The sequence below is a fragment of the Macaca mulatta genome, chromosome 3, assembly GCF_049350105.2.
Source record: "Macaca mulatta isolate MMU2019108-1 chromosome 3, T2T-MMU8v2.0, whole genome shotgun sequence".
NCBI classification, from domain to species: Eukaryota; Metazoa; Chordata; class Mammalia; order Primates; family Cercopithecidae; genus Macaca; species Macaca mulatta.
The window spans coordinates 47,048,870-47,191,934 of NC_133408.1; the positions used below are offsets into that span (position 1 = coordinate 47,048,870).

General features: G+C 41.4%; 3 protein-coding genes, 1 long non-coding RNA gene and 1 pseudogene across 13 annotated transcripts; 2 read left to right on the forward strand and 3 right to left on the reverse strand.

Annotated features, from left to right (window-relative positions):
* Positions 1 to 2,784: 2,784 nt before the first annotated feature.
* Positions 2,785 to 40,748, reverse strand: CYP3A4 (cytochrome P450 3A64). Of its 2 annotated transcripts, XM_077994512.1 has the most exons (14): positions 39,721 to 40,748; positions 35,383 to 35,476; positions 33,420 to 33,472; positions 25,325 to 25,424; positions 22,840 to 22,953; positions 22,486 to 22,574; positions 21,071 to 21,219; positions 19,829 to 19,956; positions 19,084 to 19,150; positions 16,322 to 16,482; positions 13,727 to 13,953; positions 12,507 to 12,669; positions 10,211 to 10,290; positions 2,785 to 2,821 (listed from the first exon to the last, which is right to left on the reverse strand). In XM_077994512.1, exons 1-14 carry the CDS (start codon positions 39,789 to 39,791, stop codon positions 2,785 to 2,787), a joined length of 1,533 nt encoding a protein of 510 aa, XP_077850638.1. In that variant the 5' UTR covers positions 39,792 to 40,748.
* Positions 40,749 to 55,844: 15,096 nt separating this feature from the next.
* On the forward strand, positions 55,845 to 56,673 carry LOC144340186 (ras-related protein R-Ras2 pseudogene; annotated as a pseudogene).
* Positions 56,674 to 77,028: 20,355 nt separating this feature from the next.
* CYP3A43 (cytochrome P450 family 3 subfamily A member 43) lies at positions 77,029 to 122,348 on the forward strand. Of its 8 annotated transcripts, none has more exons than XM_028844981.2 (14): positions 77,030 to 77,477; positions 78,999 to 81,695; positions 90,874 to 90,967; positions 93,205 to 93,257; positions 98,684 to 98,783; positions 102,381 to 102,494; positions 103,062 to 103,150; positions 104,460 to 104,608; positions 110,878 to 111,005; positions 112,145 to 112,211; positions 115,092 to 115,252; positions 117,502 to 117,728; positions 119,429 to 119,591; positions 121,794 to 122,348. In XM_028844981.2, exons 2-14 carry the CDS (start codon positions 81,625 to 81,627, stop codon positions 121,887 to 121,889), a joined length of 1,512 nt encoding a protein of 503 aa, XP_028700814.2. In that variant the 5' UTR covers positions 77,030 to 77,477; positions 78,999 to 81,624; the 3' UTR covers positions 121,890 to 122,348.
* LOC144339718 (uncharacterized) lies at positions 77,032 to 82,510 on the reverse strand. Its single transcript, XR_013415075.1, has 2 exons — positions 82,137 to 82,510; positions 77,032 to 78,153 (listed from the first exon to the last, which is right to left on the reverse strand). It is a non-coding gene; the product is annotated as an uncharacterized LOC144339718 (long non-coding RNA).
* Positions 122,349 to 124,915: 2,567 nt separating the features above from the next.
* Positions 124,916 to 133,587, reverse strand: OR2AE1 (olfactory receptor family 2 subfamily AE member 1). 2 transcript variants are annotated; one of them, XM_077996270.1, is made up of 3 exons: positions 132,907 to 133,587; positions 130,930 to 132,615; positions 124,916 to 125,388 (listed from the first exon to the last, which is right to left on the reverse strand). In XM_077996270.1, the coding sequence occupies exon 2, from the start codon at positions 132,470 to 132,472 to the stop codon at positions 131,423 to 131,425; it is 1,050 nt and encodes a 349-aa protein (XP_077852396.1). In that variant the 5' UTR covers positions 132,473 to 132,615; positions 132,907 to 133,587; the 3' UTR covers positions 124,916 to 125,388; positions 130,930 to 131,422. The 2 variants fall into 2 exon arrangements, with proteins under 2 accessions (XP_077852396.1, XP_077852397.1); XM_077996271.1 differs by having other exon boundaries at positions 124,916 to 125,381; positions 130,925 to 132,615.
* Between the last annotated feature and the right edge of the window lie 9,478 nt (positions 133,588 to 143,065).

Consider the following 143,065-nt stretch of genomic DNA (forward strand, 5'->3'; position numbering starts at 1 on the left):
ACGTATCTCAAAATAATAAGAGATATTTATGACAAATCCACAGCTGATACGATACTGAATGGGCAAAAGCTGGAAGCATTCTCTTTGAAAACTAGCAAAAGACAAGAATGGCCTCTCTTACCACTCCTATTCAACATAGTATTGTAAGTTGTGGTCAGGACAATCAGGCAAGTGAAAGAAATAAAAGGTATTCAAGTAGGAAGAGAGGAAGTCAAATTGTCTCTGTTTGTAATAATATGCAATTATGTCATCTGCCCCAAATCTCCTTAAGCTGATAAGCTACTTCAGCAAAGTCTCAGGATGCAAAATCAATGTGCAAAAATCAAAAGCATTCCTATACACCAATAATAGACAAACAGAGAGCCAAATCATGAGCAAACTCCCATTCACAATTGCTGCTAAGAGAATAAAATATCTAGGAATCCAACTCACAAGGGATGTGAAGGACCTCTTCAAGGAGAACTACAAACCACTGCTCAAGGAAGTAAGAGAGGACACAAACAATGGAAGAACATTCCATGCTCATGGATAGGAAGAATCAATATCGTGAAAATGGCCATATTGCCCAAGGTAATTTATAGATTCAATGCTATCCCCATCAAGCTACCATTGACTTTCTTCACACAATTGGAAAAAACTACTTTAAACTTCATATGAAACCTAAAAAGAGCCCGCATAGCCAAGACAATTCTAGATAAAAACAACAAAGCTGGAGGCATCATACTACCTGACTTCAAACTATACTAAAGGGCTACAGTAATCAAAACAACATGGTACTGGTACCAAAACAGATGTATAGACCAATGGAACAGAAGCTGTTCCTATTCAGCCAAACTGGAAGTGCTCTCCTTGATTATTGTTTTAAATGTACTTAACCCTGCCTCTAACTGGGACTGGAAACAGTCGAATACAAAGAAATCAGACTTGCTGGCAGCTAGAGGATTAGAGACATCGAAAGGGAAAAGTGAGAAAACAGGAGGGATTTGAATTGAGAGATTTAAAATCACTCTTGAATTTTCTCCAAGTGTTGTAGATACTGAATGACTTATTCTTGTGTATAAATACTAAGTACCTCCTTGTCTCTCTGATGTCTTTTTGCTTTTTCATGTGTTGTCTCTAAAATCTCATAAATCCCTGAATAATCACCTCCAGGGGCACGTGGGGAAACTGAGGCTGAGGGAAAGTTAGTGAGTGTCAGAAGGGAGTGCACAGTTTTTTATCTCTTTGTTCATCATCCTTTTCATTTATTTCATGAACTCACTCTAGAATTCTAGCGAAATTAGAAAGTTACAGACACTGCGGACCTATTTAGTCTAGCAGATTTAGATAAGTCTGAGATTTGTTGTTGAGTGAGAAAATGAGCAAGTGTCAGAATGACAAAATGAACTCACTTTCCAGTTTTCCAGCTTAACATGAAAGTTCTGAGAAAATGTCCACTCTGCATATCAGACACAGCAAATTGTGACACCTGCTCAGGGTTTTCATTGAAACTTAAAAACAAACCTTCCTGTTTCTACATTTCAGGGGTGACGTTTTAACTATGCAAACAAAGGTCCCAGGAATGTTTATCTTGGGGGTACACCTACTAAAGTGTTGACCTGGAAAAGGTGGTGGGGAAATTATTGCTTTTGCAGAGGGAAAAAATATGAAATTTCTGGGTAGTAATTAGACAACAAAGCCCTCACTTGGGAGAATTAGAATCTGAGAAGCAAGCCTCAGGTATGATGGAAAGATTTTCTAAGCCAGAGAGCTGACCACTGCTGCTGGCACTGTGGACATGAGGTCATAATTTTCCATCCAGGGGCCAGGCCCTAGGGAGAGCATCGGACCAGGTTAGACGCAAAGGTTTGGCCAAAGTTCACAGTCCACATGGCACATGTGACATTCTATTCAGCAACATTAAATATTTAATAATTTCATCAAATTATCCCCTTTCTAGTGATTTTGAATGTGATTCCACCTTTGGGGAAAAAAGACACAAATTCATTTTTTGCTTAAAGATCTAAGTTTGATAAACAACCACTATCTCATGTCAGTTACATCCACTCCCTCCTCAGACTCACTAATAAAGTGCCGCCTTTGAATAAAAAGAAGTAAAGCAGAACCCCTTTGTTGTGTGTCTCAAAGTGGTAAAAGATATCATGGGGAGTAAGAGCTAAGGTAGAGAAATGGAAAAACCCTCGGGGAATTTAGCATTTGTAGGAGATGATTGAAGCTGGTGCAAATGACCCAATGGTAAATACTTGATCTCCCTAATAAACTGAGTTTCAAAGCTGTCCAGGAGGAAGGGACAAAAGGCTACCCATGAGCTCTTGCTACAGAGAAGAAAGTTTGACTCTCATGTACACAGATAACAAGCCACAATCAAGGGATCCTGTTCCAACTTTTAGTACTAAGTATGACTGTACTTTCCTGGGAACATACACGGAACCAAAAGAAATCTTTATGGTGCTCACAAAGTCTGCATATTGAGTTTCGAACATCAGGTTGCTGATCTACCTTGAGATTTAGGCTGTTCAACTGAGGCAAACCTGAGGTTCCTGAGAGTTAGCAAGAAAGCCCCTGTGTGAACCTTGCCATGCTCTGGGTGATGCCTACACACTGTTTCCAAAAGGGTAAAACCTCAGACCTTCCTCTTGCAGAGAAGCATTTTTACTCATGGAACTAGGCTGCTCTTTGCAATCATAAGAAGCAAAAGAACGAGCTCAAAGACATTCATCTGATGGTAGGACACAGTAGTTCCCAAAAAAGGCAGAGGTGTGGGCCCTGGAATTCTAAGCTTTTTTAAAAGTCCATGTGAATGGGTTTCATATCTACAAAGTGAAACAGAAATCAGGTCACAGGGATTGTGATTTTATAGATATAGGGGCTGGTGAGTCACTGAGGGAGGAACTGGAATGCTCAAGAGAAGGAGGTAACATTAAGGCAATAAATGATAACAGTAACTCCAATGGCAATGATTATGTTTGTTCATCAGGTCCTTTCCTGCCTGCACCAAGACCCCAAAAGTCACAATGATTAGCTAAAAGCAGCTGAAGTCTTCATGGTCCCAATCCTGGAGTGAATACTTGATAAATGTCCTCAAACATGAGTGCTCCTGAGAGGTTTAGGCAGGAATTATTCCAGGGCACTTCATTCCTTTATGTCTAGTTAGTAAGTGGACTACACTGATTTGGAGATTCTCATCCTAGGTAGAAAGGGTGACTTTTCTTTTGTCTTCAGCCGTGATGATGAGATTTTGCATCACTGCTTCCACTCGGTCACAGAGGGTCACTGAGAGCCTATGGTGACCCTGTCTTTAGAATTTGCTCAGAGGCTTTTATGCTTTCCCTTCTCTCTAAACTCTGACCCTGTTTTAGGATCTGGCCCTTCTTAAACCATCAGTCACAGAGAGGTGTTGGAGGAGTCACAGAGTCCTTATTTCTACAGATTTACAACTGTGTTCCAATCTTCTATTGGCCTTGTAGAAATGCAAGAAACTTTCAGCTACACTTCAGTCTCTGTGGTCAGATGATCTGGTTGATTTGAGCCACTGGGGAGGATGAGTGACTCATAGTTCCCTGAATGACAGTGTGTAGAAGAATCACAACTTAAGGAAACAATTTCCAGGACATTCCTCCTCTTGTGGAATCTAGCCTTCCAACTGGTGATATTCGTCTGATAAGCACAGTGTCAGTGATATGATCTGAATCTGCCACTACCCAAATCTCATGTTGAAATGTAATCTCTAGTGCTGGTGGTGGGGCCTGATAGGAGGTGATTGGATCCTAGGAGCAGTTTCTCATGGTTTCACACCATCCCCCTTGGGTGCTGTCCTCGTGACAATGTGTTTTTATGAGATCTGGTGGCTTAAAAGTGTGTGGCACCTCCTCCCCACTCTCTCTTGCTTCTGCTCCAGTCATGTAAGATCTGTCTGCTTCTCTTTCACCTTCTGGCATGATTGTAAATTTCCTGAGGCCTCCCTAGAGGCAGAAGTTGCTATGCTTCCTGTAGAGCCTGCAGAACCATGAGACAATTAAATCTCTTTTCTTTATAAATTATCCAGCCTCAGGTATTTCTTTATAGCAATGCAAGAAAGGACTACTATATCCAGACATGCTCATTTTTTTCAAGGTGATCAATCACAAAGCAGTCAGTTTATTGCCTCTGTACATCAACTGTCTCTGTAGGAAAACCCATTAAGGCTGATTCTCCCTATGGCAGGCCTGCTTGCAACTCATCTTTGATGGGTCATGTATGGACTCCCCCAACTGGGGGTTCTGGATGTCTGAAGACCTTCCCAGTCTGATGTTACTGAGGGGTGGAGGATGGGAGGACGAAGAAAAGCTGACGGAAGAGGTCACCAGCCGCCAGTTCAACTGTGAATCTGCTAGTCCCACAAGGTTGGCTGCAGAGAGGCAAATTAGGAAAATGCAGCTGAAAATTATGGTGTATATAAATGGATCCATGTGCCTCATATGTGCTTTCAGCTGAAAGACAGGGGCCTTCTAATGTCCACGTACCTTCCTGTTGATAGCAAAAGATGCAGTATTTTACATAAGTAACCATAAAATGTTCCAGACAGTTGAATTAAGACCTTGTTTTCTCTTCTAGAATGGGTAGCACTTAAGGCAGTATAGGTTCCAAACATTCTGTACAAATCCAGTGACTCTGACAATATGTGGTAAAATACAACTGAGAAATGGCCTGGAGGGTCATGTTTGGAGGACCCAGCAGAGGCAGCATATAGTGCATTTGGATATTTGCCCCAGAACAGTTAGTGGAAGTGTGTGCACCATCTACTGAAACCAGGGTGGCCTTTGGTTTTCCCACTCCAGTTTCTTCTTTTGTTGTCGCAGCCATGGCAAATCAATGACACTAATGTCTGCTTCTAAACTTTCTACAAGTTACATGGTCTCTCAGGCCAGGACAAACTATTGAGTTAATGTGTCAGCAGCATTGGCCCCCAAGGAAAGATCTAGGTGAGCGTCTAGACTCACATGGTTCCATGTCAAGGCAGAGGCTGTGCTGGGTAAGCTGTTTAGTTTCTTTCCAGCTCCCCTCTGTTTGGTAGAGTAATGCTGCTTTCGTTTTCAATGAAGAGGCTAACAGAAAAGCCAGTCATCTATTGCATGTAATCGTGTTGGCCTAAGGAGGGCATGGTCTCCACTATAGCTTCTGACTCCTGGGCTGCACCAGCATCATCTAAGGCTAAGGTATTGTCTGCCCGGCTGCCCAAATCTGTAGTGACAGCCCCACAACATGGCAGACCACACACAGAGTGACACAGATGGTGCCCCTGTGTCCAGGCTTGAAGCAGATGAGATGCCAACCTGTTTGCCCTTTGAGTGACGTCCACTGTGGGGCCAGGACCCAAGAATATCTCTTTGCAGTTCTACCCAGAGAGCTGAGGAATATTTTCTCACTTCATACTGATCCTACCTGGATGCCTTTGCTGTCGTCACTGGCTCACAGTCTTGCCTACTCCCTTGCCCTGAGAGTTTAACACAGCCTGCTAAGCAGATATATTCAAAAAGGAGGTATTAAAATAAACTGTCGGGCATGTATATTTAAAAAGACGTATGCAATCTTGTCTTAGGGATATACATTCGTGCATTAGACTCATATTCCTGACATTATTCTAGAAAGGTGGTGTTATTTTATACACATTTATTGTCACAAATACTGAACTAACAGCCTTCTTTTGTCATCCAGAAGGAACATGCTGGAAATAGTCTATCTCCAAAAAATTCTGGTTTAAAAACGAATGAATTTAAACCAAATCAATTCATTTTAAAATGTTAGAAAATGGAAACCATGTTGCCACAACTCACTGAATTCCTAAGCTTTCTGTGAAAGAATTAAAATGAGGTTTATATTTTCTATTTTCATGTCATTGTGGTTCCCTACTCTTAATAAAAATTAACTTGAGGTAGAAGTCAAATGTGACAGGTTGAGCCTCCACTACCCACAGTGGAAGGTAACTCTTTTCTCCACCTGCTCTAGGATGCCAGGATTCCCACCAGTGAGAGGGTTCATCCTCCTGTACTGTAACATAAAGGAGAAAATATGTGTAAAATCCAAATTGGCTTTCATGGCTCCTGCGTTTTCAGGCTGCTAGCAGATTCCCATTAGGTGAGAAACAAAGCTGTATATTAATCCTAGCCTCTCAGAGACCAGAGGAAAAAGATTAAAGCAAAGAATAAATCTTCAGAACTTCCTCCAAGTCTCCTTTGCTCTAGAGATTATTCCAGAATGCTTGAAATCCATCCCCACAAGCCATACCTACAGATCTTTACCCATGCAATTCCCTCTGCCTGGAGTGTACCTGTGCCCCTTAGATGACTCCTACACATCCTTCCAAGCCCAGCCAGACAGACCCCTTCTGTTAAAGTCTTTCCTTACCAACCTCCTCACACAGATGTAACCATTTCCTCCTCTGGGTGCCTCCTATCCCCCTCACACAGTCCTATTGTCCTATTTCATCTCTACCACCATTGTGGGTTTCTGTGCCTGTTTCCCTCAGCAGAGGTGAGCTCCTCAAGGGCACAGTCTGGTATTATTTACTGTCATGACCCTGGTCCCTAGCAGGGTACTGTACACATGGTGGGTGACCAGAAAGGTTGGTGGAGTTGACTTGGGTGAGATTGCTGGGTCCCTGTGTGTCATCCCCTCTGACTCTGTAGAAATAGACTAATTACTGTCAGCAATAAGCTAATCATTGCTTGGGACTCAAATGCAGCCAGCACTGTGTCCCAACTAATGCAATTGGTCTTGTTCCATAAAGGAAAATAATAGAAGGCATGTTCTGCCACTTAATTCCTCAGAAGGTAACATAACATGAAGAGACTTACCTGTTGAGAGTTGTACTAAATGTGTCAAGGAAGATACTATGCATCAGAAGAACACCCAGAGGCACCCTGTGCCTCTCCTCTATTCATTCCTGTATGAAAGCATTCACCATGTATTTTAAAAGCTGTGCTCCTAGTACTTAGGGTACAAAGTTGACTAAGACCCAGACATTAGTTCAGTTGTTTTTACTTGTAGATCCTGCAAATAAATGAGAACATGCAATGTCTGTCTTTCTGTGCCTGGCTTATTTCACTTAACATAATGACCTCCAGTTCCATCCATGTTATTACAGATAACAGGATCTCATGCTTTTTTTGTGGCTGAATTGTACTCCACTGTGTATAATTGGAGTACTTTCTTTATCCATTCATCTATTGATGGGCACTTAGGTTGCTTCCAAATCTTGGCATTTGTGAATAGTGGCTATTGTGTACATGGGAGTGAAGATATCTCTTCAGTATATGGATTTCTTTTCTTTCAGGTATATACCCAAGCCCTGCAATTTCTGGATCTTATGGTAGCTCTATTTTAATTTTTTGAGGAACCTCCAAACTGTTCTCTATAGTGGTTGTACTAATTCACACCAACAGTGTACAAGGGTTTCCTTTTCTCCACATTCTCGCTGGCATTTGTTGTTGCCTGTCTTTTGGATAAAAGCCATTTTAGCTGGGGTGAGATGCTATCTCACTGTAGTTTTTTATTTCATTTCTCTAATGATCAATGATGTTGAGCACCTTTTTATATGTCTGTGTGGTATTTGTATGTCTTCTTTTGAGAAATGTCCATTCAGGCCGGGCGTGGTGGCTCTCGCCTGTAATCCCAGCACTTTGGGAGGCCGAGATGGGCAGATCACAAGGTCAGGAGATCAAGACTATCCTGGCTAACATGGTGAAACCCTGTCTCTACTAAAAATACAAAAAATTAGCCGGGCGTGGTGGCAGGCACCTGTAGTCCCAGCCACTTGGGAGGCTGAAGCAAGAGACTGGCATGAACCCGGGAGGGGGAGCTTGCAGTGAACCGAGATTGCGCCACTGCACTCCAGCCTGGGCGACAGAGACTCCATCTCAAAAAAAAAAAAAAAAAAAGAGAGAGAGAGAGAGAGAAATGTCTATTCAAATCTTTTGCCCATTTTTTGATTGGATTATTAGATTGTTTACTACAGAGTTGTTTGAGCTCTTTATATATTCTGGCTATTAATCTGTTGTCAGAGTGTTAGTTTGAAACTATTTTCTCCCATTCTGTGGTTTGTGTCTTCACGTTGTTGATTACTTTTTTTGCAGCACAGAAGATTTTTAACTTGATGTGATTCCATTTGTCCATTTTTGGTTTGGTTGCCTGTGCTTGTGGGGTATTACTTCAGAAATTTTTGCCCAGACCAATGTCCTGAAGAGTTTCCACAATGTTTTCTTGTAACAGTTTCATAGCTTGAGGTCTTAGATTTCAGTCTGTCTCACTCTGTTGCCCAAGCTGGGGTGCACTGGCATGATCTCGGCTCACAGCAGCTTCCACCTCCCAGGTCCAAATGATACTCCCACCTTAGCTTACTGAGTAGCTGGGACTATAGGCATGCACCACCATGCCCAGCTAACTTTTGTATTTTTTGGTAGAGATGGGGTTTCACCATGTTGGCAGGCTGGTCTCTAACTCCTGACCTCAAGTGATCCGCCCACCTTGGCCTCTCAAAGTTCTGCAAAGTACTGAGATTACAGGCATGAGTCACCCCACTCAGCCAGATTTCAGTCTTTAATCCACCTTGATTTGATTTTTGTGTCTGGTGAGATATAGGGGTCTAGTTTCATTCTTCTGCATATGGATATCCAGTTTTCCCAGCACCATTTATTGAAGAGACTGTCTTTTCCCCAATGTATGTTCTTTGTAGCATTGTCAAAAATGAGTTCACTGTAGGTGTTTGCATTTGTTTCTGGGTTCTCTATTGTATTTCATTGGTCTATGTGTCTGTTTTCATATAAGAACCATGCTGTTTTGGTTACTATACCTCTGTAGTATAATTGGAAGTCAAGTAATATGATTCCTCCCATTTTGTTCTTTTTGCTGAAGACAGCTTTGGCTATTCTGGGTCTTTCGTGGTTCCATACAAATTATAGGATATTTTTTCTATTTATTTGAAGAATGCCATTGGTATTTTGAGGGATTTCATTGAATCTGTACATTGCTTTGGGTAGTGTGGACATTTTTAACAATATTGATTCTTACAATATATAAACATGAAATATCCCTTTTTGTGTCTTCAATTCCTTTCATCAGTGTTTTACAATATTCACTGTAGAGATCTTTCTCTTCTTTGATTAACTTAATTTCTAGGTATTTAGTTTTATTTGTGACTATTGTAAAAGGGATTACTTTTTTATTTTTGCCAGATTGTTCACTATGGCATATAGAAATGCTACTAATTTTTGTATGTTGATTTTGTATCCAGCACCATTACTGAATTTGTTTATCAGTTCCAATAGTTCTTTGGAGTCTTTAGATTTTTCCAAATATCAGTCTTCTTTGTAGCTGAGTTTACAGGTATGTACCACCATGCCTAGCTAATTTTTGTATTTTTAGTAGAGATGGGGTTTCACCATGTTGACCAGGCTGGTCTTGAACTCCTGACCTCAGGCGATCCACCTGGCTCAGCCTCCCAAAGTGCTGGGATTACAGGAATGAGCCACTATGCCTGATCAAAAATGGCATAATTAAACTATGAATATTCTTTCTAAACAATGGGTAAAGTCACAGCGGATTAACTTTCACCTATGTTAATAATCAAATTCTAGTTCTGACAAACGCCCCATACCAACAGTGATTACAGTGATCAAAAATATTTACTTGTTGGTTCTCATTCAGTTCTATAGATTTCTCGTTAATATGCAGGAAAGCATCTGATAATACTTTTGTAAAGTGGTCTTTATTGATTTAATATAAAACTTATTATAGAATACTCCAGGTAAAACATGAGATATAAATGTCACTGTTAGAGCCATCAAAATAATTCTTGTTTTCATTAATAATTGTGGATGAAATTATTGAGAAATGTTGATTCTCTTGTCAGAGCTCAGGAGGAGTTAATGGTGCTAACTAGGGGTGCTTGAACCAGGCTGGAGATAGTCCTATGAGAAGCAGAGGAGCCAAATCTACCTCCCCTGCACTAATTTGGTCATCTCCTTTATATTCCCAAGTATAACAGTCTACACAGACAGTGAGAGAGCTCAATGCATGTACAGAATCCCTGGTTATTTATGCAGTACATTGGATGAAGCCCGTCTTCATTTCAGGGTTCTATTCACAAAGTAATTTGAGGTCTCTCATGTTCTGGGGCACAGCTTTCTTGAAGAGCAAAGCAGAAGTCCTTAGTAAAATTCAGGCTCCACTTACGGTCCCATCCCTTGACTCAATCTTTAGAACAATGGGTTTTTCTGTTTGAAGAAGTCCTCCTAAGCGTAATTTCAGTGGGATCTGCAACAGTTAAAAAAGCGTATTGAGTAGTATTAAATAAAGCAAATGTAGAAAATATAGCATCAAAATAAAAAAATGCAGTAATGACAATAATGCTTGTAAACATATAAAAACTACTTTCAGCACTATAAATCTTGGATTCTTTACACTTATTCTATAAGATGTGTGAAGATTGGATAGTGAGAGCATTCATCATCTATCATTTAACAAAATATTTATGGAGTACTCTTCTGTGCCAGGCCTGAGACAAATTCATGGGAACCTGTGTTCTTTATTGATTTAAATTGTAAGTAAAATGGATGAGTTTTTAAAATTTAAACCAGATTATTAAGTATGATGGCAAACTATTTTTGAAGAGTCATATAAAGTTAATTTTGTGTATGTTGAAACTTGCAAGGTAATCCTAAGTAGTTATTGTACATTTTAATTATATGGACAGTCTTCAACTTCCAGAGTCCAGTAATTCCTCCCAGTTGAACCTGTCCAGTGTAAAGATGGGAAGACACCTTCAGGAAACATCATCGTTTTATTTTTTATCTTCTCCTCTTGGCTCCTAAGGGTAGTGCAAGTGGGGAACCTCTCAATTCCTACAGTGTTTTGACTCAACTTTTAGCCCCATTCTTATTGAGACACTGCTTCAGTATTGAGGGGACGCAACAGAGTGATATTCTGATCACCATGGAGTAATGGGCATGAAAATGGCCATGGAGATCAAGAAGTGCCAGCTTGGGAGCTTACCAAGGAGTACCTTCCCCATCCCAGGTGTGCCAGAGGACCACTTTTATTCAAGGCTGAGTCCCCTGTCTGAGCACATATAGGATAGCTACACAGCTGGCCTAAAGTCACCAATCATATGGAATATGAAAATAATATGGAAACTATTACTACCTTCTTCCTCTCCTATATAGAAAGCCTACCTAAGGGGTGGAGTTGAATAATAAATACGTGAGACTTAGAAATAAGATTTATAGGGTCTTGTTTAATATGAATCAGTGACATCTGTTCTTTAACTTCTTCAGAGAAAATATCTTTCTATAAATATAACACCTTACTATTTAAAAATTTTCAAAACCCAAGAATGTTTTCACTGCAGACAGACATGCATGTGCACATGTGCACACACACACGCACACACACGCGCGCGCATATGCATGAATAGCATTTGTTAAAGGTTCACATTAAGTAGCTTAATATATGTATGCAAGCCACCAACTGCACATCACTCCTTAAACATTGACCAAATGCTTGCGTTAGATACAGTCCCTTGCAAGGCACCACTGGGATATTTTAAAAGGAATAAAATGAGAGGATATTGTTAATGGAGGTGGGAAGACATTCTTAGATACACAGAAAATATAGAGAATAAAACTCAATGATTCAATGGCAAATTGTGAAATTATATGATAATAGCCTCCAGTATCCAATAACAGAGCAGAGAAGTAAATGGGCCCTGGACTAGGAGGAGAAGACACTTTGGAGGGGCTTGGAAATTGAACTAGGACTTGAAAGATAAGAACAAAATGAGGAGAAAGGGAACAACATTAATAGAGTTATAACTGGGTTGAAATGGAGCCCAACTGAATGGAGCTAGGCACCTGGAAGGTGAGGTCAGTCAGGATGGCCTTGGACTGTGGTAGCCCTTCATGTCCACCAGAAATGCCTTAAATTAGTCATTCTCAACCTTGTCTTCAGATAAGAAACAATGGGGGAGCTTTTAAAGCTACACTCTGGGCAAATTAGTTTAGAATTTCTGTGATATCCCAGGCATCATGAATTTTTAAAGCTCCCTGGTGATTCCAAGGTACAGTTAGTGGTTGGGAGCCACTGTCATGAGAAAGTTTCTGTAAGTTCTGGTAGGGGAGAGCAGCATTCAAAAGTCACAACAAGGTAATCATTGCACTTTATGATTGTGCAAAATACTTCCCCATCTTTCCAATCAACTTGAAACTGAACTTAAACTTTGCTCAAGTTCAAGGAGACTGCAGATAATCATGCCATGCTAATCTATATGGACTTCACATGATGTTTTTAATGCTACAGCTTTTGACCTCGAGAACTGAAGCGCCCTTAAAGATCACAGATGGGTCCAAATTGATTCCTTGGCCCATAGGACAAATTAGTAAAAGATTAAACAAGCATATTCTTTTTAAAAAATATAGACCTTTCAGTTAAAAGAATTCTTAATAAAACATTATTTATGCAGAAAATTGACTGACCTGTGTTTCTTTACAAGGTTTGAAGGAGAAGTTCTGAAGGACTCTGATTATAGCAAGTTTCATGTTCATGAGAGCAAACCTCATGCCAATGCAGTTTCTGGGTCCACTTCCAAAGGGCGTGTATATGTAAGGATCTATGTTGTCATTGTTCTTCTTGCTGAACCTGGTTCCACATTGGTAGATTTTTTAAAAGTTAATGACATAATGCCCCTAAGAGTTACATGTAAGGTTTCTTACTTAGGGCCCACCCCTCCTCTAGTAGTACACAGGATACTTTTGTGGGCTGGTCATTGAAATCCTGCTATGCTTATTTTGCTATGAGAATTGTACGCTACAGATCCTTTCTACTCTCCTTACACTATAGGAGCTTTCAGTCTTGTTGAGATGAGATAAATACTGTTGCAAAGAATACTTATTTCTAAACACTGAAATTATATTCAGGGTGGTGATGTGTTCACACTATAAAAGGCACATAAGTGATGAGACTGAGTGATGGAAAAGTAGGTTCCTGCCTCAAGTCACACTTACGTTGGTCATGAGGAAGGAGAAGGGGAAACTGTCTTGCACTATTTCAAAATTGTTATTTTGCACTTTCCTTCTCATCTCCTCTCTTGTTTTTCCTAATCCTCCTCCTTCTCCTCCCTACCTTGTCTTATCCCTCCTTCTCCTCCTTCTTCTTCTCTCCATCTCTCCCTCTTTCTCCCCAACACCTCTATAGAATAATTGAAGTCAGATAATTTACACAGGCATACGATGCTACTATACCAAGGTAACGCGGTATCATCACTGCTTTCTTTGTCTATCCCTTCCACTAAGCTATAAATTCTTTGAAGATTAGACCCATGTTTTTATTCAAATTTTATTCCTAAATATTTGATTATATTTATGAAAAAATATTCATTTGGGGGACATAATAATAGCATTGTGATCATGTGTTTCTGAAAGAGTCCTTATATTTTGGACACTTATGACCCATAAGGACATAATTGATGACCTTCATCTTAAGTTTTTGGGACTGTGGATGGCTGTAGTTTTCTTTTTTCTAGTCTGTGGTTTGAAAAGTGTGACAATAATCAATTTGATGATTTAAAAAAACCTCTAAATATAAAAAGACAAGCAAATTATTATATAAGCCCATGACCGTCCTATAGATTAAGAGAGACAGAATATGCTTGAACCAGGCTGGTTCAGGGAGGGGTCCCTTCCCAGGGGCCTTGTACCTTTCAGGGAGGAACTTCTCAGGCTCTGGCCAGTACTTTGGGTCATGATGAAGAGCATAGCTTGGAATCATCACCACCACCCCTTTGGGTATGAATATCCCATTGATTTCAACATCTTTTTTGCAGACCCTCTCAAGTCTCATAGCAATTGGGAATATTCTGAGCGTTTCATTCACCACCATGTCGAGATACTCCATCTGTAGCACAGTATCATAGGTGGGTGGTGCCTGGAAAGAAAGAAACAGATTTGGATAAATTGAGATTTTGAATTAGCTTTTAACTCAGTCCATGCAGTACTACTGAAGTATTAGGAGCTCCAGAGACTAACTCGTACTGGTAAAGGATCGAAGCAATTATAAAGTGTTTTAATAACTGTCGTGCCCATTGATGTGCTCAATGCCCCACTGAGACGTGTGGAGGTGTTGTGAAGAGGCGAGACATTTGGGACAGCTCTCACCCTAGGGACTGAAATCCGTAGCATAACCGTGTAGTGGTTTTTGTTTCTCATGGAAACAAATGTGACTAATAGGCTATGACCACTAAGATCAAAAAAATATGAGAAAGTGATTGTTACCTTTCAAAAGCAGGTCACACGTCTGTAATCAAAAAAGTAAAAACAGATAAAAAGAGCAAATTCCTGTGTTGATGTGTGGACACAAGGAGGGGAACATCACCCACCGGGGCCTTTTGGAGGTGGGGGGCGGCGGCTAGAGGAGGTATAGCATTAGGAGAAATACCTAATGTAGATGATGAGTTGATGGGTGCAGCAAACCACATGGCACATGTATACCTATGTAACAAACCTGCACATTCAGCACATGTGCCCTGGAACTTAAAGTAAAACAATAATAATAAAAAAGAGAAAGATTTACAATCAATTCATGGAATATTTTTAGTGTTTGCCTTGTGTGTGTGTTTATACAAATATGCTCAAACCAAAAAAAAAAGAAAAAACAAATTATCTGTGCTACACAAGGATTATTGGTTGCACAGTCCTGCTTATATATATAAAACAAAAGAGTTACAAAGCAGGATTTGTATTTTATATATACACACTTTTGTTATATAAATAAAATGTGGAGAGAGGCTGGGCGCGGTGGCTCAAGCCTGTAATCCCAGCACTTTGGGAGGCCGAGACAGGCGGATCAGGAGGTCAGGAGATCGAGACCATCCTGGCTAATATGGTGAAACCCCATCTCTACTAAAAAATACAAAAAACTAGCTGGGCGAGGTGGTGGGCGCCTGTAGTCCCAGCTACTCCGGAGGCTGAGGCAGGAGAATGGTGCAAACCCGGGAGGCGGAGCTTGCAGTGAGCTGAGATCCGGTCACTGCACTCCAGCCTGGGCGACAGAGCGAGACTCTGTCTCAAAAAAAAAAAAAAAAAAAAAAGTGGAGAGAAACACTATATTATATAAAATCTCTATAAAATAATTTGAGGACAAACTAGTCCCTTTCTATCCCAAAAATGACAAAGAAGGTTCTGGTTGGATGTAACCAGAGCACACGATTTCAGTGCTAGTGGAAGTTATAAGGAGGATAGAACCCCACGCAGCCCTGTCCTCACTTGCTGAAACAGTCTCCTAGTTGTTGCTTCAGGGATGGACTGTAATCTCTAAAGAACATTCCTTTGTGTTCACCTCACTGCCAGCCCCAAAGCCGTGTCTCTTCATGCCACAAAGAATCCCAGTTTTGGCAGAGGTCTGAAAACAGTGGAGGTGATATGCACCTAGTGTTTGGTGTTATATTTGGAAAGCAACATTATTGAGTTTTAAGACTAGCTCAGGAGACAGATACCCTGGTTCCTAGCCTGGCTTCTTCACCAGTTACTACCTGACTGGAACATAAGATAGGTGTGGGGGGACCTGGGTCAGCCTGCACAGCACACCCAGGGCCAGGCTCTGTCAGATCCCAGCCAGACCAGAGCAAGTCCTGTCAATATCAGCAGAGCTCACTATCCAACCATGATGTGTGCAAGAGTCATGAAGTGGGGAGATATTCGGGATGGCTCTCACCCCAGGAACCGAAATCCTTAGCATAACCACGTAGTGGTTTTTCTTTCTCATGGAAACAAACGTGACTAATAGGCTATGACCACTAGCATCAAATAAAATATGAGAAAGTGATTGTCACCTTTCAAAAAAAAAAGGTCACACGTCTGTAACCAAGAAAGTGAAAACAGATAAAAAGAGCAAATTCCTGTGTCCATGTGTGGACACAGGGAGGGGAACATCACATACCACTATGGTGCCTGCTCCAACCACAAAATTCACAACCAAAACTGACATGAAATGAGTGTGAGCAATAAATGCTTATTGTTAGATGCCATTGAGGTTTTTTGAGGTTTTTTCTTTAGCATTATTGTAGTAACAGAAAGCAGATGAACCAGGTACAGCACTGTTTTACAAAGATCTTATGATTCTGCCAGTAGCAACAATTCCCTATGTTTCTTTCTTTTCTTTTCAGACTCTTCCTACACAGTGTCAGTGAAAGAATCAGTGATTATGCTTTTTATAAAAATTTTCCTGGGGAGTGGTGAGGAGACATTTTTGCTAAGGCTTCAGCTCCTCCCTCCTTCTGCATGTATCATCCACTCACCTTATTGGGTAAAACTGTATCAATTTCCTCCTGCAGTTTCTGCTGGACATCAGGGTGAGTGGCCAGCTCATATATAATGAAGGAAAGAACACTGCTGGTGGTTTCATAGCCAGCAAAAATGAAGATAATTGATTGGGCCACGAGCTCCAGATCAGACAGAGCTGAAAGGAGAGGAAAGACATTTTAGGTAAATCAGGTCAATGTAGGGCATCATAGTTTAGATGAAGAGAAATCTAAATGAAGCCCTCAAATACCTAGGGGAAAAAATAGAAAAGCAATTCAGAGGTACACTTGGGGTGGTTTCACTCTGATGTGTATCTTACAGAACCAGAACGAGGCAAATCATTTTAATCTAGTTTTCCCCAAGGTCTTTGAGAATGTGGGCCATCCACTCCTCCTCATGCTATCCCCGCCACCTGCATGGCTGTGTAATTTCCAGGGAGAGCATTTCTTCCTAACATACTCAGTGTTATGGATGTGCTCCTTGAATGATCCTAAAAATATTTTATTGTAAGTTAATATGAGGTAGTCTTCTCCCCCAAGAAAAATGTAATTTATTTTAGCTACAATATACCTTGACAAACGTTGAGAGAATTTGCAATATTAATGGTTAAATGTAGGGAAAATTAAAGGATGTTTCCCATAGATATGTTTGAGGGAACTTAAGGGACCAATGTTGGACTACAGACCACCTCTTGGTACCCAAAGTGTGGTCCAGGGGTCAGAAGCATCTGGGAGCTCGTTAGAAATGCAAAATCTCAAACCCCACCCTTGAACTACTGATTCAAAATCTGAACTTTCACAAGATGTGGTGATTTGTGTGCATAGCCTAGCTTGAGAAGCATGGATTATATCTTTGAGAGGCATCAGGTGATAGATCTAGGCTACAGTTCTCAGAATTGACTATCTCAGGATGTACAAGAATGAGAGATGGCACAGTGGCTCACGTCTGTAATCCCAGCACTTTGGGAGGCCGAAACAGGCCAATCACAAGGTCAGGAGATCGAGACCATCCTGGCTAACACGGTGAAACCCTGTCTCTACTAAAAAATACAAAAAATTAGCCAGGCGTGGTGGCAGGCGCCTGTAGTCCCAGCTACTGGGGAGGCTGAGGCAGAAGAATGGCGTGAACCCGGGAGGCAGAGCTTGCAGTGAGCCGAGATCGTACCACAGCACTCCAGCCTGGGCAACAGAGTGAGATTCCGTCTCAGGAAAAAAAAAAAAAAAAAAAAAAAGATGAGAGATGGACAAAAAGCTAGATGAGTGGTGTTGATTGCAATCTGATGAATGGCATTAAGATAGCATAAGCTCCTATGATGACAGGTTGGCCCCCCTTCTGGTTTTCTCCTGAGGGAAGGTCAGGGTGGTCTATCACTGGTCTGTTTGATCAGGACTGGATTAGGACTTTTAAAGACCTAGAACACAGAAATAAATATGGTGCCTGCTCCAACCATGTAATTCACAACTAAAACCAATATGAAAGGAGTGTGAGAAAGGTTGACAGAGCTGTGATTTACCAGTGAAGACTTCTGTGATGCAGTTGTGGGTAAATTCAACTACCTAATCATTGCATTCAGTTATCATGAACCTGATGATACTGATGTGAAATTGAACTATAATCTCAAAGTTTAGAGCTCTGCTGTCCAATATGGTAGCCACTATCCACTAGTGGCTACTGAAAATCAAATTGTATTCAATTAAACTGAAATACCATTTAAAATTGATCTTCAGTGGCACTAGCCATATATCCAGTGCTAAAAAGCTATACGTGTCTTTGATTTCTATATGAAACAGTAAAACAATAGACTATTTCCTTTATTACAGCAAGTTGTATTGGGATAGACAGATGAATAGATAGATGATAGATAATAGATAAGTAGATAGATGATAGATGGATAAATGATAGATAGATGATAGATATATACATAGATAGATACATAGAGAGACATACAGACAAAAGTAGATGTAGACATGGACATATTTAAAGCGATATGCTGGAGTCAGTCCAGTCCTGCTCTCTAGAACCAATAGTTAAATATTCAGGAATTTTAAAAGATGGTTGCCAAGTCTTGGTGGCTTGAAATTGACCATGGTCATCATTTCACCACTGTCATAGTCACAGTGACTTCAGTAAAAACCATACATGGGTTGTAAAATTAGTAGGTGAAACATTGAAGACAAAGAGGATATTTACACGGTCTCAGAGGTTATCCCCACAAGTTGCTAAGCCATTCCAAAGGAGAAAATAACTTTGCAGTAGATTAACCTGATGAACATACTTTCAACAAGTACTGCCAGCTAAAATCACCCTGATTGGAACAGTGTGGCTCCTGATTGGATGTTAGATGTATTAGGTTGCTGCAAAAGTTATTGCGGGATTTTGCCATTACTTTTCATTGCTTTTTTCTGCAACGAAAAGTACTTTTTCAGCAACCTAATAAATTTACAGGCAGAAGTTTAGATTCATTGGATCTGGAGGAGGCCGAGAACTGGCATTTGATCTGATGTAGGTGACCCACAGACCGCCGACTGGCTTTCTAGCATGCCAGGTTTGCTTAGGTTGCCCTTTAATCTTAGAACATGGCTCTCTATGCCTGTATGCCTCTAGAAAGTGCATCCAGCTACCATTTGTAACATCCAAACATGTGTCGTTTTGCTATGTGGCAGAAATTCTCATCCTCTTGGAATACTTCCTGCACATTTCAGAACAAGGCCCTCCCTCTGAGTGCCCCACTAGTAGCCCCCAGAAGCACTCTGGTTACCTTTGTGGGACTCAGTTTCTTTCGAATTCTGAGAGTCAATCATCAGCTGAAGGAAATCCACTCGGTGCTAGAAACAAAAAGAGAAATTTCATTGACAGAAAGTGGCTCCTGAAGTCAGAAGTAAATCAGAAGAGCAGTCCTCGATCTCCCTTCCGAGAGTATGGGTCCTTGAAGACCAGAAATCTGATGGGTGTTGCCTGAGTCACCAGTGAAAAAAATACCCTTCTAAATCCTTGGAAAGCAGTATGTTTTCCTGAAACAAATCTGGCTATCATGTGAGATGGCTCAAATTTAACCCACACTACACTTCAGCAGGTGGCCTGATAGGGCCTTTCACTGGAGAATGGGTAAAATAACAGGTTTAAATGAGTCCACCAATCTATGATCTGGGGAAAGCATAATACCAGTAAAATATATTTCCAAACAGTAATGTTTATCCTCTGTCAATTTATTGAAAGGAAATAAAGTGGTAAAGTTTTATCTCGATAAAATTTATGCCAAGGCATACTAACTGTCGTGTCTGATATCAAATTTTATGTGCTATCTCTGACTCATTCTCATATCTCCTTCTCCAAACTCCATTTTCTGCATTCCTACCAAATGAATTCTCTTGCTCTAAACATGAGTAGTCTTTATGTTAAAATCATTCTTTAAAAACATACAGGTAAGTGCACCAATCATATGTATATTATCTAAAAAATTATGAAAAACTGAACATCCTCCTATAACTGCCACCAGATTTTACCTTTTGTGTATCTTTGAGGCGACTTTCTTTTATCCTTTTTACAGATTTTCTTAAAAAACTTGTAACTTCTCTTGGAAAAATAGAGATATTTAATACTTCAAGAATTGGGATGATAAATGGGAAGATTGCTGTAGGAAAACCAAAACAAAAACAGAAAAAGAAATCCATTGTGAAAATGCAAAATTTACCTGGAGCAATTCTAATTTTCTCTACCAATCAGAAGAGTAAAAGACATCAAGGTTCTCAACTGGAAGCCATTCCTTCTATGACTTTTGCCCTCTCACAGGCCAGTGGCTGAGCAAGGGCAGGTCTATGCATAGGGACCACCACTACGGCAGTGAGATCAGCAGCCCCTTGTGCACCTTTTGAATGATAAAAGGAACAAAATTCAATGCCTTAATCTCTTTGCCTTTATCTATTGGACTAGAGTCTCCTAGAATAACCCGAATCATAATCTGAAGCTCAAAATTAATCTTGCTGTTCAAGAAATAGTAGGTAGTCAAGATAGAAATAACACAGCATATCTCTGTCACCTCACAGCATATCTCTGTCACCTATCATGGAATAAAGCTAAAATCAACAAGGGAAAGAAAATTGGGAAACTCACACATATGTGGAAGTTAAAGAATAAACGTTTAAGTAACCAATGAGTCAAAGTAGAAACCGAAAGGGCAAATAGAAACTGTTTTGAGGTGAACAAAAATTAAGATGTGATAGGCCACAATCTCATGGGATTTAGCAAAGAAATTGCTCAGAGGGAAATTTGTAGCTGTAATGTCTACATTTAGAAAAACAAAAAATCACAAATCAATCATCTACATTCATGCCACAACACAGTAAATGAGGAAAGGCAAACTAAGTCTGAAACCAGCAGAAGAAAGAAAATAATACAGACTAAAGTACAAATTCATGAACTAGAGAATTAAAAAAACCCTGACAAATGAATATCATTTCTATGAAGTGTCCAGAATAGGCAAATCTATAAAGGCAGAGAGTTGATTAGCGGTTGCATATGATGACAGGGTTTGTGGCAGGGGATTGATAGCTAAAAATGTACGAGGTCTCTAGATTGACAAAAAAAGTTTTAAAGTTTTAAATGGTGATGGTCACACATATCTTCAAATGTACTACAAATCACTGAACTGTACGTTTTAAGTGGATGAATTACATGGTGATTTACATCTCAATAAAGCAGTTATTTTTAAGCGAGGAAGAGAGAAAAGGAAATAGTAGTCCACATACTTATTGAGAGAAAGAATGGATCTAAGAAATCAAATCTTAAAAGCTTCTTGGTGTTTTCCACAAAGGGGTCTTGTGGATTGTTGAGAGAGTCGACGTTCACTCCAAATGATGTGCTAGTGATCACGTCCATGCTGTAGGCCCCAAAGACACTGAGTGGAGAAAGATGTGGAAAATTAAAATCAGCACCTCTTTACCATCCTTCTACTATACGTGCAACAGGAAACCCATATGTCCAGTCAAGACAGATAAAGAGCCACAGACTCTCAGAACTATCTACTGGATCATTTCCCATCACTCTCCATCAGAAGGTGGTTATCGGGTGCCAGTGATGCCGCTGGCCCTATGCTGGGGGTGATGGAGATACTTGACTGAATTAGACTTACCTCTGAGGTCAAGGAGCCCAGTCATAGGAAGACAGAGACCCATTATCAGAAAACTGTAGTAGCAGATGTTGAGTGTGGATGATACAAGATGTGTAAGCACTGTGCTTCAGCAGGACAAGAGTAGAATAATTAACTCTTCCTAAGGGGCTCAAGAAAGGTGGCATTGCCTGACTACAGACTCTATGCCCAGAGCTGATTCCTCTTCAGCACTTTACAAAGCAACACCACCCTGTTCTGAGTTCCTAGGAATATAATCCTTATTCTCTATACTCCCTGCTCAAGCTTTGGAAAGTTCCACTATCCCCAGCTGTGGTGAGCTGAGGTTGCCCTGAAGGCAGAATTATTTTTGTAAAATATAATGACCAAGAATGTTCTGGTTAAAAAAAAAAGAATCTCTCAAAATTTGATTTGGAAATTTCTATAGTAAGTGACCACATATCCCGGTCTGCTCAGGACAGGCTCAGATTACACCTGTTGTTCCTGCATAAGTGTAGACAGCAAAAAATAGACTTGCCCTACCTCTAGCGTTTTTACCACCTTTTCTCCTTGATACCAGAGGAAGCAGAAGTGGTGGGAATTGTTAATATTTAGTATTCTACTAATATCCTCAGAAAAAAACATGAAAGGATCAAAGTTATTCTAAGTTCTCCATTATAACTTTCCCACCCTACTCACTGCCAACCAACAGATACCAAGTGCCTTCGCCTTCCACCATCCCATACACTCCATGCTTAAAAATTTGGTACAATCACACTTTTTCCCCCTATGTATTTAGTCTTCCAGAATATCCAAGGTGATGATTTAATGGATATGTAAACCCTGGCCCCTGTGCACAGGGGAGAAGATCCTTTTCCTCCAGCTGCCCCATCTCATTGGAGCTTACCCAACTTGGGAGACCCATTGAAGTTGCATTACCACAGCCCTCCTTTTGTCTGGTCATAGAATAACCCAACAGTGGGAATATCAGCTCCATGGCAGGCAGCTGGAGGGGATCATGACAGCTCAGAACCCCAAGGCTGTGCTCCTACTTACTCTTTCAAGGTGACAGGCTTGCCTGTCTCTGCTTCCCGCCTCAGATTTCTCACCAACACATCTCCATACTTGGCAATGATAGGGACCATCTAAACACAAAACACAACACCACCCATAGTAAAATGTGCAGACTCTAGTCCCAGAAGGACATGGCTTTCCCCAGCACGGAGCCGTAAGTGACATTTTATAATGAATTTTGTGATGTCTTTTCTGTACATAAAGATAAAAGACCATATTTAGGAAGCTCAAATTCAGCAGACTACCCCTTGGAAAGGGACTGTGATCTTACTTTATACCTGTCCCCACCAGGTTCATTCTTTAAGTTTCTTATTAAAACTCATGTTGTTTTCATACCTCCTTGAGTTTTCCGCTGGTGAAGGTTGGAGAGAGCAATGACCGTATTCTCTTCCATTCTTCATCCTCAGCTATAGAGATGGCATTTTTCATAAATCCCACTGGACCAAAAGGCTAGAGTTCAAAGCAGAAACATTCTGTCCTACATCAGTTGTGGAGATCTCCATGGTTGTAGAAAATGTGTTAAACAGGCATCACATATTCAACAATTATTTAGTGACCATCTACTAGGTGACAGGCCCTATGCTAGATGCTCAATACAGATTTATCCCAGCTGCCCAGTGTCCTGGGATGTATTTGTGTGAGGTGGCAGCATTCGGGAGACCCAGCCACCTGATGTGGTCTCCAGCCTGTATATCCCAGTCACCTTTTACATGCAAATTATCCACATGGTAGGGAACGTGTTCTTCCAGTAGAACAGACAGAATCAAGACCTAGCACTTCTGCAGTGTAGAGAAGGAGGGGAGACAGACAAGCAGGTGACTTTGGTGGACTGTACGTTGCCTCAGACAAGCTGTCAGTATGTTCTCCTACAGCATGGGCAATGTGAAAAAGAGGTGCCTCGATGTGGTGGTTTTTAAAAAATAGTAGGTAATACCTTTAAAACTAGGAACATATTTTGAAGAAATAACATGATTTCATAAACATTCTTTTCTCTTAATTTTTTATTCCATTGATAGAAAGAAAAAAAAAAGAGATAATTATTTTTGCCAACTTGGAACTGGCCTATCAAGCCAACACGTTGAAACTTTCTTTCATCTTCCATAACCATATTTTTTTATAATGAGTACTTCCAGCATTCATTTATGATAAAAACTCAGGAAACTAGGGAGAGAAAATTCCTCAATTTGATAAAGAGAATCTACAAAAAAAAAAAAAAAAAAAAAAAAAAACAGCCCACTTCATCAAAATCATGCTTAATGATCAAAGACCAAAGGCTTCCCTCCTAAGATTAGGGACAATTCAAAAATTCACCACATTTACTCAACATTATACTGGGAAGTCCTAGTACAATAGACAAGAGAAAATAAATAAAAGGCATACAGATTGGAAAGGAAATCAGAGAATTGTCTCTATTTTCAAGTGACATAATTGACAATGTGTAAAATCTCAAGGAATATACAAAACGACTTCTAGAACTACCATGCCAGTTCTGCAAGGTTCTAGGATACCAGATCAACACACAAAAACAAAGCACATTTCTGTGTAACAACAATCAATATCTGAAAATACAAGAAAAACGTAATATCATTTACAGTCATTCCAACAAAAATGAAATAATTTAGCTGTAAATCTAACAAAAGATGTACAGGATCTCTATGCTGAAAACTACAAAATGTTATAAGCAATCAAAGAAAACCTAAGGCAATGGAGAGGCATACTATGTTCATGAATTGAAAGACCAAACAGTAAAGATACAGATTTTCCATAAATTGGTCTACATATTTAATTCAATTTTCATCAAAATAACAGCACGTTTATTTGTAGACACTGATAAACTCATTCTGAATTTTTATGGAAAAGCAGAGGACGAGGACGAGTTAAAACAAATCTGAGAAAAATAAGTCAATTAAAGTGGGAAGAATCACTCTACATGATGTTAAGAGTTACTGTACAGCTATTAGAGTCACCACAGTGTGATATTGGTGGAATAATAAACACAATGATCAATGGGACAGAGTAGTACGTGAGAGATGCAAAGAAGTATGCCCAGGTGATTTTTAACAATATGCCCACCTTTCCAAAAATGGCATTGGAAGAATTGGACAGCTATAAGCCACACACACAAAAAAAATGACGCTTGATCTAAATCTCATACCTTATGCAAAAAAAACACAAAATGGATAATAGAGCTACATTTAGTAAAGCATTAAATTTTATGACTTTTAGAAAAAAACAGCAATATAGGAAGGAGGGCTAGGCAGAGAACTTTCAAACTTGGCACCAAAAGCACAATCCAGAAAAGGAAATATTAATGCATTGGCCACCTCAAAATTTTAAAAAGTTTGCTCTGATATGGACCCTGTCAAAGAAAAAGACTTGTCACTGTAGGAAAGCAGGAGGGAGCCACATGGAGACAGAGTGGATCTGCAGCTTGATCATGCTGGTCGTTGCACGAATCTACTAATGTGATAAATTTGCATAGAATGCAAATGGGTTCAGCAGCTTGATCATGCTGATCATTGCACAAATCTATGATTGTGATAAATTTGCATAGAACACAAATGAGGGCACATAAAGTTGGTGAAATCTGAATAAGCTCTGTGAACTTTATCAATGTCAATTTCCTGTACTATAGAATGTGAATATACTGTATTTATAGTTATGCAAGATTGCAAGGTGTTACCATTGGTGGGGACGGGATGAAGTGGACATGGAACCTTCTTGTACATTTTTTAGGCAACTGTCTATGAATAGATAAGAAATTCAAAATATAAATTTAATCAATCAATCAGTATTTTAATTTCAACACATGAATGCTTACCCTCCGGTTTGTGAAGACAGAATAACATTCTTTCACTAGCACTGTTTTGATCATGTTGGGATCTGTGATAGCCAGCACAGGCTGTCGACCATCATAAAAGCTGTGTGGAAAACACAGAGTTGATCAGCCTTATTCTACAGCTAGAGCCCAACCCAGGAAGCCAGACTTTGATCCTGACATTACATAATACCCTAGTTGTACAATACACAGCAATCTTAGGTTCTAGTTCGTTAGGTATGACACACAGCAAGAGACTGACACAGGAGTCACCCAAGTCTTCATATGATGAAGGATAATGTGGGCCAAACAAGGAAGAGACACTGAAAGACAAAAGAGCTCTTCAAAGAGACAATGGTTAGAAATGACAGTAGAGCATTTGTTAAGCTGGGTGGTGCATACATGGGTATTTCCCATGCCATTCTCCATAATGTTTCATATGTTTAAAATATTTTATTTTTAAAAAGAATATTAGGTCCGTGACAAATTGAAGGCAAGTAAATCATCAAATGCTCACAGGGATTAAGGGTTTCAATGGCAATTGGTGTAAGGCCTATTGACATCCAGAGCTATGTGTTCTTTTTATTAGTTACATTGCCTGTGTGGGCCATGCCAGCTCCACAGCACCCTGCAGCCAGCACTGCAGTTTCTGATGAATCGATGAGAGAAGATGAAGTACAAAGAGGCAAAAACTTCTCCCACTTGCTTCTAGTGAACAAACACAGCACTGCACCTCTTCCACTCCTCTCACCAAACCTCTAGCCCCTCTGACACGGAACAGCTGCTGCAATTGGCTGAGGCCACCTTATAAAATTACAGTCCAGGTCACTTCCAAGACGGTCAGATAGGAACATCTCCGGTCTACAACTCCCAGTGAGATCTATGCAGAAGATGGGTGACTTCTGCATTTCCAACCGAGGTACCTTGTTGATCTCATTGGGACTGGTTGGATAGTGGGGGCAGCCCATGGAGGGTGAGCCAAAGCAGGGCGGGGCATTACCTTACTCAAGAAGTGCAAGGGGTCAGGGGATATCCCCTTCCTAGCCAAGGGAAGCAGTGAATGACTGTGCCTGGAGGAGTGGTACACTGCTGCCCAAATATTGCACCTTTCCCATGGTCTTCGCACCGGCAGACCAGGAGATTCCCTCACGTACCTGGCTTGGTGGGTCTGATGCCCATGGAGCCTTGCTCACTGCTAGTGTAGCAGTCTGAGCTTGACTTGGGATGCTAGAGTTTGGTGGGGGGAGGGGCATCCACCATTGCTAAGGCTTGAGTAGCCAGTTCCATGCTCACAGTGTAAACAAAGCGGCAGGGAAGCTCAAACTGGGAAGAGCCTACCGCAGCTCAGCAAGGCCTACCATCTCTCTAGGTTCCACCTGTGGGGGCAGGGCGTATCTGAACAAAAGGCAGCAGACAACTTCTGCAGACATAAACATGCCTGCCTGATAGCACTGAAGAGAGCAGTGGTTCTCCCAGCATGGCATTCAAGCTCTGATAATGGACAGACTGCCTCCTCAAATGGGTCCCTGATCCCCAGGCAGCCTGACTGGGAGACACCTCACAATAGAGGCCAACAAACACCTCATACAGGTAGGTGCCCCTCTGGGACAAAGCTTCCAGAGGAAGGATCTGGCAGCACTATTTGCTGTTTTGCAGCCTCTGCTCATGATACCCAGGCAAACAGGGTCTGGAGTGGGCCTCCAGCAAACTCCAACAGACCTGCAGCTGAGAGTCCTGTCTGTTAGAAGGAAAACTAACAAACAGAAACGAATAACATCAACAACAACAAAAAGGACATCCACACCAAAACCCCATATGTAGGTCACCAACATCAAAGACCAAAGGTAGCTAAAACCACAAAGATGGGGAGAAGCCAGAGAAGAAAGGCTGAAAATTCCAAAAACCAGAACACCTCTTCTCCTCCAAAGGAACACAACTCCTTGGCAGCAATGGAACAAAACTGGATGGAGAATGAGTTTGACAAGTTGACAGAAGTAGGCTTCAGAAGGATGGTAATAACAATCTTCTGCAAGCTAAAGGAGCATGTTCTAACCAGTCACAAGGAAGCTAAAGACCTTGGAGAAAGGTTAGACGAATGGCTAACTAGAATAACCAGTGTAGAGAAGAGCTTAAATGACCGGGTGGAGCTGAAAACCAGTTAGAGAACTTCGTGAAGCATACATGAGCTTCAGTAGCCAATCTGATCAAGTGGAAGAAAGGATATCAGTGACTGAAGATCAAATTAATGAAATAAAGTGAGAACACAAGATTAGAGAAAAAAGACAGAAGAGAAATGAACAAAGCCTCCAAGAAATATGGGACTATGTGAAAAGACCAAATCTATGTTTGATTGGTGTACCTGAAAGTGATGGGGAGAATGGAACCAAGTTAAAAAACACTCTTCAAGATATTATCCAGGAGAACTTCCCGACCTAGCAAGGCAGGCCAACATTCAAATTCAGGAAATACAGAGAACACCACAAAGATACTCCTTGAGAAGAGCAACCCCAAGACACATAATCATCAGATTCACCAAGGTTGAAATGAAGGAAAAAATGTTAAGGGCAGCCAGAGAGAAAGGTCAGGTTCCCCACAAAGGGAACTCATCAGACTAACAGCAGATCTCTTGGCAGAAACCCTATGAGCCAGAAGACAGTGGAGGCCAATATTCAACATTCTTAAAGAAAAAAATTCCAACCTATAATTTCCTACCCAGCCAAACTAACCTTCATAAAAGAAGGAGAAATAAAATCCTTTACAGACAAGCAAATGCTGAGAGATTTTTGTCACCACCAGCCCTGCCTTACAAGAGTCCCTGAAGGAAGCACTAAACATGGAAAGGAACAACCCGTACCAGCTACTGCAAACACATGCCAAATTGTAAAGACCATCAACGCTATGAAGAAACTGCATCAATTAATAAGGAAAATAACCAGCTAATATCACAATGACAGGATCAAACTCAAACATAACACTATTAACCTTAAATGTAAATGGGAGAAATGCCCCAGTTAAAAGACACAGACTGGCAAATTGGATAAAAAGTCAAGACCTGTTGTGTGCTGTATTCAGACAACCCACCTCACATGCAAAGACATACATAGGCTCAAAATAAAGGTATGGAGGAAGACCTACCAAGCAAATGGAAACCAAAAAAAAAAAAAAAAAAATGCAGGGGTTGCAATCCTGGTCTCTGAAAAAACAGACTTTAAACTGACAAAGATCAAAAGACACAAAGAAGGGATTTATAATGGTGACGGGATCAATTCAACAAGAAAAGCTAAATATCCTAAATAAGTATGCACCCAAATACAGGAGCACCCAGATTCATAAAGCAAGTTCTTAGAGACCTACAAAGAGACTTAGACTCCCCACACAATAATAATGGGAGATTTTAACACTCCACTGTTGATATTGACAGACCAACAAAACAGAACATTAACAAGGATATTCAGGACTTGAACTCAGCTCTGGACCAAGAAGACCTAATAAACTCTCCACCCCAAATCAATAGAACATACTTGTCAGCACCACATCACACTTAATCTAAAATTGACCACATAATTGGAAGTAATACACTCCTCAGCAAATGTAAAAGAACAGAAATCACAACAAGCTGTCTCTCAGACCACAGTGAAATCAAATTACAACTCACGATTAAGAAAGTGACTCAATTGCACAACTATATGGAAACTGAACAACCTGCTCCTGAATGACTACTGGGTAAATAAGGAAGTGAAGGCAGAAATAAAGATGTTCTCTGAAATCAATGAGAACAAAGATACAACATACCAGAATCTCTGGGACACATTTAAAGCAGTGTGTAGAGGGAAATTTGTAGCACTAAATGCCCACTAGACAAAGCAGGAGAGATCTAAAATCGACACAGTAACATCACAATTAACAGAACTAGAGAAGCAAGAGTAAACAAATTCAAAAGCTAGCAGGAGACAAGAAATAACTAAGATCAGAGCAGAACGGAAGGCGATAGAGACACAACAAACCCTTCAAAAAATCAATGAATCAAGGAGCTGTTTTTTTTTAAAAGATCAACAAAATACATAGACCACTAGCAAGACTAATAAAGAAAAAAGAGAGAAGAATCAAATAGATGCGATAAATAATGATGAAAAGGATATCACCACTGGTCCTGCAGAAATGCAGATTACCATCAGAGAATACTATAAACACCTCTATGCAAATAAACGAGAAAATCCAGAAGAAATGGATAAATTCCTGGACCCATACCCCCTCATAAGACTAAACAGGGAAGAAGTTGAATCTCTGAATAGACCAATAACAGGTTCTGAAATTGAGGCAATAATTAATAGGCTACCAACCAAAAGAAGTCCAGGACCAGATGAATTCACAGCCGAATTCTACCAGAGGTACAAAGAGGAGCTATTATCATTCCTTCTGAAACTATTCTGAACAACAGAAAAAGAGGGAATCCTCCCTAACTCATTTTATGAGGCCAGTGTCTCCTGATACCAAAGCCTGGCAGAGGCATAACAAAAAAGGGAATTTTAGTCCAATATCCCTGATGAACATCGATGCAAAAATCCTCAATAAAATACTGGCAAATCAAATCCAGCAAAACATCAAAAAGCTTATCCACCAGGATCAACTCAGCGTCATCCCTGGGATGCAAGGCTGGTTCAACATACCAAATCAATAAAGGTAATCCATCATATAAACAGAACCAATGACAAAAACCACATAATTTTCTCAACAGATGCAGAAAAGGCCTTTGACAAAATTCAACAGCCTTTCATTCTAAAAACTCTCAATAAACTAGGTATCGATGAAACATATCTCAAAATAGTAAGAGCTATTTATGACAAACCCACAGCCAATATTATACTGAATGGGCAAAAACTGGAAGCATTCCCTTTGAAAACTGGCACAAGACAAGGATGCCCTCTCTCACCACTCCTATTCAACACAGTGTTGGAAGTTCTGAATAGGGCAATCAGGCAAGAGAAAGAAATAAAGGATATTCAATTAGGAAAATTAGATGACATGATTGTATATTTAGAAAACCCCATCATCTCAGCCCAAAAACTCCTTAAGCTGATAAGCAACTTCAGGAAAGTCTCAAGATACAAAATCAATGTGCAAAAATCACAAACATTCTATACACAAACAATAGACAAACAGAGAGCCAAATCATGAGTGAACTCCCATTCACAATTACTACAAAGAGAAGAAAATATCTAGGAATCCAACTTACAAGGGAAGTGAAGGACCTCTTCAAGGAGAACTACAAACCACTGCTTAACGAAATAAAGAGGACACAAACAAACGGAAGAACATTCCATGCTCATGGATAGGAAGACACCATATCATGAAAATGGCCATACTGCCCAAGGTAATTTATAGTTTCAATGCTATGCCAATTAAGCTACCACTGACTTTCCTGACAGAATTGGAAAAAGCTACTTTAAAGTTCATATGAAACCAAAAAAGAGCCCACATAGCCAAGACAATCCTAAGCAAAAATAACAAAACTGGAGGCATCACGCTACCTGACTTCAAACTATACTTCAAGGATACAGTAACCAAAACAGCATGGTACAGGTACCAACACAGATATATATACCAATGGAACATAGCAGAGGCCTCAGAAATAACACCACGCATCTACCACCACCTGATGTTTGACAAACCTGACACACACAAGCAATGGGGAAAAGATTTCCTATTTAATAAATGGTGTTGGTGAAACTGCCTAGCCATATGCAGAAAATTGAAACTGGACCCCTTCCTTACACCTTATACAAAAATTAACTCAAGATGGATTAAAGACTTAAGTGTAACACCTAGGACCATAAAAATCCTAGAAGAAAACCTAGGCAATACCATTCAGGACATAGGCATGGGCAAAGACTTCATGAATATAACACCAAAAGCAATGACAACAAAAACTAAAATTGACTAATGGGATCTGATTAAACTAAAGAGCTTCTACACAGTGAAAGAAACTATCATCAGAGGGAACAGGCAACCTACAGAATGGGAGAAAATTTTTGCAATCTATTCATCTGACAAAGGGCTAATATCCAGAATTTACAAAGAACTTAAACAAATTTACAAGAAAAAAAGCAAACAACCCCATCAAAAAATGGGCAAAGGATATGAACAGACACTTCTCAAAAGAAGACTTTTATGCAGCCAACAGACATGTGAAAAAATGCTCATCATCACTGGTCATTAGAGAAATGCAAATCAAAACCACAATGAGAAAGCATCTCATGCCAGTTAGTATGGTGATCATTAAAAAGTCAGGAAACAACAGATGCTGGACAGGTTGTGGAAAAATAGGAACACTTTTACACTGTTGGTGGGAGTGTAAATTAGTTCAACCATTGCGGAAAACAGCGTGGCGATTCCTCAAGTATCTAGAACTAGAAATACCATTTGACCCAGCAATCCCATTACCAGGAATATACCCAAAGCATTATAAAATATTCTACAATAAAGACACATGCACACGTATGTTTATTGCGGAACTATTCACAATAGCAAAGACTTGGAACCAACCCAAATGTCCATCAGTGACAGACTGGATAAAGAAAATGTGGCACGTATACACCATGGAATACTATGCAGCCATAAAAAAGGATGAGTTCATGTCCTTTGCGGGGACATGGATTAAGCTGGAAACCATCATTCTCAGCAAACTATCACAAGATCAGAGAACCAAACACCGCGTGTTCTCACTCATAAGTGGGAGTTGAATGATGAGAACACATGGACACAGGGGAACTTCACACATTGGGGCCTGTTGTTGGGTGGGGGGCTAGGGGAGGGATAACATTAGGAGAAATACCTAATGTGGGTGAAGGGTTGATGGGTGCAGCAAATCACCATGGCACGTATATACCTATGTAACAAAACTACACATTCTATGCATGTAACCCAGAACTTAAAGTATAATTTAAAAAATAAAAATAAAAAATAAAATCACAGTCCATCAGCCTGCCAGGGAACACAGTGATTAAGAATATTCAGCATTTCTTCAAATTCAGCAGAAAGGTATAGACAAAGAAATGCTTATATACTCTTCTATTAAAAAGTCTTGACTTAAATTTAATAACAAAACAGAATGAAAAGTTCCACACTTGCAGAGAAAATTACAAAAACAACAACAGCAGAGCATAAGTGATTTGCCAATCTGTTTCTCTATTGTCTCTCACCCTTCATTCAAAAGCACTTTAAATCCAAAGTGTAAATGAAAGGGTTTTGGTTTTTAATTGAAAGTGAATCGATGTGGGAAGGAGATGATGCCATGCACTTATGAGCACGTATTAGAAGTATTTGAGAGAATGCATGTAATAAAAGGGCACCTAAGGAAGAAAAAAAGAAGAGGGAAATAGGCAGACACTGGACAGAGCGTGATGCTGTGAGTCCCTGGGCCACCAAAGTCTGGAGAAAAGTGGTAACCACAATGCTCCCAGCCTAGTTCAGACTGTAGAACTCGACACCTGGTGACACATGGGATCCTTGGTAGGACAAGCTTTGAAAAGTTTTACAATAGCGAGTGTGAATGTTGTCAGAAGCAAAATGATGGTGTGTGTGTGTGTGTGTTTTTAAAAACCCTGACAAATAAATCAAAGAAGGCTATGAAGAGAGGATTCTCATGCTTGTATGCCTGATAACAAAACTATCACAAAAGACTTTGCAAAACTACAAGCTTGCACAAAGGCCATCCCAACATTAAACAAAAAGATTTCTACAAGGGCACCTAATCAGCAACTGCCTGTTCAACCTTGGTATGGTGTCACCCTTGCTATTGATCTTTGTAGCGAAGGATAATTATTTCAAAACTGATATGAAATCCTCCTCATATTTTCCTTGGAGACTCTTTGTCTTGCTTTACTTCCGTGAATTTGCACATAGTTTATAATGGCATGCAGATTCCCATTGCAATACTCTACTCCCAAGTAAATATCCTGTTCTTTCAGAGAACTCTCTTTGTAGTTAGGTTGACAAGAGCTTCATCCCAAGAGGCTTTGGGCTGAGACTGTCCTCTGTGCAGTGGGGTAACCTCATCATATGAGCAAGTCTATCCAATGGAAGTTTCCAGAATACTCACCCCCACACTTTTCCATACTTTTTATAACATTCCATATCAAACGTCCAAAAGCCCTGGGAGGAGAAACAAAATGATATTTGATTATTATTTTAAATGTACTTAACCCTGCCTCTAATTGAGATGAAAACAGTTGAATCCAAAGAAATCAGACTTGCTGGCAGTTACAGGAAGCTTATTTAGAGACATCAAAAAGGAAATAAGAGAAAACAGAGGAAGTATTTGAAATGGGAAACTTAAAATCACTCTTGAATTTTCTCCAAGTGTTGTGGATACTGAATGACTTATCCTTGTGTATAAATACTAAGTACCTCCTTGTCTTTCTGATGTCTTTTTGCTTTTTCATGTGTTGTCTCTAAAATCTCATGAATCCCTGAATGATCACCTCCAGGGGCATGTGGGGAAACTGAGGCTGAGGGAAAGTGAATGAGCATCAGAAGAGAATGCGCAGTCTTTCATCTCCTTGTTCGTCATCCTTTTCTTTTATTTCATGAGCTCACTCTAGAGTTCTAGCAGAATTAGAAAGTTACAGACACCAGGGACCTCTTTTAGTCTAGTAGATTTAGATAAATATGAGGCATGTTGTTGAATGAGAAATGAGTGAGTGACAGAATGACAAAGTGGACTTGCTTTCCAGTTTTCCAGCTTAACATGGAAGTTCTGAGAAAATGTCCCCTGTACACATCGTACACGGCCAATTACAACACTTGCTCGGAGTTTTCACTGAAACTTAAAAACAAATCTTCCTGTATCTACATTTCAGGGGTGACATTTTCACTGTGCAAACAAAGGTCCCAGGAATGTGTATCTTGGGGGTACGTCTACTAAAGAGCTGACCTGGAGAAGGTGGTGGGGAAATTATTTTTTTGCACAGGGAAAAAATATGAAATTCCTGGGTAGTAATTAGACAACAAAGCCCTCACCTGAGAGAATTAGAATCTGAGAAACAAGTCTCAGGTATGCAGGAAAGATGATGTAAGCCAGAGAGCTGACTGCTGCTGCTGGCCATGTGGACATGGGCTCCTAATTTTCCATCCAGGGCCCAGGCCCTGGGCAGAGCATCAGACCAGGTTAGGCACAAAGGCTCGGCCAAAGTTCACGGTCCACATGGCACATATGATATTCTATTCAGCAAAATTAAATATTTAATAATTTCATCAAATCATCCCCTTTCTAGTGATTTTGAATGTGATTCCATCTTCATGTAAAACAAAACCCCACACATTCATTTTGTGCTTAAATATCTGAGTTTCATAGACAACCACTATCTCATCTCAGTTATATCCACTCCTTGATCAGACCTACCCATAGGGTGCAGCCTTTGAAGGAAAAGAAGTAAAGCAGAACCCCTTTGTTCTGACCCTCAAAGCTGCAAAAGATGTCATGGGGAGTAAGAGCTGGGGTAGAGCCATGGAGATACCCTTGGGGAATTTAGCATTTTTTGGAGAGGATTGAAGCAGGTGCAAATGACCAGTGGTAAATACTTGGGCTCCCTAACAAACTGAGTTTCAAACCTGTCCAGAAGGAAGGGAAAAAAGGTTACTCAAGAGCTCTTGCTACAGAGAGGAAAGTTTGACTCTCATGTACACAGATTACAAGCCACAATCAGGAGGTCCTTTTCCTACTTTTAATACTAACTAAGTATGACTGTACCTTCCTGGGAACCTGCATGGAGCAAAAAGAAAATCTTCTTTATGGTGCTCACAAAGTCTGCACATCAAGTTCTCAACATCAGGTTGCTGATCTACCTGAGATTTGGGCTGCTCAACTGAAGCAAACCTGAGGTTCCTGAGAGTTAGCAAGAGAGTCCCGGCGTAAACCTTGCCATGCTCTGGGTGATGCCTACACACTGTTCTGAAAGTGTAAAACCTCAGACTTTCCTCCTGAGGAGAAGCATTTTCACTGATGGAACTAAGCTGCTCTTTGCAATCATGAGAAGCAAAAGAGGGAGCTCAAAAACACTCACCTTACGGTAGGACAAAATATTTCCCAATAAAGGCAAAGGTGTGGGCCCTGGAATTCCAAGCTTCTTAAAAAGTCCATGTGAATGGGTTCCATATCTACAAAGTGAAACAGAAATCAGGTCTCAGGGATTGTGACTTTATAGATATAGGGGTTGATGAGTCACTGACAGAGGAACTGGAATGCTCAAGAGCAGGAGGTAACATTAAGGCAATAAATAATAACAGTAACTCTGATGGCAATAATTATATTTCTTCATCAGGTCCTTTCCCACCCCCACTGTGAGATCCCAAAAAGTCACAATTGATTAGCTAAAAGCAGCTGAAGACTTCAAGGTCCCAATCCTGAAGCAAATACTTGAAAAATGTCCTCAAATGTGAGTGCTCCTGAAAGGTTCAGGCAGGAATTCTTCCAGGTCTCTTTATTCCCTTATGTCTGTTTAGTAAGTGGCCTCTTCCCAAATTTGGGGAGTCTCATCCTAGGTAGAAAGGGTGACTTTTCTTTTGTCTTCAGCCGTGATGATGAGATTTTGCATCACTGCATCCACTCGGTCACAGAGGGTCACTGAGAGCCTATGGTGACCCTGTCTTTAGAATTTGCCTAGAGGCTTTTATGCTTTCCCTTCCCTCAAAGTTCTGACCCTGTTTTAGGATCTGGCCCTTCTTAAACCGTAATTCACAGAGAGGTCTTGGAGGAGTCACAGAGTCCTTATTTCTACAGACTGACAACTGTGCTCAAGGCCTCCATTGGCCTCATAGAAATGTGAGCAGCTTTCAGCTACAACTCAGTCTCTGTGGTCAGATGATCTGGTTGATTTGACCTATTGGTAAAGATGATTGACTCATAGTTCCCCGAATGACAGTGTGCAGAAGAATCACAACTAAAGAACCAATTTCCAGGTCATTCCTCCTCTTGTGGAATCTAGCCTTCCAACTGGTGATATTTATCTGACAAGCACAGTGTCAGCGACATGGTCTGAATCTGTACCCCTACCCAAATCTCATGTTGAAGTGTAGTCCCCAGTGCTGGAGGTTGGGCCTGGTAGAAGGTGATTGGATCCTAGGGGCAGTTTCTCATGATTTCGCACCATCCTGCCTTGGGTGTTGTCCTCACGACAATGAGTTTTTATGAGATCTGGTGGTTTAAATGTGTGTGGCACCTCCTCCCCACTCTCTCTTGCTTCTGCTCCAGCCGTATAAAGATCTGCCTGCTTCTCCTTCACCTTCTGTCATGATTGTAAATTTCCTGAGGCCTCCCTAGAGGCAGAAGTCACTATGCTTCTTGTACAGCCTGCAGAACCATGAGACAATTAAATCTCTTTTCTTTATAAATACCCAGCCTCAGGTATTTCTTTATAGCAATGCAAGAAAGGACTAATACAGCCAGACATGCTCATTTTTCTCAAGGTGATCAATCACAAAGCAGTCAGTTTATTGCCTCTGCACATCAACTGTCTCTGTAGGAAAACCCGTTAATGCTGCTGCTCCCTATGGCAGGCCTGCTTGCAACTCATCTTTGATGGGTCATGTATGGACTCCCCCAACCAGGGGTTCTGGATGTCTGAAGACCTTCCCTGTCTGACGTAACTGAAGAGTGGAAACTGGAGGAAGAAGAAAAGCTGATGGAGGCCGGGCGCCGTGGCTCACGCCTGTAATCCCAGCACTTTGGGAGGCCAAGGTGGGCAGATCACAAGGTCTGGAGATTGAGACCATCCTGGCTAACATGGTGAAACCCCATTTCTACTAAAAATACAAAAAATCAGCTGGGTGTGGTGGCGGGCGCCTGTAATCCCAGCTTCTTGGGAGGCTGAGACAGGAGAATGGCGTGAACCCGGGAGACGGAGCTTGCAGTGAGCCCAAATCGTGCCACTGCACTCCAGCCTAGGTGGCAGAGCAAGACTCTGCCTCAAAAAAGAAAAAGAAAAGCTGATGGAAGAGGTCACCATCCATCAATTCAACCATGAATCCGCTAGTCCCACAACGTTGACCCCAGACAGACAAATTAGGAAAATGTGGCTGAAAAGCATAGTGTGTATAAATGGATCCGTATGCCTCATATGTGCTTTCAGCTGAAAGGCAGGGGCCTTCTAATGTCCACGTACCCTCCTGATGATAGCAAAAGATGTAGTATTCCACATAAGTAAACATAAAATGTTCCAGACAGTTGAATTAAGACCTTGCTTTCTCTTATTTAAAGGGTAGCCCTTAAGACAGTATAGATTCCAAACATTCTGTGCAAACCCAGTGACTCTGATGATATACGGTAAAATACAACTGAGAAATGGCTTGGAGGCTTATGTTTGGAGGACCCAGCAGAGGCAGCATAGCCAGGCCCAATAGTGCATTTGGATCCTTGCCCCCAGAACAGTTAGTGGAAGTGTGTGCACCATCTGCCAAAACCAGGGTGGCCTTTGGTTTTCCCACTCCAGTTCCTTCCTTTGTTGTCACAGCCATGACAAATCAGTAACACTAATGTCTGCTTCTAAACTTTCTACAAGTTACATGGTCTCTCAGACCAGGACAAATTATTGAGTTAATGTGTCAGCAGCACTGGCCCCCAAGGAAAGATCTAGGTAAATGTCTAGACTCACATGGTTCCATGTCAAGGCAGAGGCTACGCTGGGCAAACTGTTTAGTTTCTTTCCAGCTCCCTCTGTTTGGTAGAGTAATGCTGCTTTTGGTTCCAATGAAGAGGCTAACAGAAAAGCCAGTCATCTAGTGCACTTAATTGTGTTGGCCTAAGGAGGGCATGGTCTACACTACAGCTTCTGACTCCTGGGCTGTACCAGCATCATCTAAGGCTAAGGTATTGTCTGCCTGGCTGCCCAAATCTGTAGTGACAGCCCCACAACATGGCCGACCACACACAGATTGACACAGATGGTGCCCCTGTGTCCAGGCTTGAAGCAGATGAGATGCAAACATGTTTGAGTGACCTCCACTAGGGGGCCAGGACCCATGAATATCTCTTTGGAGTTCTACCCTGAAGGATGAGGAATATTTTCTCACTTCACCTTGATCCTACCTGGATGCTTTTGCTGTCATCACTGGCTCACAGTCTTGCTTACTCCCCTGCCCTGACAGTTTAAGATAACCTGCTAAGCAGGTTTATTTGAAATAGGGGTATTAAAACAAACTGTTGGGAAGATATATTTTAAAAGACATATGCAATCTGGTCATAGAGTTACACATTTGTGCATTAGATTCATATTCCTGACATTATTCTGGAAAGGTGAGGTTATTTTACACACATTTATTGTAACAAATACTGAACTAACAGCCCTCATTTATCACCTAGGAGGAATATGCTGGAAATAGGCTATCTCCAAAAAAATCTGATTTTAAACAGACTGAATTTAAGCCATATCAATTTGTGTTAAAATGTCAGAAGATGGAAAATACGTTGCCACAACTCACTGAATTTCTAACGTTTCTGTGAAAGAATTAAAATGACGTCTATATTTTCTATTTTCCTGTCATCATGATTCCCAAATCTTGGTAAGTGTGAAATTGAGGTATAAGTGAAATGTGACAGGCAAGAAGCCTCACTACCCACAGTGGGGAGTGAATCTTCCCTCCACCTGCTCTAGGATGCCAGGATCCCACCCGTGAGAGGATTCATCCTCTTCTACTGCAGTGTAAAGGGGAAAATGTAAAACCCAAATTCTGGTTTAGTAAGGAGAAGTCAGGTTTCCATGGCCAAGTTTGGGATGAGATCCATCACTCTTTCCTTCCTTATCCTTCCTTGGGTCCAAACTATTGTCAGGTAGATCATCCTTAATCAATGCTGTCCCTAAACCCTTCTTGCCACTAAAGATGGACAGGGGAGATGCTTATTTATTCCTTTATACATCTGCATAAGATCTATAATAACCTCTATGTGTTTGTAGCATCCAACACTTAAGCTACTTCTCCTGGAACATCTTTTTTTTCTTTCTTTCTTTTTTTTTTTTTTTTTGAGATAGAGTCTCACTCCGTCACCCAGGCTGAAGTGCAGTGGCATGATCTCAGCTCACTGCAACCTCCGCCTCCTGGGTTCAAGCGATTCTCCTGCCTCAGCCTCCCAAGTAGCTGGGAATATAGGCATGCACCATCACGCCCCAGCTAATTTTTGTATTTTTAGTAGAGACACGGTTTCACCATGTTAGACAGCCTGGTCTTGAACTCTTGACCTCAGGCATTCCACCTGCCTCAGCCTCCTGAAGTGCTCGGATTACAGGTGTGAGCCACCGCGCCCGGCCTGACCATCTTTTTTGATCTTCAAAACAGATAAGGGAAATAGAAGCCTGATTAGCACCCCAAGTCCAAGAAAACAGAGGTGAAGAACTTGGACAGTTACTCACAAATAGAGGAGCACCAGGGTGACAGCCAAGAGAAGCCAGGTTTCCACAGCCAAGTCTGGGATGAGATCCATCACTACTTTCCTTCCTTATCTCTCTCCTCTGAGTCTTCCTTTCAGTTGTGTGCTGCTGTTTGCTGGGCTGTGTGCGTGGAGCTTTCTTTCCCTGCACAGGAGTGAATCACTGAGGCTGCTGGATTGTTTATATGCTGGAGAAGGAGGCAGGGCTGGAGTGGCAGCCAGTAGCAGGGCCACCTGTGCTCCACCTGCAGTTGGAAGAGGCTTCTCCACCTTGGCAGTTGGCAAAGAATCACACACACACACCCCTCACTGACCTCCTTTGAGTTCATATTCTATGAGGAATCATAAACAACTCAATCAATGTTACTGGGGAGTCCAAGGGTTCTGGGTCCTTATCAGAAACTCAGGTGGAGCCATTGGCATGAAATCTATTAAATCTCCTCTCTCCTGCCTTTGTCTCCATGGCTGTCCTCATTCCACAATACTTGAAATCCATCCCAACAAGCCACACCTACAGATCTTTACCTATGCCTAGAGTGTGCCTGCACCCCCTAGAAGACGCCTACGCATCCTTCCAAACCCAGCCAGACAATGCCTTCTCTTAGAGTCTTTCCTCACCAACTTCCTCACACACATTTAACTGTTTCCTCCCCTGGATACTTTCCATCCCCTTCATGCAGTCCTATTGTCCTCTCTTCTCTTTACCACCATTGTGTGTTTTCACGCCTGTTTCCCTTAGCAGAGGTGAGTTCCTCAAGGGCATAGTCTGGTCTTATTCACTGTCATGGCTACGGTCCCTGTCAGGGTGCTGTACACACAGTGGGCGACCAGAAAGACTGGTGGAGTTGACTTGGCTGAGATTGCTGTGCCCCTGTGTGTCATCCCTTCTGACTTCCAGTGACCACTCCATCTTCTTAGGTCATTAATGCAGCCAGATCTCTTAGCTGTGACTCAGCTGCTGTCTCTGCACTTTCAGGCTTGCCCTCTGTGATTCTGTTGGCAAGAGGACCCCTAAAAAAGAGACAGGGCATGGATGAGATGGAGCTGATGGCTTTGTGGAACAGTATCAATTTGTGCTGCTTCCTGTGAAGCTTTCAAAAGTCCTGCATAGACAGCAATCAGACAGGTTCTTTACCAAAGAGTGGTCCCTACTCTCTGGATATGCTGCATGTCTGGAAACAGTAGGAGAGAAAGGAGAGAAGAGAACAGCTGCCCAGATGGTCAAGTGAACCCCAACCACCTCAGCCAGCAATGATGGGGCAGCGGTCACTGCAGCCTCACAAAGCATCAAGGACTCCAATAAGATGGTCCCAGCCTCTTGCGGGTGGAATTGGAATTCAAAGCAAATGGCTTCCTTTTTAACAAGCGGGGGTTTTCCTAATGGGAGGAGAGCAGGTCCCAGGAGCTGCTAGAGATGAGGCCTGTAATAGCAGTTGCTGCCACCTGTGAGCCCCCTGACCCATTCCTGATGGGAGAGATCTCAGTGATGAGGGTGTGAAAATCATATCAGCTCATTATCATCACTCAGACCCAAGTTCTGTGTCTGCTTGGCCTGATGAGTGGATTACATGACAAACAAAATCTCAGAGTTCTTATAACTCAGTAGAAATAGATGATGTTTAAGCTGTGCTTGTGCACTTTGTCCTCTCTTTATTCTTTCTCACGTTCAGCCGTCCTGCAGAAACTGATACCCTAGAAAGGCACCTTTTCCCATCCCTGTGGCCCCTAAGCCTCCAGGGCTGCTCAGCACCTGGCCTGAGTGTGTGAACATCATGCCAGATTCCATGTCAGACTCAAGGCAAAGTGGGTGAATGTCATGTGCAGTGTTGTGCCAGGTGTGTTGTGGGAGCCACATCTTCCTTGGGGACAGCCTAGTGAAGCAGGAGACACATAAACATGTTTGGATGGAAGTATGCATGTGCCATAACTCTGGAATCCCTGGAATAATGGAGCCCTACAGAGAAATACCTAAGAAAAGAAGTGACAGCAAGTGTCAAGCCAACAAAGGACAGACATGGGAAGGTGGGTGACAATCCCCAGGAGAAGTAGGATAAAAGTTCAGGGAATTCTGATACATATCTGTCTCTTTTCAGTGGCTTCGCTGAGCACATGACATAGGGCCATGCTACTATCCCCAGTTTACAGATGTAGAAACTGAGGCTCAGTGATTGCAAGTAGCTTCCCAGCTGCTACTGATCACAATAAAACATTATAAAAAGCTAACAGGAAGGGAGATAGAAGGTCCTCTGCTGCTCTGGTGCATCTGCCATTCCCTGCTAAGCGTCACCATGGGAAATAGTGAGACTCAAGGCTGCAACCACAAATTGGTTGAGATTTGTGTTCCTGTCTCAAGGGTTACTCCCAGCGGCACCCCCATGGGTCTTCTAGAACAAAGGACTCCATCTCATCTCAGCAGGGAGGAGGAAAGATACATTTTCTGACCATATCAGTAGCATTGCTGGAGGATCTCCCTATGTTCCCACACTGAGAGGTGCACAGAACACACTCAGACAAGTAAAGATTCCAGTGTCATCTGATGATTATCAACAACTTCATTAGCTCACCTAAACCCAGAGCCTTTCTTACTTGATTTTTTAGAAGCAAAACTCTTATGGAAATGAATATGTTTTCTTCTTTCCTCTAAAACACATATTTGGCTAAGATGATTCTTATTCTAAGATGAAAATTTACCTGCCTTACAAACTTCAGGAGGTGGTCTGACTGGTTGGAATCTACACCAATGGTGATAGACTAATCATTGCTTGGGACTCAAATGCAACCGGCACTGTGTCCTAACTAATGCAATTGGTGTTGCTCTGCAAAGGAAGATAATCAAAGGCATGTTCTGCCACTTAATTCCACAGAAGGTAACATCTTCTAACATGTAGGAACTTGACTACCGACAGCTGCACTGAATGTGTCAAGGAAGATACACCCGACCACCACATGCCTCTCCCCTTCTCTTTTCCTGTATTAAAGCATTCATCATGTTTTTTAAAGCTCTCAGTACTGTGTTCTCAGTACTGTGCTCCCAACCAAAGTTGGTCTTGGTCAACTTTGTACCCTAAGCACATAGAGCAGAGACAAACAAGCAGATAATTATAGTACAGCTAAGGAAAAATAATCATACAATTATAAGAAATACAAGGTCCTTATCAACAATGAAAGACTTATCTTCTTTCTCAGTCTGGTTTCATTGGATCAAAGTTTAATCTCAACATTCAGAGAAGCATTAGTCTCAGATATCAGCATCAGTGGACAGGCTGTCCAGGGACTCAATGATGCAAGGAACACCATCACTCCAATGTTTTCATCCTTTTATATTGGTAGCCCAAGTGGTACCTCTCTTCTGGGAAGCTTGTCCTGACCTCCAGTGGCCAAGTGAATTGCTAGTGGTAAGGGGAGGCAACACTGCTCTGGAATTATATGTGTATTATATTCAAATTTCACAGGTTATGATCTTGAGGATGTAAACCAAAAAGAAAAAAATGGAAGAATTCTCTCCCTGGTACTCAGCTCTCAGGTCCCCATTCTTCTCAGTAGGGGAAAACTTGATTTTGCAGGTCGCGGTGACCAGGTGGTATCTAAGTTTTGTTTTTATTTATTTATTTTTAAAATTGTTTTGAGGCAGGGTCTCACTCTGTTGCTCAGGCTGGAGTTCAGTGCTGTGATTATAGCTCACTGTAGCTTCCACGTCCTGGGCACAAGTGATCCTCCCACCTCAGCCTCCTTAGTAGTTGGGAATACAGACATGCAACCATGGCCAGCTAATTTGTAGTACAGATGGGGTCTAGCTATGTTGCCCAGGCTGGTCTCAAACTCCTGGTCTCAAGTGACCTCCTGCTGCTGTCTCCTAAAGTTCTGGGATTTCAGATGGGAGCCACCACACCTGGCCTTTAAATTTTGGTGGCTGGAAGAGGGGCATAGCTAATGCTTTTGGGCCTCATGCTTGGAGGTGGTGTTGAGGAGAGTGACAGGTGCATGGACATGCTCTCTTGGCACTGGAGGAGGTAGGTGTCTCACTTTGATGCCACTGTATGTTGGTTAGCCTGTATGCCTACTGTGTTCAGAGCATGTGGCAAGCACTAAATATTAAAGAATCGGAATCTTTGCCCTTATGAAGCTAGCACTCATATAGGAGAAAGAGACACCAAACAGCCACACAAATAATACTGAATTACAAATTAGGATAAATGCTATGAAGTAAAAGAATCCTTTACTTAAGCTCCCAGCGGTATCAGACACAGTTGATCCTTCTTTCTTTCCCTAAACTCCATCTCTCTTTGAAAGATATGAATGCAACAGAATCAACAAGACTTGACGGATGGGAAGTGTGAGACCTTGGATATTCCTGGTCCTGTTTCCTCATCTTTCCATGGGGGAAACTGACCAGAATTGGCTTATGAAGACCAAGGTTCTCCTTGTCCAAATTAGAAGACCCTTGCAGGACTGCCTGCCTCTCAGCCTCTGTGTCCCTCTAGGATTTTCGAAGGCATTCCCTGTCCTCTATTCTCCTTCTCTTATCGATCGCTTAGGCTCCACCTATGGGCAGGAGAAAGAGCAAAGATGGGGTAGCATGGAACTGGGAGAAGATAACCACCCACTTAGGCCCTGAACTTTAAATTCTGGATTGGTTTCTTAACTGAGATTGCAGAGAAAGGGTTTCACACATGCTCACACCCACTCACACACAGCTCTTACTCCAGGAAACAATAATGAATATGTGTCGTGCTAAGTACTTGCCCTGCATTAACTGATTCAATCTGTCCAACAACCCCATGGTATTGATATTTTTATGATCCCTGTTTTACAGATGAGCAAACTAAGCCACAGGAAGGTTAACTGACCCATCCAAAGTTACATCACTAATTGCTCTAGCAGAGCCAGGATTCATATTTAGATCCTCTAGCCTGAGAGCCCAGGGTCATAATCTTTTGACACAGGCCCAGCCTTGCCCAAGGTCACACAGAGTTAGTGGGGAACTAGCAATACAGTCCCGGCCTTCTGAACAGGTAGTGGCCAGAGCTCTGCCCATACGCTGGAACAAAGTGAGGTGCCTTAGCAAACTCATCAGTGAGGGCTGCAGTGAAGCAATGTCCTTCCTTCTCTCTTCCCGCCCTTCCCTGAAGCATAAGCACGTCTGTAGACTTTATGACAAAAAAGAAGAGGGGCTCTCTCTCTCCTGCCGCCTTGTGAAGAAGGTGCCTTCTTCCCCTTTGCCTCCTGCCATGATTGAGAGTTTCCTGAGGCCTCCCCAAACATATGGAACTGTGAGTCAATTAAATGTCTTTTCTTTAAAAATTAATAAAAAGAAGAAGAGGACGAGGACTTAATCATGACTGTTTGCTTTCTACTCCATTCTAGAGTCTCTATTTCTTGATAAAGTAACAACTAACATCTCCATGGAAATTCACAATTTACACAGTTCTTTCCCAACTCTTTTAATGATCAGCAAGAAAACTTTGTAAGATGAGTAGTGTTAGGATGATTTAACTCACACTTTATAGATGTGGAAACAGACAGTTAGAAAGAGACTTCAGAAGTGACTAAGCCATGAAGCCAGGGCATGGAGAAGGACATTGGGATTACAAATTGTGCCAGTGGCATTCTTGCTGGGATTCCAAGGAGGCTCCTAAAACAACATGGCAGGTTGTGTCAGCCACACATGAGATAAATATTTCCCTCTACACCTCCCAGTACACTGCCAATGTAGTTATAAAATGCTACAGAGCTGGTCATGACCATGAAAACAACATGTGCATCCTACCAAATTGTGTATTCAGTGAACTCATGGTTTCAGCAGAAAGGGTAATGTTGCAAATAATTCCGACATGTCGCAATCAGAATCATTTGTGTTTCCAGGAAAGCAAAAAGTAAAAGGTGATGAAACCAACATGTAAAAGAGAATTCAAAGATTGTGAGGCAAATTTCAGAAGAGCACGTGAAAGGGAATTAATGAAACAGGAAATTGGTGAAGGAAATGAAGATCATCACGAGATGTGTTACAAAACGTCAGCAAAACCTACACCGCTTCTTATACTCCTTATTTCAGTAACCTCCTAACTTGTTTTGCCTGACCCTGGGCAGGCCTTATCCAGGGAATTTGCTATTCAGTCACCAGACAGCATCTCAAAAAACATAGATCTTGAAACATGTTTCCTTGGCTTCAGTCCCTCCAACTGCTCCTATCACCCACAGGATAAAATCTTTCCTTGGCTTCAGTCCCTCCAACTGCTCCTATCACCCACAGGATAAAATCTAAGTATCTCTAGGAAGTAACACAAGACCCTTTCTCATCTGGCCACTGTTAGCTTCTTCAGTCTGTCTCAGTCCACTTCTCCAAATGTACATGATGTTTTAAGCAAATGGTGTGATTGGCCAGTCCCCAGGCTCTACAAATATGACATGTCCGTGTCTCCTTGTGTCCACACAAGCTGTTCTTCAGCATAGAGTGGGTCCAACCCAGCTTCCATCTGGTGCATTCCTAACCATCCTTCAGGAGTCAACCAGCGCATCATCTCCCCAACAAGCCTCTTCCATGACCTCAGCAGGCAAGTGTTGGAGAGGATCCCACTGGTGCTTTCTCACAGTTTTAACAGCCGAACTCAAAGTGGCTGTCATCCTGGGATGCTCACAACATTCACATGCCTGGGGAGCTTCTAAAAACCACAGGTCCACTGGGTGTGGTGGCTCATGCCTGTAATCTCAGCACTTTGGGAGGCCAAGGTGGGCAGATCATGAGGTCAGGAGTTTGAGACCAGCCTGGCCAAGAGACAAGCCTGGCCAATATTGTAAAACTCCATCTCTACTAAAAATACAAAAATTAGCCAGGCATGTTGGTGGGTGCCTGTAATCCCAGCTACTCAGGAGGCTGAGGCAGGAGAATCGCTTGAACCCAGGAGGTGGAGGTTGCAGTGAGCCGAGATCGGGCCATTGCACTCCAACTCCAGCCTGGGTGACAGAGCAAGACTCCAACTCAAAAAACAAACAAACAAACAAAACCCCCACAGGTTCCTGGGCCTACCAGAAATGAGAAGGGGTTGCCCAGGGGCCTAACAATGAGGAGGCAGGGACCATTGAGGGCCATCTGGAGAGAATCCAAAGTGTCCCATCAATCCAGAGACATGAAAAAGAAGGCATCATGCCCAACTCATTCCATGAGGGCCACATGATCCAAATCAGAAAAAAATCAGGACCACAAAGGAAGATGGCATGCCAGTCTCATTCATGAGCATCAGTGCAAAAATCCTGAACAAAATAGTAGCAAGCCAGAGACAGCAGTGATCAAAGATGATGCACCATGACCAAGTTGTTTCAACCACTCAAGATTCTTGAGTTAACGACTCAAGAATCATTAACAGAGAAAAAGTATAAATACCAATGATCTCGTCAACACGTTAAAGGAGAACGGTTATAAGACCATCTCAATGGTTTTAGGGAAAGCCTTCGATAGTTCAATAATAATATATTAATGATATATGATAATAATATTCAACTCTCATTTATGATATAAAAAACCTTCAACAACTAATAGCAGGAAATTTTCTTAATCTGATGAAAGCATCCAGAAAAAAAACAAAAAAACTCAGAGAAAACATTATTCTTACTAGTATAAAAGAAATATCCTGTTATACCTTCTTAATGTTTACCATGTGCACATATTACCTTTTCAAAACTAGTAACTTTTTTTAAACAAAAAAAAACCTATCAATTAACTTACTTTTTTCTGTAATTGAAAAGAATATGACAGCTTGTCCTTGTCAGAAGTCCAGCTTGTGATTCACCTGGGGTCAACACAGGACAAGGTTTAATAATCACTGAAATAATTAAACATTGTAATGACTCATGAGACTGCTTGAACTGACATGATTTCAAGGGCACCGAGAGGCTGGGGGAAAGCAGAGGGTCAGCAAATTCATTTAGCTGAGATAACCTCAGTTTACAAACTGAGTTTATGACCTTTAGTTGGGACATGAGTTTCTTTGATAATCAAATGAAAGGAATGAACCGTGTGCCCAGGATAAACCAGCATCCAGCATTTTTGCATGCAGTTCCGAGGGGACCCCAGAGAGACATGTCACTAGGAAGTTTGCCAAACCCAGTGACTTTCCAGGGGGCCTACCCACCCAAGTGCAGCCCATGCCTGACACCCAGCCCTCAATGCCCTATTCTGATCGGTTACATGGTTATCTCCAGAACCATAGGCCCTCTCTATCAGTGTGAATGGGTCTCCACTCTGCCCAGTGCTATGACACAACACCGGGGAACAGAACCGTAAGGGAAGGTGTGAACAAGACCTTTGCAGACAGAGCCATGCGAAAACCCTAGGTGGGGGTACTTCACCACACGGAGGGAACTGGAGAGACACCAGGAGTTCTGCGAAGGCAGAGACAAGGGGACCTGGAACAACCTGGGGTGAAGTCTTCCTAAAGGAGTGACTGTTTGCATTATCATAGACAGAGAAGTGTTTGGACAGAAGAAGGGAAGGTGAGAAGCATTTCAGGCTGTGAGAATGCTCCAGCTTTTTTTAGTAATAAAAAAATAGAAAAAGTAGAAATTGCTTTTAACTTTGTGTATTGAATAAGCAAGAAATGGCATCCCAACCTTTTTTCTTTATTATTATTATTATTGTTGTTTAGACAGAGTCTTGCTGCATTGCCTAGGCTGGATTGCAATGGCACAATCTTGGCTCACTACCACCTCAACCTCCCAGGCTCAAGCAATCCTCCTGCTTCAGCCTCCTACGATGGGCATGTATCACCATGTGTGGCTAATTTTTTGATGTTTTGTAGACATGAAGTCTGATCTTGAACTGACTTGGTAGAATGGTCTTGAATTTCTGGCCTCAAATGATCCTCCTGTCTCAACCTTGCAAAGCACGGGGATTACAGGCATGAACTGCTGAGCTCAGCCACTTTATTATTAACAAGGTTGAATATTTCTGTATTTTTGATAGCTGTGTTCCTTCTTTGAAAAAATGTTCATGTCCTTTGCCCTTGTGATACCCGTTGGAGTTGCTTTGTTTTTCATGTCAAGCTATAATAAATATAATTTAACTGGCAAAGAGAGAATGGCCCAGCTTAACCCTTATTATCATTGTTGTCATTTCTTGGTTGCAAGGTACAGTGTCTGTATTGAGGCAATTTTAATTACTGCTAATAAAGAAGCCATCTGGGCCGGGCGCGGTGGCTCAAGCCTGTAATCCCAGCACTTTGGGAGGCCGAGGCGGGTGGATCACGAGGTCAGGAGATCGAGACTATCCTGGCTAACATGGTGAAACCCCGTCTCTACTAAAAATACAAAAAACTAGCCGGGCGTGGTGGCGGGCGCCTGTAGTCTCAGCTACTTGGGAGGCTGAGGCGGGAGAATGGCGTGAACCCGGGAGGCGGAGCTTGCAGTGAGCCGAGATCGCGCCACTGCACTCCAGCCTGGGAGACACAGCGAGACTCCGTCTCAAAAAAAAAAAAAAAAAAAAAAAGAAGCCATCTGGCCAGGCATCATGCCAGCATGTGGATCTTATACTTGCAAGGCAAAGGTTCTGCCCTCCACCGGTCAGCAAGAGGCTTGAGGCTGAGCGGAGACCCCAGACAACATTGCTGGGTTTGGCAGGCACCATAGTGACCTGTCCCATGCCTGTTAGTGTATATTTCTGAGATGTAAAACATGTTTAGAGGTGAAATTCACATAACATAAAATTAACCATTTTTTAATGATTATCCAATCTGAGGACTGAAAATTAACCATTTTAAGGTGAACAAATCAGTGGGATTCAGTACATTCTGTGTTCTGCAATCACTACCTTTATCTAGTTGCAAAACGTTCCCATCATTCCAAAATAAAGCCTGTACCAGTTGAGCAGTTTCTCCCCAGTCTCGCCTCTCCCCAGACCCTGGCATCCACGGTGGCACATTCTGTCTCTCTGGGCTTCTGGATATTTTCTATGATGCAATATATGGACTTTTGTTTCCGGCCTTCACTTCATAGAATATTTTTGAGGTTCATCTGTTCTGTAGCATGTGTCAATATTTCATTGCGTTTATGGCTGAATAATATTCCATTGAATGGATAGACCACAATTTATTTATCCATCCATCGATGGACATGTGGACTATCTGCACCTTTTGGCTATTGTGAATTGGACTGTTAGGAATATGTGAGTCCATATATTTAAGTAACCGTTTTTAATCCTCTTAGATGTATAACTTGGAGAGGAATTGCTGGGTCACACAGAAATTCTGTTTAACTTTTTGAGAACCCTCCAAGCTGTTTTCCATAGTGGCAGCACCATATTACATTCTCATCCGCAGTAGGTGAGAATTCCAGTTTTTCCACGTTCTTGCCAACACTTCCTATCTTCCTTTTTTTAAAAAAATAGCCATCTGAGTGGCTGTGAAGTGGTAACTTTTCTGGGATTTTGACTTTGTGCAACCACAAAGAACTAAGAACCTGCGAGAAGATGCCAGAGACAGAGGAGGACAAGAAAAAGGTGTGGCTGGGAAGCTGACAAAGGTGGCCCCTGAGCTTTCTATTTTTGTTTGTTTGTGTTTGTTTCTGTTTTCGAGATGGAGTCTTGCTCTGTTGCCCAGGCTGGAGTGCACTGGCACAATCTTGGCTCACTGTAACCTCTGCCTCTTGGGCTCAAGCAGTTCTTGTGCCTCAGCCTCCCAAGTAGCTGGGATTAGAGGCATGCACCACCATGCCTAGCTAATTTTTTGTATTTTCAGAAGCAATGGGATTTTGCCATGTTGCCCAGACTGATCTTGAACTCCTGAGCTCAGGTGATCTGCCTGCCTCAGCCTCCCAAAGTGCTGGGATTACAGGCATGGACCACCACGCCCAGCCAGGTTCCTGGACTTTCTATGGACTCCAGAGACATCTCATTCTGTAGAGAGAAGACAGCGAGTAGGGATCCTTGGAATATAACTGACTTGCAGGCCCTGTATGAGTTATTTAAACTTCCTCAGCCTCAGTTGCCTAATCTATAAAATGGGTGTTAATGATTCTGTCTTTCCCTCCTAAAGGAGCCCAGAGGAGACCAGACCCTGGCCTGTGATCTGCACTGGGCTTGGGACCTAGATCTGTGAGTCTGGCTGGTGCTGGCTTTGACTAGAGAAAATGGAGGATATTACCAAGCCTGGTACCTGACTCTTGGCAGTCCTTCCATAAACGTTTGCTCAATATGAAAACAGTTAGTTCAGTAGTTGCCGAGAGAGAGGACAAAAGTTATAGAGTAACCCTACATTACACAATGTATTTTCTTTTTATCAGAAGGGGAGACATGAGTTCAAGTTTTATTGAACAAATAATTAAAAGGTTGGGCATTTGTTAAGCAGGGTCTCTGAGCCACAGAGTGACCTATGGAAGGGAGCATTGGAGAAGGCAGGAATTGGAAGGTGGGAAACAGCCAGATCAGACCAGACATGTAGGATTAGGAGGAAATGAAGGGACAACCAAAACAGTATTGTCAGAATGAAGTCATCACAGGAGTCCAGACCCCTCCAAATCTGTTGTTTACTCACTTGACCATGGGCAAAATCCTTTTACTCTCATTCCCTATCTAGCCATTAGAACCACATGTTCTTGATGTCCAAGATTCTGTGAGCTAAGTTCAAAGCTTCTGAGGCTGCAGATCACGAGACAGAAATAAAATGCAGTCATTGTGGCTGAAATCAGCAGCCAGCTAAAATATGTTGCAATTTAAGTAATACCACCAGTGATGACACATACCTGATATTTTCCTACAGCACTGTCTTACTGGCGTAATCTTTGTTGACTATTAAACAATGAACTCAACTTTGCACATGAACCTTAGGAAGTTCAGATTATAATGACTACTGCAGACAGGTTGAGAATATGAAGTAGGCTTACCCCAAAACACATTATTAGGGTCAATTCCAGTGACTGCCATTGAAAGTCAAGGTTTATTTGACAGGTTTAATTCTCTCAGAATATGTACATCGAAGTAGAACCTGAAAGACAGCCACTTCCATGCCCAGAAATTATTATTATTATTATTAATTATACTTTAAGTTCTGGGGTACACGTGCAGAACGTGCAGTTTTATTACGTAGGTATACACGTGCCATGGTCGTTTGCTGCACCCATCGACCCATCACCTACATTAGGTATTTCTCCTAATGCTATCCCTCCCCTAGGCCCCCACTCCCCAACACGCCCCAGTGTGTGACATTCCCCTCCCTGTGTCCATGTGTTCTCATTGTTCAACTCCCACTTATGAGTGACAACACGCAGTGTTTGGTTTTCTGCTGTTGTGTTAGTTTGCTGAGAATGGTGGTTTCCAGCTTCATCCATGTCCCTGCAAAGGACGTGAACTCATCCTTTTTTATGGCTGCATAGTATTCCACAGTGTATATGTGCCACATTTTCTTTATCCAGTCTATCATTGATGGGCTTTTGGGTTGGTTCCAGGTCTTTGCTATTGTAAATAGTGCTACAATAAACATACGTGTGCGTGTGTCTTTATAGTAGAATGATTTATAATCCTATGGGTATATACCCAGTAATGGAATGGCTGGGTCAAATGATATTTCTAGTTCTAAATCCGTGAGGAATTGCCACACTGCACAACGGTGGAAGCCACCTCTTCCCTGAGGAGCTCTGTCCCAGGGAGACAGGGGTTTTATCTATAAGTCCCTGACTGGGGCTGCTGCCTTTTTTCAGAGATGTCCTGCCCAGAGAGGAGAAATCTAAAGAGGCAGTATGACGACAGTGGCCTTACTGAGCTGTGGTGAGCTCCACCCAGTGCAAACTTCCCAGCCGCTTTGTTTACACTGTGAGGGTAAAATCGCCTGCTCAAGCCTCAGCAATGGAAGATGCCCCTCCCCCCACCAAGCTCGAGTGTCCCAGGTCAATCTCAGACTGCTGCTGTGCTGGCAGCCAGAATTTCAAGCCCAGTTGATCTTTGTTTGCTGGGTTCCAAGGGAGTGGCGCCCGCTGAACCAGACCACTTGGCTCCCTGGCTTCAGCCCCCTTTCCAGGAGAGTGAATGGTTCTATCTCACTGGCATTCCAGGTGCCAATGGGGTATGGAAAAAAAAAACACTCCTGCAGCTAGTTCAGTGTCTGCCCAAATGGCTGCCCAGTTTTGTGCTTGAAACCCAGGGCCCTGGTGGCATGGGCACCAGAGGGAATCTCCTGGTCTGTGGGTTGCGAAGACCATGGGAAAAGCGCAGTATCTGGGCCAGAGAGCACGGTTCCTCAGGCTTAGTCCCTTTTGCTTCCTGGGTGAGGCGACACCCCACCCTGCTTCGGCTCACGCTCCGTGAGCTGCACCCTCTGTCCAACCAGTCCCAATGAGATAAACCAGGTACCTCAGTTGGAACCAGGTACCTCAGGTGCAGAAATCACCTGCCTTCTGTGTCAATCTCACTGGGAGTTGCAGACTGGAGCTGTTTCTATTCGTCCATCTTGCCAGCAGTCCAGAAATTATGTTCTCCAAAGAAAAGGCCCCATGCAAACTGGCTGAAACAAAATGGGTTTATACCCATGAAATAATCCAGGGGACTTTAGTCAATAAAACTCAATGCTGGTAAAGTTACTTTAAATAATTTTGGTAAAGTTATAACAACAAAAGCCAAAATTTAAAAAATATTTTTAGGAAAGAGGCGGGGACTGTGTGGTATTCTTTTAGTACTGTGACAACCTGGTAGAGATGGATTCTCCTTTTTTTATTTTTCATTTTTTTTGCTAGAAAGTGACTTGAAACCATATGAAAATATAAAGTTCTTTGGTAAAAGTAAATATATGTACAAATGTAAAACCTGGATTATTGAAACTTAGGCTTGCAGCTCCTCTTCTAATACTTTTATAGGATATAAAAGACCAAAGCATAACAAAAAACTATGTCTATGTAAATGGGTACATGATATATAAAGATGTAATTTGTGACATAAATAACATAAAGGAGGGAGTGCAGAGCTGTAAAGGAGTAGTGGTTTTTAATGAAATTGAAGTTAAATTGTTATCAATTTAAAATACATTGTTATGACCTTAAGAAGTTTTATGTAATCACCATGGTAACCACAAAGAAAGTATCCACAGAATATACACAATAGAAAATGAGAAGGTAATCAAAACATGTCACTGTAAAATATCAACCAAACACAAAGAAAGGCAATAAGAAAATGAGGGACAAAAAAGCTGTAAGATATGCAGAGGACAAACAACAAAATCACAATAGTAAGTCCTTCTATCAGTATGTTTTAAATGTAAATATATTAAATATATTAGACCGCTCTAAAGACACAGATTGCCAGAGGGAATAAAACAAATGGGATCCAACTATATTCTGTCTACAAGTGACTCACTTTAGATCTAAAAACATGCATAGGTTGAAAGTGAAAGAATAGAAAAAGATATTCCCTGCAAATAATAATCAAAAGATAGAAGGAGTGGCTATACTAACACTAATATCATACAAGATTGACTTTAGTTCAAAAACTGTTACAAGAAACAAAGAACATTGCATAATGACAAAAGGGTGAATTAACCTAAAAGATACAATAATTATAAACATATATGTACTGAACATCAGAGCTCCTAAGTATATGACACAAGCATTGATAGAATTGAATGAGAAAATAAATAGCTCTACAATAATAGTAAGAGACTTCAATAGTCAACTTTCAATATTAAACAGAACAACTAGACAGAGGATAATAGGGAAATAGGGGACAAGAACAATACTATAGGCCAATTAGACCTAACAGACATATACAGAACATTCCACCCAACAATAGTAGAAGACACATTTTTCTCAAGTGCATATAAAACATTGTTCAGGATATACCATGCATTAGGCCACAAAACAAGCCTTAATAAATTTAAAAAGATTGAAATCATGTAATGTATCTTTTCCAATCACAATTAAGTAAAACTAGACATCAACAGCAGAAGGAAAACTGGAAAATTCACAAATATATGAAAATTAAACAACACACTCTTAAACAACCAATGGGTCAAAGAATAAATCACAAGAGAAATTAGAAAATATCTCGAGACAAATTATTATGAAAACAAAAAAAACCAACTGATGAGATGCAGCAAAACAATGCTAAAAGGGAAACTTGTAGTTATAAACATTTCCATTAAAAAAGAAGTTCCCCAATGAATATATTGTGTGCGTGTGTCTTTATGGCAGAATATTTACATTCCTTTGGGTAAATACCCAATAATGTGATTGCTGAGTCAAATGGCAATTCTGTTTTAAGTTATTTCAGAAATTGCCAAACTCCTTTCCACAGTGGCTTTACTTACAATAGAAAAGACATGGAATCAACCTAAATGCCCATCAATGACAGACTGGGTAAAAAAAAAAAAATGTGGCACACATACACCATGGAATACTATGCAGCCATTAAAAAAGAATGTGATCATGTCCTTTGCAGGAACATGGGTGGAGCTGGAAGCCATTATTCTAAGTTAACTAACACAGGAACAGAAAACTAAATACCACATGTTCTCACTTATGAGTGATAGCTAAACATCAAGTATATATGGACACAAAGAAGAAAACAACAGACACTGGGGCCTACTTGGGGGTAGAGGGTAGGAGAAGGGTCAAGGTTAAAAAAAACTACCTATCCTATGCTATGTTTATTGTCCCAGTGACAAAATTGTCTGCACAACAAACACCTGGGACATGTAATTTACCTATATAACAAATCTGTTATATAATTTACCTATATAACAAACTTTAGGCTCATGTACCCCTGAATCTAAGCTAAAACTTAAGAAAACAGTGCTCCCAGATGGCCATATGTAGCTGTGCTGCAGAGAGGCATAGAGGAGCACCCCCACCCTCACCCACTGCCCCAGACCCTTGTAATCACCCCACTTCTCTGTGCCTGGGGCAAGACCCAGCCAGCCCCAGGCACCATGCTGCCCTAGGACCAGACCTTCTGACAGCTCCTGGCACCCAAGACCCCCTCCCCTGCTGTAAGTTGATGCACACAGTTCTTCCAGTCCTATTTTTTAATGGATTATGATCCACACCCATTGAAGATACCAACACAAAGCAGTGTGTCCCAGATGGTAGAGCAGCCTGGCTAGGTGTTTTGTAGACAACAGGGCAAGAAGAGATGGAGCCATGAAGGAACAGTGTATGAGGACTGGTGAGGGTTTCCTATTGATCTTTTCAGGCACAGATGAGGCGGTTTTGAAGAAACCTATAAATTCCAAAGACAGATTCTCCTCAGAGTGAAGGAGCATGGTGAGTTTCCAATGATTTTTATGGGTAATAAAGCAGCTCTGGATCATGAAAGACAAGAAACACAGGAAAAACAACATTTAGCACAGCAAGGTAAGGTAATATACATGGAGGTATCAGCAAAGATTAGGATGAATGCAGAGGGTGCCTTTTTTTTTTTTTTTTTTTTTTGAGACAAGATCTTGCTCTGACACCCAGGCTGGAGTGCAGTGCAGTGGTGTGATCACAGCTCACTGCAGCTTTGAATTTTTGGGCTTAAGTGATCCTCTCGCCTCAGCTTCTGGTGTAGCTGGAACCACAGACCACCAGGCCCAACTTATTTGTCTTTCTAAGGGATGGAGTCTTTCTATGTTGCCCTGGCTGGTCTTGAACTCCTGGGCACAAGTGATCCTCCTGTCTTGGTCTCCCAAGGTGCTGAGATTACAGGCATGAGCCACCATGACCGGTCTCAAGCTTTCTATGAACATGTCTGGATTATAAGGAAATTTCAAGAGCAAAATGTCTTCTTTCACTGGAACCAACATGGGAAGAAAAAGGCAAGAAGGGCTGACATCGTGTCATTTTTCTAGAATCTCTTGAGTTTTATCTACCAAATGCCAGGGAAAGGCCTCATCTCCTCCTTCTCTCCCTACAGTTTACATCTTGTGGGTACTTTTCTAGCCTTAGACAAATGATGACCCTGTTAGCTTTACAACAAGAAGCTGGCTAGTTCTTTCCATGAAGCTAATGCAATGGTCATTTTCAAGCAAATTTAAAGGAAGCACCAAGGAGGCTTCATAGATTATCCAATTTCTTTAAAAGATATGTCTGTGTATACACAGACACATTCTTTTTATTGGTACTTACATTTTGATAGAATCAAAACAGTCTTGGAACCTAGGCCACTTGCCAAGCTGAAGCCACAGGCTGTGAAATAATTTTTAATTTCTGGAATCAGGTTGCCTACTGTTACTCCATATAAAAATATGTAGGTTTTTATTGTGATTTTTTGGCCTATTTTTAAAATTTCAATGTCAACTTTAGGTAACCTTAAATACATTGAATTGAATCTACAGAAGTGAGACATCTCAGTATCAAAATGCCTATTGTACTTATGGATTAAAAACTGCTTATAAAAGCCTGTGTTGCAGAATTGGAAAAAAAAATTTTAAGTTCATATGAAACCAAAAAAAAGCCTACATTGCCAAGAGAATCCTAAGCAAAAAGAGCAAAGCTGGAGGTATCATGCTACCTGACTTCAAACCATAATACAAGTCTATAGTAACCAAAACAGCATGGTACTGGTACCAAAACAGAGATATAGACCAATGGAACAGAACAGAGACCTCAGAAATAACACCACGCATCTACAACTATCTGATCTTTGATGAACCTGACAAAAACAAAAAATGGGGAAAGGATTCCCTATTTGATAAATGGTACTGGGAAAACTTGCTAGCCATATGTAGAAAGCTGAAACTGGATCCCTTCCTCACACCTTATACAAAAATTAATTCAAGATGGATTAAAGACTTAAATATTAGACCTAAAACCATAAAAACCCCTGAAGAAAACCTAGGCAATACCATTCAACACAAAGGCATGGGCAAGGACTTCATGACTAAAACACCAAAAGCAATGGCAATAAAAGCCGAAATAAACAAATGGGATATAATTAAACTAAAGAGCTTCTGCACAGCAAAATAAACTACCATCAGAGTGAACAAACAATCTACAGAATGGAGGAAAATTTTTGCAATCTACCCTTCTGACAAAGGGCTAATATCCAGAATCTACAAAGAATTTAAACAAATTTATGAGAAAAAAATCAAACAACCCCATCAAAAAGTAGGCAAAGGATATGAACAGACACTTCTCAAAAGAAGACATTTTTGCAGCCAACAGACACAAGAGAAAATGTTCATCATCACTGGTCATCAGAGAAATACAAATCAAAATCACAATGAGATACCATCTCACACCAATTAGAATAGCAATCATTAAAAAGTCAGGAAAAAAAGGGCACTGGAGAGGATGTGGAGAAATAGGAAATCTTTTACACTGTTGGTGGGAGTGCAAACTAGTTCAACCATTATGGAAGACAGTGTGGCGATTCCTCAAGGATCTAGAACTAGAAATACCATTTGACCCAGCCATCCCATTACTAGGTATACACCCAAAGGATTATAAATCATGCCACTATAAAGACACATGCACACGTATGTTTATTGCAGCACTATTCACAATAGCAAAGACTTGGAACCAATGCAAATGTCCATCAATGATAGATTGGATTAAGAAAATGTGACACATATATACCAGGGAATACTATGCAGCCATTAAAAAGTTCGTGTCCTTTGTAGGGACATGGATGAAGGTGGAAACCATCATTCTGAGCAAACTAATGAGATTTACTCCTGGAACGCAACGGCGATTCAGCAGATGACAATCAACCAATGTATACCATATTAACAGAATGAAGAGGAAAAAAAAGACTACATCATTGATGATTTCAATTGATGCAGAAAAAAGTATTTGACAAAATTTAACACCATTCCATGATGAAAACACTCAATAAATTAAGAATAGAAGGAAATTAGCTCAACATAATAAAAGCCACATATGAAAAAGCCACATATAACATCATTTCCATTGATGAAAGACTGAAAACTTTTTCTGCTTGATCAGGCACAAGACAAGGATATCTACTTTACCACTTCTATTCAACATAATACTGGAAGCACTAGCCAAATCATTTAACTAAGAAACATAAATAAAACGCATCCAAGTTAGAGTGGAAGAAGTAAAAGTATCCCTGTTCACAAATGGCATTATTTTATATGTAACAACCACTGAAGATTCCACAAGAAAAGCTGCTAGAACTAATAAGCAAATTTGGTATGGCTGAGCATGGTGGCTCATGCCTATAATCCCAAGCACTTTGGGAGGCTGAGCTGGGAGGATTGCCTGAGATTAGGAGTTCAAGACAAGTTTAGCAAAGTTGCAAGATGCAAAATCAACACACAAAAATCAGTTGTGTTTCTATACACTAACCATGAGCAGTCTGAAAAGGAAATTAAGAAAAAAAATCCATTTACTATAACATCGAAAAGAATAAAATACTTAGGAATAAACTTAACCAAGAAGGGAAGAGACATACATTGAAAACTACAAAACATTGCTTAAAGAAATTAAAGACACCAATAAATGGAAAGGCATTTCATGTTTATGAATTGGAAGACTTAATATACTTACAATGTCAATACTACTCAAAGATATTTGTAAATTTAATGCAGTTTCTGTCCAAATCCAAATGGTGGGTTTTTTGTTAGAAATAAAAAAATTCATGTGGAATCTCGAGGAACCCCAAATAGCCAAAATAATCTTGAAAAAAGAACAAAGCTGGAGGTCTTATAGTTCCTGACTTCAAAACTTACTACAAAGCTACAGTAATCAAAATAGTATGGTGCTGGCATAAAGACAGATGCAGAGATCAATGGATCAAAACAGAGAGCCCAGAAATCAACTTTGTATACATGGTCAAATGCTTTTTGACAATGGTGCCAAGACCAATTGGGAATGGACAGTCTTTTCAACAAATAGTGTTGGGAAAACTGACATCTACTTGCAAAGGAATGAAACTGAGTTTACACCATATACAAAAAAACACTGAAATGGACCAAAGACCTAAGTAAAAGAACTAAAGCTATAAAACTCTTAGAAAGAAACATAGGGGAAAATGTTTATGACATTGGATATGGCAAAGAGTTATTGAATATGACACCAAAAGAACAGGCGACAAAAGAAAATATAGATAATGTGGACTACACTGAAATTAAAATCTGTGTGACAAAAGACACAATCAACCAAGTGAAAAAGCAATCTATAGAATATAAGAAAATATTTTCAAGTTAAATATCTGAAAAAAGGTTAATATCAAGAATATATAAAGAATTCCTGTAATTCAGCAACAACAAAAACAAATAACCTGACTTTAAAAATAGGCAAAGGACTTCAACAGAGATTTCTCCAATGAAGATATACAAATAGCCAAAAAGTACATGAAGAAAATGCTTAGTATCACAAATCATTAGGGAAATGCTAATCAAAACCATGATGAGATATTTCCTCACACCCATTAGGATAGCTACTATTTAAAAACAACAACTAAAAAATAGCAAATGTTGGTGAAGATATGGAAGAATAAGAACATTTGTGGCTTCTTGTTGGGAATATAAAATGGTGCAGCTACTATGGAAAGGTGTAGTGGTTCCTCAGAAAATTAAGAATATAATTACTGTATGATCCAGTGATATTATTTCTGGATATATACCTAAAATAACTGAAACTGGGATCCAAAAAGATATTTTTAAAGCCATGTTCATAGTAGCATTATTCACAACATCCAAGAGGTGGACACAGCCCAAGTGTCCATTGACATATGAATGGGTAAAAGAAATGTGATACATACACACAAAGGAAGGTTATTCAGCCTTAAAAGAAAGACAAGTCTGATATCTGATACAAATTGATGAATTTTGAGGACATTATGTTAAGTGAAATAAGCCAGACACAAAAGGACAAATACTGTATGATTCCACTCATATGAGGTACATAGAGGTACATAGAGAAGTCAAAATTATAGAGATGGAACACAATGCACAACAATGTGAATGTACTTAACAGCGTTTACTGTCCCACTTAAAAATGGTTAAGATGGTGAATTTTATGCTTTGTGTATTTTTACCTCAATTTAAAAAGGGGCCATCAACATGAACTTTGGAGTTCTGATCTCATACAATCAACAAGATGAATTCCCAGGACTGAAGAAAAAAGCAGAAAATTGTGGAGATTTCCCCTGGAGATAAAAGTAGCAAATCAAACCTCTGAAGGCTGTAGATGGGGGAAAACCTAAGGGGATGGTATGTCTGGAGCCCAGGAGAAATGGGCCCAGCAGGACCCCAAGCAATTACTGCACGGTTATTTCTAATGATGCCCACTGGAGGTTACTCCATAGAGTCCAAGAGCAGCCCTGCAAATAAGCCGAGGGTGAGCCCAGTCACCTCTCCTTGGCCTGCCCACTAGGGAATGAGGCTCTGCTGTCCCCAGCCACCTTCCTCTCCCTGCCTCCCACAACCTTCTTTCTCATCTTGCTTTCCATGGAGCCCAGGCTTATGTCCCAGGTCCCAGGCTGCTTGTGATCTTTCCACCCTCTTAAGAGAGAAGCCACTCAAGAGGAGGCAGAGGCCTCATGTAGGGTTAACAGAAATCAAATCAACTGGACAGGACACTGCCCATATAGGAGAAGGAAGAGACACTCCTTCCCAAAGTCCCTAAATGCCTTAGCCAAAGACATCTCTTTCTCCTTCACTTCTCAAAGGCTAGCGGAACCTGACCCTGAAGGGACCCTGGAAACCATCCAGGGATCCAACCTCATTATTTTAGCAGAGTACAGACTTGCCACACCACACAGGATTAAATTCCTGGACAACCTCTCTCAGTCCCTGACCTCATCCCTACAATGAGGTATTCTCCAGAAATTTCATTGCCCATCAATTCCAGCCCCTTCTAATGTTTAATCTGTGCAGAGACATCAGAAAATGTTTGCTGGTGCAAAGACAGGCCCAGAAGCAGAGCAGGTGACTACCGCGATGGCCTCATTGTCACATCGTGAAGAATGTAAGCCACTTATCAGGGAAAAGTCTGGTGGAAGTTAAACTTCAAAGTGTTCTCATCATCCTCCAAATTAACATCTTATGTTTGTTGACATGTGCACAAACATTCTGACAAATATGTCATCTGTATGTAAAGGCTATTACGCATTCTGTTGTGAAAATCTACATCCTAGGCACATATCTAGACATCGACACGGTATTTCATTTTTACTCTCTGTATAGTGTTCCATATCATTGATATGTCATAGTTTGCAAGCAGTTCTCCCATTATTTTGGACACTTGGGTGTCTCAACCTTTTTTAAATTTAAAGATGGTGTCTCAATAAACAACTTTGAACCAATTATCTTTTTCCATATGATTTGTTTCCTTCTGTGTGATTTCAAACATAAAATTCCTACATTTGTATAAATTTATTTCATCTCTGTAAGCCTTTCTAAGTGAGATGAGAGTACCCACCTATATGGTTTGGGGTAGAATTTTATAACTAATACTGAAATAGCACAGTGTCTGTTCTAATGTGTACATTTATTAAAAGTAAAAGCAATCAAACCCATAGAGATAGAGAGTAGAAAGATGATAAACAGAGACTCAGAAACATAGTTCAGAGTAAAGTAGGAATAGTTACTGTGCACAAAAAAATTGATAGCACACAGGGTGATTATAATCAATATTAATTCAATCACACATTTAAAAATAACTAAAACCATATTATTGGATAATTTGTAACACAAAGGATAAATGCTTAAGCGGGTAGATGCCCCATTTTCCATGATGCGATTATTATGCATTGCATCCCCATACTGAAACATCTCATTTATGCCATAAGTATTTACCCAACGTATGTGCCCCAAAAAATTAAAAATTAAAACGTATTTTATGTTTTAAAATTGAAACTAAAATTTAAATTTTAATTAGAATGTTTTACATATCAACCAAGAACTCCATATCCAGCCAAACTAAGCTTCACAAGTGAAGGAGAAATAAAATCCTTTATAGACAAGGAAATGCTGAGGGATTTTGTCACCACCAGGCCTGCCTTACAAGAGCTCCTGAAGGAAGCACTAAATATGGAAAGGAAAAACTGGTACCAGCCACTGAAAAACAAACCAAAATGTAAAGAACATCAACAGTATGAAAAAACCACATCAACTAATGGGGAAAATAACCAGCTAGAATCATAATAATAGGATCAAATTCACACATAACAATATTGATATTAAATGTAAATGGGCTAAATCTCCCAATTAAAAGACACAGACTGGTACATTGGATAAAGAGTCAAGATCCATCAGTGTGCTGTATTCAGGAGACCCATCTCACGTGCAAAGACACACAAAGGCTCAAAATAAAGGAATGGAAGATTTACCAAGTAAATGGAAAACAAAAAAAAAGCAGGGGTTGCAATCCTAGTCTCTGATAAAACAGACTTGAAACCAAAAAAGATCAAAAAAGACAAGGAAGGGCATTACATAATGGTAAAGGGATCAATGCAACAAGAAGAGCTAACTACCCTAAATATATATGCACCCAATACAGGAGCACTCACATTCATAAAGCAAGTTCTTAGAGACCTACAAAGAGACTTAAACTCCAAAACAATAATAGTGGGAGACTTTTACACCCCACTGTCAATATTAGACAGATCAATGAGACAGAAAATAAATAAAGATATTCATGACTTGAACTCCGCTCTGGACCAAGAGATTTTAATAAATATCTACAGAACTCTCCACCCCAAATCAATAGAATATACATTCTTCTCAGCACCTCATCACACTTATTCAAAAATCGACCACATAAATGGAAGTAAAACATTCCTCAGCAAAAGCAAAAGAACAGAAATCATAATAAACAGTCTCTCAGACCACAGTGCAATCAAATTAGAACTCAGGATTAAGAAACTCACTCAAAACCACACAACTACATGGAAAGTGAACAACCAGCTCCTGAATGACTACTGGGTAAATAACAAAATGAAGGCAGAAACAAAGATGTTCTTTGAAACTTATGAGAACAAAGATACAACGTACCAGGATCTCTGGGACACAGCTAAAGCAGTGTTTAGAGGGAAATGTATAGCACTAAATGCCCATGGTAGAAAACAGGAAAGATCTAAAATTGACACCCTAACATCATGATTAAAAGAACTAGAGAAGCAAGAGCAAACAAGTTCAAAAACTAGCAAAAGACAAGAAATAACTCAGATCAAAGCAGAAATGAAGGAGATAGAGACACAAAAAAACTCATCAAAAACATCAATGAATCCAGGAGCTGGTTTTTTGAAAGGATTAACAAAATAGACAGACTGCTAGCCAGAATAATAAAGAAAAAAAGAGCAAAGAATCAAACAGACATAATAAAAAATGATAAAAGGGATATCACCACTGATCCCACAGAAAAACAAGCTACCATTAGAGAATACTATAAACACCTCTATGCAAATAAACTAGAAAATATAGAAGAAATAGACAAATTCCTGGACACATACACCCTCCCAAGACTAAACCAGGAAGAACTCAAATCCCTGAATAGACCAATAACAAGTTCTGAAATTGAGGCAGTAATTAATAGCCTACCAACAACAAAAAAAGAGTCCAGGACCAGACAAATTCACAGCTGATTTCTACCAGAGGTACAAAGAAGAGCTGGTATTATTCCTTCTGAAACTATTCCAAAAAATAGAAAAAGAGGGACTCCTCCCTAACTCATTTTATGAGGCCAGCATCATCATGATACCAAAACCTGGCAGAGACACAACAAAAAAAGAAAATTTCAGGCCAATATCCCTGATGAACACCAATGCGAAAATCCTCAATAAAATACTGTCAAACCAAATCCAGCAGCACATTAAAAAGCTTATCCACCACAATCAAGTCGGCTTCATCCCTGGGATGCAAGGCTGGTTCAATATATGCAAATCAATAAACATAATCCATCACATAAACAGAACCAATGACAAAAACCACATGATTATCTCAATAGATGCAGAAAAGGCCTTTGATAAAATTCAACACTGCTTCATGCTAAAACACTCAATAAACTAGGTATTGATGGAACATATCTCAAAATAATAAGAGCTCTTTATAACAAATCCACAGCTAATATGATACTGAACAGGCAAAAGCTGGAAGCACTCCCTTTGAAAACCAGCACATGACTCTCTCATCACTCCTATTCAACATAGTATTGGAAGTTCTGGCCGGGGCAATCAGGCAAGAGAAAGAAATAAAGGGTATTCAAACAGGAAGAGAGGAAGTCAAATTGTTTCTATTTGCAGATGACATAATTATGAATTTAGAAAACCCCATCTCTCAGCCCAAAACTCCTTAAGCTGATACGCAACTTCAGCATAGTCTCAGGATAAAAATCAATGTACAAAAATCACAAGCATTCCTATACACCAATAATAGACAAACGGAGCCAAATCATGAGCAAACTCTCATTCACAATTGCTACAAGAAGAATAAAATACCTAGGAATTCAACTTACAGGGAATGTGAAGGACCTCTTCAAGGAGAACTACAAACTGCTGCTCAAGGAAATAAGAGAGGACACAAACAAATGGAAACACATTCCATGCTCATGGATAGGAAGAATCAATATCGTGAAAATGGCCATACTGCCAAAAGTAATTTATAGATTCAACGCTCTTCCCATCAAGTTACCATTGACTTTCTTCAAAGAATTAGAAAAAACTACTTTAAATGTAATATGGAACCAAAAAAGAGCCCATATAGCTAAGACAATCCGAAGCAAAAAGAACAAAGCTGGAGGCATCACGCTACCTGACTTAAAACTATTCTACAGGGCTACAGCAACCAAAACAGCATGGTACTGGTAGCAAAACAGATATATAGACCAGTGGAACAGATCAGAGGCCTCAGAAATAACACCACACATCTACAACCATTTGATCTTTGACAAACCTGACAAAAACAAGCAATGGGGAAAGGATTCCCTACTTAATAAATGGTGTTGGGAAAACTGGCTAGCCATAAGCGGAAAACTGAAATGACTCTTCCTTACACCTTATACAAAAATTAACTCAAGATGAATTAAAGACTTAAATGTAAGACCTAAAACCATAAAAACCCTAGAAGAAAACCTAGGCAATACCATTCAGGACATAGGTATGGGCAACGACTTTATGAATAAAGCAACAAAAGCCAAAATTGACAAATTGGATCTTAAACTAAACAGCTTCTGCAAAGAAAAAAAAATCACAGTGAACAAGCATCCTACAGAATGGGAGAAAATTTTTACAGTCTATTCATCTGACAAAGGGGTAATATCAATATCCAGAATCTACAAGGAACTTAAACAAATTTACAAAAGACAGACAACCCCATCAAAAAGTGGGCAAAGGATACGAACAGACACTTTGCAAAAGAAGACATGTATATGGCCAACAAACATATGAACAAAACCTCATCATCACTGGTCATTAAAGAAATGAAAATCAAAACCACAATGAGATATCATCTCATGCCAGTTAGAATGGCAATCATCAAAAAGTCAGGAAGCAATAGATGCTGGAGAAGATGTGGAGAAATAGAAATGCTTTTACACTATTGGTGGGAGTGTCAATTAGTTCAACCATTGTGGAAAACAGTGTGGTGATTCCTCAAGGATCTAGAACCAGAAATAACATTTGACCCAGCAATCCCATTACTGGGTATACCCAAAGGATTATAAATCATGCTACTATAAAGACACATGCACACATATGTTTATTGCAGCACTCTTCACAATAGAAAAGACTTGGAACCAATCCAAATGCCCATCAATAATAGACTGGATAAAGAAAATGTGGCACATATACACCATGGAATACTATGCAGCCATAAGAAAGGATGAGTTTGTGTCTTTTGCAGGGACATGGATGAAGCTGGAAACAATCATTCTCAGCAAATTAACACAGGAACAGAAAATGAAACACCGCATGTTCTCACTCATAAGTGGGAGTTGAAAAATGAGGACACATAGACACAGGGATGGGAACATCACACACCGGGGCCTGTCAGGGGTGGGAACTAGGGGAGGGATAGCATTAGGAGAAATACCTAATATAGATGATGGTTTGATGGGTGCAGCAAGCTACCATGGCACATGTATACCTATGCAACAAATCTGGACATTCTGCACAGGTATCCCAGAACTTAGGGTATAAAAAAAAATCTAGAGATAAAAAATTCATTGAAGCAAATACAAAATAAGTTGAAAACTCTAACAATAGACTAGACCAGGCAGAAGAAAGAATCTCAGAGCATGAAGACAGATTTTTTGAATTTATCAAATCAGGCAAAAATAAAGCAAAATAATTTTTATAACTGGACAAAGCCGTTGAGAAGTATGGTGTTATGTACAATGTCCAAACCTGTCACTCATAAGTGTTCCTGAGAGACAATTAAAAATTGAAAGTTTGGAAAACCTATTTGATTTGAGGAAATAATTAGGGAAAATGTCTCTAGTCTTCCTAGAGACTTAGAAATCCAGATGCAATAGAATCACAGAACTCAAGGGAGATACAATGCAGAACAAATGTCACTAAGACCTATGGTCATCTGACTACCTGAAGTCACTATAAAGGATAAGTCTTAAAATCACCAACAGAAGAATGCCTAATTACCTATAAAGGAAGTCCCTCCAGACTAACCATGAACTTCTCAGGAGAAGCCTTACAAGGCAAAATAGATTAGGGTCCTATTTTCTGATTTCTTAAAGAAAAAAATTTGTCAAAAAATGAATTTAGTATTCTATTAAACTGAGTTCATAAATGAAGAAGTAATGTCTTTCCTAAACATGCAAACACTAAAAGAATTTATCACCACTAGACTTTCCCTACAAGGAATACTCAAAGAAGTTCTAAACATGGACATGTAAGGTATATCCTCACCATCATAAAAACACAAAAAAAATATAAATTTCACTGTATTAGTCCATTCTTGTACAGTTATAAAGAAACAACTGAGACTGGGTAATTTATAAAGAAAAGAGGTTTAATTGGCTCACAGTTTTACAAACTTTACAGGAAGCATGATGCAGGCATCTGCTCAGCTTCTGGGGAGGCCTCAGGCAACTTACAATAATGATGGAAGGTAAATTGGAGCTGGCACTTCACCTGACTGGAGCAGGAAAAACAGAGAGAAGGGGGAGGTGTCACACACTTTTAAGCAACCAGATCTCCTGATAACTTACTATTACAATAACAGGACCAAAGCAGATGGTGCTACAACATGAGAAATCACCCCCATGATCAAATCACCTCCCAACAAGCCACACCTCCAACATTGGAGATTATAATTGCACATGAAATTTAAGTGGAACACAGATCCAAACCATATTGCTCAGAGATCTTATAGTTACACAGTTGAGACTAAAAAGCAACTAGGTGAAAACTGCTATTAAATTAGGAACAAAACCTCACATTTCAACATTAACATTTAACGTAAATAGATTAAATGTTCCACTTAAAATACATAGATTGGTGGAATGGATTAAAACATGATCCAACCATATTCTGCCGGGATGCCTAAACAGAGCGGGCCATTTAAATCAGGTGAGATGTGTCTCCTATCTCAGCCAGAGTCCCACTCCACACAGGCACAGAGATACTAGGTGGGCCCACAAGTTTGTGGTAAACACATTCACCTGTCCAAACCCAAAGAATGGACTTGGAGACATGAAGAACAGTGAAAGTGAGACTTTTTTTTTTTTTTTTTTTTTTTGAGGCAAAATCTGGCTCTGTTGCTCAGGCTGGAATGTAATGGCGTGATCTCAGCTCACTGTAACCTCTGCCTCCTGGGTTCAAGCCATTCTCCTGCCTCAGCCTTCCAAGTAGCTGGGACTACAGGTGCATGCTACCATGCCTGGATAATTTTTGTATTTTTAGTAGAAGCGGGGTTTCTACTATGTTGGCCAGACTGGTCTCGAACTCCTGGCCTCGGCCTCCCAAAGTGCTGGAATTACAGGAATGAGCTACCACACCTGGCTGGAAGTGAGACTTTTAATGGCAGTCCTGCAAGATTGGGTGTCTGGTAGGTAGGTACGCCCAGGGCAGTTACAGCAGGTAATTTATCTCCTAGCACAGAATTCCTTACCCCAGTTCCCCACTGGTCAAGTACTGTAGGGTTACTATCTTCCCAGACATCGTCTAAGTTTCATTATCCCCCTTATAATGTTATACCCCGGTTCTCTTCCCTGCTTAAGTTTTGATTTCCCAATAATAAAACTTTCTTCCCTTTTATGGACTGACCCCTCCTCTACATTCTGTTCACTTATTGTGACCTTCTAGGTGCATGAGCCGTGCAGTTTGTTACACCCACAGGCTGGCTGCCAGTGCTTAGATTCACCATGCCTCGAAAATGGATAATTTAAAATGTTTCCTCACACCCACCAAAAATAAAAATTTTAAATTTAAATAAATAAAAATGTAAAAGAGAATTTCCAGAAGATTTCTGAGGACAGTCGTTCTCAACCACTAGCTGTACATTGTGACCACTTGGGAGTTTTAAATATTCACAATGCTTGTGTCATCTCAGAGATTCTAAAATACTTTCCCCACGGTGTTGCTCTGAACGTCCTCTCCATTGCTTCTCATGTGAAACCAACTTTGAGAATCACTAATTCAAGACATTTCTTCCAGAGTGGAAAATCTCCCACAGGTCAGGGTCATCCCGACTGTTAGAACTCACCTTCCAGGACCCTTCCTGCTGACAAGCCAAGCTAGTTCTCAACCGAGCAATAATTCTATGAATGTTCTTTCCTCTCTCTTCCACATCCTCTTCCCATCCTTCATGTCCTGGTTCAATCCCCAAGCTCCTCCGAAGAGCCTTCCCCATCTAGTCCAGGACCCATTCAGTCCTCTGCTTTGTTATTCATTACTGCAGCCTGTTATCATCACCTAATTTCATATTTGTCATTAAATCATTCATGTTCATTTACTAATTTCTCTCTATATCGAAGTATGTCTGCCCTCACTCCCTTAAAAATATCACTTCATTTTATTTCTTTCATAAAATTCAAATAGTACCTTGCCAGGGACATTGTCCATGGTAAGCATTCAGTAAGTGTTCAAGGAGTGATTTGCAGTTGAATTGAGGTTCTTGGCCACAAATTTTAAGGTATTTAATTTTAAATTTTAATCTGACATTTATGTATGTGTGGGTGTTTGTGGGTGTGTTTGTCTATCTGTCTCTTAGAAAAATATATTCATGTCACTTTAAAATTAAAAATAATGTGGTGTTACCTTTATAGAAAAGTTGGGATCTTTTCCCTGATGAACTTAAAGAACAGTTGTCATTGATTGATGTTAAACAAGACCTTCTAAGTCTTATTTCTAGGACTCATGCATTCAATATGCAACTCCTTCTCTGAAGTAGGATTTCTGCATGGGAATGGAGGAAGGTAGAGATGGTTTTCATCCTATCTGTGACTTAACGGAAGCTTTGTAAGCATTCTGTACATGTGTACAAATAGGGGGCTCAGTGCGGGAGAAAGCAGGCTTGCGGCACATTTGGGAAGGGGAAGATAGTCCCTAGCCCAGCTCCCAGGCATCTACAGGCTGACGCTTCTCAGTCTCTACAGCAATTTGCTTGCCCTCCACTCAACTGAGATTGGAAATTACAGTGTTGCTGACTTGATAGGATTGAGGCTAAAACTATGGTCAAAATGCTGTGGGACTTGAGAAGCTCCCCATTTGCACTGCTCTTTGTAGCCAAGATGACCTATTAAAAGCAAAAGCATAGGCCAGGATTATAGGCTCATGCCTATAATCACAGCAATTTGGGAGGCCAAGGCAGGCTGATCACTGAGGTCAGGAGTTCAAGACCAGCCTGGCCAACATGGTGAAACCCTGTCTCTACTAAAAATACAAAACTTAGCTGGACTCAGGGGCACGCACCTGTAATCCCAGCTACCAGGGAGGCTGAGGCAGGAGAATTGCTTCAACTCAGGAGGCAGATGTTGTGGTGAGCCAAGATCACACCACTGCACTCCAGCTCAGGGGCCACAGAACAAGACTCTGTCTAAATAAATAAATAAATAAATAAATAAATAAATAATGCTTCCTGAAGGCCTCTTCCCATCATTTCACAGGCTGGGTTCAATTAGGAGGGGTTACGGGACTTTTCAGAAGTCAATGGCTGTTTATATAATTAAAATGTATAGTATCTACTCAAGATTACTTTGCAAGTTTTAACATACATTAATTTAATTGTATATAGCTTTTCAAAAATAGTTTACCATACTGCTTGAGAATCTGGATTTAATATTTAAAAGTCATCCTTTTTACTAAGAATTTCTATCAACGTCAGGCTCGGTGATTCATGCCTGTAGTCCCAGTAATTTGGGAGGCTGAGAGAGAAGGATTGCTTGAGCCCAGGACTTTGAGACCAGCCTAGGCATTATAGCAAGACCCCATATCTACAAAATTAAATATAAAGTCTGGACGTGTTGATGCATGCCTGTAGTTCCAGCTACTTGGGAGTCTGGGGCTGGAGGATCACCTGAGCCCAGGAGTTTAGGGCTGTATTTCTGTTGACTTTTAAGAATATTGAGGTTTTACTTGTCACATAATTCATGATTCCTCAGGGCAAGGAGACACAGAACGTGGGTCAGTGATGATAATGAGCCAATGCCATTTCCCAAGGCTCAGCCTTAGGATCTCTTCCGGCAAGCAGGCATAGAGGGGCTCTCAGATGACAGCACTGCTGTTGCAGGTCTCATCCTTAACAGCTCCTGGGGTAAATATTTCACTCTTCAGAAAGCAGAATTTGTCTGTTCTGACCCCTACTACCCCAAAGAAGAAGCTCAAATCATCTTATTGGAGTCCTTGATGTTGTATGTGCTGCTTGTAGTGACAGCAGCCACATCCCTGGTGGCTAAGGTGGTTGGAGTCCACCTGGCAATCCAGGCAATTGTTCTCCTCCTCCTCTCTCTCCTTTCACACCCATTGTTCCCAGACATGCATTATTTCCAGAAAGAGGGGCATTCTTTGGTCAGGAGCTTCTCTAGCTTTCCACCTTCTGCAGAACCATTTGAGGGAGTGCACAGGAAGCAGCACAATATGCTGCTTCTCACTGAAGCCATCATCTTCATTTTCTCCTTCCCTGTGTCTCCATCACAGGCCATCTTGACAACAGAATCATGGTGGATCATTCTGAATGTACAGGAATGGCAGCCAAGGCCCAGCCAAAAGCTCTTGCTGCATTCAGGAAAGTGGCTTGGTCACCAGAGTCCTAGGGAAAGAGTCCCAGGAAAAGTTTTGCAATATGCAGCAATCTAACCCAACGAAACTCAACAAACCTTTCTGGATGCCCACTCTGTGTAAAGGACTCAGCTAGGGCCTACAGACACAGTGGTGATAATACCCAAACTGTCCTTAAGAAGCTCATGCTCTGGTAAGGGATCACCACCACTCATGTGTGGAAACCAGCACGGTGCTGGAGAGGAGGAAAGACAATAATAGAACCATGGGAGGGGGAAATAAGTTGCCCAGAGGAGAAAGCAGTCATGTCTGATTCCTAAATCAGAGAAAGCCTCTAATAGAAGAGGTCTGGGCTTGGTGCAGTGGCTTGCCCCGGTAATCCCAGCACTTTGGGAGTCCAAAGCCAGAGGATCACTTCAAGCCAGGAATTTGAGACCGGCCTCGGAAACATAGTGAGACACACAGTCTCTACAGAAAAAAAAAAAAGAAAGAAAGAAAGAAAAAGAAAAAAAGAAAATTAGAAAATTAGCTAGGTGTGCTGATGCATACCTGTATCCTCAGTTACTCCAGAGACTAAGGCAGGAGGATCACTTGAGCCTGGGAGTTTGAGGTTACAGTGAGTTATGATTGTGCCACTGCACTCTAGCCTGGGCAACAGAGTGAGACTCTGTCTCAAAAAAATAAATAAAATAAATTATTATATGGGTGTTGATTTGGTTTGGATTTGTGTCCCCACCTACATCTCATGTCGAATTGTAATCCTCAATGTTGGAGGAGGGGTCTGGTGGGAGGTGATTGGGTGTCATGGGGTCAGACTTATCCCTTGCTGTTCTCATGATAGTGAGTGAGTTCTCATGAGATCTGGTTGTTTAAAAGTGTGTAGCGCCTCCCTCTTCTCTCTCTCCCCCCTCCTTCTCTGGTCAATATAAGACGTGCCTTCTTCCTTTTCACCTTGCACCATGATTGTAAGTTTCCTGAGGCCTCCCCAGTCTTACTTCCTGTGTAGCCTGCAGAATCGTGAGCCAATTAAACCTGTTTTCTTTATAAACTACCCAGACTCAGGTACTTCTTTAGAGAAATGCATGAACAGGCTAATATAGATATATTGTTTCAAAGAAAAGAAACATAAATAAATAAAAACTTAAAAAGAAATCTATCTGATCTGGGTTTGAAAGGATGAGTAGGAGTCTTCTAGGGAATATAGAGAAATTCTAGGCAGTGGAAACTTCCTGGGTAAAGATGTGTATGTGTGGATTATTTTCATGGATTTGAAGTATTTTGGGATGAAGGCAGCCATGAAGATAAGGGCCGGTTAGAGATTGAATGCCAATGACTTCACATGAGTTTCTCATAAGAATCTATAACTCTTGGGGCTTATCAAATACCAATTAGTTTACTGATATCACACAATATAAAGTCAAAGGAGGTCAAAATAAGGGTGGTCATAATTCTTCTCCAACTGTGAATGTGAGAAGGGCATCCCAATCCCTCCACATGAGGAGGAGCATAGGTGGCTTTTCTACTGGCTACAGCTGTGGACCCACCTCATTCCCCAGCACATAAATATTCCTGTTAACCTTAATTAAATCACCTCTAGGCAGAGAAAGAAAGCTCTACATGCACAGCCCAGCAAAAAGCAGCACACAGCTGAAAGAAAAACTCAGAAGACAGATTTGAAAAAGAAAACTGGCGATGGATCTCATTCCAAACTTTGCCATGGATATGTGGGTTCTCCCAACTACCAGCCTGGTGCTCCTCTACCTGTGAATAACTGTCCAGGCCATCTGCTCTGTAACTTTAGACTTTTAGTGCTAATCAGGCCTATTTTTCTTATTTGTTTTGAAGATGAAAGACATAATGGAGGGGAAGTTGCTTAAGCATTGAATGCCACAAACATAAATTATCATTATTGATCTGTTGGGGCTCATAACAAAACACTTGAAAACAGGGCACTGTGGCAAGCTGAGTACTTTGAACTAAAGGAGACTGGAGGATCTCAGAAATGGCCTCAGAACTAAGGTCTCTCTGACCTTCTCCTGCCTCCCCTACTTTCCCTCCAAAAGTACAGAGAGGGGCTTTCTCTGAAGTTCCTTTATCTGACTAAGGAAAGACCTGCCAGAAAGAATGCAGTTGTCTTTAGCACCTCCAAATAATATCATCAAACAGAATATTAACTTACAGGAAAGAAGTAGAAAGCTGATAATACTTATTCTTTGGAGCACTGCTATCTGACACACTTTATCTCCATAATAAAATAACCTTTGTTCATCATGCATTTTGTCCCCTTATCCTTCCACAGCTTGTGTCACCAATTCCCCACCAGAAGCCCTTAAATGTTTAGTAAGTCACAACGCTATTTAAGCTTCAACCACCTGGTCCTTATTTTAGTCTATATATTGTGAGTCTCCAGTGTGTATGCATTTCATACATGTGTATGCACTTTTTTTTTTGAGACACGAGTCTGGCTCTGTAACCCAGGCTGGAGTGCAGTGATGCAGTCATAGCTTACTGCAGCCTAGAACACCTGGGCTTAAATCATCCTCCCACCTCAGCCTCCCAAGTAACTGAGATGACAGTTGCTGTTTATCAATCCATTGTCAGGTTCTCAGACTCAAATATTAAGCCTCTAGATGAGGAACTGAAGTTTTCTCTCTCCACCTCCTACAGTTTTGATGAGACAACTAGGAAATAAAATCACTCTGCCCCTTCTGAAGCTACCGTTGAGAGACCCTGAGACCTGACGAAGCTGGAGAAAGGTAGGAATTCTTACCCAGTCTGTCTCCTGTATCCCTGCCTGTGGAACCAGGTTGAACAAGAGGTAATATCACTACTTGTCTCATGTTTCTTTCCAAACTAGATTAGCAATAGAAAACCTTTTTGTAAACTTGTTCTTGGTATACAACGTCTAGTGTTTTTATTTTTGCTATGAGTGTTCTGCATTTCTGGTCCCTGCCCCTTCAGAGATGGTCTTTGTTTTCCTTCGTCTTTTTGTCATTTGTCAGAAAGAGGAGAATTGTAGGGCAGAACACAGGCATGAGGTCTTTTTAAAAGCCTGTCATTTAAGCCTACCCAACAGACTAGTGAATTCATAATTCTCAGCAGACCAGCAACTTCATAATTCTCAGCAGACCAGCATCTGTTTAGACAAACTTTGCAGTGTATCTCTCAGACAAAAATCAAATGAGATCTTTCTTTTGTCTATTGTATGTCCTGAGAAATTGGCTTTGCTGCCAAGTGAGAACATCTCTCTCTGGTCTCTGTTACCTGGGGGCCTGATTGTTGGTTCACATCTGGCAGCTAGTCAAAAAGGCTAGGGCTTAAGACATGAAGTAGCAAGCAGCATTCTCTGCTTTGTCTGACCATGCCGGCTCACAGGGGAGTTAGTCTTAAGAGGTTCGAGTCCATAAGGGCTTTTGTCATCTCAACCTTCACCAAAATGAGTGACTGAGGCATAACTCTCAGTCACCGAGGATTATTGAGCCAGCTTGAGTGCCTGCCCAAGAAAAATGTAAGTTACACATGCATCTGTGGCCGGTTTTCTTTCCAAAGAGGTTCTCAGAGATTTAATATTGATACATTTTCCTTTAAAAATGGGGAGGGGCTGCTATGAGATGAATGATTACATACTTGTGAGACTTTAGTTAGTGCCTTGTCATATGATAAGGTGAACATTTAAAGAAAAAGTAATGGAGGAAATAGATCTCTCAGGGAATGGTGAGGGAAGGATTAATCTCGTCTTATCTTTACTCTGTACCTGGGAGGATAAGCTCATAACTGACATTATTGGTGTGGAATCTTTTGAAGGGGCTGCTTTCTCTTTCACCTTTGGGAAAGAAAGTCTAATGACAATAAGCAAAGAAGGGAGTATAATGAGGCATGCTGGACCTCCCTTTTCACCATGCCCTGGAATTCAGTTTTTTGGGTTCCTCTGGCGTCCACTTAGCTAACAGGGAGTCTGTTTAGTTGGTGGAGGGGGCTTGGGATTTTGTTTTTGGTTTACATTCTCCTTTATTTGGGCCAAGATTTTCCAGAGCCAACATCAATGGCAAACTTTTATTTGGTCTCATCATTGCTGTGATGGTGTGGCTGTCTGCCCCAAGTCCACCCTGTCCCTCCATGGGGCTCTTACGGCCAAAGGACTTAAAACCAAAAGACTAATAACTGATTTATATGTTCTAGGCCAGACAGGAATAGAGGTGGGAAGGCATTCATCAATCCTCAAAATCATTTTTAAGTAATAAAAGAGCCAAAAAACAAAAGTCAAAAGACTTGTCATGAAAGGCAAGGTTACAAAATTGACTTATCTGTCAGTTGTATGCATTGAACTACTGTAATATAGGTTTTAGTTACAGACTGTAGCAATTAACTGTATAAAACTTGAGCATTTTGTTAAAACCATTTAAGCTAAGAAATTTAGAAACTCTGGTTGTCCTGCAAAGTTTTTTGTGGTCTCCCTAATATTTGTCCTAAAGTGGTCAGTACATTTATTTTTATAGATCTATTTGCATAAATTCTATAACTGGGAACAAGTGTACAAAGGTTATTGATGGCAGTGGCTGCTCCAGACAGCCTGCCACTGCCATCATGCCAGCTGCAACAGGGTGGCAGGCGGGGCTGCACACTCCATGGAGCCCTGCCCCTTCCAAGTTGGGGCAGGAGCTCCCTGGGTGCTGCAGCAGCCACCCAAACCACAGCTGCAGACCAGGCCTCCAGCTCCATGGAGCAGGCAGAAGTTCTCCCCAACCCAACCCCTACCACCCACCCCCAACTTTCCTCACCCCCCATCCCCCCTACCCTGAACAGCTGCAGCCACCCACCAGCTGCAGATTCAGGCATCCCTGTACTCTTGGGGGCCGAGGGAGGCCCCCTACCCTCACAGGATCCAAAGTGCCTGCTCCTGCTCCCTGGCTTCTCCCTGCTGTCAGCACCCTCTCAAATCTCAGAGCAAAGTCAGGCTGAGCCCTGGTGCCATGAATGGAAGCAGGAGGCAGACAGATTCCTGGGTAGAAGGAGGTGTGTCCTCAGTGAGGCCCCACCTTCAGGTCAGGGAGGGCCTGAAGGCTGGGGGCTGGGCTGCCAGTCCCACTGACCAGAGTGGGAACTTGTGATTCTTTTTCCAGCCCTCCCATGGCTTCCCAAGGACCAATCAGTGCACACTTCCTCCCCTCTAGGGCCCATAAAAGCCCCAGGCTCAGCTAGAGCTGAACAGACATCAGGAAGAGCAGCTACAGAGATGAACTACTCTCTCTACTGATAGCAGAAGACATTTAGACAACCAGCAGCAGAGAGGGGCTACCCACTCTAGGGCCTCCTCTCTGCTGAGAGCCTCAGAGACCTGCAGAGACATGCAGACTAGCAGCTGCAGAGAGGAGCAACCCACTCCAAAACCTCCTCTCTGCTGAGAGCTGCAGAGATGACAGGATGACCTACCTGCAGAGAGGAGCCTTCCAATCCAGGGTCTCTTCTCTGCCAGGAGCTGAACACTCATCGGGACACCCTGACTGTGGAAAGCAGCTACCCTCTGTTGGTCTCCTGTGAGCTGTTCTATTGCTCAATAATGCTCCTCTTCACCTTGCTTACCCTGCACCTGTCTGCATACCTCATTCTTCCTGGTCGAAGGACAAGAACTCAGGACCCACTGAATGGCAGAGGTAAAAGAGCTATAACACAAACAGGGCTGAAACATGCCCCTTGTTCACCATGTTGCAGGCAAAGAGAAGGAGAAAAGAGCTGCAGTCCCTCGGGAGCCAGACCTGGGAGCTCCCCAAAACAGGGTTGTGACTCTTTGGTATCCTGCAGTGCCTGGTGTCTCCAAGCTTGCAGGCACCACTGCATCCCCCAGTTCTAGCTGGGGAAACTACTCGCTGTGCACCTGGTCCAGCCACAGCCTCACAGAGAGCCAGTGCCCATGCCAGCACCCAGAGTTGCCTGCCACTGCAGCAGCTGCAGTGTCTGCCTGTGCAGTGGCCTGACCCCACATTTGCTCACACACCCCTCTTGGCTCCATTCCTGACTCACCCTTGGCAGTCATGGGATCCAGGCTGGTAGCATGGGCTGAATGCAGCCTGCCAATCCCAGTAGGTAGAACAAGCCCCGTAAGTCCAAGAAAACTTGGGCAGAGGTGCCACTGGCCAGAGGTTTTAGGCCATAAAAGCAACACCCCAAGGATCCGTTAATCTTATTGTGATGTCTTCTCCATAATTTTCTTATCTTTTTATGGAAATTTCTTGATTCGATTACTGAATTAAGGATGGAGCTCTCAGATAGGGTGATGAACGTTTTTGTTTTTGTTTTTGTTTTTTCTTTTTTGAAACAGTCTATTTCTGTCTCCCAGGCTGGAGTGCAGTGGTGTGATATCGGCTCACTGCAACCTCTGCCTCTCAGGCTCAAGTGATCCTCTTGATCACCTCAGCCACCCCAGTAGCTGGGATTACAGGCATGCACCACCACGCCCAGCTAATGTTTGTATTTTTAATAGTCATGGGGTTTCATCATGTTGGCCAGGCTGATATTGAACTCTTGGCCTTAAGTTATTCACCTGCTTCAGCCTCCCAAAGTGCTGGAATTACAGGCGTGAGCGTCCTCACCTAGCCAAAGAAAGCATTTTAATATTTGGCTGTACTATTAATAGTTCTGAAAAAGAAGTCAGTCTATTTTACCTGAGGACCTATCCCTTATAAACACTTTATCTAGGCTTTGATTTTTTTAAAAACTGAAGTTACCCTTTTGAGTGACACCAAAACCAGTAAATCCAGGCCTGTTGATATGTGGCACTGGGTAGGTTCTCCTGGGATTAGACTTTCCCAGGACTGACCAAGCCACAAGGGTTAGGAAAGCAAAATACCCACAGGGATGGGGCTTCTTAAGAGAAACTCCCCCGAGCACTGGACATGTGTAGAACAACAGGTGTGCTCTTCAGAAGCACCAGCTGCTCAGTCTGCAGAGCCAGCTCCAACAAGTGGGTTTATAGGGGTTTCAGGCCCATGTTCTACACTCCTGTAGCCCTTTTTATGACAGAACAACACAGAAATACAGGAACAAAGGAAAAGACTGTTTCTAGAGGAAAAAGGGATCGAACAACGTGATTATTCATAAGAGAAAGTACTAGACAGTACCCTAGAGTTGTTGCACCCAGTACTAGTCACACAAATCCTTTTCTTCTATTTATTAAGATTTTGCAGAGGAGACAAAGAGCAATTCTTGACATCTGCCCAAGTGGATCTCCCAGAATGAAAGGCCAGGAGCCTGACTGGAAAGAAATTCTTACTTTTCTCAGCCAGACATGGTGGCGTGTGCCAGCTACTTGGGAGGCTGAGATAGAAGGACCACTTGAGCCCAGGAGGTAGAGATTGCAGTGAGCTGAGATCATACCACTACACTCCAGCCTGGGTAATAAAGTGAGACTCTGTCAAAAAAAAAAAAAAAAGAAAAAGAAATTCTTACTTTTCTGCTGACTTACCAGTGCTTGGGCTCCCTTCACTGAGGCTTCTGAAAGAACAGAATGGCTTTGGTATCCTGCGCACAGGGACAGAACTGCAGAGGCCAAGAAAAATGTTTGTCCTTTCTCCTCTGAAGGTTTGCTTAAAAAAATCACCCACAAAGGAGATTAATGGGAGAAATAGCGTACATACTCATTCATATGTTCATGGAGGAGAAATACAGAGTGATTCTCCATTCTTAAGAAACAGTAAGTCTCAAAGAAAGAGACTTTCTTTCACTCCCTTTTATCCAGGAGTGAGAACAACTAGTTGAACAAAACTGACAGCTGTCAATCAAGTGGAAAGTCCAAAACTCATGAGAGACCCATCCAGTTTTCAGTCATCATGGAGGAGGGAGAGGGGCTCAATGGCCCCTGCTAGTACCAAGTTGCCCGGTCCCTGCAATGTTCCAGACAAAGACAGTGGTGGTAAAAAGAGAAAAGTGGAGGTAGAACACAAATGGGGCAGCAGGAAGATATAGGACTCTCCATTTTAGGGTCTTCGAGTTTTTCAGATTTTCTGAGACATGGGTTAAGTCTTCAGGTTAGTCTCCTATTAAAACATAGCTAAAGTCCCAATTGTGTTTGAAACTTTCAAAAATGCAGATTGAAAGAAAGCCTTTTATTGTCTTTGAGACATCCAGACTCCTCTTGTCCTCATTGCATGCTTCAGAGTTCAATTTAGATGTATCTCTCACATCCCTTTCTATCGAGCCTTTACCTTTAAATTTTAAACTTGAAAAACTTCCAGAGTACCTGACAGTGATTGGTCAGAGACAGAGCCACCGGATTACCTGATGGCAGCCCTTAGAGACCATGGCCTTAGAACCTAGGTTATGCATAGCCCTCACCTTAGGAAGGAGTCCCTTCAAGGGCAAATAAAGTGTGATGGTCCTTGCAACACTGAAGCATGGAGTATCCTGTGAAGCATGAGCTTGCTTGATGCAGCATGAATGCACCCCAGGAAACATGAGCATGCCCCTCCAAGTGCAAGCGTACCCCAAAAGTGGGTAGCCATAGAGCCAGAAGGGCAGGTTCCCTGAAAAAAAAATAAAGACCTCAAGACCTTATCCTAAATGGGAGATCTTGGATGTGAGAGGATTTACTGATTTTTCCATAAAACAGCCAGGCCAGGAAGATAACTGAGCTTAGAGCACTCTTGCTGGTGCCAATGCATTGATTAGTCCAGATGGCACAAAGTAGAAGATCTTGGGAGCCAATTTTGATCCCTTCCTCATCACCAAGAAATACTAGCAAAGACTGTGGGATCTGTGGAGGACAGAAGGAGAGCTTCATTTTCTACAAAACACAGTCTGCAGATTGAGAAGATGCAGCCTTGGAGGTGGAGAGCTATAAAGTTAAAAACCACAGGGCAGGGAAGAGGAGTTAAGAACAGAGTCTTGATTGGACAGCCTTTAAGCCCCAAGTCACATGTCTCTTAATTGGCTATTTCAAGGTGGCCAGTTAGTTCTTACCACATGATCTGTTGGTGAGCAGTTGGAAAATTCCCAGGTACAGATTTTTTCAGAAAATGTTCTTTGACTTGGCTACAGAAAAATAGGTTTTGCAACACTTACTAAGAACACAGAGAACATGACCATCACCTAAACCTGCCATGGCCTCTTGGGTTTGTTTTTGCTTTTGAGGCACAGGGAGTCCTTCTTGTCTGTTAACCTGGAGGCATAATTTGACAACCTAGATAACAAATAGAGATGGGTTTTCCAAAAATAATTATTTTTATTTGGGAATAAAGCATTGCAATGGGAACATGTGTGCCAGGGTAGACTCTGTGCATATTCAGGTAGGTAAAGTAAGACAAAGTTTAAAAAAGTAATGAGGAGAATTACATATTTGTTTTGGAATGATTATCCTTGGCTATAAAGATCAATAACAAAGCTGACATCAGTTTGAGGTTCGACAGGCAGTTGCTGGGCAGATGTTCTTGCAGAAGTATTTTTCTTTAGGTTTCTGAGAATCTATAACCTTTGGGCTTACCAATAGCAGCGATTGATTTGTTTACTGATTGATTGTTCACAGAATAGGAAATCAAAGGAGGCCAAAATAAGGACAGCCATAATTATTTGCCAATTGTCAGTTTGAAAAGGGTACCCAAATCCCTCCACACGAGGAGTAACATAAGTGGCTTTCCTACTGGCTGCAGCTGTAGACCCACCTCCTTCCCCAGCACATAAATATCCCTGTTAACATTAACTGAATCACCTCTGGGTAGAGAAAGCAAACTGTGTGTGCACAGCCCAGCAAAGAGCAGCACACAGCTGAAAGAAAAACTCAGAAGACAGAGTTGAAAAAGAAAACTGGTGATGGATCTCATTCCAAACTTTGCCATGGAAACATGGGTTCTCGTGGCTACCAGCTTGGTACTCCTCTATATGTGAGTAACTATGCAGGCATGTCTGCTCTTAACTCTAAGACCTGAAGTGCTAATTGGGCCCATCTTTTTCTTATTTGTTTTGAAAATAAAAGAGATAATGGAGGGGAGGTTACCTAAGTGCCAAATGCTATGAACACATAAAATATTATTAATCTGTTAGAGCTCTTAATACAACATTTGAAAATATAAAACTTAGGCTGGGCGTCGTGGCTCACGCCTGAAATCTCAGCACTTGGGAGGTGAAGGCAGGCCAATCATGAGGTCAGGAGTTCAAGACCAGCCTGACCAACATGGTGAAACCCCGTCTCTACTAAAAATACAAAATTTAGCTGGGCATGGTGGCACACGCCTGTACTCCCAGCTACTCAGGAGGCTGAGGCAGGAGAATCGCTTGAACCCAGGAGGCAGAGGTTTCAGTGAGCCGAGATCACACCATTGCACTCCAGCCTGGGCAACAGAGCAAGACTCCTTCTCAAAAAAAAAAAAAAAATGAAACTTTGTCATGCTGAGTACTTTGGACTCAAGAAGACTGAAAGATTTCACAAATTCCTTCAGAACTTCTGACTTTCTTCTGTCGACCCATCCCCCATTCTTTCCCTCCTGAAAGTGCAGGGTTGGGCTTGCTCTGAAGTTCTCTTATCTGACTAAGGGAAGATCTTCCAAAAAGAATGCAATTGTCTTGAGCCTCTCCAAATAATCTCATCAATCAGAAGACTAACTCACAGGAAAGGAGAAAAAGTTTGATAATACTTATTCTTTGGAGCACTGCTACCTGAGAGACTTTATCTCCATAATAAAATAACATGTGTTCATCATGCGTTTTCTCCCCTCACCCTCCCATAACTTGTGTCAGCAACTCCCTATCAGAAGCTGCTCCCCCGTTTTTAGTTCACAACGCTATTTAAGCTTTAATCATTCAGTCCTTATTTTAGTCTCATATATTGTGGGCCTCCAGTGCATATGCATGTAAAATTGTGTATGGATTTTAATTGTAACCACCCAAAGGATTCACCTTGCCCCCTGCCTAGACAGAGCCCATTCATCAAGTCAGGGGAATTGCAATAGAGAAAGAGTAATTCATGCTGCCAACAAAAAGAGCCAAACTCTGTACAATACCTGAAGAGATTTATTCTGGGCCAAATATGAGTGGCCATGACCCATGACACAGCCTTCAGGAGGTCTTGAGAACAGGTACCCAAGGTGGTCAGGGTGCAGCTTGGTTTTATACTTGTAGGAAGGCATGAGATATCAAATACATTTAAGAAATACATTGGTTTGGTCCAAAAAGGCAGGAAGGGTTGTGATTTTTGCAGAATTCTTTGTGATAGAGCAGACTCCAGAGAAATTGCAACAACTTAAAGTCTTTCAGATCTGGCCCCAATAAGCTATAGGAGAGAAAAATCTGTCAGATCAACATTGCCTGCCTCTACTCCAATTGGAGTTGTTTCAAAACCATCTAGAAATCTTTTTATCTGGCTGCCCTGTGAACTCAGAAACTAGTCTGCTAAATGATTAACTTTTGGTCTTCTTTTGCTTTGGTAGAACAACCTTTTATTAAGTACCTGTTTAACTGCACCATATACAGACCTAACTTTCATGACAGCACAGCTGCAACACCACCTCCTGAAATAAGGCACAGCTGTTTAACTGGATTGACATTGCTAGGAATGTGAGACTGGTTCAGACTGGTTTAATGTGATCCCTTGCGACTCAGCTACCAATTCAATTGTCGTCTCCACTAGCACCAACTCAGCTTTAGTATGTACATTTATGACAGGGGTATATTGGGGTTCCAAAAATGAAACCCCAAAATATGACACTTTGGCATGTTGAGGACTTTGAACCAAAGGAGATTGAAAGGTCTCAGAAAGGCTTCAGAAGGTAACTCTTACGTTCTCCTGTCTCCCAACCCTGCTATTTCTCCTAAAATACAGGGAGGGGCTTTCTCTGAAGTTCTCATACCTAAAGGAAGGACCTCCTAAAAAAAAGCCATGGTCTTGAGCCCCCTCCCTATAATCTCATCAAAAAGAATATTAGCAAGGCCAGGCATGGTGGCTCACACCTGTAATTCCAGCACTTTGGGAGGCTGAGGTGGGTGGATCACCTGAGGTCAGAAGTTCAAGACCAGCCTGGTCAACATGGTGAAACCCTGTCTCTACTAAATATACAAAAATTAGCTGGGTATGGTGGCAGGCACCTGTAATCCCAGCTACTTGGGAGGCTGAGGCAGGAGCATCGCCTGAACCCGGGATGCAGAGGTTGCATTGAGCTGAGATTGTGCCATTGCACTCTAGCCTGGGCAACTTTGTCTCAAACAAACAAAAAAAAGAATATTAACTCACAGGAAGGAAGACTAAAGGTTGAGAATACTTATTCTTTGGAGCACTGATGCCTGACAGACATTATAATAAAATGATTTTTGTTTATCATGTTTTTTCTCCCTTCACTGTCTCATATCTTGTGTTACCCACTTCCCATCAGAAGATGCTACAGTTTTGTATTTCAGAATGCTATTTAAGCTTCAATCATCAGGCCATTCTTTGAATATCATATCTTTCAAGGCTTCCATGCACATGCATGAGATAAATTTATAAGGATTATCTCCTATTAAATGATCCACTGTCAGTTCATTTCTCAGACTCAAGTACCAAACCTCCATAGAGGAATGTTCTCTTGACCCTACAGATGTTACACAGATCCATTGAAGGAGTAAATAAACATTATCCACCCTCTCTTCATTCAACTTCCAATTTCTGTTACTGAGAGTGTTTGCTGACATCATTCAATCCTGGGGATACTTTATGATTGACTATGAGTTTTGATCTACCTGGACTAATCAACCAGAATTTACCATGGGCAGATAATGGATTATAAACAACTGGAAATCATGTTCAGTGGGAACCTCACCTACTTCTTTAGCTCCAGGCATTTTGGAGGAAGAAGGGAGACTCTAGGAGGTCTTATCTCATTACCTTCACTTCTGTATTCTGTGTCTATGGAAAGAGATATAGAGATATGTAGAAAGATTGCTCATTCATGATAGGCATAAATGGTTTCTTCCCCACTCCCATTCACCCACGGGGCATCATTTACTTAAGGCACCACAGGGCACCCCAGATTTCATGGGAGGCTTAAACTCAGCTCTTCTCTCCTTTCTGTTCCCCTGGCCTGGAAATGCCCTCTGTCCTGAAACTCAATCCTCCACCCTGTAACATGCACAACAATTTACTTCTTCTTTTTTTTTTTTTTTTTTTTTTTGAGATGAAATCTTACTCTGTTGTCCAGGCTAGAGTGCAGCCCCACGATCTCAGCTCACTGCAACCTCCACCTCCTGAGTTCAAGCAATTCTCCTGCCATAGCCTCCTGAGTAGCTGGGATTACAGGCATGCATCACCACACCTGGCTAATTATTATACTTTTAGTAGATAAGGGGGTTTCATCTTGTTGCCCAGACTGGTCTCAAACTCCCTGACCTCAGGTGATCCACCCATCTCAGCCTCCCAAAGTGCTGGAATTACAGGCATGAGCTACCACACCTGGCCACAATTTACTTCTAGATGATGAAATTTTAGAGCAGAGGAGATCTAGAGGAAATCTCAACACTCTCTTCTTTTCTGTCACATTGTCCTTCCAGTCTCTGGGAGCTTAGCATCAGCAAAGAGATTTCTTTCTCCCCTCATATGAAATGTGCTAACAGTCTGAAAAGACAGGAGACTTTAAAACCAATTTGGATTTTAAATATTTGCTGCCCTTTAAGTTCTAGTACCAGAGGATACATCCTTCATTGGCGATGAGATTCCTGGCCTCATGGAGCAGGTAGAGAGGTGTCCTTATTTTTCTTTTTTCTTTGAGACAGAGTCTCACTCTATCACCCAGTCTGGAGTGCAGTGGTGCAATCTCGGCTCACTGCAACTTCTGCCACCCAGGTTCAAGTGATTCTCCTGCCTCAGCCTGCTGAGTAGCTGGGACTATAGGCGCGTGCCACCATGTCCAGCTAATTTTTGTATTTTTAGTAGAGACAGGGTTTCACCATGTTGACCAGGCTGGTCTTGAACTCCTGACCTCGTGATCCACCTGCCTTGTCCTGGGATTACAGGTGTGAGCCACAGCGCCAACCCAAGGGGCTATTTGTGATGTATGAGTAGGAAAAGATCCCCACAGAGGGAACCAAGCTCACAGCTGGGCCTGGCCAAGGTGCCACTGTGGGGTCCTTCAAACACATTCTCTTCATGCAGTTTTTCAGCTTTATCACATTTTATAAGATTTATTTATTTGTACCAAATAGGATCTAAGAAAAGCTAACCTACAAAGAAGAGAAATCAAGTTTCTAATTCAACTGTCTGGAATATTTTATGGTTACTTATGCTATGTAGCACAGTGCATCTTTTCTATCAACAGAAATGTTCCTGAATTTTGGAAGGCCTCTCTTTCAGCTGAAAGCACATATAGGACATTTAAAACTATTTATGCACACCATAGTTTTCAGCCACACTTTCCTAATTTACCTTTATAGGGCCTACTTTGTGGCACCAGCAGCTGCATGGTTAAATTGGTGGGATGCAGCCTCTCTTTTTCCTCCGGTCTTCCATCCCTCAGTAACACCAGAGTGGGAAGTTCTGCAAGGATCCAGAACCTGCAATTGATGGAGTTCACACATAACCCATCAAAGATGAGTTTCAGGCAGGCCTGCCATAAGGAGCACCAGACTTAATGAGTTTTCCTGCAGAGGTAGTTGATGTACAGAAGCAGTAAACTGACTGCTGTGTGACTGATCATTTTGAGAAAAAAAAAAAAAGTGAACACGACTGGCATTGTGTTTATCAAGTAAGGATCACCAGTTGGAGGGCCAGATTGCACAAGAGGAGGAACAGCCTTGAAATTTATTCTTTAGTCATTGGTTCCTCTGCATAGTGCCATTCAGAGAACAGACAGGTCAATCACATTTACTGTAGTTTATATAAATCAAATCATCTGGCCACAGAGATTTGCATGTAGCTGGAAGGTGCTCACATTTCTATGAAACCAATGGAAGCCATTCTGTAGAAATAAGAACACTATGATTCTTCCAAAGCTTCTCTGTGCAGGAATATTTAAGAATGGCCAGATCCTAAAACAAGGTCAGAGTTTAGAGAGAAGAAAAAGCATAAACAGCTCTGAGAAAACAAGAAAGACAGTGTCACCAAAGGGTCTCAGTGACCCTCTGTAATTCAATGGATGTAGTGATGCACAAATGCATTATCAGTTCAAAAGATGGAAAAAAAAAAAACACCTCACCTTTTTTGCCTAGTGATATGGTTTGGCTCTGTGTCCCCAGTCAAATCTCGTCTTGAATTGTAATCCCCATGTGTCAAGGAAGGGACCTGGTGGGAGGGATTGGATCGTGGGGGTGGTTTCACCCATGCTGTTCTCATGATAGTGAATGAGTTCTCACAAGATCTGATGGTTTTAAAAGTGTGGCATCTCCTCTCTCTCTCTCTCTCTCTCTCTCTCTCTCTCTCTCTGTCTGTCTCTCTCTCTCTCCTGCCTCCATGTAATACATGCCTTGCTTCCCCTTCACCTTCCACCATGTTTGTAAGTTTCCTGAGGCCTCCCTAGCCATGGAGAACTGTAAGTCAATTAAACCTCTTTTCTTCATAAATTACCCAGTATCAGATAGTTCTTTATAGCAGTGTGAAAATGGACTAATACACCTAGAAAGAGAATTTCCAAATCAGGAAAGAATCAATTAACTAAATAGATATGCATGAATGAAATGCCCTGGAAGAATTCCAGCCTGAACCTTTTAAGAGCACTCAAATTTGGGAACATTTATTAAGCATTCACTCTAACACTGGGATCATGCAGATTTTAGCTGCTTTTAGTTAATCATTGTGACTTTTTGGGGTCTCACAGAGGAGGCAGCAAAAAAGATGAGGATTGAAATGTAGTGGGATTTTAAGGAATCAGAGAGACCGATGGGGTTCAGGAGGATATTTATTAATTATTTAGGTGCACCAGCCCAGTCGGATTAACATCCAGAGGACTGAGCCCTGAACAAAGAATTAAGTTACCTTTTAAGCATTTCATGGGAGAGGGGAGATCTGTGCAGAGGGAAGCATACTATAGAAGCGAGAAACAAATACAGTTATTCAACTGAGACATGCATTACATCATTTCTTACTTTTCAAGGAATCACATGTTTTGCAACTTGAGTTTATCTGTCTAGTGACCTTGCAGTTGCACAGCTAGGGAAACAGGGTCTTCACAATGCCTGGGAATGGAGGAGAGATAAGGCTCACTAGACTCAGAAAAAGAGGCAGTTAGTTTTTAAAAGACTCCAGCTCTTTCTGTTTTTCAGGGGAAGTTGGGTTTTTTACATACAACTGAGTTTCTTCTTACACGCTCTTTAATTTCTTTTAATTCCTGTTCCATTCCCCCCTTTGGTGCTTTTTATAACAGAGGTGAAAATAGAAAGCACCACTATTTGCCACCTCAACACGGAGCTGAGCTTTTTCTTCTACCGGCAGCAGCTGATATCTAGTTAAGCCACAACTGCGCGGTAGTGTGTTGGGCTACTATTGCCTCTGTAGTTGACTGAATACTCCTAATAAACAGGGGTAAAAGGCAAGGGAGGATGAGGCAAATGCCAAAAATAAGTAAGAACCCACTAATGAGTGTTCTGAATTCTCCAAAGACTGACAACCATCCTCCAAATAAGGAATCTGGGGGCCACCCTGACCAAGTCTGAACTGGAACACGTGCCATCTCACGCATTCTAGCTGTGATTTTCATGACAGCTTGACCATTATCATCAACTTCTAAGCAACATTTGGTTAAATTAAATTTTTCACATACTCTTCCTTCTGAGGCTAAGAGTTCATCTAAAGCCAGCCTATTTTGAGATACAAGATTTCTTATTTGTGTTGCTTGTATTGCCAATAAATCTAGTGCCCTTGATGTTTTATTGGTTATGATTTCAAGGACTGCCTGCAACCTTATGATACAGTTGAGCATATAGATGGGGTACGGTACCCCCATGACTTGTGTTGCACCTAGGTAGCTGGCCTATAGTATTTAATGATTCTTTCAGGAGACCATTTATTATCTTTCCAGTCTCCTATGTCCACATCTTTTTTGATATTTGTGTTTATTTTTGTGATTATGCCTCTTCTAGTTCTTCTTTCATTTTCATCATAAACGGGATATTCTAAGAGTTCCCCTTGCTTTAGAGGAATTAGAAACAAGGATGGCTTGATTGTTTCTAACACACAAGCCCCTGTCCATTTAGCCAGCAGTTGCTGATATGCCCGTGCTCCACAGGTCCAATATAGGCCAGAGGGTGCTTTCTAAGCATTTGGAGCCTCTAGCTGATGCCAAATGTGGCTTACAGTAGAGAATCAAGAGAAAGGGTTTCCATCTGGTAAGCAGGAGTCGTTCTGGGCATTTCTTCAATAGAGTTTTGTTTTTAGTCTCATCATAATACTGTTGCCCTAAGCAGGTTGTTTCTCCTACTGCCTCTGTGAAAGCCTTTCCTTACTGGGCAATACAGTACTTTCCAATTATGGAGGTTTTTAACAACCAAACACTGGCTGAGGCTGTTGGTTCACTGGTAGGGTAAGTGAAGTGATCTTGTGACATTGCCTCCCATGGCCACTGGTCCCCCATATTAGTTCCTCCACTTACACAGCATGAGGAAATTCCTAAGCTGCCAACTATGTTTTCAGCTAGTTGAGCAAATAAGTTTTTGGTTGATGGGGGAAGCTCAGGCACTGGCTAATCAAAATGCTTATAGAATGACTTATGGACCCGGAATTGCAGGGTTGGACACATTTGAGTTCTTCTAGTCTTTTTGATAATCAGTAGTGGAACTTTAAGGCCTGCTGCTTGTCTATCAATTCATAATAGTGCTGTCTGTCCTGTAGACCAAAAAGGTAGTTCTGGCTTTAAGACAGTAAAATTTAAAGGATTGCTTGTCCTTGTCTCACAATCTGGTTTGGTTGACATACTACTTAGCAGAGCAGTCTTTCCTGAATATAGGTGTTGGAGCTGTGTTAGTGTAGACCACTGAATGTTACAGTCTGGGCATCCGATTTGTGGTTCTCCATATAGATGTTTAGGACTGCTGTTGCTAAGCCTCTCTTGTGTCAAACCATTGCAGACTGCTTCTGGTTTTTTAGGATTATGAGCATATGTGGCATGGTAGGCATCAAAATACAAGGAAATAGGCCTTTTATACAAGGGAAGGTCTTCTTTAGTTCGAGTTGTAAGCTCTCCTTCTTTTTCTCAATCTGATTTAATATGTATCTCAAACCAGAATTCATAGGGTAAGAGCATAGGGTCAGAACATACATATAGCTGATTATTTCCTGGGTCACAGACTGAATAGGTGGTCTGGTTGTATGCGCAGGTTCCTAACTTGGTTCCTGTACATTCATAGTAGGTATGATACAGTAGAGTTTTAACTATGGTATTCCTTACCCAGGTAGTGTGTACACAGTGTGAGCATCCTTCTAGAGATTTCTCCCTTTTAGTGTAGGCAGAAATGGTAACAACATTAGTGAATGTAATAGAAACGTGCTTACTCTACACACGAGCATGGCAAACCTTCCTCTGGGCATAGACATTTGCAGCATTTGCAGTAATAACATAACAACAGAACAATCAGTATTGACAGAATTATGACTAGGCTTATAAATTGTATCCACATTTACTTATCCGGAGATGGTCCTCTTAGTTTCGGCTGTGCATAGACTAGTCAGCTTCTGGGATGTGACTAGAGTAGAGCTTGCAGGAATCCCTGAAGCTTCAGCCAAAATCAGTTTTTCAGGCCCCACCTGAGGAATGTCCATCCCCGTATGTGCCAATCTACCCATCTTTGGCCAAAATAAGGCAGGAGGCAGAGTCAGGAGCACCTGGAGACTCGGGCTTGGAAGAAAGTAAGGCTCAGTCCTTTGGATGTTAATCCGACTGGGCCGGTGTACCTAAATAATTAATAAATATCCTCCTGAACCCCATCGATCTCTCTGGTTCCTTAAAATCCTGCTACAAAATGTAATTTTTGCTGTTAGAATTTCTGTTATTTATGGCCTCCATGTTACCTCCCTCCCTTGAACATTCCAGTTCCCAAGGTAATGTCTGGCCAGCCCCATATCTATAAATTTACAGTTTCTGTAACCTGGCTTTCTCTTTTATTTTATAGTTATGGGACTCATTCACATAAACTTTTTAAGAAGCTGGGAATTCCTGGGCCAACCCCTCTGCCTTTCCTGGGAACTATTTTGTTCTACCTTAGGGTAAGTGTTATTTGAGCTCCCTCTTTTGCTTCTTATCAATGCAAACCCAAGCTTAGTCCTATCAGTAAAAATGTTCCTCCTCAGGAGGAAGTGCCAGTGTTTTACACTTTCAGAAATGGTGTGTAGGCCCTACCCAGAGCATGGCCAGGTGTACACCAGGACTTCCATGTTAATGGTCAGGGGGCTTGGGTTTGCCTCAGTTGAACCGCACAGATATCTGGGAGATCAGCACTTGAAGTTCAGGACTTGATGTTCAGACTTTGCGAACCGTAAAGAGGACTTTCCTTTTGCCCTGTGCAGATTTCTGAGAAGGTACAGTTGTCCTTAGTATTAAGAGAAAAACAGAAATGGGGAAATGGGAGCCCCAGTAGTGGCTTGTTAGTGTCGTGTACCAGACTCAAACTTTGCTGTTTGTAGCAAGAGCTCTGGTAGCCTTTTGTTTCCTTCCTCCTGGACAGCTTTGAAAATTCAGTTCTTTAGGCGCTATTCACCACTGGATAATTCGCACATACTTGAATTCTGTCAAGAACTGTTAAATTCCTTGCAGGTAGTTCCATAGTTGTGCTCCAGCTTCTTCTCCCCATGATGTATTTTACAGATTTGAGAGGAAGAACTAGAAGGTTCTACTTTCCTGCTGCTTTTCCTCAAAGGCAGCACCCTGTGAGTGAGCCTGAGCAGGGAGTGCTTATACTGAAGACAACATGGTGGCTGTCCGTCAACTTCAGATATTTAACCACAAAATGAGCTCTGTTTTTTTTTTTTTAAAGAAAGGCAAAATTACTTAACAAAATAACTAGAAAGGGAATAATTTGACAAACGTATTCAAAATTTAATTATCTAAACAGGAGGTAATACGTGTCTCATGGACTATGAATTTTGACTGAGCCTTGTGGTTACCCTGGTCTGTTGCTCCACCAAGGGCCTGGGGCCAAAATGGAAAGTCACAAGTGTATGTCCACAAGGCCAGTAAGAAAACCTATGTATAGGTTGCTCTCTGACTCAAGTTTTCTGTCTTACAGACCTGAGGCCTGTTTCTCAGATTCTAATTCTCCCAACTGAGGCCTTCATTGCCAAATTACCACTTCAGAATTTCATCCTTTTTTACCCTCTGAAAAAGCAATAATTTTCTCTTCATATTTCCCAGGTCAATCCTTTAGTAAATCCACATTTCCTGGGCCATATGTTGCCTAGTGAGAACATCAAAACTGAAACAAGGAAGCAGGAAGGTTTGTTTTTAAGTGTCAGAAGTGACAACTCTGAGTGAATACTGTAATGTGCTGTCTGACATCTAGAGGTGGCATTTCCCACACTTATTATGTGTTAAGCTGGAAAACTGGAAAGTGAGTCCATTCTGTCATTTGCCCACTCACTCATTTTCTCACTCAACAAAATGCCTTGGACTTTTATTTAAATCTGCTAGACTAAAAGTGGTCCCTGATGTGTTTGACTTTCTAATTCAGCTAGAATTCTAGAAAGAACACAAGAGATAGATGAAAAGGATACTGAACGAGGAGATAAAAGATAGCACATTCCCTTGAGACACTCACTTTCCCTCAGCCTCAGTTTCTTCATGTTCCCATGGTGGTGATAATTCAGGGATTTATGAGATTGCAGAGACAACATATGCAGAAATGAAAGCACATCAGAAAGACAATAAGTTGCTTAGTGTTCATAGACAAAAGTAAGTCATTCAATATCTACACTAGTTAGAGGAAATTTAAAAGTGACTTTAAATTCTCCACTTCAAATATCTTCTCTATTTTCTCTCCTTTTCCTTAAGAGGTCTCTGAATAAGATTCCTGGCTGGGCGTGGTGGCTCACGCCTGTAATCCCAGCACTTTGGGAGGCCGAGGCAGGAGGATCACCTAAGGTCAGGAGTTCAAAACCAGCTTTGCCAACATGGTGAAACCCTGTTTCTACTAAATATACGAAAAATAGTCGGGTGTGGTGGTGGGCCCCTATAATCCCAGCTACTTGGGAGGCTGAGGCAGGAGAAGAGCTTGAACCCAGAAGGCAGAGGCTGCAATGAGCCAAGATCACACCGTTGCACTCCAGCCTGGGCAGCAGAGTGAGACCCCATCTCAAAAAAAACAAAACAAAACAAAACAAAAAACCTCTAACTGCCAGTAAATGGTAGCAAGCCTAACGTCATTGTATTTGACTTTTTTGCCCCAGTTAAATGTAGGGTTCAGTACATTTGAAATAATAATTGAATTGTATTTTGTTTCTTCTGCCAGGGTCTTTGGAAATTTGACAGAGAATGTAATGAAAAATATGGAGAAATGGGGGGGTGAGTATTCTGGAAACTTGCATTAGATAGAGTTGTTGCTATGTTGAGTGATTTTTACTGCAGAGAGAACAATCTCAGCCCAGAGTCCGTTTGGATAAACTTCTTGTCAACCTAAGTAACAAACAGAGAGAGGCTATCTTTTTTTTTTTTTTTTTTTTTTTGAGACGGAGTCTCGCGCTGTGTCACCCAGGCTGGAGTGCAGTGGCGCGATCTCGGCTCACTGCAAGCTCCGCCTCCCAGGTTCACGCCATTCTCCTGCCTCAGCCTCCGAGTAGCTGGGACTACAGGCACCTGCCACCACGGCCAGCTAGTTTTTTGTATTTTTAGTAGAGACGGGGTTTCACCATGTTAGCCAGGATGGTCTCCATCTCCTGACCTCGTGATCCACCCGCCTCAGCCTCCCAAAGTGCTGGGATTACAGGCTTGAGCCACCGCGCCCGGCGAGAGAGGCTATCTAAAAGAAAAAGATGATCTGGGAATTGAGCATTGCAAGGGGAATATACATGTCATAGGAAACTCCATGCATATTTGGGATGTGAACAAAAATAAAATCTTTCGGACTCTAAACTCACTATGCCGAAGGGAAAGTTGAGCTTGAGAATTAAGTCATACATTACTGCCTTCCTTTTTACCCCAGACAGATAGCTGTAATTTCATCACCCTGAGCAATAGCTTCATACATAAGCCACACTTCCACAACAATAGTAGAGTGGTGTCATTTGTCTGGGGTAATACCCGAGGTTTGTTGTCCCACGCCAAGGAAATTAAGGATGTGGACACACAAGGAGTAAGGTTAAGAGCAGAGGTTGGATAGGTGAAAGAGAAAAGCTCTCTCCCACAGAGAAAGGGGGTCCCCAGTGGGTCTTCCGATCTGTAGTAAAGTGCAGGAGGTTTTATAGACAAGCTTAAGGAGGCAGTGTCTGATTTACATAGGGCATGAAAGATTGGTTGGACCAGGTGTGCCATTTGCATAGCACATAAAAAACTGGTTAGGACTAGGTGTGCTGTTTGCATAACACGTGAAGAAGTTGGCTGCCCCACCCTAATATTTTATTATGCAGATAGGTTCTCTACCTGGCTGGCACCATGTTGCCTGCTTTTTTACTGTACATAAGGTGACAAAGATAAGGGAAGATGGAGCCTCCATGTTGAACATACCTGGCTTCCAAGGTAGCCCTTTTCTATTGGCACAGTTGCCGACATTTACCCATGCAAGCTTCCAGCTTGCGTATTGATGTCTGCAGCTTGATTTTTTTCAGGCTGCTCTTTGTTAGAAAAGAAATGATTTGGGGGGCAGCTTTGTATTAAAAGGGAATCCTTGCTGAGGACCCCTTTGCCTTCACTATCTGCCTAAATAATTTTTTTTCTAGCTCCTATATCAATAGAAGGCTACATATCTTTCTGGATGGTTTCCCTCACAAGTTGCTCATATGGAAATTCCTCATAAGCCCCTAAATGCTTCATGATACACATCTGCCCTATAAACCAGCCCTATCATTGAGTTCTGTGACTCACACCCTGATCATGTAAATTACCAGCTTATCACAAGTACAGAACAAGGACAAGACCAGAAATCATCCTTCCACCTACCTTGAGATGAATATGTAACTGACTTTTCCTCTACTCTCTCTTTTCATGTGTATATCTTATGTAAAATGTAGATTTTCTGAGTACAACATGAATGCATAATTGATTTTTTCCTCTACTCTGTCTTTTCACATGTAAAATGCAGATTTAATGAGAGCTAATTGGTGCCTTACAGAAATGTAATCATTTGCACACTGCCTACTCTTTCCCCCTTTTTTCCTTCCTGCTGGTTCCTTCCTCTTTAAATTCAGAAGTTCCCAAAACCATCTTTGGAAAAACACAGGTCACAGCTACCCCTGTGGCTCATGTGTTTCCAGATGTACCCTCAAGCTTTGACTCAATAAACCTCTATCAATCAAGACACCTGCCTCAGTCACTTTTTGGTTAACACCTTGGTGACCACAATGGGATTCCCTGAGTGGAGTCTGGCCCTCAACCTGCAGAAATTTTCACATCAGTGTGCTAGAACTAGCTAGAGCTTTTTATCACTCTAACCAATTGTCTCATGTGTTGAGGTCTGGGAGTGTCTTCTTCTAGAGATCCTTGATCTCCCACAAACTGTTGCTTGAGACCTGAATTTTCTTCTGCCATAGAGCAACTTTCTGGGAGTTTTTACTTACTTCCAATAAGGAAGGTGAGTTTCCTGCTTCCATAATGATGGAGAACAGTTTTTAGCTTGAGCTCCACCTCCACGTAAGGAGCTGATGTAGGGCTTCCTTTTGGAATTTGGTAGCTGAGGATCAAGGTTTATTGTCAGCTAGCTATAACTTCCCCATATGCTTGGAGATCTTGACCCTCTGTAAATTGTGTGATAACATTCTGTTTTGGGTTTCAATCTACCTTCCACTAGGTTTTACCAACCCTTGGCCCCCTCTAATGTTTACTGGAATTCCCACAGCTACAAAATGTCAATTTTCCCCTCTAGAAACCCCAACCAGTTAAGAAAAATCAATATGTACCCAAAATATATTTCTTTGACACTTTTCTCTTTTGAGATGGAGACTTGTTCTTGTCACCCAGGCTGGAGTGCAATGGGGCGATCTTGGCTTACTAAAACCTCTGCCTCCCGGGATCAAGCAATTCTCCTGCCTCAGCCTCCTGAGTAGCCAGGATTATAGGCACCCACTACCATGCCCAGCTAATTTTTGTATTTTCAGTAGAGACAGGGTTTCAACATGTTGTCCAGGCTGGTCTCGAACTCCTGACCTCAGGTGATCTGCCCACCTTGGCCTCCCAAAGTGCTAGGATTACAGGCATGAGCCACCATGCCTGGCCTACAAATTTTTTTTTTTTGAGATGGAGTCTCACTCTGTCACCCAGGCTGGAGTGCAGTGGTGTGATCTCGGCTCACTGCAAGCTCCGCCTCCTGGGTTCACGCCATTCTCCTGCCTCAGCCTCCCGAGTAGCTGGGACTACAGGCGCCTGCCACCACACCCAGCTAATTTTTTGTATTTCTAGCAGAGACAGGTTTTCACCATGTTAGCCAAGATGATCTCGATCTCCTGACCACGTGATCCACCTGCCTCAGCCTCCCAAAGTGCTGGGATTACAGGCGTGAACCACTGCACCCTACACATTTTTGTTAATTGAGATGGAGTCTCACTCTGTTACTCAGGTTGGTGCAGTGGTGCCATCTTGGCTCACTGTAGCCTCTGCCTCCTGAACTCCAATGATCCTCCCACCTCAGCCTCCCAACTTTGACACATTTTAATGTGCCTTACCAGAACTTCTCTTGTCTGAATCTAGGGAAGAGTAGAAAAAGATCTGATACATTCTCTGAGGGCTATTACCTACGAGGTTTTCTTTGCATAACAAGGCCACCTTTCCAGCCTCTCTCTCCCTATGTGCTATTAGAATAAGTACTTCATTAGAAATTCTAATTGTCAATGACAAAAATAGTGGGAGCCTTTGAATTAAGACTTCTAAATTTAAAATTTTGGTGACCTTTTATTCTAAACAATTAATTAAAAGATCAAATGTTTTAAAAGACCCATAAAATGGTCATGTCTATCCTTAAAAGTTATCTTGACTAAATTAATAGTAAAAATATGACCAAACTCACTATGCCAAAATGAAAAGTTATGGTTGGAAACTGAGTCATGCAATACTGCCTTCCTTTAGTTCAAATCATATAGCCGTAATTTCACAATGCCGTGTCATAACCTCATACAAAAGCCAGATTCCCAAAATGATATCTCCCCAGATGGCTTACCTCATAAGTTTCTCACAAGGACATTCCTTATGAGTCCTGAAATCTTTTAGGATACATATCCTCCTTCCCCACCATGAACCAGCCCTTAAAACCAAGTTCTGTTGAATCTCACTTACCCTGACAATGTCCATTTCCGGTTTATCTCGGCAGGCACAGGACAAGGACAAGACCAGGAAATTATCCCTCCACCTAATCAGAGTTAAATGCGTAATCGACTTTGCCTCTATTCTCTCTTTTCACATGTTTGCATTATCTTACGTAAAATGAAGATTTCTTTGTCACAATACAAATATATAACTGACTTTTTCCTCTATGCCCTCTTTTCACAAGCAAAATGCAGATTTGCTGAGCACTTCTCAGAGCCTTGCAAGAATGTGACCGTTTGCCTCACTACCTACACACTCTCCCTCTTCTCTCTCCTGCTTGCTCTTTCTCCTTTAAATTCTGAAGTTCCCAAAATCCTCTTTAGAAAAAGCACAGGTCACAGAGCCTCCTGTGGCTGGTGTTCTTCCCAGATGTATTCTCAAACTTTGGCTAAAGGAAACTATTAATCAAGACTCCTGTCTCTTGTCACTTTTTGGCTAACAAGAAGATAAAAGAAGACAGTATTTTAAAAAATAATAATGAAAAGGATTACATTACTGTTTGCTTTATTTTATTTTATTTTATTTTTTTATTTTACTTTTTTTTTTGAGACAGAGTCTCGCTCTGTCACCCAGGCTGGAGTGCAGTGGCCGGATCTCAACTCACTGCAAGCTCCGCCTCCCGGGTTTACGCCATTCTCCTGCCTCAGCCTCCCGAGTAGCTAGGACTACAGGCGCCCACCACCTCGCCCGGCTAGTTTTTTGTATTTTTTAGTAGAGACGGGGTTTCACTGTGTTCGCCAGGATGGTCTCAATCTCCTGACCTCGTGATCCACCCGTCTCGGCCTCCCAAAGTGCTGGGATTAGCTTTATTTTATTTTATTTTGACATGGAGTCTCACTGTGTTGGCCAGGCTGGAGTGCAGTGGTACAATCTTGGCTCACTGTAACCTCCACCTCCCAGGTTCAAGTGATTCTCCTGCCCCAGCTTCCCAAGTAGCTGAGATTACAGGGATGAGCCACCATGCCCAGTTTATTTCTGTATTTTTAGTAGAGATGGGGTTTCACCATGTTGGCCGGGCTTGTCTCGAACTCCTGACCTCAAGTGATCCACCCACCTCAGCCTCCCCAAAGTGCTGGAATTACAAGTGTGAGCCACTGCACCCAGCCTATAATGAAATACTTTAAACACACAAGAGATTATGGAGAATGGCATAGGGAATGTCCAAGTATACACCACCTGGACATAACAAATGCTTCTGTTATTTCTAACCATGATCTCTTTGAAGAGCTCTTTTGTCTTTCAATGTCTCTTTCCTGTTTGAGCCACATCACTCTTCAATGTATGAAGGCTTAAGTGGCTTCTGTGGTGAGAATCTTACTCTGTGTCATACCCTGATTGACCGTGGAGCTAGCTCTGCTCTATATTGCACAACTACAAGTATGGATGATGGAATGTCAGGATCAAAATCTGGATCGTTGGTGTGGTTCCAGCTGCAAAATCAGACATGCAAGGTTTAGTCAGCTCTGTTTTCCCCCACACAGGCTGTATGAGGGACAACAGCCCATGCTGGTCATCATGGATCCCGACATGATCAAAACAGTGCTAGTGAAAGAATGTTACTCTGTCTTCACAAACCGGATGGTAGGCCTATATTTTCAAATGTATTAATCAAACTTTTTATTTTTTAATAATTATATATTCATGGAAACTTGCCCAAAAAGTGTACAGGAAAGTGCTTTGTGCTTCCTCCTGTTTCCCCCAATGGTGATGTCTTATTTAACTATAGATACAGCGTATTTCTGTCACTCTAGTAACAGAAACTTGACATTGACACAATCCACAGAACTTGTTCAGAGTTCCTGCTTTATGTGCCCTCATTTGTGCGGGTGTATATGTGTGTGTGTGTAGCACTATGAGAATGTACCCATGTGTATAATTGCATGACTATCAGCACAATATATACAGATCTGTTCTATCACCAGGAGGCTCCCTGCTGGTATTCTCCTGTTGTTACAATGTGTAGCTTGTTTTTTCCGCTTCGCAGGGTCTATAGTAGAGAAAACTTTTTTTTTTATTTCGAGGAGGCCAATTTATCCATTTTTCTCTTATAGATTGTGCTTTTATTGTAAATTATTCTCCTAGTACACTTTGTCGCTGGTGTTTTTTCTAAAAGTTATATGGTTCAAGGCAGGGCACGGTGGCTCACGCCTATAATCTCAGCACTTTGGGAGGCCGAAGTGGGCGGATCACAAGGTCAGGAGATCAAGACCATCCTGGCCAACATGGTGAAAACTCATCTCCACTAAAAATACAAAAATTAGCCAGGCGTGGTGCCGGGCACCTGTAGTCCCAGCTACTTGGGAGGCTGAGGCAGCAGAATCACTTGAACCCAGGAGGCAGAGGTTGCAGTGAGCCAAGATTGCGCCACTGCACTCCAGCCTGGCAACAGAGCAAGACTCAGTCTCAAAAAAAAAAAAAGTGATATGGTTTAATGCTTTACATTTAAGTTTATGATACATTTCGTGTTAATTTTTGCATAAGATATAAAGTTTAGGTCATAGTTCACTTTTTGTGGCCTGTGGCTGTGCAATTTTTCCAACATCATTTTTGGAAAGGTTACTTGCCCTCTTTGGGGTTACTTTTTCACAATTGTCAAAAATCAGTTGAGTATATTTCTGTGCATCTCTTTTTTTTCTTTTTTTCTTTTTTTTTTTATTGAGACAGAGTCTCGCTCTGTCACCCAGACTGAAGTGCAGTGGCGCAATCTCAGCTCACTGCAACCTCTGCCTCCTGGGTTCAAGTGATTCTTGTGCCTCAGCCTCCCAAGTAGCTGGGATCACAGCCAGGCACCATCATGCCTGGCTAATTTTTGTATTTTAGTAGAGATGGGGTTTTGCCATGTTGGCTAGGCGGGTCTCAAACTCCTGGCCTCAAGTGATTCGCCCACCTGGGCCTCCCAAAGTGCTGGGATTACAGACGTGAGCCACTGCACCTAACCTAAGCATCTATTTCTCATTCACTATTTTGTCCCATTGATCACTGTGTTTATTCCTCCACCGGTACCACATTGTGGTGACAATAGTAGCTATATAGTAACCTTTCTTTTTTTTTTTTTTTTTTTTGAGACGGAGTCTCACTCAGTGGCCCAGGCTGGAGTGCAGTGGGCGATCTCGGCTCACTGCAAGCTCCGCCTCTCGGGTTCATGCCATTCTCCTGCCTCAGCCTCCCGAGTAGCTGGGACTACAGGCGCCCACCGCCATGCCCGGCTAATTTTTTACATTTTTAGTAGAGATGGGGTTTCACCTGTTAGCCAGGATGGTCTCGATCTCCTGAACTCGTGATCCACCCTCCTCAGCCTCCCAAAGTGCTGGGATTACAGGCATGAGCCACGGCACCTGGCCTGTACAGTAACTCTTAACATCATGTAGAGGGATTCCTCACATTTTATCTATTGTTTCAGAATTGTTTTAGTTCTTTTTCTTTTTTCTTTTCTTTTCTTTTTTTTTTTTTTTTTTTTTTTTTTTTTAAGACAAGGTCTCCCTCTGTCACCCAGGCTGGAGAGCAGTGGGGAGATCTTGGCTCACTATAGCCTCTGCCTCCCGGGTTCAAGCGATTCTCCTGCCTCAGTCTCCCAAGTAGTTGGGATTACAGGCATGTGGCACCACGCCCAGCTAATTTGGGGTATTTTTAGTAGAGATGGGGTTTCGCCATGTTGGCCAGGCTGGTCTCAAACTCCTGACCGCAGGTGATCCGCCTGCCTCGGCCTCCCAAAGTGTGGGGACTACAGACGTGAGCCACCACGCCTGGCCCCTTTTCCTTTCCATGCAAATTCAGAACAAGCTTGTCAATGTCTACAAACAAACCTGCCGAGATTTTGATAAGTATTGGATTAAACCTACAGGTCGGTTTAGGGAAAATCTGTATCTTTACTACGCTGAGTCTTTCAAAACGTGAACATAGTATCCCTCTCCATTTCTTTAGGTTTTCTTTTATTCCTTTCACCAACATTTTGTAATTTCTAGCATAGAGATCCTGTACATGTTTTGTTAGATTCACACCTGAAGTATTTCATTTTCACTGACATGTAAACAATTTTTTTTTACTGTATTTTCAGATAGTCATTGTTATTGCGTAGAAATAACAATGCGTGAAAAAAACAATTGCGTGATTGATTTTTGCATGTTGATCTTGTGTTCTACACCCTTGCTGAACTCACCTTTTAGCTCTAGAAGTCTTTTTGCATATTCCTAGAGAGGTTCTACATTGATCTTTATGTCACCTGAAAATAGAGGCCCTTCTATTTCTTCCTGTCCAATCTGTATGCCTTTAATTTTTTTCTTGTCTATTGCACTGAGACATCCAATATGATGCTGAATAAGAATGGCGAGAGTGGATATTTTGTATTGTTTCTGATCTTGGAGAAAAGCATTCATTTTTTCACCATTAAGTGTGATTTAGCTGAAGGGTTTTTTGTATATTTTTTTTCCTTGTTTTCCAGAATATCAAATTGAGGGTATTTCTCTTTCTTCCTAGTTTGCCAAGTTTTATCATAAATAAGCATTGAAATTCTCCATTTTAAAATACAGTTTGGGAAGATGGAAGAATATTTCAAGTTATTGGACTGATAGGCCTGTCCTAAGTTGGGAAATAGCATTATTTTCCTTATTTTTCCTCTAATCCTGGGAGGGGAAATAAAAGAGAGGGACTTTTCATGTAATTGCATTGTTTCTTCAAAGTGCATTCTTAGTCTTTTACTTATTACTAATTTTTTTTCAAAAGTCACTAAATCAAACCACTCCTCTGTCAAGTTCCTCATGCTATAGATGTATTAAAGACAGAGCTGCTCTGAGGCAACGTGCAATCTGCCAACCTGCCTCTCTGTCACCAATCCATTTCTGCTTTGCACAACCCTGGAGGAGATGCTAGGTCTTGTTCCCATCTATTCTACTGGAAGAACTGGTTCTCTTCCATGTGGAAACCATGCATTTAAAAGGAGACTGGGATATAGTGACTAGAAACCACACCACTTGCCTCAATTCCACCATCCCCCTTCCATATGCTTACAGGAGGCTACGCATTCAAGATAAATCTTTATTGAGCATCTAGTATAGGGCCTGCCACCCAGTAGACGGTTACTAAGTATTTGTTAAATTCATGATGTCTGTTTAACACATTTTCTACAACCATGGAGATCTCTAAAACTTATGTAGGACAAAATACTTCTGCTTTGAACTCTAGCCTTTAGGTCCAATGGGATTTATGAAAAGTGCCTTAAGTTTTGCTGAAGATGAAGAATGGAAGAGAATACGAACATTGCTATCTCCAGCTTTCACCAGTGTAAAATTCAAGGAAGTAAGAAAATAAGGTGACTTATAATTAGAAACTTAAAGGATGAATCTGGAGACAGGTAGTAAGTATCATCATAGTTCCTTTCTAATGGGTAGTCCACGGAGTTTGAGTTTTCTAAAAAGGGTCTTTTCAGCTGGGCACGGTGGCTCACACCTATAATCCCAGCACTTTGGGAGGCCGAGGTGGGTGGATCACCTGAGGTCAGAAGATTGAGACCAGCCTGGCCAACATGGTGAAACCCCGTCTCTACTAAAAATACAAAAATTAGCCAGGCGTGGTGGCGGATGCCTGTAATCCCAGCTGCTCAGGAGGCTAAGGCAGAAGAATTGCTTGAACCTGGAGGCGGAGGTTGCAGTGAGCCAAGATCGCGCCATTGCACTCCAGCCTGGGCAACATGAGCGAAACTCTGTCTCAAAAAAAAAGGAGGGCGGGGGGTGGTCTTTTCTATTTGTGTCCTAGAGGACATGGTCAATCATTACAAAATATCATTGACTGTTCCATGCTGGGCAAAGCCATGTCCTTCTGAGACTCGAGTCTGCATAGTTAACTCTGGGTGGTGTTGTGTTTTAGATGGTCCCCATCATTTCCCAGTGTGGAGATATGTTGGTGAGAAGCCTGAGGCGGGAAGCAGAGAACAGCAAACCCACCAACTTGAAAGAGTAAGTAGCACAGTCTTGAGCTTCTGAGCTGTCATGAGCCCCTCCAGCTGCCTGCAGTGGAGCTGATATTCCCACCGTTGGGTTACTCCAGTGGCCGGACAAAAGCAGGGCTGTGGTGTTGCAGCTCCAATAGGCCACCCAAGATGGTGTTGCTCACAAAAGAAAGCTAGGAAGCTGAGAGAAGAGGATCTTCTCCCCTGTGCACAGGAGCCGGGAATAACTTACCTGTTACATTGTCCCCTTGGATATTCCAAAAGAATAATACATTGTGTAGAAAGAAAAAATAAAAACCTGATTGTACTAAAGTTTTGAGCATAGACGTTATGGAGTGGTGGGAGGGGTACGTGATTGAGAGCTGTTGGCTGGCAGGAAACAGCTAACTTTCCTAACTGGGGCAGGAAAGTTACAATGAAGAAATTGGAATAACTTCAATCCCTTCATTACTTTGCTGAGGATACCACCAAAATATGAACTGTTAAACCTTCCCACCACTTCTAATTTCTCCAATCTTAAATTTTAAAAGACTCTGTAATGGCTATAGGTAGGGCAATGCTATTATTGTTTATTGTCTGAACTGGAATATAATTTAAATTATGCTGGAACAACACGTATAAACTCAGCCTGTCCTGGGCAGACTGGGGACACATGGTCACTTGGCTATGGGATACCCCGATCAACTTTGGAGTGACCTATTATTCCTTTAATCAGTATCACTGTTAGTTCTTACTTTTACAAAAATAATCTGCCCTCAGAGCAACCTCAGATCCCAGGAGCTGGGGAAGAGTAGGTGTTTCAGGAGCCTTGTCAGAGACTGTAGCGGAGACATGATGTTCATAGCAAGCCTGAACAGGGTGTGGCTGTTCTGTAAAGTGCTGAAGAGACATCAGCTCTGGGCGTAGACTCTCGGGTCTGGCAATGTCAAATTTATTGATTGGCCGAGAAAGAGTTAATGATTTTATTCTTGTCCTGCAGAAGCACAGTGTTGACGCACCTTTTACCATCCACACTCAACACAGACGACTGTAACTGTCTGATTATTGGGTCTGTGTCTCCCTATGACTGAGGTCCTTGAGCTCAGAGGTGGGTTTAACTCACCTTAGTGTCTCCATCACTCCCAGGACAGGACCAGCTGCATCACTGGTACCCAATAAATGCCTCCTGAGTATGATGGGAGATGATGCAGCAGGTTGTTGTGAATGTGTGTGGGTTTTCACCTGTCTTGCTCTGACATAGCACTTCTTGCTGTGTGTATAGCAGAAGGAAGGTAAAGAGGTGCTGGTTTTAACTTTCCATGTCTTACTCTACTCAGTTTCTTTGGGGCCTACACCATGGATGTAATCACTGGCACATTGTTTGGAGTGAACTTGGATTCCCTCAACAACCCACAAGATCCCTTTCTGAAAAATATGAAGAAGCTTTTAAAATTGGATTTTTTGGATCCCTTTTTACTCTCAATATGTACGTGGACTTTTATGTTATTTCTCTCTCTCTCTCTCATCTAATTTTTAAAAACAGCTTTATTGAAAACAAAATTCACATACCATATAATTCACCTACTTAAAATGTAGACGTCAATGGTTTTTCGTACATTTAAAGATATGCACAACCATCACCGTTGTTAACTTCTGAACATTTTTGCAAACTTCTGAACATTTTTTGTAGACTCAGAAGCCACACACCATTTAACCATTATCCCCTTCCAATCTTCTTCACCTTTTTTTTTTTTTTTTTCAGACAGAGTCTTGCTCTGTCACCAGGCTGAAGTGCAGTGGTGTGATCTGGGCTCACTAAAACCTCCACCTCCCGGGTCCAAGTGATTCTTCTGCCTCAGCCTCCTGAGTAGCTGGGATTACAGGTGCGCATCACCACACCCGGCTAATTTTTGTATTTTTAGTAGAGACGGGGTTTTGCTATGTTGGTCAGGCTGGTCTCGAACTCCTAACCTTGTGATCTGCCCGCCTCAGCCTCCCAAAGTGCTGGGATTACAGGTGTGAGCCACCGTGTCCGGCCTTTTTTTTTTTTTTTTCCAACGGAGTCTCGCTCTGTTGCCAGGCTGGAGTTCAGTGGCATGATCTTGGCTCACTGCAACCTCCGCCTTCCATGTTCAAGCGATTTTTGTGCCTCAGACTCCCAAGTAGCTGGAACTACAGGCACGTGCCACCACACCCAACTAATTTTTGTATTTTTAGTACAGACGGGGTTTCTCCATGTTGGCCAGGATGGTCTCGATCTCTTGACCTCGTGATCTGCCTGCTTCAGCCTCCCAAAGTGCTGGAATTATAAGCGTGAGCCACCGTGCCTGCCTTCCTCACCTTTTTTATGTTGCCCAGGCTGGTCCTGAACTCCTAGCCTCAAGCCATCTTTCTGCCTTGGCCTCCCAAAGTTCTGGGATTATAGGAGTGAGCAGCTGCACGCAGCCCCAAAACCCCCCTCAGCTTTAAGCAACCACTAATCTACTTTCTGTCTCTAGATTTGCCTAATGTAGGACATATCATATAAATTGAATCGTATAATATGTGGTCTTTTGTGACTGGCTTCTTTCATTTAGCATTACATTTTCAAAGTTAATTCATGTTGAAACATGGATCAGTGCTTCATTGCTTTTTATGACCAAATAATATTCCATTGTATAGATATGCTGCATTTTGCTTATCCATTCATAGTTGGTGGACATTTGCGTTGTTTCTACCTTTCAACTATTGTGCATAGTGCTGCTGTGAATAATTGTTTACAAATTTATGTTTGAATACTTGATTTTTCTTCTTTTAGGTATATATTCAGCAGTGGAATTGGTGGGTTTTATAGCAGTAATTCTATGATTCACTTGTTAAGGAGTTTCTAAACTGTTTCCCACAACAGCTGCACCATTTTGCCAGGAATGTATAAGCATTCTAATTTCTCTACATTCTTTCCAACACTTGGTTTTCTCATTTTTTTAAATTATAGACACCCTACTACATGTGAACTGGTCTCATCGTTATTTTTATTTACTTTTCTCTAATGGCTAATGAAATTGAGCAACATTAGCCATCTTTATATCTTATTTAGATAAATGTCTATTCAAGTCTTTTGCCCACATACAGCTGAATTCTTTTTGTTAATTTGTAAGAGTTCTTTACATATTCTACATACAACTTCCTTCTCAGGGATATGATTTGCAAAATTGTTCTCCCATTCTATACGTGTCTTTTTACTTTCTTGATATTGTTCTTTGAACTGTATCTTCTTTGAACTGTGTCTTTTTTTTTTTTTTTTTTTTTTTTTGAGACGGAGTCTCGCTCTGTCGCCCAGGCTGGAGTGCAGTGGCCGGATCTCAGCTCACGGCAAGCTCCGCCTCCCGGGTTTACGCCACTCTGCTGCCTCAGCCTCCCGAGTAGCTGGGACTACAGGCGCCTGCCACCTCCCCGGCTAGTTTTTTGTATTTTTTTAGTAGAGATGGGGTTTCACCGGGTTAGCCAGGATGGTCTCGATCTCCTGACCTCGTGATCCGCCCGCCTCGGCCTCCCAAAGTGCTGGGATTACAGGCTTGAGCCATCGCGCCTGGCCTGAACTGTGTCTTCTTTGAACTTCTTTGAACTTTAATTTTGATGATGCACGATTTGTGTATTTTTCTTTTATTGCTTATCCTGTAGGTATCAAATCTAAGAATCTATTGCCAATTGTGAGTTCATGGAAGATTTGCCACCTTGGTTTTCTTTTAAGGGTGGTATATTTTTAGCTCTTCTGTTTAGGTCTTGGATGCATCTTGAGTTTCATTTTATATGCAGTGTGACGTAAGGGCCCAGCTTTATTCTTACACTTGGCTATCCCATTGTCCCAGCACCATCTGTTGAAAAGACGATTTTGTCCCCATTCAATGATCATGACACCTTCCTCAAAATTCAGTGGACCAGAGACGTGTGGATTTATTTTGGACTGTAAATTCTATTCTGTTGAACTATATTTCTATCTTTATGCCAGTATCACATTGTCCTGATTATTAGAGCTTTGTGGTAAGTTTTGAAATTGGGAAGTATGAGTCCTGCAACTTGATTCTTTTTCAACATTGTTCTGGCTACTCTGCATCCCTTACAATTCCAAATCAATTTTAAAATCAACTTGTCAATTTCTACACAGAATCTAGCTAGGATTCTGATAATACATTAAATCTGCAGATCCATTTGAGAAGTACTGCCATTTTGACCTTTTAAGTTTTCTAATCTGTGAACATGGGGTGGTGGTTCCTTTTATTGGGATACTCTTTCATTTATTTTTTTTTTATTTTTTTATTTTTGTTTTTATTTTTTTGAGAAGGAGTGTCGCTCTGTCGCCCAGGCTGGAGTACGCTGGCGTGATCTCGGCTCACTGCAAGCTCTGCCTCCCGGGTTCACGCCATTCTCCTGCCTCAGCCTCCTGAGTAGCTGGGACTACAGGTGGCCACCACCACGGCTGGCTAATTTTTTGTATTTTTAGTAGAGACGGGGTTTCACCACGTTAGCCAGGATGGTCTCGATCTCCTGACCTCATGATCCACCCGCCTCGGCCTCCCAAAGTGCTGGAATTACAGGTGTGAGCCACCACGCCCGGCCTCTTTCATTTATTTCAACAGTGTTTTGTATTTTTCAGAGTCTAGGTTTTGCACTTTTGTTAATGTTATTCCTAATAAGTGTATCACTAATATTTTGATGCTATGGTAAATACAATTTTTAAATTCCACTTTTGGATTGTATATTGTAATGTACAGAAATACAGTTTATTTCTGTATACTGACCTTATATCTTCAAATATTTCTGAACACATTTATTAGTTTTAATAGGTAAATAGAAGTGCTGAGAGAAGTATCCTTGTCTCATTCACGATCTTAGGGGGAAAGGTATTAACTATGGTTAGCTATGGGTTTCATAGATGCCCTTTATCAGGTGGAAGAATTCTCTTCTATTTTTAGTTGTTAAGTGTTTTTATCACAAAAAGCTTTCAGATTTTTGTCAAATGCTTTTACCGTGCATACTGAGACGACTGTGTGTTTTCATTGAATTGACATGGTATATTACACAATCTTGTTTCCCTGGGGTAAACCCCTCTTGGTTATGGTATATAATTATTTTTATATGTTGCTAGATTGATCCAGTTTGCTAGTATTTTGTTAAGGATTTGTGCATTTATATTTACAAGATCTGTTAGTCTGTAGTTTCTTTATCCTGTGATATATTTGTCCAGTTTTAATATGATGGTAATACTGGCCTTATAGAATGAATTTGGAAATGTTTCCTCATTTTCTAGTTTTTGAAAGTGTTTGTAGAATGGGTATTAATTCTCTTTTAAATATTAGGTAGAATTCATTATTGGAACTATCTGGCCTGGCCTTTTCTTTGTGGGTAGTTTTGATTACTGATTCAATCCCTTTACATGTTATAGATCTATTGTCTGTTTCTTTCCAACTCAGTTTCTGTAGTGTGTGTCTTTCAAAGAATTTGTCCATTTTACCTGTTACCTAATTTATACAATTGTTCTAATACTATAATTGTTAAGAGAATGTCTTTATGCTACTTTTTATTTTTCTTAAATGTCAGTAATAATTATTTCCCCTCTTTTATTTCTGAGACTAGTAAACTGAGTCAACTCTTTTTATTTCTTCATCAGTGTAGCTAAAGATTTGCCAATTCTGATGATATTTTCTTTTTTGTGGTAACATTTGAGCTTTTTTTTGAGATGGAGTTTTGCTCTTGTTGCTCAGGCTGGAGTGCAATGGCACAATCTTGGCTCACTTCAACCTCCACCTCCTGGGGTCAAGCGATTCTTCTGCCTCAGCCTCCCGAGTAACTGGGACTACAGGCATGCACTACTATGCCCGGCTACTTTTTGTATTTTTAGTAAAGACAGGGTTTTTACCGTTGGTCAAGCTGGTCTCAAATTCCTGACCTCAGGTGATCCAACTGCCTCGGCCTCCCAAAGTGCTGGGATTATAGGCATGAGCCACCGCGCCTGGCCTTGAGCTTTATTTTTGAAGCTAATTTTTTATTCTTAACCTTTGTGGATACATAGTTGGTGTATATATTTATGGGGTACATGAGATGATTTCGATACAGACATGAAATGTGAAATAAGAGCATTATGAAGAATGGGGAATCCATCCCCTCAAGCATTTATCCATTGAATTGCAAACATTCCAATTGCACTCTAAGTGATTTTAAAATGTACAGTTATTATTGACTATAGTCACTCTGTTGTGCTATCGAATCATAGGTCTTATTCATTCTTTCTAACTATTTTTTGTAGCCTTTTATTATCCTTACCTCCCCCGCCCCCCCTACCCTTCCCAGACTCTGGTCACCATCCTTCTACTTTCTATGTCCATGAGTTTTGAGTTTTGATTTTTTTTTTTTTTTTTTGAGACAGAGTCTCAAAAAAGTTGCATGATCTAGGCTCACTGCAACCTCTGCCTCCCAGATTTAAGCAATTCTCCTTCCTCACCCTCCTGAGTAGCTGGGATTATGGATGTCCACCACCCCGCCCAGCTAATTTTTACATTTTTAGTAGGGACGGAGTTTCGCCATGTCGGCCAGGCTGGTCTAACTCCTCACCTCAGGTGATCCGCCTGCCTCGGCCTCCCGAAGTGCTAGGATTACAGGCTTGAGTCACCGTGCCTGGCTGATGATATTTTCATGGAACCAATTTTTGGTTTCATTGCTTTTCTTTATTGCTTTTAAATCTCTATTTCATTAGGTTACACTTCAGTTTTTATTAATTTCCCCCTTTCTGCTGACTTTAGTTTTAGTTTACTCTTCATTTTTCAGTGTGTTATGGTATACATTTAGGTTATTGATTTGAGATTATCTGACATTCACAGCTATAAATTTCCCTCTGAACATTGCTTTGGCTACATCCCATACGCTTTGGCATATCATGGCTTCATTTTTCTTCATCTCAAAACAATTTCTAATTGTCCTTTTGCTTTCTACTTCAGCTCATTGGTTACTTAAAAGTATATTGTTTAACTTCCACATATGTGTGAGTTTTCCAATTCTCTTTTCTCTCTCTCTCTTTTTTTTTTTTTTTCTCTTTTTTTGAGAGAGACAGTTTCATTCTGTCACTCAGGCTGGAGTACACTGGTACAATCTCAGCTCACTGCAACTTCTGCCTGCCCGGTTCAAGCGATTCTCATGCCTGAGTCCCGAGTACCTGGGACTACAGGCACATGCCACCACACTCGGCTAATTTTTGTATCATTAGTAGAGATGGGGTTTCACCATGTTGGTCAGGCTGATCTCAAACTCCTGACCTCAAGCAATCTGCCTGCCTCAGCCTCCCAAAGGGCAATTCTCTTTCTCTTATTGATTTCTAGTTTCATTCCATGGTAGTTGAAGGACATTTGCCATATTGTTTCTATCCTGACTACTATTTCATAGAAAAACATAATTAACTAAAGCAGCAGGCTATGATCTGGGCTATCCAAAGAGACTCTAGTCCAGTAGATAAAGGCTAAGAAGTCAGGGAATTTAATTCTGTTCCTTTGGTCACTCTGAAGATGCAGAAGGGACCACTGATCTCACTGCTATAGTAGAGGCCCCCATGTGTGGATCTGCTCTTGCTCAGCCATTGGCCTGGAAGAGGGGCAAAGGTCATACAGGAAATGGATCCTGGTGGAGAACTCTGAAGTCTATAGGTAGAGAAAATTGTAATTGCTGAAGGTAAATTTCACATTTTTCACAATGATTTATTTTTTCTTTTTCTTTTTAATTTTCCTATAGCACTCTTTCCATTTCTTACCCCAGTTTTTGAAGTCCTAAATATCGGTTTGTTTCCAAAAGATGTTACCCGTTTTTTAAAAAATTCCATTGAAAGGATGAAAGAAAGTCGCCTCAAAGATAAACAAAAGGTAAAATCTGGTGGTGGTGACATGAGAATGTTCACTTTTTTATTATGTTTTTGGGCTGTTTACGTATGATCTGTGCACTTATCTGTGTTTTTTAAAGGCAGATAGAGAACTTTAGAGCAAGAGGGTTTTTACATTTTGCTGGGAATAAAGAAGGTGAAGCTTGGGGAAGAAAGAGAATGAGTGAAACAGCATTTGGAATTTAATAATAGGCAAGACTTTAGTATATTATGGCATAAATAATGTAGAGATAGAAGCTTTACCGCTTCTCTTCCTTTCAGTAAATTGTCAATAAATTTGACTGTATAAAATTGTCAATAAATTTGACTTATAAAATTGCCAATAAATCTGACTGGATAAAAATGACTGCATAAAATTATTTTATGGGTATTACAATTTCCTCAGTTCTTAGATTAGTAAGGAATCATTTCAAGTCCAAGCCTGGTATTTTTACACTTTCTTCAGCAGAAGTCCCTACCAGGCTACCTGCTGAAGTAAGTGTATGTTAAATTTCAGTCCTGTCATAGCCTGGACTGGGCAGGAGTCTTCTCTGGGCATTGTGGGTGCAAGCTGACTGACCCAGCTTTGCCTTCATGAACCCTGGAGACCAGCCTGATGATGATGCCTCAAAGTCAGGAATGCAGGACTGGGTCCCCTAGGTGACAGTGAACGTTGTATAGAGTTCTAGGAGTGGGGAGTATTTGAAGATGCATTCAAAACAGCTCCCCTGGGATTATCCTGATATTAATCTATTTGTCCATTGGTTAAGAATAAAGCCAGGAGAACAAATAGGATAGAAATTCAGGACTTCTTCCTGTTCAAGAAATTATGACTAGAGAATGAGCTGACATCTCTTTGGCCAGGAAGCTGTGTCCAAAGGCCAGAGAAGCTGAGGATCAGGGAGAGCAAAGACAAAAAAGCAGAGAGACATGACAAATGGATTTCTCTCAAGGAAACATCCTGCTCTCCAAGGTTTTAGATGCGTGATTTTATTCTAAACATTGGTGACTCAGGCAACACCCATTACACTTCTGAACTTAAAGGCAGCATAGTTTCAGGAGGGGTGCTTAGGACTGGACTCCTGATTCACTTCTGACGTCACAAGTGACTTTCTGTCATTAAATTTCTCTTTTTGCTTCTAGCACCGAGTAGATTTCTTTCAACAGATGATTGACTCCCAGAATTCCAAAGAAACAAAGTCCCATAAAGGTAACCAAGGACTGTATCTGGGGGCTATTGATGGGGACAGTTGGAGAGAAGGCCCTGTTCTGAAAATGTGCAGAAAGTTTTCCAGGAAAATGAGAATTTCTTCAACATTCCAGAAAGGCACACATTTGGATGTTATAAACAATAGCTGGAGGCACTTTCTAGAAGCACACAGGCATAGCCACATCCCAGGCTTGAAGGGCAACCCTGAACAAGTGTGGCATGCCTGGAGGTCGGTCCGTGATCTGTGGATCACCCGCATCAGATCAAATGCCAGTTCTCAGCCTCCTCCAGATCCACTTACTCAGAACCTCTGCTTGGAAACATACATCTAACATCCAATCGGGAGACACACTGTCCAAATAAGGGTGATTTTAACTGGAAACACTTGGTGAAAGTGTGTTTACCAGGTTAATCTACTGACGGGTTTTATTTTTCCCCTATGTAATGAAAAGTAACTGTGGGAAAACCTCTAAGACTGTGTAGTGCCCTTTTCCTCTTCAATTTTTCGCCTACTAGTTTCACCACCCATGGATGGTTTTGACTGAAACCATCATTACTATGATGGTTACAAAATAATGACCATGATCAATTTCAGCCACCAAGGTTTGACAACCATATGACATAATTGTGAATATTAACAATTAATTCTAAAGAGCAAGAAATGGAGGCGGGGCACGGTGGCTCACATCTGTAATCTCAGCACTTTGGGAGGCCAAGGCAGGTGCACCTGAGGTCAGGAGTTCGAGACCAGCCTGGCCAACAAGGCGAAACTCTGTCTCTACTAAAAATACAAAAACTAGCCGGGTGTGGTGGCGCACACCTGTAATCCCAGCTACTTGGGAGGCTGAGGTGGGAGAATCGCTTGAACCAGGGAGGCAGAGGTTGCAGTGAGCCGAGATCCCACCATTGCACTCCAGCCTGGGCAACAGAGTGAGACTCTGTTTCAAAAATAATACTAAATAAATAAAATAAGTTAAAATAAAGAGCAGGAAATGGTTAACTCAAACACACCGTTGTAAATATGTCTTCATCTACTTGTCTATCTATGTGTCATGTATCATCTGTCCATCTGTCCCAATACAACTTTGTGTGAAAAGGGAAACAGTCTATCATTTCATTGCTCGATACAGACATCACTAGATACATGTGGCTATCGAGTACTGAACATGTAGCTGCTGCCACTGAAGAACAATTTTTAAACATATCTAATTTTAATTAATTAAATTTAAGTAGCCACCTGAGGCTAGTGCCTATCCTACTGGGTAGCAGATCTACACTTTGAGATTATGATTTCATTTCAATTCCGTGTCCTGGGGTTCATGCCAACTGAATAAGATAATTGGAAAGTTGAATTTACCCACAACATCATCACAAAAATTATCACCAGTAAATCACAACTCTGTAGACCTTTCTCACACTCATCTTGTATTGTTTTCAGTTATGAAATACATGGTTGGAGTGGGCACCATATTTATTTTAGTACCCTAGGTCTCTAAAGGTCTTAATCCAGTCCTGATCAAACAGACCAATGGCTGACTGTGCTAAGCTTTTCTCGAAAGAAATGTCAAGAGGGAGGCCAACCTCTAGTCATAAACGCTGTTCAGTGAACATGAAGTGGAGCAGAGAGAATCGGGCCAGGATGGAATAGGCACTATGAATTCCACTCACGGGACCCTACTGTTTTTATATTTCATGTTGGCCAATGCCCATCTATAAATGCATTCTTCCTGTTGTGTTATTATTATTATTATTATTTGAGATGGAGTCTCACTTTGTGGCCCAGGCTGGAGTGAAGTGGCCTGATCTTGGCTCACTGCAACCTCTGCCTCCCGGGTTCAAGCAATTCTCCTGCCTCAGCCTCCCGGGTAGCTGGGACTACAGGCGCCCACCACCACACCCAGTTGTGGATTTTTTTGTATTTTTAGTAGAGGTGGGGTTTCACCATGTTGGCCAGGTCTCAAACTCCTGACCTCAAATGATCCTCCTGTCTCAGCCTCCCAAAGTGCTGGGATTAAAGGCTTGCACCACTGTGCCAAGCCTCCTGCTGTTTTATTAAAACCATTCACTGGACTACAGTCAATCACCTCACTTCTAGATTTTTGTCTTTGTAGCTTTGGTATATCCAGAGATCATCCATTTTGAAGACTTGTGCCCTAGGAACTCTATTACTTGATGTCACTCAAAGGTGTAATCCATGCTTCCCAAGCCATGCTGGGCACAAAAATTACCACACCTCATGAAAGTTCAGATTTTGATTCTGCAGTTTGAGGGTAGGGTTTGAGATTTTGCATTTCTAATAAGCTGCCAGATGCTGCTGGTGCTGCTGGTCCACGGACCACACATTGAGTGGCAAGAGGTGATCTGTAGCCCAATTTTCTTCCCTTGGGTTCCCTCCAACATGCTTAGATAAAAGATCCTTTATATTTCCCTAAAATCAAACCTTAGCATTGCAAACTCTCTCATTGTTTGTTAAGCTATATTGTAGCTAGAGTAATTTAAACTGGGGAGAATGTTACTCCATGTTTACTTACAGGTAAAGTACTTTTATGATTATCCAAGGGATATCCCCATAACACTGAGTATGTTAGACAGAAATGCTCTCTCTGAAAGTTACCCAGCTGTGCAACTGGTGGGGATGATATCATGAGGAGTGGATGGCCCACAATCGCGTAGACCCTGGAAAAAAACTGGATTAAAATGATTTTGCCTTGTACTAGCTCTGTAGGATACACATCAGAGTGAAACCACCCCCAGTGTGACTGAATTGCTTTTCTATTTTTGCCCCTAGGGATTTGGGAGCTTCACTGGGATTTCACTGCATCTAAACTGTGATGATCTACATTGGCTGCTTTTCCTAAAATGTCTTTCCTCTCCTTTCAGCTCTGTCTGACCTGGAGCTTGTGGCCCAGTCAATTATCATTATTTTTGCTGCCTATGACACAACTAGCACCACTCTCCCCTTCATTATGTATGAACTGGCCACTCACCCTGATGTCCAGCAGAAACTGCAGGAGGAGATTGACGCAGTTTTGCCCAATAAGGTGAGTGGACGATCCCTGGAGAAGGAGGGAAGAAGTGAAGCCTCAGCAAAATCCCTCCTCACCATCTGCCAGGAGAATTTTTTCAAAAAGTGTAAGCATCAGTTCTTTCATATACTCTATGCATAAAGGCTCTAAGAGGAAAAACAAAGGGAGAAACATAAGTAGTGGATGCTTTTTTTTTTTTTTTTTTTTTTTTTTTGAGACGGAGTCTTGCTCTGTAGCCCGGGCTGGAGTGCAGTGGCCGGATCTCAGCTCACTGCAAGCTCCGCCTCCCGGGTTTGCGCCATTCTCCTGCCTCAGCCTCCTGAGTAGCTGGGACTACAGGCGCCCGCCACCTCGCCCGGCTAGTTTTTTTGTATTTTTAGTAGAGACGGGGTTTCACCGTGTTAGCCAGGATGGTCTCGATCTCCTGACCTCGTGATCCGCCCGTCTCGGCCTCCCAAAGTGCTGGGATTACAGGCTTGAGCCACCGCGCCCGGCCGTAGTGGATGCTTCTTGCAGAAGATCTTTGTAAAACAGTGCTGATCCTGCTGCATCCATTATCTGTTACCAACATAACACCAAGTAAAAAATATCCAGAAACCTCAATGGCATCTAAAAACAACCATTCATTGCTCACAAGTCTGGATAGTGAGTTCTGCTGATATTGGCCGGACTCACTCTGTTCTGGCTGTTGGTCTGATGGAGCCTGGCACTGGGTGCGCTGGGCAGGCTGACTCAGCTCTGCCTCACACCTCTCTCATGCTCCAGTCAAGTAGCTAATGGTGAAGAAGCCAAGCTAGGAACCAGGGTGCCTGACACCTGGGCCAAACACTTACCCTCTACAATATTACCTTCCAAATATAACACCAAATGCTAGTCACGTATTACCCACACTGTTTTCAGAATTCTGCCAGAATTGGAATTCTTTGTGGTGTAATGAGACCTGGCCTTGGGGCTGGCCCTGGTTTGGCAGTGAGGTGAACACAAAGGAATGTTCATCTAAGCTCACAGTCCAGGCCTAAAGGAACAAGTGGGAGACTGTTCGAGAAAGAGAGGATGGGGCTGCATGGAGGGTTCCTATCCTGTTTATAACTCTCAATAGCACTGAAATTGTGTGCCCTCTCCAGTTATAAAGTTCTTTTGTCAGCCGGGCACGGTGGTTCACGCCTGTAATCCCAGCACTTTGGGAGGCCAAGGCAGGCAGGTCACAAGGTCAGGAGATCAAGACCATCCTGGCTAACACAGTGAAACCCCGTCTCTACTAAAAAAGACAAAAAAAATTAGCCGGGTGTGGTGGCGGGCGCCTGTAGTCCCAGCTACTCGGGAGGCTGAGGCAGGAGAATGGTGTGAACCCAGGAGGCGGAGCTTGCAGTGAGCCGAGATCGCACTACTGCACTCCAGCTTGAGCAACAGAGCAAGACTCCGTCTCCAAAAAAAAAAGTTCTTTTGTCATATTTGGGTTACAAAGGAACTAGTTTATTCCCAAACTATTTATAAAGTTTTTAAATAACACAGCGTTACTCTCCACATTTTTTTTTTTTTTTTTGGGATGGAGTCTTGCTTCGTCACCCAGGGTGTAGAGCAGTACGGTGATCTCGGCTCACTGCAACCTTCGCCTCCAGGGTTCAAGTGATTCTCGTGCCTCAGCCACCCAAATAACTGGGATTACAGGCATGTGCTACTATGCCCGGCTAATTTTTATTTTTTAATAGACACAGGGTTTCGCCATGTTGGCCAGGCTGGTCTCAAACTCCTGACCTCAAGTGATCCACCCACCTCGGCCTCCCAAATTGTTGGAATTACAGGCATGAGTCACTATGCCCAGTCTAAACAGGACTTTTCAATTTTAAATGGTTGTATGAAATAGAGGATTTGCTTTTTTACATTTTCTCTTTCCTTGGTATAGATGCATAGCCTCTCTTTGGAAAGGTGACACTGGCTTAGGCATATTTTAGGTGATTCAAATGGCCATCGTCTAATAGTCATGCTTGTTCACCCAAGAAAGAAAACACATGAAATGGTAACATCAAGGATTTCAGTCTCTGTGTAGGGGATTGTGCCAAATTCATAACTCCTCCACACATCTCAATGGGCCATTGAGCACATTGCTGTGTATGGACAGTTATTAAAATAGTTTATAAATGCAACAATCTTTTACCAGTACGAGTTATTCTCTGGAGCTCCTAACACTTCAATAGTACTGCATGGACTAAGTTGAAAGTTAATTCCAAATCTCAATTTATCCAAATCTGTTTCTCTCTTCCCAGGCACCTGTCACTTACGATGCCCTGGTACAGATGGAGTACCTTGACATAGTGGCGAATGAAACGCTCAGATTATTCCCAGTTGTTAGTAGAGTTACAAGAGTCTGCAAAACAGATATTGAAATCAATGGGGTGTTCATTCCCAAAGGGTTAGCAGTGATGGTTCCAATCTACGCTCTTCACCATGACCCAAAGTACTGGACAGAGCCTGAGAAGTTCTGCCCTGAAAGGTACAAGGCCCCTGGGAAGGGAGCCCTCCCTCAACTAGCCTGGTGGAAGTATATAGCAATCTCTCAATGCACATAGCAATCATTTGAATATGTGCTTTTTTATTTTGGAAGTTTTTTATTACAAAATGATAACTGTCAAACTTTACAAACCATAGATTAGGAAACACCTTATAACAACCCTCATTAACTATGTAATGCATGTCTTATAGGCATTTTTCTATGCATACAGACATTGTTAAAAACTAGTACACTATCACATTTTATTTGAGTTTGAACTGCTGCTTACTTCATTTCAAAGTAAACCATAACCTATCTACTATCTTATGTTACTACATATTTATGTATGCATAAGCTGTAATTCATTTCACCATGACGTTATTTTGAGTATATAAGCTTGTTATTCATTTCAGTGTTTCTTTGCTGTGCCCTTTAGCTCTCTGAATTTAGCACCATGTTTAGGACATGTTTCCACATTCCTTTTTTTTTCAACATTGCTTGCGGTTTTCCGTAATGTAATTGTAAAAGTGCAAGCTGAGGTCCTGAGACATCCTCATCCCTGATGGTTTAAACCACTTCATTGATGACAGAGGGAAGCAGAGATTCTCCTGGTCCTGTCTGTGTCTGCAGTCCTGTGCCAGCTCCCTTATACTCTCAGTTGTTGGTGACTCTTCCAAAGCAAAGTCACCTGCTTTCTAGACTTCTCAAGAAGTTCCTCCTTGGAAGTGTTGGGCATGATCTTCTGGGAATTCAGAGCCAAGGTCAGGCTTTGGGCACAGTTTGCACTCTGGAAATAGTTGATATTTTCCCATTTTGGAAAGGAAAATTTGGAATGAACTTTGTAGGGCACTGGTTGGTGAGGCCTGGGATCTAGACTTTTATTGGCCCCTAACTATAAACTTCCCAATGGCGGGGACCTTGTCTTGTTAGGCATGCTGTCCCTACTGCTGGCACAGACTCTGTACATAATACTTGTTGAAAGAGCAAATCTGAATTGACCAAGTTCTCTGTTTTCTGGAGTAGAGGACTTCTGTGTTTCCTCCATCTCGGCACTTCCGCCTCCTGTGGCTGCACCAACACAAAATCAGAGACCGCTCACTGCACTTCTCTTTGCATCATTCAGTCACCAAACAGATAGTAAGTGGGTACCGTGTGTCAGGAACTGGACCAGGCAGTGAGAAATCCATATACTAAAAAAAAGTCTGTTGTGAAGAATGTTTGACATACACATAACTATCATCTATAGACACCAAGCTATAGAATAGTATTAATGCATCCCCGTGTGTTCATAACCTGTCTCAACAGTCAATACTGCATGTCAGCTGCCCTGTCCACACACCATCACAATCCTCTCTGTGACTACAATGCTATCTTGAAGCAATAACCTGTAACTATTTCAGAATTTTCTCTAAAATATAAGTACTCTTTTAAAAACACATAACCACAAGGGCATTATCACTTTCCTCCATCAAAATTTTTTCTCAATATAATCAAATATTGAGGAATCAAATTTGAATAAACATGGGTTTAACCTTCAAAAAATGTATAGCCAGCCAGGTGCAGTGGCTAACGCCTGTAATACCAGCACTTTGGGAGGCTGAGGTGGGGCTCGCCTCCCAAAAGCCACCATGCCCGGCCTAACGTGTAGTTTTAATAGTTTTTATGTTTCATTAACTTGTTTTTATCTACTTCTGTGAAACTAGGTTCAGTAAGAAGAACAAGGACAGCATAGATCCTTACAGATACATACCTTTTGGAGCTGGACCCCGAAACTGCATTGGCATGAGGTTTGCTCTCACAAACATAAAACTAGCTGTCATTAAAGCACTGCAGAACTTCTCCTTCGAACCTTGTGAAGAAACTCAGGTCAGTAAACTTTCTTATAAATAATGTTTATTGGGAGTTTTTTAAACTGAAAAGTCTATGTATTTTTTTAAATTATTGTTCATCTTTCAATAATTTGCTCTGTGGGACAAAGAATCTAATTGGAGCTATCTATAATCCTTAAAGATGAATCTCTTCTGGAGTTCAAAATCTGTGACTTTATAAAGACAGAACTATAAAGATCATCTAATATCAATATAGATTAGCATGGTATAATTATGTTCAGTCTCTGTGAACTTGGGCAAATTTTAAATTCAGTTTCATGTCAACTGTAAAGATAAGGAAGTGTTTTGCACAATCATGAAGTGCAATGATTACTTTGTCAGGACTTTTGAATGGTGCTTTCCTCCACTAGAACTTGCAGAAGCCTTCTCATGACAGTGTTTCTCAACCACTAACTATACATTGGAATCACTGGGGAGCTTCAAAAATTCATGTTGCCTGGATCATCTCACAAATTCTAAACTAATTTGTCCAGAGTTGTGGCTTTAAAAGCTCTCCCATTGGTTCTCACGTGAAGCCAATGTTGAGAATCACTAATTTAAGGCATTTCTGCCAGATAGAAAAGATGCTCATAGTCCAAGGCCATCCTGACCATTTGGCCTTATCTTCCAGGAGTGCTGCTTCCCTGCTTCATACAAGCTGTACATCTTTTCACCCCAATAATAGCTCTATAAATGTTCTTCTTTTCCTTCTCATTTTGTTCTTATCCTACAAGTCCTACATCAATTTCCCAAGCCACTCTAAGAAACCTTCCCCATCGAGTACAGGGCCAATTATTCTTCTGCTTTGTTACAGTTTATTGCAGGCTGGTATCACCTAATTTTATACTTTTCATTACACCAATCAGTTTTATCCTGTAAGTCTTTTCTCTATTCTAAGAATTTCTCCTCTCTGCCCCATTTACGTTGTTTTGTTTTAATTCTTTCCTAAAAGTCCAATAGCATCTTGCAGGGGACATTATCCGTTGCAGGCATTCTATACATGTTTAAGGAGTGATTTGCAGTTGATTTGGAGTCCTTGGATACAAGTTTTAAGCTATGTAATTTTTAAATTTAACATGTGACATTTGTATATTTGAGTGTGTGTGACGATCTACAGGAAAAACATATTCATGCCATTTGAAATGTAAAAATAATGAGTCATATTAATAGAAAGATATGGAATCCTTTCTCTGAAAAACTTAATGAATACTTGTCATTGATTTATATCAAGCAAGGCCCTATAAGTCTTATTTCTAAGACTTGTGCATTTACTATGCAACTCCTATTCTAAAGTAGGCTTTGTGCATGGGAAAGAAGAAGAATAGATAGTGTTTCAATCTTATTTGTGGCTTTAGGGAAGCTGTGTATCCATTCTCTAAGTGTGTACAGACAGAGGCTCAGCTCTGAATAAAAGCAGGTCTCTGCACACGTGGGATGGGGTGATACTCCCTGGCAAGTTCCCAAGCATCTACTAGCTGGCACTTTTCAATTTCCATGACAATTTCCCTGCCCTTCACTTAACTGAGATCAGAACATTTCTCTGCTGGCTGCTCCCCTGACACTGAAGAAGTGACTTGGTGAGAATGAGGGCTCAAAGTATTAGTCAAAACACTATAGGCCTTGAGAAGCTTCCCATTTGCATTTCCTTTGGAAATCAAGAGAAGATGTAAAAAACAAAAGCATAATGCTTCTTGAAGGTCTCTTCCCATCATTACACTGGATGGGTTCGGTTGGAAGAAGTTAATGAATTCTTTATAAGTTGAAGACTGTCCATTTAATTGAAATATATAACACCTACTGAGGATTATCTTGCAAGTTTCATCATACACAAAATTAACTTTAAATGACTTTTCTAAAATAGTTTAACATAATGCCTAATAATCTGGATTTGATTTTTTAAAATATCTCTTTGCTTAAAATTTAAATAAAAAGGAACAGAAGCCAGCATGAACAATCTCAAGCCTGGCACAGAATAGATACTCAATAAACATTTTGTTAAATGATGAATGGTAAATCCTTTCACTATCCAGTCTTCACAGAGCTCACTGAACAAGTACAAAGAAACCAACATGTATGGTGCTGAAAGTAGTTTTTAAAAATCATTGCAAAGCATTACCCTTGATGTCATCTTTTTTACTTTGCTTCTATCTTTTCTTCGTTTGCTTCATTGTTTCCCAATATTCTTGTTTAACTTTTGCAGATCCCACTGAAATTAAACAATCTACCAATTCTTCAACCAGAAAAACCTATTGTTTTAAAAGTGCACTTAAGAGATGGGATTACAAGTGGACCCTGACTTTCCCTAAGGACTTCTACTTTGTTCAAGAAAGCTGTATCCCAGAACACCAGACACTTCAAATTGCTTTGTGAATAAAACTCAGAAATGAAGATGAGCTTAACCTAATGTATTGGGTGAATAATTAGAAATGATCTACATTCATTGAGCTCTCATTGTCTGTGTAGAGTATTACACATTGCATACTATGAAGGAGGTGACAAATCAGTGCCAAATAAGTACAGTCACCTTCTCTAGTTCTCATAAGACTATCTCCTTGCCACCTCCAGTTAGTACCCTCAGGTCCTCCTGAGCTCTGATCAGAGAATAAACTTTTCTCTACAATTTTACCAACAATTTTTAATGAAAAGGAAAATTATAGTTGTGATTATTGTAGTGGCATTTATATTACATGTTCTATTTGTGATATTCTATAGTAAGTATTATATTGAGAAAGTCAATAAACACCTCTTTACAAAACTGTTATCTGATGTCTTCCTGCATATTAAGGATGAATCTACAGAATTAGATCAATGAGATCAACAACTAAATATTTTTGGTCATTACAATTGCTGGTTCTATGGGGCCTTTTACAGAACTCTAAAGGATTGATTGATTATTAATTGATTATTAATCTAGGTGTGAGTTAAACCACTGTGACTTTGCCTATTGTTTAGAAAACATATTTGTAGTTTCATTTGCCTCTTTTGAAGCACACAATTTGGTAACATTCAACTTAGGAACATATTTTTACATTATTAGTTTTGACTAAATGTTATGTATCATTTCAACTGATAGTACTGGAAGGCAGGGAACATATTTTCCTACACTTGTTCTATTTCACCTTTTACTCTCAAATGTTTTAACATAATGAACACTGAATAAGATGTGGTTTATTAGTCAGTTGATTGGGCAGCAAAGCTAAAGGCATTCATCAGTTTCAGCCGGTATCAGAGGCTGCACAGAATTCTTCGTTTTCCTTTTCTGCTTCATCCCAAAGAAATAGGGCTATATATTCCCAAATTTTCAAAATAATGTTGATATTTTGACCTCCTCCCATGGCTCATGAATGCTCTCAATGGCATCTAGAGTAGTAAATCCTTTCCAGAAGGCTTTCAATTGACTTTGCCCAGATCCATCAGAGGAATCACTATCTATGGTGGCTATAGCCTTATGAAATATATTTCTTAAATAATTAGACTTGAAAGTTAAAATTACTCTTTTATCCACAGCTGTAGAATGGATGTTTTGTTAGTAGGCATTAAAGCAACAATAATCTTTTTGTCATCTTCATCAGAGCTCTTGAATGACTAAAAGTATTATCAATGAACAGTGATATTTTGTTTTGTTTGTTTCTATTTTATTTTATTTTAGGTTTCAGGATACATGTGCAGAACATGCAGGTTTGTTACACAGTTAAAGGGGTGCCATGGTTTGCTGCACCTATCAACCTACCACTTAGGTATTAAGCCCCACATGCATTAGCTGTTGGTCCTGATGCTCTACCTCCCCCGCCCCCGCCCAACAGGCCCCAGTGTGTTGTTCCCTGTGTTCATGTGTTCTCATTGTTCAGCTCACACTAATGAGTGAGAACTTGTGGTGTTTGGTGTTCTGTTCCTGTGTTAGTTTGCTAAGGATAACAGCTTCCAGCTTCATCCATATCCCTGCAAAGGACATGATCTCATTCCTTTTTATGGCTGCATAGTATTCCATTGTGTATATGTACCACATTTTCTTTATTCAGTCTATCATTGGCAGGCATTTGGGCTGATTCCAAATCTTTGCTATTGCGAATAGTGCTGCAATAAACAGGCTAAGTCTTCCTGAAGTCAATTATTGTCTAATTTTATCTAAAATCATCTCAAGAGGCTAGACCAGCACTATTTGCTTGGGAGTTGTACTTATGTAAGGAAATTTAACTGGTAACAGATACAAGGTTTAAAAAGAAAAAACAAAGTGAAATTAATAGTAATATGATAACTCTAGTTTGCATAATGCTTATGAGCCATGAACCTAGGATTAAAGGCAAGTAATTAAATAAACCAAATGACCATAGGGAATTAGTTGAGACAGGTTGTGTAACCATGTGGCCAGTTTTTCTTATTTTGTGTATATGGGTCTCCACTTTTCCAGAGTGAGAACGAAGCCTTGATTTTTTCATCTTGCCCAAATTCCTATCTAAGGCATCTAGGGAGTCATGCCCTACAAACCATAAATTCTCATCAGATGGGTTTTATTTAACCCTATATGTCGTGACTTACTTTCCAACCTGAGTTTGGCATAACATTACGTGACAAAGAAGAAACTCAAAATATTTTACCCCAAAACATGTTTCTTTGCCATATCTTGAAATGGTCCTTTGTGGGGCATCTGTAAAGAATTTGCATCTGTAAAGAATCTCTTTTCATCATGTAGCTAGATCTTTTTCTTCCAGGCCCTCCCAATCCTGAAGAGATGAAGTAAGAGTCTAACACCTTTTAAAGTTCTGAATGGGAAATATTTGTCATCTATTGTCTCTAAGGGCAGCCACTATAAGACTTCAAAAGAACCCTGGTCTCCACAAGCTTTTTTTTTTTTTCTTTCAATCTTAACCTGAACATTTCCTTTCTATCCATCCCAGGTCTTTAAACAAACTCAACCAGTCAGAAAATGTTTAAATTTACCTATAGCCTGGAAGCACACACCCCCTCAACATCCCACTTTGAGTTGTCCCACCTTTCTGAACCAAACCATTGTATTTCCGAAATGTATTTGATTGATGTCTCATGCCTCTCTAAAATGTATAAAACCAAGACACACCCCTATCACCTTGGGCATATGTTCTCAGTACCTCCTGAGGGCTGTGTCACAGGACATGCTCACTAATATTTGGCTCAGAATAAATCTCTTCAAATATTTTACAGAGTTTGATTCTTTTCATCAACAAAAGGAAATTGCCCTAATATAGCATGTACTATTAGCAATAATGTTACCCGGAAGGGGTCCCAGTCCAGACCCCAAAAGAGGGTTCTTGGATCACTCGCAAGAAAGAATTCAGGGCAAGTTCATAGAGTAAAGTGAAAGCAAGTTTATTAAGAAGTAAAGGGATAAAAATGGCTACTTCATGACCAGAACAGCAGCATAGGCTCCTCTTTGGCCATTTTTATGTTATTTCTTGATTACATGCTAAATAAGGGGGATTATTCATGAGTTTTCCAGGAAAGGGTGGGCAATTCCCAGAACTGAGGGTTCCTCCCCTTTTTAGACCATATAGGGAAACTTCCTGACATTGCCATGTCATTTGTAAACTCTCATGGCCCTGGTGGGAGTGTCTTTTAGCATGCTAATGCATTATAATTAGCTTTTAATGATCAGTGAGGATGACCTGAGGTCACTTCCGTTGCCATTTTGGTTTGGTGGGTTTTGGCCAGCTTTTTTTACACTTGCTGTTTTGTTTTGGTTTTGGGGGTTTTTTTGGAGACGGGGTCTCACTCCATCACCAAGCCTAGAGTGCAGTAGTGCAATCTCAGCTCACTGCAACCTCTGTCTCCCGGAGTTCAAGGGATTCTCGTGCCTCATCCTCCCCCTCCCACCACCCTGAGTAGCTGAGACTACAGGAATGCACCACCACACCTGGAAAATTTTTGTATTTTTAGTAGAGACGGGGTTTCACCATGTTGGCCAGGCTGATCTGAAACTCCCGACCTCAAGTGATCTGCCTGCCTCGGCCTCCCAAAATGCTGGGATTACAGACATAAGCCACCATGCCTGGCCTCATCTGCTATTATTTTAGAGTTGCAATGTGTTGCTTGTCCTTCCTCTTAACAAGTATTTTATTGCTTTTATTGAGCAAATAAAAGCAATGATCAAAACAGTGCTAGTGAAAGAATGTTTTTCTGTCTTCCCAAACTGGAGGGTAGACATTCATTTTTTTAATTTAAATATTTATTTAATTTTTATTTGGAAATATATATTCACAGAAAGTTGCCCCAAAAATGTACAGGGATGTGTCATGTACCCTTCATTTTTCCCCCAATGTTAATGTCTTCCATAACTATGAATATAGTATACTCTTATTACTCTAGTAACAAGAAATTGACATTGACATAATCCACAGGGTTTTATTCAGATTTCACCATTTTATGAGCCCTCATTTGTGTGTATGTGTGTGTGTGTGTGTGTGTGTGTAGCTCTATGCAAATTCATCACATGTGTAGATTTGCATAATGCCCAGAAGAATCAAGATACAGAGCTACTCCATCAGCCTATGACCCTCGTGATTCTCACCTGCTATTCTTTTATAGTCACAATGTGTAGCTTAACTTTTCTTTTTCACAAGGTTTTTTCATTACTTTTATCAAGTAAAACTTTATTTTGAGGGGACCAATTTATCAATTTTTCCTGTTATGAATTGTGTTCTTGGTATTGAGTCTGAAAATTCTTTGTGTACCGCACCTCACCCCCAATGTTTTTGTTGTTTTTCTAAAAGTTACATAGTTTTATCGTTTACGTTTAAGTCTATGATTCATTCTGCATTAATTTTTGTATAAGGTATCAGGTTTAGCTCAAGGTTCATTTCTTGGGGCCTATGGCTATTCATTGTTCCAATACCATTTTTGGAAAGGCTATCCTTCCTCCACTGAATTGCTTTTGCACTACTATCAAAAATCAGTTGGGCCGGGCACAGTGGCTCACACCTGTAATCCTAGCACTTTGGGAGGTCGAGGCAGGTGGATCACTTGACATCAGGAGTTCAAGACCAGCCTGGCCAACATGGTGAAACCCCATCTCTACTAAAAATACAAAATTAGCTGGGCTTGGTGGCGCATGCCTATAGTCCCAGCTACTTGGGAGGCTGAGGCAAAAGAATCGCTTGAACCCAGCAGGCAGAGGTTGCAGTAAGCCAAGTTCAAGCTACTGCACTCTAGCCTGGGCAACAGAGCAAGACTCTATCTTTAGAAAAAAAAATCGGCCGGGCGCGGTGGCTCAAGCCTGTAATCCCAGCACTTTGGGAGGCCGAGACGGGCGGATCACGAGGTCAGGAGATCGAGACCATCCTGGCTAACACAATGAAACCCCGTCTCCACTAAAAACACAAAAAAATTAGCCGGGCGTGGTGGCGGCGCCTGTAGTCCCAGCTACTCGGGAGGCTGAGGCAGGAGAATGGCGGGAACCCGGGAGGCGGAGCTTGCAGTGAGCCGAGATAGCGCCACTGCACTCCAGCCTGGGCGACAGAGCGAGACTCCGCCTCAAAAAAAAAAAAAAAAAAAAATCAGGCCAGGCGCGGTGGCTCATGCCTATAATCCCAGCATTTTGGGAGGCCGAGGTGAGTGGATCACGAGGTCCGCTCAGGAGTTCGAGACCAGTATGACCAACATGGTGAAACCCCGTCTCTACTGAAAAATACAAAAATTAGCCGGGCATGGTGGTGTGCACCTGTAATCCCAGCTACTCAGGAGGCTGAGGCAGGAGAAACGCTTGAACCAGGGAGACGAAGGTTGCAGTGAGCCGAGATCACACCATTGCACTCCAGCCTGGGTTACAGAGCAAGACTCCGTGTCAAAAAAAAAAAAAAAATCAGCTGGGCCTATTTGTGTGCATATATTTCTCATTCTCTATTCTGTCCCACTGAATATAGCGTCTTGACTATAGCAGCTGCATAGTAAGTAGTAACATCATTGCGAGTGATTTCTCCCACTTCATTTATTTTTTTCAGAAATATTTTATCTATTGTTGGTTCTTTGACTTTCTACACAATTCAGAATAAACATCAATATCTAAAAATAAACTTTCTGAAATTTTGATACAAATTGAAATAAACTTACAGATCAATATGAAATAAATCTATGTTTACTATGTACAATCTTGACCGTATGAACACAGGATACCTCTCCATTTCCTTTCCTTCCTTTCTTCCTCTCATGTACATTTCCTAGTTTCAGGATAGTGAGATGTTTTGTTAGGTTTATAGCTAAAGTCTTTTGTTTTAATTGGAGGGATTATAAATCATATAGCATTTATAATGTGTTTTCATATATTCATTGCTGTCATGTAGAAATGTGTTTGACTTTTTATGTATTGCTCTTGAATCCTACAATTGTGCTAAATTCACCTTTTTTTTTTTTTTCTTCGCGTCTTACTCTGTTGCCCAGGCTGGAGTGCAGTGGTATGATCTCGGCTCACTGCAACCTCTGTCTCCCGGGTTCAAGCAATTCTCCTGCCTCAGCTTCCCGAGTAGCTGGGACTACAGGCATGCACCACTACACCTGCCTAATTTTTGTATTTTTAGCAGAGACAGGATTTCACCATGTTAGCCAGGCTGGTCTCAAACTCCTGGCCTCAAGTGATCCGCCCACCTCACCCTCCCAAAGTGCTGGGATTATAGGTGTGAGCCACCACACCTGGCCTGAATTTTTTTATTCCAGAGTTCCCCTTGCATATTCTTTGAGTGTTGAGATGCTCCTGATCATACTCTAGTATGGAGATGTGTTCTTGAGAAACCTGAGACAGAAAGTAGAGAAGGGCAAGCCCCTCACTTTGAGAGAGTAAGTAGAAGCACAACCATGGGGTTCTGAGTTGTCATGAGCCCCTCCAGTTGCCTGCCATGGAGCTGATATCCCTACTCTTGGGTTACTCCAGTGACCAGACAAAAGCAGGGCTGTAGTGTTGTGACTCCAATGGGCCACCCAAGAGGAGACGGCTCCCATGAGAAGACAGGGAAGCAGTGTGGGGTTGGGAGTCAGGGGGGATTACTTTCTCCTCTGTTCACAGAAGGCTAAATTTACTCATCTGCTACATTGTCACCATGGATATTCTGGAAGAAAAATACATTTTCTAGATGCAGTTCCTACATCAACAGCATCAGCACCACTTGGGATTTATTAAAAATGTAAATCCAGAGTTTTTGAATCAGAAACTCTGAATAAGAAACCCTGGAACTGGAGCCCAGCAAACTGCTTTAACAAGACCTTCAGATGATTCTAATGTGTATTCATGTTTGAGAATCGCTGCTATAGAAGAGCGTGAGAACAAGGAAGTAACATGAAACAATTTAAATAAAAAAGTTAAAATGATGAGAACATTCAAGCAAAGAAATGGAAAATGAAGAGTCAATGAAGTAGGAGTTAAATTGAGTGTAGTGTTCAGTGAAGAAAGTGTTTCAAAAAGGAAGGCATAATCAACTTTGTCAAAGGCTGTTGGGTACACTGAAAATTGGCCATTGAATGTGGCCACAAGGAGGCCATTTGTGACAATCATCCTAATGGTTTCCACAGATTGATGATGACAAAAGCCAACTGAAGTGAGCTCAGGAGAATATGGAAGCAGAAAAAGTGGAAATAACAGGTAAAGAAAACTGTTTTGGCCAGGCACGGTGGCTCATGTCTGTAATCCCAGCACTTTGGGAGGCCGAGGCAGGTGGATCACGAAGTCAGGAGATCGAGACTATCCTGGCTGACATGGTGAAACCCCGTCTCTACTAAAAATTAAAAAAAAAAAAAAAAAAAGATTAGCCAGGCGTGGTGGCGGGCGCCTGTAGTCCCAGCTACTCAGGAGGCTGAGGCAGGAGAATGGCTTGAACCCAGGAGGCGGAGCTTGCAGTAAGCAGAGACCATGCCACGGCACTCCAGCCTGGGTGACAGAGCGAGACTCTGTCTCAAAAAAAAAGAAAACTGTTTCAAGGAATTCTTCTGTAAGACTATTTAGACCACGGATGGACATCCAATCTTTTGGCTTCCCCAGGCCACACTGGAAGAAGAAGAATTGTCTTGGGCCACACATAAAATACACTAAAACTGATGATAGCTGATGAGCTAAAAAATAAATAAATAAATAAATAAATAAATATTAAAATCTCATAATGTTTTAAGAAAGTTTATGAATTTGTGTTGGGCCGCATTCAAAGCCTTCCTGGGTCACATACAGCCTGCAGTACATGGGTTGAACGAGCTTGGTTTAGACTTTCCAGGGTTGAGAGGAAGTTTCTTTTTAAGACGACAGTCATAAAGGTATGTCTGCAGGTTGATGGTATTGATCAAGTAGACTGGGAAAATTTATAATGCAGGAGAGAGAGAAATAATTTCAAGAGCAAGATTATAAGAGATCTCTGCAGATCAGATGGTTATAACGACCTGCATTAGTCCTCCCCCATATTGTTAAACCCAAATAATCTTGTCCCCATTGGATGAATTCTACTACTGGCCTCTTCTTGGACTTACTCTGTGGACAATTTGGCAGTAACATATGGGACTAATAGTCTCCAAATCTGGTTCTTTAGTGCTCCCACTGATTCTGGCATCTTCCCAACATCCGTTCAATAAGTCTCTTTTCTGCTTGTATCATTCAGAGTCCATTTCTGTTGCTTGGAACCAATACTCACAACTAACACAAAATCTCAGGTCACCTTTTTTTTTCCATTAAACACATAGGATTACTGAGGTCTTGAGAGGTTAAGTAATTTGCCATGTATCCCACTGTTAGCAAGTGGCAGACTCTCCTCCAGATCATTCTGATTCCAAATCACAAGGCTAGAAACCCTCAAAGAACAGAAAGGTATTTTCAGTCTGTGAAATAATAAAAGTTAATATTCCTACTGATATGACAGGTCCAATATAAACCAAAGAAAAGCACAAGCAGATGTATAAAAAATCTTAAGTTTCACAATGTAAATTCCAAACATCTAGTTTACCACCTGGATCATACTAGGCACTCAACAAATATCTGTTAAACACAACATGTATTACAAGAATTATGTTATATATTATTATGTATGTATACAAAATGCATTATTCTTTCCCTTACGAATTCTTACACACTGTGATTCAAGGAACTCTAAGGGTCTAAGAATATAACTTTTAGGGCTGGGTGCAGTAGCTCACGCCTGTAATCTCAGCACTTTGGGAGGCCAAGGCAGGTGGATAACCTGAGGTCAGGAGTTGAAGACCAGCCTGACCAACATGGTGAAACCCCGTCTCTACTAAAAATACGCGCGCCTGTAATCCCAGCTACTCTGGGGGCTGAGGCAGGAGAATCACTTGAACCTGGGAGGCAGAGGTTGCAGTGAGCTGAGATCGTGTCACTGCACTCCAGCCTAGGTGACAGAGAGAGACTCCATCTCAAAAAAAAAAAAAAAAAGAATATAACTTTTATATGATGCATCCTCCCTTTCAAACAGCCATGATTCACCATTTACTTCCCCTGTTTCCAAAAGTAAGCAACACACTCCCATTTTATGCTCCATAAATATTCTCTGGTGGCATGTTTTATATATTTGTTGTTAATAAAAATAATAATAGATAAGGGCCCTTATATCTTTATCTTGCCTTCTTTTTTTCAGGGTGTCACTGACCTTTATATGTCTTCTTTCAAAAGGACTTCTTAAAAAGTTTTCCCTAATTCTCTAAAGACCCACTGAAATGTTCTCCACAGTGCTTGGATACCTGACACTGAGGTGGAATATTGGAATTGTGTGTTAAACGTGTTTTTCTTCTAGTGGTAAAACAGCATAAGGGAGCTAGCTCCCTGAAAAGCCTTACAGGTTTACATGAATTAATTTAAGGAGCTTATCCTATTCCGCTCTACACTCGGGGCAACCATAATTGCAGTCGTTGAATGCATTGGGTGATAACGTCTCTCCTCAGCACTCTTCTCAGAGCCTTAGCCACATCTTTATTCCGGAGAGTGTAAATCAGAGCATTCAATGTGGGGGTAACGATGCTGTAGAACACAGAACCAACTTTGTCCTGCAATGGCATGCGCTGGGACCTGGGTCTCATGTACGAGAAGATGCAGGCACCGAACCAAAGGGAAACCACCATGAGGTGGGAGCTACAAGTGGCAAAGGCATTTCTCTTGCTCCCAGATGAACGCATCTGAATGACACTTCGAAGGATGAAGACATAGGATGTAGAAATCAGCAAGATGGGGAGGAGAAGAAGGAGGATGCTGCTGATGTACACTGTGGTCTCATACACAGTGATGTCGCCACACACCAGCTTCACAACAGCTGGGAACTCACAGTAGAAGTGGTAGACTTTCCGAGGCCCACAGAAAGGGAAGTGCATCAAGATCGCTGTGTGAATTAGGGAGTTCACGGACGCCCCCAACCATGACGTGACAACCATCATCAGTCCCACCCTCTTGCTCATGAGCACAGCATAGCGCAGTAGATGACAGATGGCAACATAGCGGTCATAGGACATGACAACTAAGAGAAAACACTCGGCACCACCCAGAGACAAATAGAGGAAGTGCTGGGTTGCACAGCCCACAAAGGAGATAGACTTCTTGCCAGATAGGTAGTTGGTAGCCATCTTAGGGATGGTTGCGGAGACATGAATCAGATCCATGAGGGAGAGCTGGCTGAGCAGGAAATACATTGGTGCATGAAGCTGGGGATCAATGCAGATGAGGAGAATGTTGAGGGTGTTGCCACTCACGGCAATAAGGAAGACCACCATGGTCAAGGAGAAAAGGAAAAGGTGGGTAAGGGAGTCATCAAAGACCCCCTCAAGGATGAAGTCTGCCAGAGAGGTCTGATTCCTCTGCCACCTTGTTCCCTTTCTCAGTCCCTGGGATAACAGAGAGTGGAGATAAAGGGTGTGATTAGAAATACTGGGGTCCAGCATACCCGATGAAAAGCACCTTTTGATAGAAGACAGAACCTGTGAAAAAAAAAGTTTCCATTTCTAATTATTCAACCTCTCTAATTATTGAAATAACCTTTATTTAAAAGAGAGCTTAAAAATCTGCCTTCACAAACATAATCACTCTGAAATTTCAGAATATCTAGACTCTATTATCAAACTTCAAGTCTCTTCTCGTTAAGAAAGATATATATGTGTGTGTATGTGTGATTGTATATGTATGTGTGTGCATATATTTATTCACCATTTACTTCCTATGCTTCCAAAACACACATACGTACACACACATACACACACACACGTCTTTCTTAATGAGAAGAGACTTGAAGTTTGATACTTAATAGAGTCTAGATATTCTGAGATTTCAGACTGATCGTATTTGTGAAGGCAGATTTTTAAGCTGTCTCTCTCTCTACACACACACACACACACAGAGTTTGGGGCAAAGCTTGAGGGGGTTGTTTATTTTATCAGTGAGAATTTTATTAGAAAAGCTAAAACACTAAGAGATTTCTCTTACACAATTGTGGAAGCTGGTTAGGCCATCTATGCATGGCTGTTACCTTTGTGTCTGATGCTGGAACTTTAAGTCCAGAGGGCAAGTAGTCAGGAAAAAAAATGGATATAAAAAGTGGCAGATCAAAGGCATGCTGGAACCCATAAGCATGAGCTGTAACCCCACAAAGGCAGACTGAAACCCACGTCAGTTCTTGTTGCCTCTGAAATTGGTGGTGTGGATATCCTGCAGAAGCTGGGGCGCTTGTTAATGGTCCGATTAAGAATGCACACACCTGGCCGGGCGCTGGGGCTCACGCCTGTAATCCAGCACTTTGGGAGGCCGAGGCGGGCAGATCATGAGGTCAGGAGATCAAGACCATCCTGGCTAACACGGTGAAACCCCGTCTCTACTAAAAATACAAAAAATTTAGCCAGGCGTGGTGGCGGGCGCCTGTAGTCCCAGCTACTCGGGAGGCTGAGGCAGGAGAATGGCATGAACCCGGGAGGCGGAGCTTGCAGTGAGCAGAGATCCCGCCACTGCACTCCAGCCTGGGTGACAGAGCGAGACTCCGTCTCAAAAAAAAAAAAAAAAAAAAAAGAATGCACACCTGACCCAGAAGTCAGAAAAACTAAAGGAGAATCCAAAGGAAGGCCTTTTGAAGACCGTCTGGTTGGCAACACTTTTTGGTGCTGGGGCAATGTCCTCCAAGATGCAAAATATACTCTAAATCTGCATTCAACTTATCCTGCTGTTCCTCCCATAGCAAGATTCATGGAACCAGAAATCACCAGGTAGAAGCGAGAACGAGTCCTCTCACTGTAGTTTCTGTAACTGTGACCCACCAGCAAAATTTTAGCTTTCTATCCCTTCACTTTTAGGTTCTGCTGTTTTAGAGGTCTTAGTTCCAAAGGGAGAAATTCTTTCACCAGGTGTCACAACAATAATCCCATTTTCTGATAGTTAAGACTGCCACCGTGCCACTTGGGGCTTCTCATAGAACTGAATCGATAGGCAATTAAGGTTACTCTATTCGCTAATGAGACTGATTCTGACTAGCAACGGGAAACTCAGTTACTATTACATGGTGAGGATAAGGAGAATTATGTCTGCAATCAGATTTTCTAGGGTGCACTCTCATGTCCCATGATGTAAGCCAATAGAAAACCACAACCCAATTCAGACAAGACTGCTAATGGCCCAGATGCTTCAGGAATAAAGGTTTGGGTTACCCCACCAGGCAAAGAATCATGAATAACTGTAGACAAAGAGAATTGGAATGGGTAGTGAAAGCAAGTCATTATAAATACCAGCCAAAACCATGTAAGCAGCTGCAGAAACAAAAACTGTAATAGTTATGGGCATTTATTTGTGTATGTGTGTGTATGTGCGTACTGAATATTTGTTTTCTTCTCCTCTGTCATCCCCTATATCTAACATAAGATATATTAATAATTGTTAATTTCAGGCTGGGCACAGTGGCTCACATCTGTAATCCCAGCACTTTGGAAGGCCGAGGCAGGCAGATCACCTGAGGTCAGGAGTTCGAGACCAGCCTGGCCAACATAGTGAAACCCATACCTACTAAAAACACAAAAATTAGCCAGGCGTGGTGGCACATACCTGTAATTGCAGCTACTTAGGAGGCTGAGGCATTAGAATTTCTTGAACCCAGGAGGCGGAGGTTGCAGTGAGCCAAGGTTGTGTCACCGTACTCCAGCGTGGGTGACAGGGCGAGACTCCGTCTCAAAAAAATAAAATAAAAAAGATGCTGGAGAGGATGCGGAGAAATAGGAACACTTTTACCCTGTTGGTGGGACTGTAAACTAGTTCAACCACCGTGGAAGGCAGTGTGGCGATTCCTCAAGGATCTAGAACTAGAAATACCATTTGACCCAGCCATCCCATTACCGGGTATATACAAAAAGGATTATAAATCATGCTGCTATAAAGACACAGGCACACGTATGTTTATTGCAGCACTATTCACAATAGCAAAGACTTGGAACCAACCCAAATGTCCATCAATGATAGACAGGATTAAGAAAATGTGGCACATATACACCATGGAATACTATGCAGCCATAAAAAAGGATGATTTCATGTCCTTTGTAGGGACATGGATGAAGCTGGAAACCATCATTCTGAGCAAACTATTGCAAGGACAGAAACCCAAACACCGCATGTTCTCACTCATAGGTGAGAATTGAACAATGAGAACACTTGGACACAGAGTGGCGAACATTACACACTGGGGCCTGTCGTGGGGTGGGGGGAAGGGGGAGGGATAGCATTAGGAGACACACCTAATGTAAATGACGAGTTAATGGGTGCAGCACATCAACACGGCACATGTATACATATATAACAAACCTGCACATTGTGCACATGTACCCTAGAACTTAAAGTATAATTAAAAAAAAAAAAAGTAACCTTAATTGATCCCTCAAATATCCACCACCCTATTCTTTTTGTGTTTTTTCTCCTAAATGTCTTTCTAGACTTTCATGCAGTGCAGATTATCTATTTACTTTTTAGAGTGAAGAACTCAGAAAGAGTCACATCTGGCCAGGCACGGTGGCTCACGCCTGTAATCCTGGCATTTTGGGAGGCTGAGGCGAGTGGATCACCTGAAATCAGGAGTTCGAGACCAGCCTGACCAACATGGAGAAACCCCATCTCTACTAAAAATGCAAAATCAGCCGGGCGTGGTGGTGCATGCCTGTAATCCCAGCTACTCGGGAGGCTGAGGCAGGAGAATCGCTTGAACCCGGGAGGCAGAGGTTGCAGTGAGCCAAGATCACACCACTGCACTCCAGCCTGGGCAACAAGAGTAAAACTCCCTCCGGGAAAAAAAAAAAAAGTCACATTTATTACTCTGTCTCTTCTAAGGCAACCTACAGTATCATCTTTCTGGCTGTCACTTCACACTGTTGTTTCATACTCAGCTTCTAGTGGACTAAAAGCTCAACTTCTCCCATGCTCCTTCTGATCACTTCAACCCATTAGAGATATCCACACACTTCCCTTTTATTTAAGTATCCATATACTTCTCCATCACTTTCCACATTAGTGTCCATCTTTCTGTACAAATCTCCATGGTGTAAGTTTTTCACCATCTGACCCGTGTCTCTCTTCCTCCCTTCAGCAACTTTGCTAATAATTTTCCATTCTGATTTGTGGCCTTCAAGTGACTTTTTTTTCTCTGTCTTCTGAGGAAGCTTTTCTCATGGGTTGGTCAAATGTCATCCTCTGACTTAAGGGATAAGCTGACAATGCCCTAGTTTCTAATGAAGTTTCCTAGATACCTCAAGCCTTAATATTACCTTACCTGGAATTTCCTCTGCAAAGACTCATAGGAAGACAAGCATAGAAGTGAAATGCAGAGGGCAAGAGAGGTCCACGCTGACCCACGTGTTGGCTACTGGTGATCAAAACAAGCCTTTTCTGAGGTGCTCACCAGACTTCCTTCCCTAAGCCTGGAAATTTCCATTTACATTACATTTTGGTGGAACGGCATAGGAGAAATTGCCCCAATGCAGCCATTGTTGTTTGCACTAACTACCCTAATGACAGAACATCTAATGTCAGAACCTAATGACAGAACAGGACTAATGGGACACATGTGTGTTCATATCATGAGCTCCATCAACACACATCAGGACAGATTAAGCAACTGAACTTCTTTAGCCTCTACTAGTCGGGCCTTTGAATCACACATATGCTTCCTCTGGCTCTATACGTATATTTGAGACAACCCTCCCTTCCAATATCAGAGCTTGGGCAATAGGAATTTCCATTAATATCACTTTATTAAGAAGGTAAACTGAACACCAGTTTAATCGTGAATGTGCCCAGAGTCAAAATAAAATCTGTTATGGTTTTCCATTGTTTTGGATCTCTCAAGGCACTCTCTTCTTAGCTTTACACCTCCTCCCCTCCTTAATAAAATATAAATTTGGCTTTCTGACTGCATAAATGTCTTCTCAATAGTAATCATGGGGGTTAGAGTAAGAACGTTCTTGGTCTGATGTGAGCCAATCATAAGAAAAAACGGACATCATCTGGGAGAAATAAAACATCCCCCTAACCCAGAGGACCTATGCCAGCTGAGGCAAATTGAGGACACTAAATAGAATGGCGTCAGGGATTCCATCCCAGAAGACACATCTTGCATCACTTCTGGAGACCATTACTCAAGATGTCAATTAGACTGTGCTGTACGCACTGACATAAGCATCCCCAAAGGGCTTTACTTGGAGTTTGTTCCAAGTGATGAGGAGAATGAGATATTTTGCAGAGTGAGCCTGAAGATAACAGAATATTCTCCTCAGGGGCCAATTAACTGTGGAGATCAACAATTCTTAGAGTCCATTGATTGTTTTTCACTTGGGAACCCAGATTTCTGTAACCCCTTTCCACGCAAGCCTTTTGAGAAGGCAGTCTGAGTAATAATATCTAGTCTCTTTTGCCCACAGCACCCTTTTGAGGGTTTTCCATGTGCCATATCATAGGAAAGAAGTCAAGGAATAGAGACAAGCAGTTCCCATCCTAGCTGTTGGTTGTACTCCAATTTCATAGACTACATGAATATAACATGTCAAGAGATTTCACGTAGAGTGTGGTGACTCACACCTTTAATCCCAGCACTTTGGGAGACCAAGGTGGGTGGATTACTTGAGGTCAGAAGTTTGAGACCAGCCTGGCCAACATGGCAGAACCCTGACTCTACTAAAAATACAAAAATTAGCCAGGCATGGTGGCACACATCTACAGTCCAAACTACTCAGGAGACTGAGGTAGGAGTATCACTTGAACCCAAGAGGTGGAGGTTGCAGTGAGCTGAGATCGCACCATGACACTCCAGCCTGGGTGACAGAGTAAAACCTCATTTCCAAAAAAAAAAAAGATTTCAGATACAGAGGGAATAGAAAAAAATGGCATATCCATACCTCCCCTTCTTATGCATTCCCATATCAGTCTCATACCCTGCTCTTCCTTTCCATTATAGGGTATGTTGACCTCTTCTTTTTTTCTCCATCTCAACTCAAATCCTAAAATGCTTTGCTTCACTGATACTCGCTGGTTGTTTAAAATTGTGTAGCACTCTCCCCCACTCGCTCTCTCTCTCTCTCACCCTGCTTTCTCCTGCTCTCACTTTGCCTTCTACCATGAGTAAAAGCTCCCTGAGGCCTCCCAAGAAGATCATCGGATACAAGCACCATGCTTCCGGTACAGCCTGCAGAACCATGAGCCAATTAAACCTCTTTTATTTATAAATTACCCAGCCTTGGGTATTTCTTATAGCAATGGAGGAATAACCTAATACAGATTGCAAATAATTTCTCTCATTCAATAGGTGGGCTTTTTATTTATTTTTTATTGCTTCTTTACTGTGCAGAAGCTTTTGAGTTTGATGTCATCCCACTTGCCCGTTTTTGCTTTTGTTGCCTTCCTTTGTTGTCATACTCAAGAAATCATGATAAAGGCTAATGTCAGAAAGCTTTTCTCTTATGTTTTCCTCGAGTTTTATGGTTTCAGGTCCTACATTTAGGTCTTTAATTCATTTTATGTTGATTTTTGTGTATGGTGTAAAATAAGGGTTTAATTTCTTTGTTTGCATGTGGATATCCAGTTTTCCCAAAACCAGTTATTAAAGAGACTATCCCTTTTTTTCCTTCACTTTTGTTGTTGTTGTTGTTTTGTTTTGAGATGGAGTCTCACTCTTTCGCCAGGCTGGAGTGCAATGGCATGATCTCGGCTCACTGCAACCTCCGCCTCCCAGGTTCAAGCAATTCTCCTGCCTCAGCCTCCCAAGTAGCTGGGATTACAGGCACATGCCGCCAAGCCCAGCTAATTTTTGTATTTTTAGTAGAGACGGGGTTTCATCATGTTGGCCACAATGGAAAAGAGACTATCTTGTCTTTATTGTACATTCTTGGCACCCTTGTTGAAGATAAGCTGACTGTATATGCACGGGTTTATTTCTGCACTGCCTATTCTGTTCTGTTTGGTCTATATGTATGTTTTTATGCCAATATTGAAGCGACGTCATTTGTCTGGGGAAATACCCAAGGTTCGTTGTCTTGTGCTAAGGAAATCAAATATGAGGACACATACAAGGAGTGGGTTTAACAGCAGAAGTTTAATAGCGAAAGAAAGAAGAGAGAGCTTCCTCATGCAAAGGAAGGGAACCAAAGTGGGTTTCCAGGTTTGGGGTGAAATGCAGTTGACTTTATAGAGGGGCTTAGAAAGGCAGTGTCTGATTTTCACAGGGCCCAGGGGATTGTTTGGACCCAGTGTGCCATTTACATAGCTGTGATTTGGCTAGCCATCCCACCCTAATCTTTTATTATGCAGGTGGGGTCTCCACCTGGCCAGCACCATGACATTTGCACATGTGGCAACAAAGAGAAGGGAGGAGAAAACCTCCATGTTGGATGTACCTGGCTTCCAAGTATCTCTTTTCTATTGGCACAGCTGCCAGTATTCACCTATGCAAGCTTCCAGCTTGTATATCTATGCTTGCAGCTTGATTTTTCAGGCTGCTTTTTGTTAGAAAAGAAATGATGTGGGGGCTGCTTTTTATTAAAAGGAAATTCCACTGATAATTCTTTTACCCTTACTAACTGCCTAAATAATTCCTTTTTAACTCCTATATCGGTATCATGCTGTTTTGATTATTGTAGCTATGAAATATAGTATTAAATCAGGACTTGTAATGGCCCTACCTGTGTTTTTCTTGCTCAAAATTGCTTTGGCTATTTGAGGCCTTTTGTGGTTCCATATGAATTCTAGGATTTTTTTCTATTTCTGTAATAAATACCATCAGGATTTTGATAGAGACTGCATTTAATCTGTAGGTTGCTTTGGGTAATATGAACATTTTAACAATATTATTCTTCCAATTCACTAACATGGAATGTCTTTTCATTTATTTGTGTTTTCTCCACTCCAAAAACAAAATAATACACATTCTTATCATCTGCAGTGGCACATACTCTAAAATCAACCAATCAGCCATAAAACAATTCTCCACAAACTGAAAAAAACCAAAACCATACCAACCATACTCTCAGACCACAAAACAATAAAAATAGAAAACAATAAGAACAGCACTCAAAACTAAACAATTACATGGAAATTAAACAACCTGCTACTGAATGACTTCTAGGTAAACAATGAAATTAAGGCAGAAATCAAGAAATTCTTTAAAACTAGTGAGAACAAAGATATAATATACCAAAATCTCTGGGACATGGCCAAAGCAGTATTAAGTGGAAAGTTCATAGCACTAATGACCACATTAGAAAGCTAGAATCTCAAATTAACAACCTAATATCACACCTTGAGGAACTAGAAAAACAAGAGCAAACCAAACCCAAAGCCAGCAAGAGACAAGAAATAACCAAAATCAGAGCTGAACTAAATGAAATTCAGGCGCAAAAAAACCATACAAAATATCAATGAAACCAGAAGTTGATATTTGAAAGAATAAGTAAGATTGATAGACCACTAGATAGACTAATAAAGAAAGAGAGAAGATCCAAATAAACACAATCAGAAATGACAAGGGGACATCACTACTGACCCAATAGAATTATTAAAAAAAAAAAAAAAAAGAAACCTCAGAGTATAACAAACACCTCCATGCACACAAGCTAGAAAACCTACTAAAAGTGGCTAAATTCCTGGAAACATATAATCTCCCACCATGAACCAGAAAGAAATTAAAAATCTGAACATACCAATAACAAGGTCCAAAATTGAATTAGTAATAAAAAGCCTATCAACCAGATAAAGCCCAGGATTAGAAGGATTCACAGCTGAATTCTACCAGATGTATAAAGAAGAGCTAGTGTCATTCCTGTTGAAACTATCCAAAAAACTGAAGCGGAGGGACTCCTCCCTACCTCATTCTATGAGGTCAGGATCATCCTGATACAAAAACATGGCAGAGACACAACAAAAAAAGAAAACTTCAGGTCAATATCCTTAAAAAAACATAGATGGAAAAATTCTCAACAAAATGCTTGGCTGGGCGTGGTGGCTCACGCCTGTAAACCCAATACTTTGGGAGGCTGAGGCGGGCAGATCACGTGAGGTCAGGAGTTTTAGACTAGCCTGACCAACATGATGAAACCCCATCTCTACTAAAAATACAAAAATTAGCTGGGTGTAATGGCGGGTGCCTGTAATCCCAGCTACTCGGGAGCCTGAGTCAGGAGAATCACTCGAACCCAAGAGGCAGAGGTTGCAGTGAGCCAAGATCACGCCATTGCACTCCAGCCTGGGCAACAAGAGCGAAACTCTGTCTCAAAAAACAAACAAACAAACAAAATGCTAGCAAACCTAATCCAGCAGCACATCAAAAAGGTAATCCACCACTCTCAACTAGGCTTTACCCCTAGGATGCAAGGTTAGTTCAACATACGCAAATCAGTGAGTGTAATTCATCACATAAACAGAACCAAAAACAAAAACCATATGATTATATCAATATATGCAGAATATATTGGGAGTCATCCACCTACCCTCCCACCTGGGAGTTGGGAGGGTAGGTGGATGACTACAAAGGGGATACACATGGTAATGATAGGATGATGAAACTATTCTATTTGGTACTGCAGTGATAAATACATAACTCATGCATTTGTCAAAACCCATAGAACCACACATCAACAATGAGTGAACTTCGATATACACAAAATTTTAAAAATTAAACAGGATGTTGGAAGAATTCCAGGATGAAATGCAGACTGTGAGGAAGAATCTAACTATATTACAAATCTACTACACAAGCTCACTGAAGAATGGAGTGGTAGGGGAAGGAGCTGAACAACTTTGGAAAATGCTGTTTTAATAGGAAAACATAAGGTGAAAAATAAAAGGAATTGTACACAAATACTATACTCCAGTTGATAAATTTCTCACTGGGATACAGGTTAACAATTCTGAATCTGCTTCACATGTATGATGGGTGGATGATGAGAGCCAGGTTTCTATCAGAGAAGAAAATTACAGATGATAAGAAAGGAGGGAAGGCTAGAATGAGCTAGATTAGAGTAGGAGACATCAGTATTAATTCATGCTTTGCTTAATATAAATATAGATGGGTAGACACAGAAATAATTCTAGAAGTGTTTGTATATATGGGTATTGTGATGGTTAATACTGAGTGTCAACTTGATTGAAGGATGCAAAGTATTGATCCTGGGTGTGTCTGTGAGGGTGTTGTGAAAGGAGATTAACATTTGAGCCAGTGGGCTGGGAAAGGCAGACCCACCCTTAATGTAGGTGGGCACCATCTAATCAGCTTCCAGTGCGGCCAAGACATAAAGCAGGCGGAAAAATGTGAAAAGGCTAAATTGGCTTAGCCTCCCAGCCTACATCCTTCTCCTGTGCTGAATGCTTCCTGCCCTCGAACATCAGACTCCAAGTTCTTCAGCTTCGGGACTTGGACTGGCTTCCTCGCTCCTCAGCTTGCAGACAGATCTTCACCATATGCAGGCACCACCACAAAGTGGACAACTGCAGCACTACTGCACCTTTCTAGGACATCCCTGAAGGACAGGAGGTCTGTTAGCTAATTCACTGCATCAGATTGACCTGTAAGGGTGTGTGACTTAAGGTCTGTCATGGCCTTCAGTCTTACTTATGATTTGGTATCTTATCGTCAGAGAGCCCATTTTGTTAATCCTGTTGTCTCTATTTTACTCTTAATGCTGGGCAGTTGTTGTGTCTAAACTCCAAAAGGGAGGAAATGCACCTGAGGCATGTCTAACTTCTCCGCCAATCATGGCCAGAAATTTGTTGTTCAGGTTTCTCTAGAGTCCCCTTAGCCAGGAGGGGGTTCATTCAGTTAGATGGGAGGCTTAGGATTTTTAGTTTACAACTGACAGTTTATTTTCAATCCTGTTTGTATATCAAGAAGCACGGAAAGAGTTTATGGGTGGGGTTTTGCTTTTTTTTTTTTTTTTTTTTGGTCGGCTTTTTAAATAAAAATGAACACCTAGGTCCCACCCCATACCTGAGACCAGAGGGGTCAATATCAAGACTCAAGCACAGAGACAAAGAAC

Excerpts from the sequence above, each read along its gene's own strand:
- OR2AE1 (XM_077996270.1), bottom strand. The coding sequence starts at position 132,472 with ATGCTGGACCCCAGTATTTCTAATCACACCCTTTATCTCCACTCTCTG.
- CYP3A43 (XM_028844981.2), top strand. The coding sequence starts at position 81,625 with ATGGATCTCATTCCAAACTTTGCCATGGAAACATGGGTTCTCGTGGCT. Across the intron at positions 98,784-102,380 it reads CTGTCTTCACAAACCGGATG|CCTTTAGGTCCAATGGGATT; the intron begins GTAGGCCTATAT and ends TTTGAACTCTAG. Across the intron at positions 111,006-112,144 it reads GCCTCAAAGATAAACAAAAG|CACCGAGTAGATTTCTTTCA; the intron begins GTAAAATCTGGT and ends TTTTGCTTCTAG.
- CYP3A4 (XM_077994512.1), bottom strand. The coding sequence starts at position 39,791 with ATGGATCTCATCCCAGACTTGGCTGTGGAAACCTGGCTTCTCTTGGCT. Across the intron at positions 16,483-19,083 it reads AGAAACTGAGTCCCACAAAG|CTCTGTCTGATCTGGAGCTC; the intron begins GTAACCAGAGTG and ends CTCTCCTTTCAG. Across the intron at positions 2,822-10,210 it reads ATTGAGTCAAGGGATGGGAC|CTTTGTAGATATGAAACCCA; the intron begins CGTAAGTGGAGC and ends ATTTCTGTTTCA.